This window comes from Tauraco erythrolophus, chromosome 11 (assembly GCF_009769465.1).
Source record: "Tauraco erythrolophus isolate bTauEry1 chromosome 11, bTauEry1.pri, whole genome shotgun sequence".
Taxonomy (NCBI): domain Eukaryota; kingdom Metazoa; phylum Chordata; class Aves; order Musophagiformes; family Musophagidae; genus Tauraco; species Tauraco erythrolophus.
In genome coordinates this window covers 29,484,122-29,624,781 of record NC_141475.1, presented here as the reverse complement: position 1 = coordinate 29,624,781, position 140,660 = coordinate 29,484,122, and the positions used below count along the sequence as shown (strand labels likewise).

Sequence of the window (140,660 nt, the reverse complement as noted above, 5' to 3'; positions counted from 1 at the left end):
GAGACAGACAGCTGTTTGCTGACGAACAGAGTCCTAGAAAAGTATTATCTTTCCACCGTTTACAGCCTTGAGTTTATTTTAGGCTTCATTGGAAACACCATTGTTGTGTTCGGCTACGTTTTCTGCCTGAAAACCTGGAAAAGTGGCAACATCTACCTGTTCAATTTATCATTATCAGATTTGTTATTTCTGTGTACTCTTCCAGTACTCGTGAACAGCTACTCCAGAGATCAGTGGGCAAAGCAGAGCATCTTGTGCAACAGCAACAGATTCCTGTTACATGCAAACCTGTACGGCAGCATCCTTTTCCTCACCGTTATCAGCATCGACCGATACATGCTCATAAAATACCCGTTCAGAGAACATTTTCTGCAGAAGAGGAAAACGGCCCTTATCATGTCTGTCGTCATATGGATCGGGGTGATACTGGAACTGCTGCCGTTGATATATTTCTTGGAGCCTGTAACAGCTGCCAATAATTACAAGTGTCTTGATTACGCAAGCTCTGGGGACCCTGCGAAAAACCTCATCTATAGCATGTTCCTGACTGTCTTTGGGTTCTTCATCCCTCTCGTGATCATGTGCTGCTTCTATGTGAAGATGGTTCGTTTTCTTAAAAACAGGAGTGGGCAAATCAGTTCCCTCCTGACACTTGAAAAACCCCTTACGTTAGTCATCCTCACGGTGGTTATCTTCTCATTGCTTTTCACTCCCTATCACATAATGCGCAACGTCCGACTTGCTTCCCGAATTCCAGCCTTGAACGTATCTGTGTGCACGCAGGGCGTCATCAACACCGTTTACATCATCACGAGACCCATCGCGTTTTTGAACAGCACCATTAATCCCATGTTTTATTTCTTAATGGGTGACCACTTCAGAGAGATGCTGATGGCAAAAATAAGGCACCTCTTGGGCAGGTTGACAACCACCGGCAAATGAACGAGCAAGGAGACCTGTCGTAGTGGGAGACGAGGGAGGAAACTCTCTTAGGGAGAGCGTTCGCCAATGTCCGGTGCCGTTTTTTTCGATAACTTTATTTGTTCTATAGAATATGCGTGAGCTGACTGTGTTCCTCTAGATGCACTGGTCACCTTATGGTACAGGAGACCTCCTTCTGCTGATCCGAGGCCAGCAGCCAGAAAGGGTGCTGGCTCACAGCAGCACGGCAGGAAACTCTGCTCTCATGGCGGGATACGCTACGGGCTGTTAACGTGGTAATTAGAAGATCATCGTGGTAGTTCCTAGGGGGAGAATACGCTGCGCTCAGACGGCTTCTTTGTGAGCCATAACTCGATACCAGACTGGACCGAGGCTCGGATAAAATGTGCCCCCGGGGTGCCAATGCACACGGTCAACACAATCCCGGGATCGAGGTTGAGCCTTCTTTGTAGAAGCATTTGCAAAGTCTTTGTCTCCTGGGAGGTGCACCTTTCGGAATAAACGACAGGACAATTTACATCTCCAGCTGATTTGGCGAGGCTTTGCATCTCGGGTGTGGCGAGAGGGGTGGTATGCAAAGGGCTTGGGGGGAGGCTGGGTGGGCACTGCGGGGGGGGCAGTGGCTGGGGTGCTGCTGTGTTTGTGATGGGTGTGAGGACTGCAGAAAGCTGCAACCTTTGGCTGCTGGTCTTACAAGCGTTTTGTGGAAGCAGACCCAGCAAAGGGGTGTGTGTGTGCGCGCACGCAGACTAATATTAAAGCTGGATTCAGCTTGCAGAAGCAGAGATAAGAAAATCTATCATTCTAGTTCTTTACTGAGATTTGCCTTTGTACATTGCTGGGACAGCTATGGCTACACAAGCTCATACTGGCATTTTTGCAGTCACTTTTCAAAGTACAGGTTTACTTAACTTTAATGTAATTATCTATAAGCGCAAGCAGAATGTACAGCTTGAAGCAGAATTTGGACCTCACAGTTAGGTCTTCATTAACAGTTCCAGTGATGAAAGAGGAGCTAACGAGGAACCAGTTCTCTGCCCAGGATCCCTGCAGAGTCGTTATGGCAGCAGAACTTACCTCTCCCTTTGACTGACCTGACTTCAAATGTAAAGGGCAGGGAGATCCATGGGTACTAAGCTTGTACGGGCTCGGGAAGGACTTGTGGAGCATGCTGGCCGTGCCAGGTGGCACATGGGCAGGGTGCAGTCTGCCCCCTCTGCCAGGCGATGGAGCAGCCCCCAGCGAAACACGAGGTGGGCGCTGCCCGTGGGCTCGCTGCCCGCCGAGCCATGGAGAAAGGGCCGCCGGTCACATCTCATCAGACAGCTTTTCTGCTCCCTGATGTGTTTTCAGCTGCAATACACCTAAACGTTTCACTGGTACCTGCCTGTCTGGGAATAAACTCTGCATCCTGTTTGGAAAGGAAAAAGCCTCCTTTGAGTATTTTGTGCCATACGCTGTTCTCTTTAGTGCCCGCGAAGCCGCCACAGCTGCCTGTGTCCTGGTGACAGTAAGACCCTAAAAGTTGGTGAGCAAAAGCACTTGTTTGGCTCAAGGTGAGGGATAAAGTAGCTGCTGCTGCTGCTGGTCCCGGTGATGCTGCGGGAAGGATTTTGCTGTCCCCTGGCGCAGGTGTCTCCTGCGCCGCTCCTCGAGATGTTTGCCATGGGAGGGCTCGTCCCGTGCCCCCAGCAATGCCGCTGCCCAACGCCGCTGGCACAGTGCAGCTGGGGATGCCGAGAGTGGGCTGGGGAGAGAGGGCAGCGGTGGGCATTTAGACTGGAAAGAAATGGGCAGAAATCCTTATTTTCTTCCCTCTGCTTGCTTTGTAACAAGTCTTTATACATAAATTGCTAAATCACTCTTGGTGCTGGAAAAGCCGTCGTGTGTTACGGCAGCACGGCCTGGGGTAAGGCACTGCGTGGGTTTCTGTTATAAATACTGTTACAAAACTTTGACAAAATAATCAAGATTTAATCAAGTAGAAAAGTTAGGTAGAAAACTGTAAAGCATAATGTATAGGTTAGGATTGTTAAGTTTGAAATAAGTAACTGTAGGGACCTCACTAGGAAATGACTGGATCTTTCTATGTATTGTTTTAAACCAAGGAGCCACGGATACCTCATCACCCAGCTACTGCATTTTTCTGTGTTTTGTTTTAAGAAACTCAGGAAACCGTGATGGACACCGGTTATGTTGCTTGGAAACCCCCCTACCCCTTCCCCTTTTGATTTAAATGTAAAGGACCCCAGTTAATAGAGTTGAGTAAGAGTGACCAATGATTGTTATAGGATAAGAATATTGATAAGGTTATGTAACCAGTGAAACCAATCGCCTTAAAGGTCAAATTTAAGAGCAAGAATAATATGCAATTTTATGTAAAAGAGCTTATGTAATGATGACTCAACAAAATAAGTGTATAAAAACCTGTGGATTTGGATGCTGAGGTGGGCACGCTTGGACGGAGCTGTCCCCCGTGCCCCCGCGCTGCAATAAAGGAGTGCCTGTTTGCCTGCCTTGTGTAGATGAATTTTCTTCCCAACTGCTGACAGTTTTGCTCACAATACCTCCTGTTTTTTAAGGACCGCTGCACGTAGCACCAAGAGGCAGTTATTCAGCTGGGTGCGACATCGCACGCGTTCAGCCCAACACGGAGGGAGATAAGCGCAGACTTTCCCAAAGTGACTTCAATATTCCCTTTTTAAAGGTGGAGTCTAATGCACTGAAAAGGAATTTTCTTCCAGGGAAAGTACCATACGGCAATAAATATTACACCGAAACACCTTTACTAGACTCATCTTTGCCTTTTGCAGGGCACAGAACAGGACTTTTCAAAGAAATGTGTATTTTTTAAACTGTAGCTATTTGGGGCTTTCCTGTGTCAGCTCAGGGGCTTCTTTTTCTTGTGAATGGGCGTACGTGGGGCACAAGAGGAGCTGGTGGGTTTGTTTTTTTTAATTACGTACACGATGCCACAGCAGCAGTGGGAAGGCCGTGTACGCTCCGCCCAGACGTGCTGTTTGTATTTAATTCTTTCCCACGTTGGCAGTTTGTGGCTGTCAGCTCCCACCGCTGACTGCCCCTATTTGCCTTCGCTGCCGCCAGCCTTCCCGGGCTTGAGAGACAGTGGGGAAAGAGAAATTTTGTATTTTCAACACAAACCCACTTTCTCTTTTGCCTGATTTCCTACATGAGCCTGACGTGGGAATCCGCCGAGCCAAACGCGCTGCCCGTGCTCCACAGCACGACCCATCGCCCCTCTGGCCACCTCGCTGGGTTATTAGTGATAATTAGTGTAATGAAGTGGTGAATGTCGTCCATGCTGGGACACCATGCTCCGTTCACTTGGCAGTCCGTGCAGCCTCCCTGGGTGTATGTAGGTGGCTCCTTTGGCACAGGGCTCACTGCAGCTCCCACCGGTGCCCCAGCCCCGCCAGGCACTGCCCGTCCTGGGCAGCTGGCCAGGCATCCTGCCTTCTCAGTAGCAGTGTTTCTCTTCTGGTGATTGCCATCATCTTCACGGGGTGTGGGAACATCTGTCGTCAGCTGTCGATGTCTCGGGGCAGTTCCGTGGTACCAGCCATCCCTTTGCCCCACGTGCTGGCAGTGAGATGGCAGCAGCAGCCGGTTGTGCAAGCGCCGGTTCTGCATCCACATCTCGGCTGCAGGTGGGGAAGTGGAGGGAAGGGGCTGCCAGGGGCTCTTCTGGGCCCCGTTCTGAAGGCGAGGCAGGAAGGAAGGAGAGGACAGAAGAGAGAGAAACCTCTGCCTACGAGCCAGCAAACAGCTTGTGCAATGCTCGGCTCACATGGTGCTGGCAGCTCAGCGCCCCGGCACTGTGTGCGCAGAGGGGCAGACGAAGACAGGCAGCTTCCCTGGGAGCATCCTCATTGGTAACTTGAAAGGATCTGTTTAGTTTGGCCCCTACGAGTCTCAAATGGTAAGCCACAGCCTGCTTTTGACAGTGCTGGAAAACACATCTCTGCCCCTTCAGAGAGCATGAGGGATGGCATGGCTTGTTGGGGCAGAGCAGCTGAGCCTGCCGGACGCTCGCCCCAGCTCATTCCTGCCCGTGGGTGGGCACAGGACACTCTGAGGCCAGCACAGGCACAGCACAGGCATGGAATGCTCCGAGACCAGCACAGATATGGGATGCTCTGAGGCCAGCACATCTCACAGCCACCATGGCTGAGGCATGAGGACACAGTCCTGACGCAGCGCTATCCAAGCAAGGTCTGGTTTTCCCATCAGTGTGCAGAAGCTCAAGGTGCTCTGCTGTGTGGGAGGTCTGGGTTAAGATGTTCTCCTCAAGGCTGGCTTTGCTGGAAGAGGAGGCATCGCCACCCAACAACGTCCAGGCATCACAGCCCTGGTCTTGCCGGGGTCTGGGCAGGGTCTGGCTCTGCTCTCGTGCCCAGGCTGGGATGAGGCCAGTCCGAGTCCCCTAACAGGGCTGGAGCCACGGACACAGCAGAAGCCACAGCTCTTTCCCCAGCAGAGACGTGTCTGTACAGCACGTGGCGTCCCATGTCCAGGTGATCGATGGCCAGGAGGTGATTTTTCTTCGTGCATGATGTGTAGTGACAATTCTTATGGATTAATATGTCCAATTATTTGTTTTACTGTGTCCATTGGGGTGTGCAGGGTCATCTGCTCCTTATTAAGTGCAGTGAGTCACCAAGGATACGTCCCTGTGTACACACCGGTGCCGCATGTACCCACATGGCCATTCCCCATCAGCTTGGTACCCAGCAAGTCATCATCATCTCTAAATAGACACTCTTTCTGTTAATATATAATATACATCCATCATAAAAAAGGTGCAAAGTTAGAAACTAATGGCTGTGCATCTCAGAGCCCAGCGCTGCTTAAATAGGACTCCCATACATCATGTCAACTGCTTTTTATAATATTATTTCTCTAGTATGTGTACTGACCACATCATGGCACATGAAATCTTAAAAGACAGAGGCTAGCTAACTAGAAAATCAGTTATTAATTCATTTAGCTGAAATTCTGAAGGACTGCAATAGCTCTAACTGAAGCAGGAACAGGCTGGCAGCTGTTAAGCTCCTTATTGTTAAGCACCTGCCCGCTCTGCCCGGCGCTGAGCCCAACGGCTCACCTGGCACAGGGAACCCCTGCCCGGCTGCTGGTGGGTGCCTCAGCTGGGCCAGACTTGGCAGCAGGTAACGTGTGCCTTTGCAAAGGGTGTGCTGAAACCTCCCAGACCGTTTTTGAGACTCGGGGTTAGAAATCCCAGTGCTCCAGGAAGCCACCGTGCGCAGCAGTGCCTGTCCCAGGATCTGCAGCACCCACGGACCCAGCCGGGGTGCAAAACCAACATCTGCTCAGATCTCTCATGGCTGGTATTATTTCCCATTTCACATGTCATCATCTAATCCAACCTCCTGCTCAAGGCAGGCAGCTGTGAGGTCAGACCAGTATGTCCACAGGGACTGTGAATGGCAAGTCTGATTTCACTCTACGAGGAGGATTAGATACAAAACAGATATAAAGATATATAGCCAAAACAAAAATCTACATTATTTATATAGAAGTTACTCTCTGCAGAGAAAAAAAGGGTAAGAGTGCTGCTGCCCCGGCTGGGGTGGGGTGCGGTGGCATTTCCTTGCCACCCCCCTTGGAGGCTTTTGCCTTTGTTCTGCCCACCTTGGTGACAGTGGGATGAAAATCTCTGTTAAAGTTTTGCACACGTGCACCATCTCCGAACGGAATAGTCCGGTACACTGAGCGGTACACAGACATTTAAACAGGAAAACGCCAAACACAGGCTCCTCTCATGGATATATATTCCTTAGGCTGAGCTGAGCGGGGCTGCGGGGTGGGTGAGGTGGGCTGTGGCACGGGTGCTCCCCAGGGAGAGCCACCCGTCGCTGCTGAGCCCGCGGCCGTGGGCCAGCGCTGACCCCGGCCCGAGCACCCCGGCCACCCTCCCTTGCCGTCCCGGCCAGCTCCTGCCCCGCTGGGACACAGGCACCAGCACCAGCACGGGCTGGAAATGCCCATGCCAGGCTTCGGTTTGGGTCCAGCCGGGGGTTTTTTGGTTTCATTTTGGTTTGTCTTCCCTCGCGATGGGTGGGGGCAGAAAACAGCCTCCAGAAGAACAGGAATTCAGCTGTGAGTCAGACTGAAAACAGTCCAAATATGTTTTAGCGGCACTACGTGGTCTAAAAATAAGTGTTCCTTGTGACGAGCAATGCCGGGCACAGCGAGGGGTCTGGCCCCATGCCGGGCACCCCCGGCTCTCCGGGGGCAGGGGCGTGCTCCGAGCCCAGCCACCTGCTTTCGCGGTCAAGTGCAGAAGCCAAAGCGTTGGGCTACTTTTTAATCACTGTTTTTGGGGCCTGATGGGTCAGTCTGAAGGAGGGAGAGTTGCTTTCCAGGAGACGTGGGGCTTTAGGGGAAGGAGCTGCGGGAGCAGGACCCACCTTTGAAGGGGGATCACAGCTCAGCTCCGAACCCACCCGCCTGTGCAGTGGGCAGAAAAATGCACAAACGTACTTTTTATTCATTCAAAAACCACGCAGAGCTCAGCTCCTCCGCAGCTCAGAACGCGTAAAATGCCCTACAATGTTTTTTCTTACATTCTGTGGGAATTTCCAGGATTCCCCTCTGTGCCCGTTGCCCCGTACCCCAGCACTGCCCAGGCAGTGCCGCTCCTTGGCATGCCCGCATCAGGGATGGGAACCCCACTCCTCTCCCACCAGCTCCCCGGCAGTGCTCAATGCCCGAACAGCTTCTGCTCTGCATTATTTTAATCATTATCTACAAGAGTATCTTTCCAGAAGAGCAGGATTGCCCCCAGGCTAGCGCAGAGGCACAGGCAGTGCCATGCCATGCCAAGGCTGGCTGCCTGCAAAGTCAGAAAAAGTCCTGGAGACTCGGCAGCCGCTCTCACGCTGTGCCTGAGCCGTGCCGTGGGCACGCAGGCTGGTCGGCTGCCGTGGCTGCGTGCGGGCACCCTTTGGCAGGAGCCGCCACGCCGGCGTATTCTGGACAGTGCCACTGCCACAGCTGGACAACTTCAGATTTTGAACCGCTGATGTTGATAGCGATAGAGATACTAATTCGGCTGACTTTTGCTTGTTTTCACTTTGGTTTCCACTTTCCAAAAATATTTAAGCTAAATAATCTTCCCGAAGCCCAGGAGGAACTTAATTCTTTAAGGGAGGCTGTAAGTTGTCACCCCGAGGGTACCCCCAGGGTCTGTGGGCAGCATCTGGAGTGTGCAGCAAGACACACACTTAAATGCTTCTCTTTTTAGATGTTTGTCCAAAGCAGCTGTATCGCAAACGACCAGCAATGCAGGGGCCCGACCTGAACACCCCGAGGACAGGACACTGCGGGCGCTTGGTGTCATGGGCAAGGTGGCTGTTAGACTCGTCTTAATTCTTTTTATTTTTCCACGTCTCATCTTGATTCTGATCCACGTAAGTGAAGCCAAATGTTTAAGTTCTGCTTTTGGCTCATGTTGTCCGCTCCCGCGCTCTTACTTCACTTCCTGGCGTATGACGTAAGAATCGCAGGATGGAAAGTCCCACCAAGAACCTGCTGGGTGAAACAACTGGGTCATCTGATAAACAAAAGCAATTCAGCAGTTGCACGCTGGCTTTGGAAACAAATTCTGCACTCTCACCTACTGTAAGGCTCGGTCTTACGAATTCTTTTTCCTTCCTGGAGACCTGCTTTGTTTTGGTGTGTGACGTCGAGGGGCAGACAACGTGTCCCACCTGCTGTCGGCTCGATTCCTCTTTCCTGATGGGGAAGACGAAGGCCCTGCTGGCACAGCCCGGCTTTCCGAGCATCGGCAGGGCATGTGCTTTAGGTAGTCTGAGGTGATGATGTGCTGGGGCAGGAGGCTGGGGAGCATCCATCATGGATGATTTAGGTTAGATGAGATTTAGATTGGATATAAAGAAGAAATTCTTCCCTCTGAGAGTGGTGAGGCACTGGACCAGGTTGCCCAGAGAAGCTGTGGCTGCCCCATCCCTGGGAGTGTTCAAGGCCAGGTTGGATGAGGCTTTGGGCAACCTGGTGTAGTGGAGGGTTTCCCTGCCCATGGCAGGGCAGTTGGAACTGGATGGTCTTTGAGGTCCCTTCCAACCCAAACCATTCATGATTCTGTGATCCCACCACCTGGGTGAGGGGCTGGGGGTGGCTGGCAGTGCTGACGAGCTGGAGGAGGGGATGAGTCCCACCTGCCTCAGGAGCCACCAGATCCCCATCAGACAGGGCGTGGCAGCTTGGTAGGGGTTAAATAGGACTCGAGTGTGGCTGCCTGCTTGTGCAGGGACTCCCACCCTGGTGGTGTCCATGAGCTGTGGGTGGGAGGCCCCAGAGTGCTGTGCTAAGGGCATATGGAGAAAGAGCCAGCTGAATAGGTAAGAATGAGATTACGTTTCTCCAATGTCTTTTTCTAGCTAAATAATCAGCTGCAGCTCCTGTGAGCGTTTGGTGTGCTGCTGAGTTTTTTTGTGACCCATCAGATAGAAACAGGAGTTAGTACAGAGAAACTAGGTGACCCAGTTTGGTTTATCTAGCAACAGGAAATATGTGTTCAGCATTTGTGCAGCATCGTGAAGGGGAACTGGTCTTTGCTAAGATGCTCTCTGTGACACAGCAGGATGATTGTGAAACATGGCACGTAGAAGACGGTGGGCCTTGTATGCCAACCCTGCCTTCTGCAGATGTGTATCGCTGGCTGAGTCAAGGCTTTGTGGTGTCAGCCCTGTGGGAGAGCTCAAGCCATCCTTCAAAGGCATCCTCTCCTTAACGTCGTCCTGAGGCAAATGTGATGGAAACCGTAAGGCTGTTAGTCTTCCAACGTGACCTCAAAACATCAGCTGGTGAAAAGGGCTGGAGACTGATGGGCCCTGCTAGGTGGCCCGTGCCTCCCAGGGGCTGAACACAGCGAGGAGCACCAGAAGTGCTGTTCTGGCACACGTGCTGTCTGTCCCCCCCTGAGCGGGGGGTTCACTGTACCGCTCTCACTCCCTCACACTCGCAGGAAGGCGATGCTGCGTGCAGTGTCCCTGTCTGGTGCCCTGCAGCAGAGCAGGGCTGGCAGAGCTGCTCCCTGGTGGGATGCTCTCGGCTGGGGCGGCAGGAGGAATGGTGCCTAAGGAATGGCTTTGCTGGTCAGACCTGGCAGCAGCAGCTCCAATGCTGTGTTGTCTGTCGTTGTATCCAACCACAGAAGCTGTCGATGTGCCTGATGAGTATGACATGACTAAGGAGGGAGGCTTCTGTCTTAGTAGTGGCTTTGCAGCCTTTCCAAACTGTTGGTCACTGTTAATGTCTCTGTTGGTGGAGAAACACACGGATGCAAACACTTCTCTGACGGTATTTGCTTTTGGGCTTTTCTCTTCATTCTATCCCACACGCCTGCCTTGAGTGAGTCTCTGGTTGGGCTGAGGGTGCTTCGGGCTCGGAAGCGGAGCTGCAGGAAGCAGAGCCGCAGGAAGCGGTGTCGCAATGGCAGCGGTGCGTGTTGCTGCCGAGCAGGAGGGGCAGCTCAGCCACGGACTGAAATGGGAATGGGAGAGGTGATGGAGAAGTCCTGGAAGGAGTGCTCGGCCTCTGCGTTGCTCCCTGAGAAACTTGGTGTAACAAGATAATCTAAATCTTGCTCTGATCTCCTGTTTTATTATTTTGTATCAACAGATCGGAAACCACTCTTTGATGTTCTCTAATGATGCTTAAATCGTTAACCTGCTAACTTGAGTAATGCTGCCTACTTGTGATGCTGAGAACTGAAAAAGCTGAAGCTAAAAATAACTTGTAAGTCTTAGGAAGCAGAGCTGAGTTCTAGGGCTTGACAATAAAAACTGAGGTTTAGCAAACAGATGGATTATGTGCTGATTACTTGGCTGCCTCTGGGATGTGGAGGAGCTGAGGTGACTGTGCAAGTGCAGCTTTTGGGAATGTGAAAGATTCAATACTGAGTTATGCTGAAAGGGCACCTGAAGCACTCTTTTCTTTGAAAATGATAACCCTTTATAACAGAGGCAAGGATGAATGGAACTTGTAGGGTTTTGTTCAGTACAGATTTCTCCACTCTTTATTCAGGAAGAAAAGAATGCTGAAGTTGAGTACTTGTTGAAGAGTTGGGGCTTTTTTTTTTCCTCCTCGTGTGGAATAAGATGCTGAAATCTGTTGTTTATTTATCTAGTGTTTTATTGTAGTATTTAATATAAACTAAGATTTTAGAGATTTATTCCTTCTAAGATGAAAATGCCTTAGAAAAGTTAGCCCCACTCCTCTGCCAGGCTGCCTGTGTGTCCCAGCGGCTGACCAGCCCCGTGGTGTGGGCACTGCCCATTCTACAGCAGCTGCGAGAGGAAACCACAGTTATGGCACACTGACGTAAATCCAGGAACTGGTGCAGTGTGAGCTGGTGTCAAACTTGTCTGGGGTTTGATGACAATGTGAATTTGGCAATACACAATGTGGATATGTAGCTATATTTCCAGGCTGCTTCAGCACCGTACCTTCCTTTGCCTCTGTTTGAAAAGTACTTGGCAAAACTGTGCCCCGGTGGTGCTGGCAGCACGGAAGGTTTTTGTGCACAGGACAGAAGTGTCAGGTGTAAAGCTGAGCTCAAACATGGTCTGGGTGAAAATGCTTAAAATGGAATATAAATGCCAAAATCAGTAAATTAAGCATTGATCTGCTAATGTATTGGGTCTTCAATATTCACCATCTGATGTTGATCAAGAACATCCTTGGCTATTGACTTTTCTTTCTAGCGATGTGTCATTGGTTTATAAGAATACGTTGGCTTTTGCCTGTTGCGACATATCGCGGGAAGTATCTGAGACGAGAAAGTTACAGTCTCTTACCGACCTGTTGTGTCACTGGTCGGTTTAGGGGGTGTGCTGAGTGCTGGAGCAGCAGCGCCGTTACTGACGCTGGTAGCAGTTCTCGATGCCAGCCTCGGCCTCCCTGCTGCTTGCTTCCCACTTGCTCTCACGCCTCCTCGCTTGGAGCTGCTGTAGAACGGGCAGTGCCCGCACCATGCGGGTCTGCGAGTTGCTGGGCACCCTCCTGCACAACCCTGGTGAGCCCCCCCGCAGGGCTGGGGTCACAGAGCCCAAGTGCCTGTGCCAGGGAGGGGATCACAGAATGGTTTGGGCTGGAAGGGACCTCAAAGACCATCCAGTTCCAACCCCCCTGCCATGGGCAGGGACACCCTCCACTACACCAGGTTGCCCAAAGCCCCATCCAACCTGGCCTTGAACACTTCCAGGGATGGGGCAGCCACAGCTTCTCTGGGCAACCTGTGCCAGTGCCTCCCCACCCTCAGTGTAAAAAATTTCTATACACACAGAGGATACAAAGGTTGTAATAAAAGCTGCTGGAAGATGCTGGCTGTGATCAGGAACATGGTTATATTTATATTATATATATTTAAAATAAATGCGTATTACAAAATAATATACATTGTAGTTATATTTAATTTGCCTCCATGGCCTTGCAGTTGTTTTCCCTTCCTGATCATTCATAGTGTTCCTCTTGCAGTCCTCCTCTTTCCTTCCCTTCCTGTCCCTCTGTCCCTTCCCAGCCTTTAGCTGGGAAAAAAGATATTTCCCCAGGCTCAAGCTTGCCCATCAGGTTAACTTTCCTTTTATTTCTGTAGATTGTGAGTTTTGCATGTGCTTTAACAGCAGTAACTCCAATTATTTATTTTAAGTCATTGTGTAATTCAGTGTGGGGAGTTATGCTTTGAAAACAAGATGTGAATTTTTAAGCGTGGTGCACATAGACAGTATTTGTACTCACAGCATAAAGTGTTAAACTCTCTCTGGCCTATAAACCAAATTTTAGAGTTCCAAAATATCCATTGACATAAATACAGTAGGTTTTAGCACCTTTGAAGTGACAATATAGAGCATAAGGTTAAAAACCCCTGTTTCAGAATCCCTGAATGAGGATGCAAAAGAAGAGCCGGGATCAGGTGGCAGAGAATTGGGAAACTCGAAGCACGTAGTTGCCTGGTGGTCATTAGACTCGACGTTCTGGGTACATTTTTACACTTGTCTGGTTGGAAACATCAACTGCCGGGCTTGCTTCCGCCTGCTGCTGGGACCCACTGGGAGTGCAATACAGGCTGCCGACACATGGAGCCGTCCCAGCAGAAGAGACCGCTCTAGGTGGTGTGGGACGTAGGAAGTGGGTGAAAAGGGAAAAAAAAATCCACCTTCGGCTTAACAAACACCTCGACTGACAAAAACAAGGTCCCCATCTCCTCTCCCAGCCCAGGAGGGGCTGGGGATCCCGGGGCTGTGCAGGGAGCTGATGGAATGCTGTGTTGGTGGGAAGGGAAGGCAGAGCCACGGTGCTGGCAAACAGGGTTTTAACCAAAACCTGGTTATTTCTTGTAATAATACAGCAAGTGCAATTTGTGAGGAGATGAGCACGGGCCTGAATTTGCACCCAATGAATTGGTTATAGGCTAAAAGCAGAGCTCCCATCGGGCTGCTGCTTCACCCTTTCCAGACGTGGTTACTGAATTGCCCATCGGCATCGCTGATTTATTACAAATCTTCTTTAGGTTCTTCTCTGATGGATTTTTTTTTTTTAACAACGAATATTAACATGTAATGGCACTGTATCCAGCTGATAAGATTGTTACCTAGTCATCTCAGGTATGATTAACAGCAATTTGCAAAGATATTTTCCAAGGAATTTAATAGGATTTTACATTGCAAAGTGCTTGGCTGCGTGCTAAGCATTAGGAAGCTGTCAGAGCTGTTCTGGAGGAGTTCAGGGGTTTTTGGTACAGAATTATTCACTGTATGTCTTGCAGTGGAAAGTACTTCTTTAATAAGCATATTGGTATTAAATTTAGTATTAAATCAGAAATAAGGATACTTTGATATGGTATGTTCCTTTCCTCTGCTTTTCCAGCAGCAGGTGCCTGGTGTGTCCTTCGGATGTTTATTCTAATCAATAACCTTCCAGAAGGTCTCACTTTCCTCACAATAAGTGTTCCTGCAGATATAGCAAATGGGAGGTAAAGTGCAAGAATACTACTCAGCAGAGCTGGTTTAGAAATATCCCACGTAAATGAACGTGTGAAGAGCAGATTTAATGGAGCCAGGAGCTGGTCTGCTGCTGGGGGGGGGGCGGGGGGGATGCCTGCGGGGGTCTGGGCCACGCTGCACCTCCTGACCCAGCAAATGACTCAAAAGGGTGAATCACTCACACTCAAATGGGCTTTTTCCGTGCTTGTCGTGGTAGCTGATGCAGACTGGCTTTAAGAAAAGTTGGACTTTTTCCTTTAAACGAACCACCAGCCAGCCCCGGTGTCTCACGGCCTCTGGCCAGACAAAGGGCAGTCTCAAATGGGCATTTCTTCCAGCGATGCCCCTCTGGCTGCTCACATCTTGTCTTTGTCTACTGAACAGCTCCTGGCACTTTGAGTTCACCATTCTTCTAACCCAATCAAGCTATCAGGATGCCTGATTGTTTTTTTTACTGGCAGGTTTACTGGAGGAAATCCTCCTTCGGAAGGAGCACAATGGCTGGTGATTTCTCCAGGGTGCGTAGCAGCCAGTAAAACCAAACGTTATCCTGTTATAGTGCATTGCTACAAAGGCCTGAACTAGAAAGCTTATGTATGATGTTCAATTACCATAATTTTGTATCTAATAATATCTTTTTGAGTGGGGAGGAAGTACTTTATCATCCTAATTTTTTTTCTTGATGATACGTGGAAGAAATCCGATTTCTGTTGTGTGTTTCAAAACTGGTGTGTTTGCAGGGAATCCTTCAGGTACCGACTACCCAAAGCCACGCTGTTTTGTCTGAGGATATAGTTCTGCCACAGGGAAATAACCTTTTCCTGATATGAGAGAGCAATTTATTTTCAGTGCCTGTTTGGTTTTTGGGTTGTTTTTTCTTATCTCCTTTTTTGTGTATTTTAGGGAGGTCATTATGAAATTACAAACAGCACCTTTAGTTGCCCTGTGGCCAGTCTCAATGTATCTTCAAGAACTTGGTTTTGCTGATTTCAGGGCACTCTTCTCCCCGGGGCCATCACCACTCCTGTGTGTGACATGGTCCCTGGGTGCTGGGCCTGGCACAAAGCCCCCATTAAGCCCAGCCTGGACTGTCATCCTCCAGTTTGACTGTACACGCTGCGGAAGGGCCCTTCCCAGTGGATGTGGAAACCACAACATAGATCTGCCCTCACGCCCCGGGCATGACATGGGCACAGCAGGAAATAATTCCCTGTGAAAATGGAGCTGAATGGCACCCAGACACCAGCTCCTGATCTTGCAATGGTGTGACAGCAGCTCAGCATCTGTTGGCACCTTAACAGCCATGGTTTTGAAGGTGCCTTTGCTTTAAGGTCTCCTTTGAAGGATTGATTGTACAGAGCAGGGAGAGTTTTCAACCAGGGGCAGATCCTCCAGCAGCCACCAGTCACTGGGTGCTGTCCTGGAAGCCGCAGGCTGGAGCCTCCCCGCAGAGAAATTTTGTTCCTGGCTGGGCTCTGCTGAGAGGGGAGGTGAGATGAGCTCCTGCAGGGAGTTCCCTGGAGAGACTTTAACATCTCTGCACTGGGAAGGACTGGAGGACGGGACCTGTGGAGAACATCAGTTGTGCTGGAGTCTCAGGCTGCTGCTGGGCTCCGGAAACCTGACTGCCTCCGTTGGAGGCCGTGTCCCTCCGCCGAGCCCCGCAGCCTGCGGGAGGGGGACAAATCTGCATCCAAATGTTGTGAAAACGCGTCAGTCCACAGCCCTTTGGGATCTGGTGAGTACAGACACGGTCCTCGAGTCCTTAATACGTGTCAGCCCTCCTGAGTCCGCAGGACCCCTGGTGCTGTGCAGCACCACCCTGGGGGTGCCGTGGGGTTCAGGGCCCAGCAGCTGCTGCTGGGGGTCCAGTGGGTGGTCGGTGCCTCCCAGGTCAGACCCAACCATCAGTCCCCTTATAGCTTATGCAGCAAAGGGTCCTGGCCAGTACGTGTGTTTGAGCAGAGTGATTTGATGGATCAGTGTCTGAAAATTGAACTGGGACAATGAGTGATTGCCCTCCCTCCCCTTTTATCTGACTATCTGGACCATTTTTCCCTTTATATTTATAGTTTTCTTAAACGCAGCTGAGCTGGTCACTGAGTTTGTTGGTAGCAAAGCATTTGTCCAGTTTGAAGCTGGAGCTGCAGCCTGGACCACTAATGGCAGGGACCCTCCCTGGTGGCTGAGCTACTGTGAACCGAGCTCAGGCACTGAGCGCTGGCACGTCCCTGTGCCACGCTGAGCCCTCCAGCTCTGGTGTGGGGCAGCTGGAAGGGCAAGACAAGAGCGAGACTGTTGCTATGGGAGTTCAGGAGATTTATCCCATTTAAAGTACCAGTGTAATGCAAGAGCTGCTCTAATCAAATGGGAAACCTGTTTCAGCAATTTTTAAGGACTAAAACATAAAAGTGTGGTGGTAGTGATGTTTTTCCCTAATTTTGCTTTCCTGCGTGTGGTGAAGTTCACTGTCCCAATGTGGTAATACCCTGTGAAAGAAGGTGTTCAGGCTGTTTGGGAAAACGACGTGCTGGAGTGCTTGTGCCACAGACGATATCTGTTCTTGGCAGCTGCCTGGACGAGTGTCCCACTCCAGAAATAAATCCTGCAGAGAGCTGGAGCTGCCTGTCTGCCTGCCCAGATTTTTTTTTTTTCAGGTTTTATTTGATTTTTAGAATGAGTTTTGTGACCCCAAATGCCTGTCCCAGTCCTCGTCCTTGCCTTCATCTGGGGCCAGTTGTGCATCTTTCGTCTTCCTCTTCATGTTGTGCATGGAGCTGGAGTTTGGTGAGCAGATGCTCTCTCCTTTGCTGTAATTTTTGTTGCTTCCTAGAGCGCTGTCAGTAGTATCCTCAGAGAAGCCAGAGATGAATTTCCCAGTTACCATCAGAGGTTAAGATGGCCTTTTTTTTCTCCTGGCTGCGGTACCTTTGGGCATGGCACTTGGTACAACTTGGCAAGGGAAGAAATAACATCGGAACTGACCTTGGTACCAAAATAAATAGAGGGGAATTAATGTTTCATTATAACTATCCTGTTCTCATTAACAGTTCCTCTGCATACTGTAAAATATGAGGTTTCCAAGGAGTTTTCTGTGACTTTTGTCACACTTCCTGAAAACTGCCTAAAAACCATCTAAGCAGCTTGAAGAGCTTTTTTGTCTCCAATAGGAATCTCACACCTGACTTAGAACTGTCTAAAAACTGACTAAGCAGCTTGAAGTCTCCAACAGGAATCTTGAGCTCAAAAACTTGGGAAAAAAAACAAAAACAAAAACAACAAAACAAGCAAAACCAACCAAAAACGACTTGACTTGACTCACAACCGGCTCGACTCGACTTGCAACCATCTGATTTTTATTACGTGCTTCTTCGGCTGCTACTTCGAGTACAACTTTAACTATTGAGTTAGAAAACGCAGCCGATGTTTATGGACTATGCTAATCATTAACATGAGGCTCCAAAGATGTTGCCCTATGCCCGCTGGTGCCTGTACCTCAGAAGGATGGCACCAACATCCCCACGGAGCGAGCTCCACTGGGTTTATCCCAGCAGGATGCCAAGCTGGGAAAAGGCTGTGCTCTGAAGGAAGATTACAGGAAAATCCCTAATACTAGAGCTGTAGTATGGTTTGGTTTGTGTGGTGTTTTGGTTTTGGGTTTTTTTAATGTGGCCAGACAGAGACTGTAGGTGGGAGGAAGACAGAAGTAAAATACTTTTGTTGCCTTCTTGTTTTTTTCTGATCTGATGACTTTTGGGCACAGCAGGATGGCCCTGGGCATGTGCGGACACAGACTGTTGGCAGCGCTGGTTGTTGTAACGAAGCAACGTGGCCTCTCGGGATGGTGTGAACCCAACACCAACCCCAAAATACTTTATCTGTGTTGGTCAATTCTTCAGACTGGGAAAATATGTGCTATAAAAATGCATGTTTGGAGGGCGTTTTGTAGCAGATGATGTGTTTGAAAGCAGTTAGCAACTCGACCCATGAGAATTAACAGTGTCTTCTAAAGAAATTGAGGACTGTGGTCTACTGAGGAGACGCTGAGTTATGGAGGGGTGAGGCAGTGGGGATCTGTGCTGGTTGCAGAGTGAACTGGAATACTTTGGAATTTGCATTTACAGTCAGCAGTAACAGAAGTTTCCTACAGACACCAGATTTTGATGTAACGTTTGCAGCAGGAGCCAGAGCTGCGGTGAGCTGGTTATTAACTTTTAAATATTGCACAAAAGAGAAGAGAAAGTGGAACGGAGTGTGTGCAGAAGACCCACGGGTTTGAGAGCTTTAATCCGCAGGGCTGGAGGAGAACTTTAAGCACCCTTCGATAAAGCGATACAGAAGTGATGCTCGTTCCCGGGCAGGGAACCGGACAGGCTGTTTCGGTTGTTCCGCGCTCCCGCTGGGGCGGGGGTGGCCGCGGCCGGTCCCCTCCGCGATGCCGCCGGCGGTCCCGCTTCTCCCGGGCGCCGGAGGAAACGTGCGGGACCCGCGCCCGGCCCCGCTCTGCCCTCCCCGCAGCGAGCGGTGCCGCCGGCCCGAGGTAGCCCCGACGCCGGGACCCTCCGTGGCACCGGCCAGGGCGGGTCCTGCCGCCCCCGGCCCGGCCCCTCGGGGACACCCACCCCCGGCACCGCCTCCCGCGGGGTTAGTGCCAGCGCTGCGGGGTTAGTGCCAGCGCTGCGGGCCGTGCCGTGCCACCGGAGCGCCCCGACGGCGCCCGCCGGGGCTGCGCTGTGGCGTTGGCAGCGGGGCACGGGGGGCTGTGCCCGACCCGGGACGCCCCCGGGGGTGCCCGAGCCCCGCGCCCTGGCTGCCCCCCGGCTCCGCGCGGCGGGGAAGAGGCTTCGCGGCGTTTCCGCGGAGCGGCCGCTGCCCGGAGGCTGCGGCGGGGCCCGAGGCGGCCGCGCTCCCGGCGCCGCCGGCCTTAAAAGGCGAGGAACGGCGGTTCCCTGGCGGCGAGCGGGGCCGGCGGCCTAAAACGGCAGCGAGACGGCTGTCGGTGCTGCGGAGCTGGCGGGGGGGGTGTGTGAAACTAAACACCGGCGTACGAAACGCCGCACGCCACCGTCGCAGGGCGTCTGGAGCGGGGGCACCGCTGGCACAGAGCCGCGAGCTCCCTGCATGAAAAATAACAACAGAGAAATCGTCCTCTTTCTTTGGCCAAAAGCATGCGAGGCACAGGGAGTCACGTACGCTACGCTCGCCATAATGTAATTTAAGTATTTAAGTGCATGTGCAGGCTGCCCGTCAGTAGCCCTCCACGTGCACATCGAAATCAAATCCGACTTTGGAGCGTGGTTTTAGTCTCCCTGGTTGGCAGGAGGGCACCTGTGCCCCTCGTCGTGGGCTTCCCGTCCCGCCGGGCCGCGGAAGCGCTGTTGGCGACTGGGTGTGAGAGGCTGCGTGTTGTTTTGGGCCAGTTCCGCTGCTCGCAGCGTGACCGGGCGCCAGCGATATTAATAGATCTCAGCATTTCGGTGGTAAATCCGGCCAATGGCGCTCTGGCGAGCTAATGTTAATCAGCTGACGTTGCTGTAATGGGTGTTGGGGAAAGACTGATAGTTGTCCTTCCGCTCGCTGTGATCCTTTTAAAAACATCTGCGTGCCTGAAATCCCTGTTCTGTGTAAAGGAAGAGTTGCTGTGTACTTCTACTCGTGCAGCTTGACAATTTTGCAACAAAATACTTTGAAAATGCGATCGCTTTGGATCGCAGATACGTAAAACTCCTGTGCAGCAAAGGAAGCGCTTTGATAAAATGCCAAAATGCCAGAGCTCCCTGACAAATCCGTGTTTACTGCCTCTGTCAGCACAGCAGCATACCTCCTTCTAGTTAAATATTAAAAACAGCTAATAAGCAGCTGGCTACAGGGTCTCTCCGTGAAGAATTTCTTCGTTTCTAAATGTGGCTGGTGAACTATTTGATGTCTCTACTCAAAATGTCATTTAATTGCCGAAGCACGCAACAGCATCTTGCGTGTTTCACAAAGCAGAGACCCGTCCCTCGGGCAGTTCTTTATTTGCTCCCGCTGCTTTGCCGAATCGCGTCGCCCGGTGCAGGTGTGAGCGGCAGAGCAAACCCTCCCCAGCTGCTCAGGAAGGCCTGGCAGATTCTCCCTTGCTGCTGGTGGCTTTTCCGAAGGATTCCTTTCCAGGGTTTAAATTCCTGCAAGGTCTCTGCTTGATTCGGTGGTCTTCACTTCAAACAAACAAGCCGGAGTCATTTAAGGCATAAGATACATCAGACAAATAAGAAATTGCAACTGCTGCATTGTTATAATATTTTGGCATAAATAGTATTTTTCCTGGGGAAAAAGGAGTGAAAGAGCTCTGGGGGGGGGGAACAGAAAGGTGCCTGTGCCCAGTGCGAGTCCCTGAGTGCGGGCGGTCTGCAGGGCGCCGGGGCCATCCCCAAACCGCCCCTGCGACGTGCCGGGATCCGGGTGACAGCGCAGGGCCTGGAGAGAGCGGAGCGCTCCGGGAGCGAGGCAGACCTCACTTGCCACATCTGTTCCACAGCTGACGTACAGAAAAGATTTGTTACCGGTACTGGTTCCCAAATCCTATTTGATTTTATTTTTTATTAAAGAGGCTACAGGACGTTTTCTGCTGTTACAGTAAATGCTGTTGTGTGCTCCGATTATATGAACTGGGAGCTTGGGCTCTTTGGAGGGGGAGAAATAAGATTGAGGGGAATGTTTCCACAGTAAAATATCAGATTTTTATTGTTGGGTGAAAGGCCAGTTGTGCAAATCTGGTGGGCCTTCAACTGTGAAATGGCACACAAGTCTCATACCTTGTATTTAGTTAAAAAAGGAAAGAAAGAGTGCTGGGATTTGGCCCGTGAAGGCCAATTTAGAATGCTGGAGGGATGAGTTCGGCACAAAACATGGGTAAGTAAAAAGATACCTGTGATATTTGCTGGGCTTTTCCTTTTCTATTAGACACACCAGAGTTGTTCAGTGGCTGTCAAAAGCATTGTTTATACAAAGGCTTGGGAATCTGTCTTGTCTGCAGCAGAGGGTCGTCATTGTAAAGAGATGAATGGACACCTATATTTAAAAAAAAAAAAATCAAGAATGAGGGTTTTTGCTTTCTTTTTGCAGATATTTCTTCCTTAGATTAAGCTATCAGAGTTGTCTCTACTTTTGGTTGCCTTCTAATACCAAATATTTCTAACTTCAGTAATCATTTAAAACTCTTACAGATTTGGTGTCAGCTTGAAAACAGTGGCATTTTTGATCTAATTTACTTTTTTGGGACTGTCGTAGACTGTTTTGCTAAGAATTAAGATTTAAAAGTTGACACAATTCAAGCTGCTAAGGAGGATAAATGAAAATGACTGTTCATGAAGCTTGCCAAAGCCTGTAGTAAGTGGTGGAAATAATCTGACTTCCTGCTGGCGTGACACTCGCCGCCAGGCTCCTTCCTGCGGGCAGGGCTGTCCTTCGGAGTGGCTTAAGCCCAGCTTTGGCGGGGTGCGTGTGAGTCAAAGCTCTGGCATTTAAGAGAACACTGAACATTCGGGGAAGCTGCAGGAGGGACGACCACATAGCAAAACATGGGAGACGGGAACGCAGGGAGTGGGCGCCGCCTCTCCCGGGAGGTGGTGGAGATGGGTGGGTTTGGAGATGAGATACCAGGGTCTGGAGTTGTGGCTATACAAGATGGTTGGAGAAGACGTTGGTGTGAGGAGGGTGGCGGATGCACGAGTCCGGCAGCGCATTCCTCACCTGCGGGGCGAGGGATGTGTGTACTCACACCCTGTTGGCACAGCTGGCACAGCCGGAGGGGGGGCGAGGAGGGGACTTGGCCTCCCTTGAGAGGCTGCCGATGAAGTGACTGCTTTAGACATTCTCCTTCATGGCATGGTGGTAACTGAACGAGTTCTTTGGATGGCCTGCTCTGTGGTTCCGTAGGATGTGGAGGCTCCAGACAGCTCTGGAGAAGGGGGGGCTGATAACATCAGACCAGGTCAGCCCCGGCTCGGTCCAGCTGTGACTGGAGCGATGGCTTCTCTGTGTCCTGCAGTTGTAGAGACTGTGGTGAGTTACTGCCTGCGTGGGGCTGATGTACCAGGTATGGAGAAACACATCTGTACGGGATTAGGAGAATGGGAAAACACCTATACATACAGCACACCAGTGACTCTCTGCTTTACTCCTGTGTTTAACTGGAAAACCGTTCTGGCATGCACATGACACCTCCCAAAATAAGCAACCAATACTGAAGAAGCACAGGGGAGAATCTATGTGAAACTTCTGGCTGGATGGCAGGTGTCTCAATTTGTTAATTAGTGACTTCTGAAAACACAAGCAGTGATTTTGGTGGCTTCCAAAAGCCTCATTGCAGGGGGTTGTGTGTGCTGCCTCGAGGAGAAAAATAATTTCCTTTAGTAGTGAATTCAGTTCTAGTCTCCGTGGTGGAGTAAGGGAAGAAATAAGAGAAGGAGGAGAGGATGAGCCTCTTAATGGAAGATACGACCAGCGAGGGTTTGGAGTGAAGTTATCTTCATACCCTGACAGCACATTTGATAACGTGCCTCGTAAAGGGGTAGCGGAGAGACAGTTCTGTGTGGATTTATAGGAAGGACAGGGAACTACTAAAGGAGCTCAGTAATAAATATTTCTTCGCTGCGGTGTCAAAGGGGTGAGGTTAAGTCAAATCACCTTTAGTACCATTAAGGATGTGGAAGGGAAAGAAAACGACGCCGTCAGATGACACAGCTCGGTAGGGATCCCACGAACCCAAGGCGAGCGCGGGAGTCGGGCAGGGCCAGGGCGATACGGGCAGACGGGGCCCCACACTGAAAAAACGGCTGTGACCATCCCCGGCCGTGCCCGCCGGCCACCAGCAGTGAGCACAGCCGGTCCCTGGGGGAGAGAAGCCTGGCACAGGCGAGGCAGGGGTACATGGCAGGTGGGATATCCGTGCGTGATGCAGGACGGCGGCCGAGGGAGTTGAGTGTTTCTAGTTGCACCCACCTGCAGCCCTGGCACCAGGGAGGGAGCAGCTGCTGGGTGCCCGGGATGTGCCGTTGGCATCACAGGCACCGTGATACTGGCAAACCTCAGAGCTTAGGGGCAGCCTCGCCCAGAAGATAAGTGAGAGAGAAATGAGGAATGTTTCCAGGAGTTAATATTTAATTTGGCGGAGTCAGTACGGGCAGGAATGTGATATTGCTGTGAAAGAACAGGGAGGTTGTGAAAAGCAGGGAAGGAGAGGAGTTATGCTGGCTGTTTGCCAGGCAGTGGGATGACAACAGGTAGAATTGGAAAAGAACATTAAATAAAGCACTAGGCCTGCAAATCTGCAGGAAAGTTCCACGGTGGCGTATGGCACTGCGGAAGGATTGGCCGGAGAAAGGAGAGTGACGCCGTCGGCGGGGACCTGCTGATGTAGGGCTGCCCAAAGCTCCAGAAAATGTGCCGGGAAGCGACAGCACGTGCTTCCTTTTAGCAAGTGGAGATAAACTTTTTTAATTCCTAAAAAAATCGGTGCTCTGCTATATTAGGCATCTGCCTTTGTCTCATGAACGAGGCTTAAATCACTGCGCTGTCAAGAAGTCCGTCCTTTGAGAGGTCGGCATTGGCAGAATCGCTGCAGTAACAAGCCCCTGTTCCTCAGGAAATAATAAAGGCTTCGGTCTGGTGATCCGTTTAAAGTCCTTGGGATTTAGGAGAAATTGAATTAGTTGTGAGTCTTAGGGGGAAAATGGCATTTTGAAGGGCTGTAGCATACTCGGACTGAACAGCTTCGTTATTCCCGTGGCATGGAATGAGGTTTTGAAAGTAGTGTCGAACAGCAGAGCTGTTGGTGACAATTAACTGTGTCACAGCTCCCATACCAGTATTTGATGCTGAGGAAAAGAAAAGGTGTTTCAGTAAAGAGAAGGTCAGGGTGGGGGATAACTGGTAACCCTACCAGTCCGGTAAGTTAGCATTAATGGAGCACCGCATATAGCTCCTGATAGGAAATGAGAGCGTTTCTGGTTCCAGGTTCACAAATCAAGTTAATTAGAAGGTCAAATAAAGAAATTCTCTTGTGTTAAGAAAGAAATGCATGGGAGCGTGGCTGGCCTGCCTGTTTTAAATGCCATGCTTACGCTGGCGTGTGTCCAAGGAGCAAAGTAGTCTTGAGTATAAACAGATTGTAAGAATTAGCTGTTTGGAGGACTCGTCTGCCTGCTCTCCACAGCGCTCGCTGCCTCAGAAGATCTTCTAGTCACTTTTTTAAACTATTATTTTGTGCCTGGATACATTTATTTAAAAAAAAAAAAATCCACTAGAAAGGCCTTTAATAGCTATCAACGTTGTTTGGGCTTTAACTTCTGAAAGGCAAAAATGCAAACCACAGAGGCCAAGTAAGCAGCAGTCATTTCTCCTGGTGGTTTGCATTTACACACCGCCCGTCCGCCGTGTTCAGGCGTTACGTGTTTCACCTCTTTGAGGGCACCTCCTTCTCTATCAGACGGAGCTCAGGGGGATCGGGATGTTCCCGCTGCTGCCCGTCGACACTGGAGCTGATGTGCCCGTGGTGGAACTCACGGCCAGTGCAGGTCTGTGCTCCAGTGACACAATTCCTGATGGAAAAGAGGAAAGTTGCCTGAACAACACAAGAAGCTTTTGCAGCCCCACTTCATTACTACAAATTGCACTGGGTTTTAATGTAAAAATATTAGGATCCTGCTATTAATTCCCATATTGGGGAAGAGACCTTTGTTTCCATCTGGATCTGTTCGACATGATATACAGCAGGAAGGCAAAGCCGTTATCTCCAAACGCTGGGACCCAAACGAGGGGAGAGGAGGCTTTATCTCCTACCCAGGGAGAGGAGAGATTGTCCATATGTTTCCCACATTTCCTCCAATTCACATAATCCTTTACAAATTAATCAAAGTGTCCTTATTCTTTTCAAACAAAACAAAATGCTTCTGCCCCTGAAAACTTTTAAGATCATTATTTTTCAAAATCGAGCCAAAGAACTGACCAAAAGTCAGAAAAAAGGACAGAGTCAGGTGTTTGGGCAGACAAACATCAGCTTTAATAAGAAAGTGTTAAAGCTATTGATGTATTGAGAGCAGAAAACCCTTCCGCACAGAAAAAGAAAACAGCACTGTAGGATCAGTTCTGTTCTGATGGATTTCTCCTTTTTCACTGGGAGAACTGTAGCATTCAGGAAGTTCCAAACAGATTTTTTTTCTAGATTTGATTTGATTTTTTATTTTATTTTTGTTATGATTTTATTTTTCCAGCTTATTATTTAAATTTTACTAGATCAGCATTTGAACGTGTAGCTTCAGCTTAATATAGTAGCTTCCTTTTTTCTTTTTTTTCTATTGTCATTCATCATCATTCCTACCCCACAGACAAAAAAAAAAAACAGATTTAATTGCACAGCTTTCATATGCAGTGTGGTGTCAGAGACTCTGTCGTTCCCTCGCTATTGCGTGATGTTGGTGCACATGCTTTCCAGATGGCTTCAGTTCCTTCCTACCTGAGCAGATAAAGCATCAGTGACTGTATTTTATCCTTACTGGGGGCTGACAATTTTTCCCCATAATTACAGACAGTCTTTTCTCTCACCTGCCTGATGGCATCGGGGTGCTGGGATGTCCATGGGCCGTTGTGGGCGCTGCTGCCACCATCTGTGCCCCTTGTTTCAGGTCTGTGGTTCCAGCACTGGGTTTGGCTGTAGGGAACTGCTGGGACTGCCCTGGAGGGGGACAGCCCATGTACAGCACCGTGCACAAACCTGCCGTGAAATTTGGTTTGAAAGGCTGACAGCACAGATCCAGCTCCTGTCATGGAGTTGGGATCACGTAGCATACGCACATCTCCTGCTGGGCAATCCTGCCTTTTTAGCTCTGGGTGATGTTAGTGGTGGAAATGCCACTCGCTGAGGTGTGTGTGCCAGAGCATTGGTAAGAAATAAGATTTTATATGCTTTGTACCTCCCAGCTGTGGCGTCTCCGTCGACATTGCTGCTGGTTTTCGGTGGGGTTTGCAGAGACCTTTTTTCTATGTTGGTGGGGCCTCTACCTGGGGCTCTCAGGGACTGGCTGTGCCCCTGCTGACTTTAGCACACAGTTTCCCTGAAGAATTATTTCGGTTTAGCTCTTGTTACTTCTTGGCTCCGCTGTTCTCTTTCGGTCCTGTTCCGTTGAATAGTGAATGTCCTAATTGGGAAATACCATACATGCGAGCGTACGTGCCAGTTACATCCTCCGGAACACACGCACGCTCTGAAGTACATAGATGGTATTTCTTACATTTCTGCTTCTTGCCCAAATGTTCTTTTAACAGAGAATAAGTATTAATGCAAGTTATTCCCCCCCCCCAAAGCAGAAATTCTCTGTAAAAAAATACTGATTGTGACCTTGGAGCCTTTCAGCATTACAGAGGATCTCAGGGTTCAGAAGAACAGTTTGCCTTATGAATTTTTCATATGGATTTTTCTAAATCCTAAATTTTCTATGTAGGATGCCATTCACTTGGAATCCTAAATAGATCATTATTGTGGTTTTAATTATTCTGTTACAGCAAACGATGCCAGAACCCCCCATGACCGCCGTACGTGTCCAGCCCGGTGACGGCAGTGTGGGTCACAGCTCTCCGGGGCCCTTGGGGTGACGTGCTCCCCAGCCCGGGATGGCCGTGGGAGGGAAGGGGCGGACGCTGCCCAGGGAGCGTTATCCCCATCTCTCACCGGTCCCGCACAGCCTGCGGCACCGCGTGCTCCTCTGAGGCTTCCCGAGTGGCCGGGATTCTTCGGAGCATGGTCACACCAACTGGGAGCTGAACATCTCGACACGTTTGTGGTTGCAAACCAAAAGCCCAACTCAGGGCGAACCCCTGGAGCGCTGGGCGCGGTGACACGGCAGAGACTTCGGTGCTGCCGCGTGGCACGAGCCCCGGGTGCAGACCTCTGCCCACGGGATGGCGCGTGGCCCGGGAACAGACACTCTGAAGATCCGTCCTCCGCAGGGTTAGCAGCTGCTGATGACATTTGCAGAGGGGAAAAAAGTATTTTGCTCGGCTCTCCTGCTCTTGCACGGTTTGGCTCTCCGGCGTCGCGCTGCCGTGTTTGCGATACAGCCGTCTCCACAGCGACGAGCCACGTGCAGGGCCATGACTTCAGCCAGGCAACACGCAGAAAGCCTCGAGGAGCTGCCAGGCTGTCGTGCCAGCGCGGATGCGAGAGGCAGACGGTGACACCACACCTGGTCCCTGGCTGCCCTCCTCCTGCCGAGCTCCCGCTGGAGGTAATTGGGCTCAGGAGAGAAGAAAGCCCTTCTGAAAGGAGCTCATTATTTTAATAGCTGAGAAACATCCCTTTGTCGTTTTAGCTGTGGTTTTCAGGCCAGAGCAGGGCCCAGCCCCGGGGATGTCTCCATGCTGATGGACGCCTCGGTGGCATGTTGGACCCCTGCACAGGCGGCTGGCACACGTGGAGAACAGCATATGTTGCACCTCTGCTTGAAATTTCTGGGTGCCGTTCCCTCTTCTTGGAGGTTTCGTTCTGACCTGGCTGCTGAAGCTCTGGGAATTCCAGACAAGTGCCTGGAGCACCTGTGTTTTGCCTGAAAAAAGGCTTCTGGATGGGAGAAGTGGAGCTCCCTCACGCATGGTGTCCTTCCTGGCAAAAATGCTCCAAATTCTACACACGGAATGGTTGTTTCTTACAAGACAGTTCCAAAATCTTAGTAGAAGCAAATCAGCTTATTGTTTACGTTCTGCAACTTAGGTGTATTTTGTTATTCATTAGCAACTGAAATGAAGACTCAAGATTTGGAACCTTTGCAACGTCCTTGGTCTTGCCTTACATTTGAACTCTCTGTTTGGGAAAGATTGCTGGAGACCAGGAGGAGAGAAGTACTTTTTGCTGGAGAAGGTAACTACGTTTTCCCAGCTCTGTTTGCTACGTTGACTGCGTCGGTTGATTGAAAGCAGCGCGCAGACCCAGCAGGGAGAGGGGTTACTCCTGGAGCTGACAAAAACTGACCGAAATGAAGTTCGCCCTGTGCCTCGCAGGACACAAGGTAACATGGAACACGCTCCTGTGCTGCATGGTCCTGGTGGATTTGGGGTAACTGTGATCCTTCCAAAGAGAGAAGAAACCCAACATTTAAAAGGGATAGTTCTTTTAATAAAAAGCCTTATGTTGCTGAAAAATTGCACAAAGCTGTTCAGGCACACCAGGCTATCCTCGACTCTAAGCACTCCACCTGTTTCTCTTCCAGGCGGGGTTGGACGGGGCACTGAGCATCCTGGTGTAGTGGAGGGTGCCCCTGCCCATGGCAGGGGGGTTGGGACTGGATGATCTTTGAGGTCCCTTCTGACCCAACCCATTCTATGATTTCCTGGTAAGACATCCTCGCACGCTGCTGCCCACGCCGCTCTGCTCTCTGAAGGTGCCAAGGCAGCAGCAGGAGCTGCAAACCCTTCAGACACAGCTGAGCAGCGAGGCAGGCTGGGGCTGTGCCCGCTCCGCCGGCACGCCAGCGCTGGGTTAGCTGGTATGTGCCCCGAGACGGGCTGAGTAAGCCTCTGGTGTTAACTGATGCAACATCCTGTACGACGAGGTGGTGAACCATTGTGCCTTCGCACCAGCTTCCGGACAGTAGGAGAAGGAGACGCTAGTAGAGGAGTGGAAAGAAATAACAAGAAATCCTGTCCATAATTCCCGCCAGTGTTGGCTGCAGCATCTCTCCGTGCTGGTTTCCAGGCTGCTTTTCCCTGCAGCTGCACCCCAGCACGAAGGGTCGCAGCTCCGGAGGAACAGGCTGCTGCTTCGCAGGGCTGGTGCACCGCACCCCGCGAGCGGGCAGCCCTCGTGCACCGCGTGCGGGAAGCGACTCGAACGAGCAGAAAGGAAGCCTGGCAGCCTTCCTGCTCCCCAGCTGCCACCCATGCAGCCCTCTTGCCATACCCACCACCGTGGGCAGCTGGCTCCTGCCAGGGATGGCCCCAGCTGGGAGCTGCTCTGCGGTTTGATGGAGGCTGGTGGTGACCGGTGGAGCTGGGGGAGAGCGTTTCCCCCTGGGCTGAGCACGGGATGTTTCCAGCCAGCTCTGACACTGGCAGAAGGGCTGCTGCTGGCGCAGGAAGCCCAAAGATGGCGGTGGCCACAGCAGAAGTCACAAAAATGGGTCTAAATGTCTCTGGCGGGTGAAGCCAGCCGTGCTGTGGGCGCTGCTGGCAGCGTGCCGGCCGGGCAGCCGTTATCTGTGGCCCACAGCAGGAAGGGAGCCCCAGGGGCACCACCCCAGCCATCGCCCCGTTTCCAGGGACTGCGGGTGATGGCTGCATTGGGCAGCCTGAGCCCATCCTGTGCCAGGTGCCACTGGGCAGATTAACGGGCCGCAGCGGAGATGCCATCAACCAGTGCCCAAGACGTGGGCTTCCCCGGCAGCACCGTGCTGCAGCTCGCCGTGCGGCTGCGATGCAAACGCACTTCCCCTCGCATCTCTTTTTTTATTAGCCGAGAGTAATTTTTGCTTCTTTAAGAAAATACATGTGCAAACCGCAGCCCGTCGCCGTGGTTACCGCCGTATGCTGCTGCACATAGCTGATTTCACATCCTTAGACCTATGGGGTTTGGAAAGCGCGCTTCTCCTGGCCTCTCGCCGTGCCCCCCCTCGCTAGGCCACCGTCCCGCTCTTGCAAAAAAAAGCATGTTGTAATTAGCCGCGCGCGCTGCCGGAGGAGGCGGTGGCTGCGCTGCCCGAGCGCCGCAGCACGCCCGCCGCGCCGTGCCGGAGGCCCCCCAGGTAAGAATTACACTTTTCACCCCATTTTGCAGCCTTTTGCCCACCGTGCAAATTCGCAGCAGAATAGCGTGCGGTTGTTCAGGGGGGTACAGCAAGTTGTTCAGAAAGTTTAATTTTTTTCTATTAGGTCTGCGTTTCGTTGCGCCTACTTTGGCATACAGGTCTTGCTGTCTGGAGATAAGTTGGAGAATATTTAAATAATATGTTGAAGGAGTGCTGAAGGTAAAGTTTTGGTATGCAAAGTTGAAGTAACAAAACTCTGGAGTTCTGCAGAGGATTAAAAGCCGCGGGCAGATTTCAAAGCAGACCCTTCATGGCACTTGCTGGGGGCGCAGTGGGACCCTGTGGTGTGGAGCTTCTCCGGGACCTGCGCCCCGGGCCAAACCGGGCACGGGAGCCATCGGTGGAGCGGAGCAGGGCAGATGCTGGTGCGGGGACACCACTGCCATAGTTGTGCCGCGCTCTGGGCACGTTCCTTAGCAGGGGCCGAGTGTGGCTCCCCCCACGCCAGGGTCCCCTCCAGCCCTGGGTGAGGCGGGTGGATGCCCATCCCCAGAGCATCGCTCCCCAGCCCTGCTCCGGCTCCCCGGGAGCCATTGGTAAAGCCCACAAGAAACTAAAATTACACTAATCCCCTGAGAGTGAACTCGGCTTCCTGCCGTGAACTACGCTGCTGCCAGCGAAGGTCCCACCAGTTTTCCGTGATTAAATATGGTGTTGGATCGTGGGCAGGGCCCACCCGGACCGAGCGCCTGCGTTGCTTCCATAGAGGTTAAAGTGGACCCTGGCACTGCCAGCTGGGCTCCAGCCCAGACTGAAGGGCAATAAAGAAATCATCTTTACAGAGAACGCAAAGGATGCGGCATATATCGTAATTACTTGGTGTGAAATTAGCCGTGTGGATTTTGCTGGTTCATATGCCTGTAGACGAGTAGAGATTTAAATTACTTTTTAACTTCTAACGAAAGTATTATCAGTAGATAGTTGCAGGAGGCTTTAAAATAAAAGGACAATACAGTGGAAGGGCCGAGTCTGAAATTTGTACGTTATCTTTACTAAAATGCACGTGCAGATAAAATCATTAAAACAGGAAAAAAACCCCAGACGTTGTAGGGCGGTAGGGTGGAGGCGAAGGGCTCCATGTTGCTGAGAAGCAGAAGCGGAAGGTCGTTAGCGCAGCAGTCGCGCTGTGCTGGAAGAGACGCAGCGATCGCTCGCTTCGTCGGCCAGGCTGAAATTTGGAGTCAGACTTTTTGGGGAACTGGAATTTCATGAGCGTCGACCAAACAACAGCCTGAGGATGCGAATAGCTCCGCCAGGGTCGCGGCCGTGCTCAGCCTGCGTTCGGGGTGACTTGCGTGCTCTGCCTTCTGACAAACGCCGGGGGAAAAAGGAAAATGAGAGCACGAGGTTTATTTTGTGACTGTTGCATTGCAGCCATGATAGAACGAAGCCACGAGGCGTGTTTCGAGCTAGATGGGCTCGTGCTGTGGCTCCCACTCGCCCATGTAACAGAGGGCAGGGCAGCCCCCGTGCCCCTCGTGGGTGGGAGCCCTGCAGTTGGTCTGTGGCAGAGAGCAGCCAGTGCCGTGGCCATCAGTGCGTGGGTCGGGTGGGCTGCCCAGCTCTCGCCGTGGCTGTCCCCGCAGCGCTGCGTTACTGGAAATGCCAAGGAGAGGAGCTTTGCTTTCGGGCTGGACACCCCCCTCTGCCCCTGCCCAGGGTGCCACGGGTGGGTGTGGTGCAGTGGGGGCAGCCCGGTGTGGGGCTCAAGGTGCCCAGGAGGGCTGACTGCTCGCCCAGGCTGCTCTCGCCCAGCACCAGCTCTGGAGCTGGCTGGAGCCCAGCGACGTTTTCAGCTCGTTCCGAATTACGTTGGGTTCTTAACTGACTTTTTTTAGCTTGTTCTTCTTCTCTAGCAAAAGTTTCCTGTTTGCTTTTCAGCCTCGCTCAGGCGGGAGCTGGGGTTGGAGGCGATGTGCCGGGGTGAGCCGAGGCGGAGGCTTTGGTCCTCGCTGGCTGTGTGCCCATGAGTCCGAGCACTTGCAGTCACCCGTGCCTGCCCCCCTGTAGGCACCAGGCCCCTACGGGCACCCTGAGGCTGCGTGGGAGGCAGCAGGCTGGCTGGCTGGCTGCTTTCGTGGGTAACGATTGAAAAAATGGTTGCCAAGTTGGGGCTTAAAGTAGCCATGGTTGGTGCATGAATTCTGCACAGTTAGGTCCACTTTTTCAGAGTATTCATCGCATTTGTAATGACAAAGGGAAACTTTAAATATATTTTCACCTTCTTTCCCTAATGCCATGCCTGTCACGGGATGACCTGTCACTCAGAGTTTTCCCTTTAAACTTTTCCCTTCGGATCAGTTTGAGGCGGGCACCGGAGCGGGGGTGCTTTTATTCTGCCCGAGGCGTGGTTGTGAGGAGGATGCCAACAGCCATCCTCATGTAGGGCACCCAGGGAACGCCGCTGTCCCCCCGCTGTGCTTGGGGGCTTCTGCCCACCCAGGCCGGGCCATCGCTGGCCCTGCAGCCTTTCTCGCCGGGTTTCGGAGGAAGGTCAGGCAACCGTTGCACAATTTTTGGCGGTCAGGCTCTTGCTTCACTCTCGCGAGGGCTGCCAAGAGAGTTCCTCTTTTTTGCTCCAGTTGTAATGACACGTAGTGACTCTAAACCATAAAATATCTCTCAAAATACTTTCTCTGTACACAACATGTTTATTTTTGCCCATCTCCAAATTTGTATCTTTTTGTTTGAATGACATATGTAGCTCAGTGTATGATGAAATACTTCTTTATCTTTCTCTGCTGGAGGAGAATTAGTCCATTGTCTTGTTTGGTATCCCAGATGATAATTATCATTATCAGATGATAATCTGGGAGACCACTGGATCTGAGACTTCCTTAAGGTTTCCTCTTCACCGTGCTCTGCCTGGACATCTTGTTCCTGCAGAGCTTGCGCGTGGCGTCTGTGCCCTGGGGTTTGATCCCCTGTAACCTATAGACACCCATGTGAAACAGAATAGGGTCACTTTGTAGGATATAGTGAGAAATGACATCACAGATGAGCAGGGCACCAACCCAAGGATAAGGCAAACTGGCCCTGCACCTTGGCAAGGAAGGGATGACGTCCAGCGGGGTTCCCAGCAGGAGCCAGCACCAGAAGGAACGCCGGCCGCAGCAGCTGGCAGGGGGGGCTGGCAATGGGGGCTGGCAGGAGAGCTGGCAATGGGGGCTGCTGCCATCACAGGCAGCAAGTACCAAACCCAGGAGCAGGCGGGTCGCTGTGTGCTGCATGTGAAAAGGGACTTGAAGGGAAAATGAAACTAAATAAAGTAAATCTACCAATGCGACCAAACAGCGGCTGTGGAGCAAAGCCCTTGCCGTGGGGGGTGGCGGGGTTGGGTGGGCAGCTGCCACTCCAGCTGTGCAGCCGTGAGTGGCTCCGTGTCCACGTACCTGCTCTGGTGCCGCTGCCGGAGAAGGAGGCACAGTTCAGAATCCTAATAGGAAATATTTATATATCTGTTTTTTTTTGATATAAAACAGCCGCTGGAAGGGTGGTTCGTGCGGACACCGGCCTGCTGAGGGTATTTAAGAGAAATCAGGGCAGTGACGAGTTTGTGCAGAAAACTTTGTGACCGGAATAACTGCTTTGAAAATGCCCAGCGTAGCGATGTAAGCCTACAGAAAGGAAACAGCCTGGCGTATTTCTTTGTGATAGAACAGAAACAGGAAGAGAGACAAACGATCCATTAGAATATTCCTTCCCAGAGTATGGAGGCGGGTGCAACCAATGCTGCAGTTATCGGAGTGGTACCTCTGTACCGCTGCTGCTTTACGGAGTGACAGGCCGAGTCACGGAAGTCAGGCAAGTACAAAAATACCATGGGATACTGATTGCCATGATTTTTTTACTGATCCGGATTAAACTTCTTTGAAACACAAGCGTAAATTCATAGCGTATTTTCCTGAATGAAAAAGGAATGTTTCTTTACGTCCTTTCAGTCTCCAGTTTCTATAAAAACGCCAGAAAAGACAAACAGAAAATACCAGAAAGCTCTCCCAGTCGGTGAAGTGCCTTCACTGCCTCGGGGACTCCAGGCTGCTCCCCGAGGAGGGACGTTTGGGGCACCCCAGTTTTCACTGCGGGTTCAGAATGCTGCGTGGGCTGTTGCAGGGCGTGATTAGGGCACACGTGAAGAAAAGTTAATTGTATTAATGCCAGGCTGTATGATAGAACAAGAAGCCTTAAGAAGGAAACAGCTGGAGTTCAGGTCTCTTGAGCACGCAATATTATTTGTCTCCCAAAATAAAATGAGGAATTATTCATTGAAGCTGAAAAGCACGTTATCACCTCATTTCACAAAACGTAACTCTGCTTAGTTCAGCCCTGAGTACAGATCAGGGAAAAAGGTAAATTTAAAGGCAAATTTCTTCTAGTCTCCAAGCCTAAAAAATTTCAAAGCAAACAGCAAGGTGGTTTGGCTTATTCTGTTACAGATTGAAGCCTGTGGCGGATGTGATTCTGAGGAATCATTCGGAATTTCAGAAGTCAACAGAAGCTCAGTGACTATAAATGAATAAAAGTAGCATTTGATTGCAGTGGAGATGCCACTTTAGTACTGTTTTTTCATTTGTAAGTTAAAAATTAAACATATTCTGAAACAACTGGGTATGGGTAACAAGGGATGCTCAGATTCATAAACACAAATTACAAGATTTGGGGGAAAAAGACAAAGTTCTAGCAGAACTACAAGCCCCAGTGTGTTTGGGAGAAAAAAACAGAGTTGGAACAAGGCCCTTGAACCTGGCCGAGCCCTTTTCCCGCTGTGCATCCTCCTGTGCTGCAGTCCCTGCTGGTGAAGGGTCAATGCAGGACAGCTATGGGCCTTCAGAAAAGCCAGTGGCCGCACTGGTCATCCAGCGACCTGCTGCAGAGGTCCCTGCAGGCTGGGGCTGAGCCTCAGCCTTGGCTCTGGCACCCACGGAAACGGCTCAGGCAGAGCCTGCACCAAGGGGGAAGAAGGGATTTCCTTGTCTTGACTAATTGGCCTACTGTTACGTTTAGTGACAGGGACCAGGGAGGAACAGAAACCGTTGGGGTGCTCATCATAGGTAAGGGCTCTCTGAATTGTCCCTGTGGAAGAAAACAGAAAGTGAGATTAGAAGTTTAAAGGAAAAGAGAATAATAAGAGTTTTTTCAAAAACGCATGTGTATATGCGTTGAAATATACTCAGCCTTAGCAATAAGCAGTTGCTTCATATGATATAATACTTGGAAAAAAATGCTAAGCAAAATGTCTCCTGGAGTCAGTGCAAATATTTGTAGGGTTTGGGTGTGAGTTTGGCTAAGACATGGCTGCTGCCTGATATCAAAAAACAAAGTCAGAGAATCCTGCCACTGATTTTATTAAAATGGTAAAATAGAACTCAAAAACATAGTTTGCAAAGGCACAGGACTCTTTTATGGCAAATGGGAAAAAAAAAAAAGAATTAACAATGTAAGAGGTATATTGTGAGCCTCGGGGATGGAACAGGCTGCACACTATGAAAGAGAAGCATAGATCAAAAAGAGTAAACCTCGGCAGGGTCAGAGGAAGAAAGAGCTGGAAGAGGGACACTTCATCCATTCCCTCGCCCCAGGCAGGATGGAGTGTACCTAAATCGCTCCTCGAGACCAGCGTCTAACCTTGATTTAGCACCTTGCCAGAGTCCAGCCTGAATCGCTGTCCCTGCAGTTTAAGCCCATCTCCTGTCCTCACCACCATAAATACAGAGACAAGATTGTTCCTTGCTCTTTATAGTGTCCTTAAATCCTGGAAGATCATTGGCGTGGGCAGGCTCTTTCCAGTTCTTTCCCTTGTTTCGTCCCCACCACCGCCTCTGGAGTTCCCGTCTTGCTTCCCATGTCCCGGTGGGCCGACACCAGTGGGACCAGACCCCACGTGTCCCACGGTGCACCCCCCTGCCTGGCAGCCTGCCGGCCTCTCAGTGTGTTCAGGTGTGGGTCCTTCTCTTTTTCTGCCCCTTAGGTTAGTGCCACGTTGTTTTGTTGGGATTCCCGCGTGGCCCGAGATGTGCGTGTCCTGGCAAGGGCCCCTTCCACGCTGCGCCTGACCAATCTGTGTTACTGTAGCTCCTTTTTGTGCCCTGCTCCCGTCAGTGCTGCTGGCACGGCAGGACCCACACCTGCCTGTGTGCCACGGGGCAGAGCAGAACTGGTGCCCTGGTGATGGGCGAGCCGGTCTCCAAGGGCCTTGGAGCCCAGGGGGGCTCAGAGCAGTGCCCGGCCGTCGCGGTGGGTGCCAGCCACCTGCTCGGCAGGGGTGTGCGCAGGGTGCCCCGGGGCACCGCTAGGAGCTCCCGGGGGACCCCAGCCCCACCGTCAGCCTCCGGGCTCGCCCCGAGGGGACCGCTCGGGGGAAACCCACCCGTTTGCAACGCGCTTTATTTGCCGAGAAGGAGCAAGGGCGGGAAGCGGGATGAAAGCGGAGTCTTTTTGGCTGCTCTGCGAAGAGCGGCGCCGCTGCCTCGACAGGGCAAAGGCATGCGGGGGTGCCCAGAAAACAATGTCGCGCTGGATAGCGCGGTCCGAGGACGCTCGCTGACCACCTCGCGGCGAGCCAGGGCTGTGTTGCCGGAGACATTTTCCACTCGCTTCCCTCCCCCTGCTGCTTGCTTTTTTTTTTCTTTTTTTTTTTTTTTCTCTTTCCTCAGAAACCGGAGGCGGCGGCGGGGCCGGGCACGTGTGCCGGGCTCGGGCACCGTGACTCACGAGGCGCCGGGCCGCTCCGCCGCGGGGAGGATGAAGGAGGCGAGTCCCCGGGGGAGGGCAGCCCGCGCCGCCTCCGCGCTTCACCTTTCCCTCGGTTCGGCGTCGCCCGGATGGCGGAGGCTGCGCCTGGCTTAGGTGAGCGCGGCGGGGCCGGGGCCGGGGCCGGGGCCGGGGCCGGGCCGGGGCTCCCCGCGGGGCCGCCACGGGGCGCGGGGCCGCTGCCGGGGCGCGCTTCCGGGCGGGGCGGGGGCGGCGGCGGAAGCCGGGGCCGGGGCCGGCGCGGGGAGCCCGGGCCGCTGCCGCCGCCTCCCGCCCGCCGCGCCGGCGGCGCTGTCAGCATGAGCCCCTGACTGGGCCGGGCCGCCGCGGCCGCCACCGCCGTGCCCGGGCAGGGCCGCCGCCCGCCCACCCCGCGAGCATGCCCGAGGTGAGTGCCGGCGGGGGCGGCCGGGGGCGATGCAGGTGCCCGGGGTGCCGCCACCCCCGCCCCGCTCCGGCCCGGCACGGCCCTGCGGCCTCCCCCGGCGCGGCGGCTGCGGCGGGCCCCGCGGGCGGCGGCCTGGCAGGGGAAGGCGGGGGGCGCTTCCCCGGGCCGGAGCGGGGGGAGCCGCCGTCCTCCGCCGGGGGAGAGGGGCGGGGGGGGGACGGGGACCGGGCGCGGCGCCCCGGGGCGCGGCCCCGCCTGCCCGCGCGTCCCTCCCTGGCGCTGGCGGGGCCGCGGCCGCCGCAGCCCGGCCGTGGGAGCGCGCCGCGCGTGACCCGGACCGGGAGCCGCGGGGACGCGCGGCCCGTCCCGTCCCGGGGCGCTCGGGGGAGGGAGAGCCCCGACGGCGGCGGGGCCGGGGCCCGGTGCGGAGCGGCGGGTCCGGTCCGGCCCTGTCGGGCCGCCGGGCCGGGGCTGCCCGCCCGCCCGGCCGCGCCGCGCCCCGGAGATGCGGGAGCTCCGAAAAAGCAGCGCTGTGGCGGCGGGAGGGTTAAAGCAGGCGGCAGCTTCAAAGGGAGTCGCCGGTCGGGGTGCAGGCGCGGCGCGGGGTCGGGCGGAACCCCGGTTTGACACGCGCGCGCTGCCCGCCCCCTCGGGAGTCTGTAGGCTGAGCAGAAGCGGAGCTTTTTCTTTCTTTTTTGGGGGAAAGTTCTTGAATTCAGAACTTTGTTTCGCATCCAGGTACTGTAAACAAAGCACTTTGTTAGGGTGCTAGTAGAGTGGAACGCAAAGACGCAGGGATGTTGTCTGCATAAAGTGCTTATTTTAGAAAAATGTACGCTTATTTCTTTTAGAAAGAAAGTCTGTCTTTTGATGAATTTTTGCAAGGGGAATATATGCGGCAAAGCACGGCAGTGGCAGAAGGACACAGGTGACAAAGGAGTAGAGAGTGAAACCGCGTGAGAGCAGGTTGCGCAGAGGTGTAATGGTCAGGAGGGAGGTGTGTGAGTGATGAATAGTAACACGGAATAAACAACAACCGTATCTTCTTTAGCACTACTGAAAAAGATTGTCACTTTGGAACGTGTTGTCATTTCATTACAACAAGGAAATAATTTGCGTAACGAGTAATTAACCGGTGATACTTATTGCTGCAGGGAAGTTTGAGGGTGAGAGCCTGAGGTCTGGCGCCTGGAAGCTGTGATGGATCGCAGGCTCCCGCCAGGGCACGTGGGAGGGCATCGCGCAGCTCCCCGAAGGCTCTGCTTGTGTTTGGCACGGACCTGTGCCAGACCTGCTGACGTATAACGGTGTTATGACAATAGCAGTCATAGAAGAGGAAGAAATGAAAGGCTTGGCATCGCCGGGTTCACTGAGATGGATGACAAAACTGCTGTATGTGGAAGGTTGGGATGTCCCAGCACAGAAACCCGAGGTGTCGGGAGTTTCTCCCCTGGCAGGGTGGTGCGGGCTGAGCTCAGATCGCTGCCGGCGAGGTTTTCCATGGAGCGGAGCACCCCAATGGCCCGTCTGGAGGGGACGGGGGTGCTGGGTGCACGCTGAGCTGAGCTCTGCGGTTGCAGCATGTGCTTTTGCCATGGAAATTTTGTGAGGCCCACGTCACCCGGTGTTCCTCAGCTCGTGTTGGATCAGGTGTAGACTAGAACGTTGTAAAATGGAATGGGGCTTCCCTGGATTTAAAGGCTGGGCTTCTGAGCTACAAACCTTCTTTAGGCTTAGTTGGAATAATAGATGTTTAAGTAGAAGAGTGATGGTGATGACTGAGCATTTGAAGTTTTATAACCAGTTAGTCTCCAGACTTGAGAAAATTTTGGAAATTTACTACCTTGTATGTTGCGTGTATGTTTTAACGGTAATTGTGGAGCCTGCCTAGTTTACGTGACACATAAAAGGATTGTTGGTTGTTACTTGCTCGGGCTACTGAGGAATGGTACAGAGGCAACAGATTCTTAGTCTGAGATGTGAGAGAGAAAGTGACAGGGCAAATTTATGGTACCATTTCCTTAAAGCCATCGTTGGATTAAATTTATTCTGAATGGCAGGCGAGGGTCTGAGCCCAAGGATGCTTTGTTGTACTACGAGGCAGTTGAATCAGTGGGCAAAATTGGGGCGTTACGTGAGCAATTTGTGATTCTCTGGAGTTGGGAAATGGTGCCGAAGCTGTCCTGCGGAAACTCCCCTCGGCTGCAGCGCAGGGTATGGTTTCCGTACATCCACCGCACGGCACCGGCGTTCCCTGCGGTGGGAGCAGCCTTGCTTTGTCATTTCTTTCATTTATCCACAAAATCCTCCTTTTCGCTGGCTGTCTCGGAGCGTCGTGAAGCACAGCGGTGCCACGTGCTGGGCAGGCACCATCTTCGTGGTGTTCTGGGCTGAAAGCTGTTCTGCAAACACGGGAAGCTGCCGGTTCGGATGGATCTGACACCTGCCTACGGCTCGGACCCTCCCGGGCAGATGTCTGACCCGCGTTCCTCACCCTCGCGGCAGGAGATGTTAGAGTTTTAGATTCGGTAGGTTAGCAAGGTAACGGATAGTATCTATCTTCAGGAGTATCAGCAAAGCAGTTTAATTAGTGGAAGCAGAGAATTTTAATCTAAAATTTCTCTGGTATATTGTTATCTAATTGCAGAAGTAATCGTTACCGTAAACCAGAATAGTCTCTACTCGGAGGTTTTTCTGTGGGTACTCATGGCCAAGGAGTTGTTCTTCCACCAGCTCACTGTGCTGGGTGCTGGGAGGGCTTTCAGCCCAGTCCGTCCCGCGGAGGCTTGGGGGATTGCAGAAGCCTAATCCGAAGTGGCATACTGGAAGGGGGGCTGGTGGGGTGCTGTGCAGGTTCCCGGAGTACCTCACCATCGCCTACGGCAGCCTCACCGCGGGCACCTCGGGAAGGTTCCGCTCTGGGCTGGGGTGAGTGATGGGCACAGCCCTCCGCTGCTGTGGTGTGTGGGGAAGGGGGGCACATCATGATGCCAGGGTTTTTTGCCGATTTTACTTTAGACGGGAAATGCATCAGTTCGTTCTGCTTTGGGAAGTTCAACAGTATAATCAGAAACAAGTACGTGTCAGTCAAGCTGCTTCAAGCCTTGAACGTAGACGTTCGTTTTCAGTTTTGGAGAAAGGTTAATTTTGCTTTGCGTTACTCCACCTCTTGAATTCTACTACTTTGTTGCTTCACTGGGTCTCAGGTGCTGTTCATCATTTGCTGGTTACTGAGCTTATCTAGGGCCTGCTTCCTCTAGCAAGGCCAGGGACCGAATGAACTGACATTTTCAGACGCCTCCGTGACAAATACCACGCGCTGACGAGCACTTGAAAGCAGCAGGTGCTGCTCTTGCTTTAAGACCTGTTTTGCATGGAGGTTTCTGGTGCTTGGCCAGTTTGTATGTCTCAGGGGCACTGAAAACACTACTTCCCAAAATTTCATAAGCAGGGAAGATGCGATTGAAAAGAATCCGGTCTGTCCTCCAGGGATTTCTAGAGGAGTGGGAAACGTGCTGGTCTGTGGCCTTGGCGCAACGTCCGAGCTGCGTTCCTTTGCATCCCCACGTCGGGTGCAAGTCTGACCTTCCCGAACTCAGAGTCCATGTATGTTGGAAACCTGGAAAATAAATTTGAAGTCCAGCATCACACCAAACAGCTGAAACAAGCATGAAACAGGCAAAAGGGTGTTGCTCCCTAGGGCCATTATTTTGGTCGCCCAGAGGAGACGGGCCCTTACAGCTCCGTGGTTTCACCATACCGTCCAGGATGGGTTGTGTGGCCACAGTGACAGTTCTGAAATGTGTGGTGTGGATAGAGATCTCCTGGCCAGCTGAGGTGAACACATACGCCTTCCCTTCTGTTTTTATTTCCTTTGAGGACTTGTTTCATTCTGCTGCTGCAGATTTAGTGCAGAGGTGGTAAGGACAGGGCAATGCCTGTAATCAGGAGGATGAGCCTTAGCACCTCCCGATGTCCGGAACAGAGGGTGGTTGCTGCTTAGGAACCGCGGGTACAAACCGTGGCCCTCGTTTTCCTGACAGCACTAACACCAAAGAAGTCACACGCATTGGATTATAGAAGACACCCTGCAGTAACTGCTCATTACCTTCAAGGGCTTAATATGTGTTTGCCTTTGCCTTATGCACATTTTAAATGCGGATGCTCTGAAGAGGTGATAGTGCTGTTAGCAAGGACCAACTCGTTAAGGTAAAACTGCAAAAAAAATTCTGTTCCCTTTTGTTCTCGTATTTTGATGGTTTTTGTCCATGCTGAGGATAACTTCTGTAACTATGAATATTTATCAAAAAATTCCCGCAACTACTCCTCTCCAGAAAGAATTTTACTGTGGCTGTATTTTGTATGTTTTTATGATGGTTTTCCAGTATGAACAAGGAGGGACACTAACGTCAGTGATAAGGTGTTGCCTGAAATAATCTGGTTTTGTGCCGTTGTTTGTTTGTAAGCAGTGGCAGAATAATCCTGCACGCAAAGGTGTGGGTGCTGCCGGAGGGCTCGGCGATCCGCCGGGAAGCGAGCGCAGATCCAGGGCTTTGGCTCATGCGCTTCGTACACCTGAGAGCTGTGAGGTGGGCAGTCTGGCTGGGTTTGGTCGCTGCCCTCGGGACTCCTGCGTCCACATCTGTCCTGCTGTTTCCAGCCCCACGCAGGGCAGAGGGGCGGCAGGAGGGTCGGGGCAGGCAGAGGCTCCGGGACTTCCCTTTGCCTGCAGAAGTGGTGGTCTCCACTAGTTGTGTTCCTTAGGGATTAGAGTTGCCTATGATTATTTTTTTATTTTATTAACAATTATATACTGTAAACTTAGTTTCCCAAGTAATGCAACAAAGTAAACAACCTTTCCTTCCTACTACCCCGTAATTATTTAGCGGAAGGATAAACATGTGAATGTTTTTTTATTGCTGTCCTCGGTGACATTTGGAGTCTGTTCTGCCGTGAACATGTGCAATTGTAATTCCCATTAGTGTCAATGAGAGTTCACAGCAATTAACAAGGAAAGAGAAGGGACCATTAGAACTGTATCACAGTTGTGATGAAACTTGAATATATCCCAAGATAAAAAAATACACATTCAATATAAAAACCTGAGAGGTGAAGGTTTTGCTATGGCATTTTGAAATGGACCGTGGTTCCCAGTAAGGATGTTCAAGCGAACAGTTGATGTCACCCGTTCCCGTTCTACCTTCAGCAGTTTGTGCAGGATTCGTCTGCAGAATAACACCAGGGACAGATGTTGCTTTACAGTTACGTGTGTTCAGAACCAGCAGTAAATTTTCCTGCTTTGAGGCTGGTCTGGAATTTCTTCCATAGCTTCAATGGCAGCAACAGGAGAGCGACGGCAGTGGCGCGGAGCTGGTGCAGGTGGACGGACGCGAGGCTGGCCGTGCCCATCGGGCAGTTTGATGGCTGTGTGAGGGTTTGGTGTGTTCTGACCTCAGGCTGAAATCCAGCTTGCTGTCAGGAGAACTGCTTTTCCTCTGGGATCAATTGTTGTTTTTTTTAAAAAAGTCTGCTTGCTGTCAGCTACTACCGTGTGAAATAGTCCATGTTTCAAATTATGGGGATAGGCTGCATTGTTATAAAAGAATATCTCTATCCAAAATATATTTATTTGAGGTAGTTGGGAAAACTCTTTTTTAATGTACTATAACAAAAAAAATCAAAGTTTGCAGTAGATGTAATCTGTTAGTCCTCACTAAAGTCTAACTTCAGTTTTCACTAAACACAGCTTGAACTTTTAATGGGATGATTGCTATTCGATATTAATTAGAAATCTCAGCAGCACTTGATAGGGTAAAGGTACACTTCTGTCACTAGGATGTTTTCATTTGAATCTAGGGATTGCACAGGAGAACCAAGGAAGCCAGGACTGAGTAAACCACAAATGGCTGTGAGTTTCATGTACCCAGATTGTCATTTCCATAAGCCAAGTGTATCACAGAATCATAGAATGGTTTGGGTTGGAAGGGACCTCAAAGATCATCCAGTTCCAACCCCCCTGCCATGGGCAGGGACACCCTCCACTACACCAGGTTGCTCAATAATCAGCATTAACCCAGCGCGGGGGCACTGCCCCCCCCCCCCCCCCCAGCTGCTGCACAGCTGTGCCAGCTCAGCCCCCCAGCTCTGCGGGTCCTTCTGCAGCCCCACTACCTCCTGGAGCTGCTGGTCGCTGCTGGCAAGAAGTCTCAGAGAGAAACAACTTCCAGCCCTTATTTGAGCACTGTCAGAAAGTGCCTGGGTTGCTCTTTAGGACCTTATGCTTCTGGCAAATATGCCAAATATTTGTTTTCACAGAAAAATATTTTGGGACATAAATACGCAAGCTGTTTATCAGTGGCCAAATCAGGATGAATTTCAGCACGATAAAAAAGAAGTAAGTAACTAGATGGGTTAAAATACACTGGTCGTTTGAGAAGTGAGCTTTCACATAGCCCTCCGTCGCTAGCCCGGCTGCGTTTGACTCATTTTATCAGTTCTTCGTTTGGATTTACAGGTGGCAGTTTAAACTTCTGCGTATAGCCCAGGTTTTCCTGCTGGGAGCACACCTCACTGTCTGCCCTGAGGGAGGCTGCTGTCGTAAAAGGGATTTCTTTCACCATGCTCGTCATTAACGGCACATCCAGAGCTGGTTCTTACAAAAGTGCGTCAGTCTTGCAGTGGCACAGGAAAAAAAAAAAATTTCCCCTTATCTCACTATAGCACATTTTATGTATCTTGCAGGGAGATGTTTTGTTTCTACAGTTTCAGACTTTGTGTTTCAGAAGATTAATAGACTCAGCAGCCCTGTTTCTAAGCTTAGTGATGATAACAATGTAGTAAGTCATGAGACGGTCGCAGATCATCTGGCAAGGGAAAATATGCCGTGGGCTTGAACTTGGAGCAGGTATTACTTGGAGAGAAAAGTAAAATGTCGAAAGCGTTATAAATAATGCGTCCGGGCTCGGGTGGCTGTGAGTTGAAGTTTGCTGGAAGAGCCTGCTTGGGATCTCAGTCGGCCGCATCGGCGTTCGCCCTTTATACGTACCCACAGGCACAGACGGTATTTGTAAAGCACACGTGTGGTGGTTAACGCAGCGAGTTCGGGTGCAGGATTGTTCCTCTGGCGGAGCTCAGGTGAAGATACAGGCGGGAGGAGCGGGGTGCGGTGCCGGACCCCCGGCTCCTGCAGCCCGCGCTGCCCGGAGCGGCTCCGTGCGTTCCTGCTGCGCCGCTGGCTCCGGCGCAGGCGAGTCCGGCTGCGAGCGGTGAGTAAGGACTTGGGAACCCAGAGCATGTTTGGGCTCTGGGCCCAATCCTGCTTCCAGAGAAGTTAACGGGAATTTTTCCTTCTAAAAAAGGGAGAGCGATCAGAGCTGGTCAGCTCGGCTCCGCGAGGGCCCCAGTGCTCCTCTCTCCCTGGTTCTTTAACCCCAAACTCCCCCATAGCGCAGGGAAGAGCTGGTCCACCCGGTGCACGGCCGCGGGTCAGCCTGCGGCAGGGCGCGCCGGACGGGAGCGTGTTCCTGCGGCCGCTCGACTCCGGCATCGCAGCTGGAGTTCACTGAACGTCGTGACGTTATCTCTGTTGCAGTGACACCTACGCAGCGTTCGAGGAGATAAGCTTTTCTTTTCAACTTGAGTAAATGGCTGTAGGAGATGATGAAGGTTGCCACGTTAATTGGGTCTAGAGGTACCCGAGGTCTGGAGCCTCTAACCTCGGCGCTCCCGGGGGCACGGTGGAGGAGCGTGCGGGCTCTGGCAGCTCGCTCACCCGGGCAGATGTGTCGGGTTTTCCGAGCAGGTTGCCAACTGAAGGCAGCAGCAATTAGGCCTGGATTCACCATCGAAAGTACGTGTGTCTGTGTGCGCAGGCGCCCGGCAGCCGCTGCTCCGACATCTGCCGAGGCGCGGGCGGGATGGCGGCTGCTCCGGCGCTGGCTGTGCGGAACCGCCCGCCCTTCCTCCTCCTCGCCGGTCCCCCAGGGTCACTGCTCGCCGTCCCCACTGACACTGGCTATTTCGGCGTTGCCTGTGCCATCTGGTTTCCATGGAAGAAGGCTCCTGTCAGCAGCACGTACTGATAAACACGGCATGATTTACTTGTGAGAATAAACTCCAGTGGTTTTTTTTCAGTGGCTCTCTGAGGCTGGAAAAAAAAACCAAGAACTCCAAACAAAAAGTGTTTCTTCCAGTGTTGGAAGGCTTTCTTAGTGCCTGGGCAGCGTTCTTGACTTTGTGTGATCACTCTTGGTTTTCAGTGAACTCCTTTCCGTGCGTAATTTTATACGGGAATCCTTCAGTGCTTGATCCGTAGGCAAAGCTTAAACTGACTTTGAGGCTTCCTTCCCAAGCAGTGAAAAATCAAAGGTAGTGAGTCTGTGATACCGAGAATGTAATTATGTGCTTTTCAGCCGTTTGATGTGTAACAGCCAAAAATGTTCTTCTGGGAGCGCAGGCGCTTGCTGCAATGACTGAGCTTTGCAAACTGCTTAGAAGAAAGTCCCTGGGAAAATATCTTGCTTGCTGCTTATCAGCATTTTATTGAGCTCCTGTATTTATGTGCAAATATATTCCATAAATCAATCTTTAATGATGTGACGCAGCTTTGTTCAATTCTTCTAATTAAAGGCAGCTAATGGTGGCAACTAAAATACAAGAATTTGAGCTTCTTTCACTCATTTTTCTGCATGACTGACAAATTGTTGCTTTGGGTTTGTTTGTTTTCTTTTCTACAACTTCTAAGCATTCTGTCTTTAATCACCGTTTTAATAAAAATTGCTTTTTCTTAAATTTTTTCAGAAGCTATTTTCCAAATATCCCATGTTTTTTGTAGAAGACTAAAATTCTGGACTTTCATATTTAGTATTTTAAGATGGCTTTTAGAGGTAAGAGAGAGAATACAAGGGAAAAGGTAATCTTTTGAGCTTTTTCCAAAATTCCTGCATCGTGTTGTTCAATTTAGGTAGCTTGCACGGGTACGTTAGTGAAAAAGGGGACACATTGGGGAGAGCTCAAACAGAGGATAGAGAGGAATCTTCATGTGAGGAATACTGTGGGAATGCAGATAAAAATAGTGGAGGTAGACAGCGATGATGGATGTTTGGGTATTACACAGCCTCTGCGCTTGCTGTGTGGTGCTGAGAACATGAACTGGGGGCTTGCGGGGTGGGTGAGGGATCGTGGGGGGTTCTTGTCCTGGAGGTCGAGGGGTGGCTTGGCTGCCATGCCCATGTGAGCACCTGGCACCCTGGGCACCTGGGCTCACGGCCTTGCCGTCTCCTTGGCAGGGGCACCTCTGCTGTGGCTCTTCTCTAGCAAGAAAACAGACGAGGAGCTGCAGGATTAGCGCTCAGCGCCTGAGTGGCACCGTTAATGGGCTCGGGCACTTCTCGGGTTGGCTTTTCACGTGGCATCGCTCTCCAGGCTGTTATTTTGGCTAGTTAAAAAAATGATGGGTGTTTAAAGTAACGCTCATAACAGGGCTATAACCTGAGTCTTTTAGACACCTTTTGTCTAAAGTGTTTGGTCCACAGTTGTGGTCCTTTGACGTGTTAACATTGGCATTTTTCTTCTGCCGTATCAGGCTTTTTGGGGAAAGTGATCTATTTCTACGTTGCATGAATATATAGAGGCTGTTTCTTCTGCAAGAAGAATTAAGGGGAGTTTGAAGGTTATGTGTTGTGTGGTTTGGCACCGGTTGAGCATGAAGAAGGGTTGCCTACAGAGCGGGCAAAAAGGACACAGGTGGCTTCTTGCTGAGGAAGGCGACTGTCGGAGACCGGCCCGCGAGCCTGGTGTGCGGGGCTCTGTGAGAGCCGTGGGAAATGCCACTCCTGTGGCCTGACCGGGGCAGAACGGGCTGAGGGAGCGAGTCGCAGGCATGTGTTGTTGGAACCAGAGCGACCCAGCAGCTATTTCAACATGAGACCATGAGGAATACAAGCGGGTGACGAAGGATCTGTGTTCGTTCTGCCTCAGAGACATTCCGCGGTTATTCCGTGGAAGATGGGAGCTCAGAAGTAGTTCAGATATCTCAGCCATGCCACAGCTGTAAATAAAAGCTTAGCAGGGTAGTGCGTTTTGACCTGATCCATAACCCGGAAAGAAAAATCGTTGAAGATCTGCCTGGCTGAGCCGGAAACCCCCTGTTGCTACCATTGGCAGTGGTGCAGAAGGTGCCACCACGCTCACTGCACCTTCCCCCCCAGGCTGCTGCTTGTTTCTTCTATTTTTTTTAAATGTAAGTTTATTAAGCTCAGATGATAGGAGCCTGTGGGTGATCTCGTGTCCCTGAAACCATTTTCGCTCGGTGGCCTCGGGAACGCCCCAGGACCCCGGTTCCTGCTGCAGCAGCGTCCACAGGGCTGCAGTGTGACGGCACTGCAGCTCCCTCCCGCACGAGCACAGACCTTCTGCAAGGGCCTTCTTCTGGCTCAGAAGCAACCAGAAATCTCTTTTTCATCCTCCCCGAAGTTCATCTTTTACCCACAGCAAAAGGCTAAAAACGAGCGAAAAGCTGTACGCACGCGCGTAGCGAAGCGGCGTTACACCAGCTGGCTCGCTCAGGCGTGGGGAATCCACAAACAAAACGAGTGTTGGCAGAATTAAGCACCAAAGCCAGCTCTTGATGTCGTTCCCGGAGCCTGGCCGTTCCTGGGAGATCGGAGAGCCCGCTGTTGGGAAGGCTGCAATGCAGGAGCTGCTTCTCCTTCTGACGAGTCGCAGCTCCGGCGCTGGGGAGGAAGGCCAGCCTCAGCCCTGCGCGCAGCGCGCCGCGCCGGGAGGGGGTCCCTGCACGCTGCATCCCTGCGGGCTGGTGCACCGGGAGCGGCCTGGCTCAGAAGTCCCTTCGGAATTCATCCCCGTGGGTCACGGCGGTGGCTCTGGCGGGGGGGTTGTGCAGGAGCAGCTGCTCCGCGCGGGGGTCAGCAGTTGGTTTTTGTTGGTGGTGTCAGCTACGCACGTCGCGTGATCAAGGTGAACAAGCGTGGCAATAAATTGTAGCAAAACACTGATTAAAAAATGGTCTCAGAGATGTTTTTCACTTCTTTCCTACAAGAACGCATAGCCATTCAGGTTTTGTTGTTTCTTTTTAATACTGATGACTAATTTGGAGCTTTTCCTTGATGTCCGAAGACACATGTATGTATTTAGCTTGGGTGAGATTGTTCACGATGCAAAAATTAAGCATATCAGTGTTTCTGTGCTGCTGAGCACTTTATGTGTAGAGATCTCTGTGAAGTCAAGGAAAGCATCTCCTAAACTTGATTAATTTTACTGGAAATAGAAGAATCATTTTGCTCCTACATTAGTTTATAACAACTATCTCTGATACCTCATGGTGACAGAGCATAAAGAGTTAAAAACTCCATTCTTCGGGATTTAAATTCCTACATAAATAATGAAAAAAAAATATTTTAGATTAATTGTATTTTCTGATAAGTCGTATCAGTTTTTACTATCCTGGAAGGATAGGACTGATACATTCTGGCCTTACATTTGATTTATACTTATTAACACATAGAAAATACTGTGTTTTGGATTTGGGATTCTTGGAGAAACAGGAAGCTTTGAACTGAAATGCGGTTGGTTTTATCTCCTATCTTGCAACATCTGTTGGAGTAGTTTTCCAGCACCATCACTGCCTTGTGATTCACGTTAATGTTACTGGGAGTCAGGCAGGTACACCCTCGCACTGAGCTGGTGATGCCTCGGTGTCCCCAGTTGTTGGAGACTGGGTGATTTCAGAGCACTGGTCCCCCGTGCCCTTACTGGGGAGGTGCCAGGGTGCCAGCTTGGCACTGCCGTGGGTCTGCCTGGAGAAGTGCTGCTCTCCTTCAGTCCCTGCCGCATCGGTGACCCTGTTCCCACCCGTTCCCACGCAGTTTTCTCATCCTGGGAGAGAAGCACGTGGTTGTGACGGCATCGCCGCAGCTCACCGTGACTGAGCCGAAGCCACCAGGCCATGGAAACCTGCGTTCTAACTTGCTGCCGAAAGCAGAACTCCATGTGACGCCTTCCTCATTGTCTGTGTTCGTGTCCCTTTTGGTTCGCCCCCAAGTCAGACGCGAGGTGAAGCGGTGCACGTAGGGATCACTTCGGATTGGCCTTGCTGGGAGCGTGCCCGTTCGTGCAGCAGGCAGGGAGTGGTACGGTGCCCCACACCGAATTTTGCCGAAGACGCCGCGGTGCTCCCTGGCAGCCACCGCCGCTCCGCAGGGTGAGCAGGGGGGCACGGCGGTTCAGGGAGTGGGAGCGGGATGGTGTGCCGGTTCGGAGGAGGTGACGTGAACAGCCGGTTCCATTTCTGGTGATTAAGTTCAGATTTAATCTCGCCGATCAGTTTGACGAGCGTAAGGATGTGGTGGCTGCATCCAGGCTCCTAGTTTGTAATTATTCACATAACAAAGCGGTCGGCATGGGCACGGGCAAGGATTTGGAAATCTGGAGTTTGGTGATGGGGGCAGATGTGCGAAGGGTGCCCGGACTGGGGCAGGTTAGCAAAGGTAAGTGGAGGACCTGCTGGCTGGAGCAAATGCTATGAGTAATAAATTAATTATGATGGGAGAGGGACTTTTTACAAGGACATGTAGTGATAGGACACGGAGCAATGGATTTAAACTGAAAGAGGGGAGATTTAGATTGGATATAAGAAAGAAATTCTACCCTCTGAGGGTGGTGAGGCACTGGAACAGGTTGCCCAGGGAAGTTGTGGCTGCCCCATCCCTGGCAGTGTTCAAGGCCAGGTTGGATGAGGCTTTGGGCAACCTGGTGTAGTGGAGGGTGTCCCTGCCCATGGCAGGGGGGTTGGAACTGGATGATCTTTGAGGTCCCTTCCAACCCAAACCATTCTGTGATTCTATGTTATATGCCGTAGTCCACAAGGCGCACACCAGAGCGGTTTCTAAAGACTCAGTTTACCCACCGCTGGGATCCAGCCGTTTCTGGGGAAGGAAAAGGCCACCCTTTGCAGCCAGGGCCCCGTGGCAGCTGCTTTAAGAAGGGAAGTGAAAAACAGTAGGTCTGATTTTAAAACTGGGAACCTTTCTAGAGGTAACATGTAGCTTTAATTCAGAACCTTAGCAGCAGTAAGGTGCCAGTACGTTTGCCTTTGCCATGCAGTAGATGTTAAGGCAGCTGACCTGTAAGAAGCTGGGCTGGGTGTCTGGCGCGTGTCACACGAGCGAGAGCTCCTCCGGGTCACTTTTCCTCCCTGAAACCATCGGCATCAGCTGAATTCAATGACAGAGGGAAGCGGTTGTTTCCCTTGCTGAGTCATGGACATCACTTTTTCCTGTTATCATGGATGATGCTAATAATAATGATTTTTTTTATATATATATATATATATAACACTTTATATATACACACATACTTCTACATATATTCAAACTACATCTTGAATTTTAAGTTGAATCACTAGATGACTGTTATTTTTAAAGATAACTTCTTTTTAGACTTGGATGGGAAACGTCACTTACTTTGTGGTTGCAATTCCCCTATGCCAGGATAATACAGAACTTCCTATTTCTAAAATACATTATGTAAATGTTATGGTAAAGGAATTATACTGTGGATATGTTTTTACTACTGGAAACGATATTTGAAACGTCAGTGGCGTGGATGGGTGTGTGAATGCTTTGTAATACATAAATCAACAGCAAATGGATTAAATGCAGAGCAGTCCTTCCTGCCGTTTTGTGCCTCTGCCCTACCCTTTGGAAGAGCGCAATAACAGCCAGTATTCCCATTTCCTAGTCTAGAGACACACGCTGACCTTTCCCTGCTTTAGTTTATAAGTACACATCCATCTAATGCTGTCAGATAATGTGGATTCTGCATGTCTCCGAAGTCCCTAATTTTGTAAAGGAAATTGATATATACCATAGGTTGTAAAACTCAAAAAATTTCAAGAGGCGTATTTCTTGACTTTAAAGAGTTTTGTTTAATTACAGTAGTAGTGGCTAATTCGTAACTGCCTACTCTTTAAAGGAGAGAGGTTTATGGAATTTGCAGTATAACTTTCGGACTTGAAAATAGCGTTAATCTAATTAAGTTGAATAAGAAAGGATTGGGCTGTGGGATTTGTGCGTCGGTGCCGTGACACTGTTGTTAGGAATCAGTTCACAGTTTGGTCAGGGACATAAATCTTGGAGAACTGACTTCAAGAAATCTCTTATTTCTGCACACGGGCCCACACTGTAGGACATTGCCACTTGTTTCATTATTTACCCAGTTTTCTTGAACTGAGTACACGTGGATGTGTTGAATTCAGATGCAGTGTCACAGTTAGGTGTTTCTGCTGCAACGCTTTCAGAAACCGTGAAATACACTCAGGATAAAAACACGTCTGATGAGGATCTGCCTAAGAAGCCCACTGAAGTCAGTGGGAGGTTGCACTGCCTTCCCAAGCAACTCTGTCGGAGCTAAACCTGTACAGAAATAACCTTTAAAACACTACTAGTAGTACTACTGCTACTACAACTATGTATATTATGCAAAATATCTGGGTCATAGAAGCTTTTTTACCAATCCGGTGTGGGACTTGCTCAGTAGTTCCGTGCTAATACGTGCTGGTGGTTTCACCAGGCTCTGTTTATGCCCCAGTTTGCCTGCTGGGCTGGGGGGGCTGTGAAATACATCTCCAGTGGTACAGTATTGGGGTGTTCCACTGCAGAGCCGGCTGGTCCAGGCTGCTGCCTCGGAACTCTGCTTTTTCCTTGATACAGGCGAAAGTACAAAATTGAGAGAGGGGTCTGTTTGCATTTACGTGCCATTGTATGGGTGTAGTGGGCACAGTTCCTGCAGAGCTGGAGTACGAGACCAGTTTGGTCCGCTCACCAGTAGTTCACTAAAGAATATTTCTCTTTAACCAGTCCTTCACTGTTGTGTGGCCAAGATATTAATTAGCTTATTGTTTCTGCTTAATTTGGTGACAGCGCTATAATTATATCCCTCAGTGGTGCCATGAAGTAATTGCTGCTGTATCTTTTCCAAATTTTATGTTGAGATGCGTTATTGGTAAACTTTGAATTTGGCAGAGGTGTTTTGAAAATACTGTAAGGCAGTCAGTAATTTTTGTATTTCTTTATTTAAAAAACAGCCATTTGGCAATTTCAAGCTTTGAGACTGTACTGTCCGTGTAAATAGAATATTGATTTTATTCCATTTCCTACCTCATTAGAGTCATTGTCACGAGGATGAATGCACGTTGTGTAATTATCTGTTCTTGCTGACAGTTCTCATGTCACTGGGAGTGGCGTTTTCAGCTTCCACTTTCTCTGAGCATAAAAATAGCATTCTTCACTGCCACGTTCCTCTTTAGTGTTGTGCTTTTTGCCCGTCCAGCTTCATACATCGTTCTTTCTGAGAGACGTGTGTGAGTTGAGATGGAGAAAACAGGAACGTCCCGCAAGCCCGGTTACAGGAAGAGTGAAAACAATGGCTCCTCGGGAACAGTTCCCAGCGCAGTGAGACACTCCTGTTCACATACCTTATTTTTGTGTCAGACTGGAATAAAGAGAGGAGGAAAAACGTATCATTAACCTGGCTGTACGTTTCTTTATCGCAATAATGGGAAGTAATAAAAATTGAACATGTTTAATCAGAACTTAGAGACCGTAATCACATGGTCCTTTCTGTGTTAGTTTCGCTTTCCTGGGCTTTCCCAGTTAACTTCTCCATTGATTTGTGAAGCTGTTTCTTAGTCGTTTTCATTGACCCAGCTCAGCAGACAACTAAGCCATCTCTCTTAAGGAATGACTTCTCAGTATTCTTTCTCTCTGTTGTCTTTTCTGAGAATCACTTTTTAATTTGCTTTGGATGTTTTAGCTTCATTTCCCTTGTGCTCCCTGTAATCGGCAAAGGCAAGGTTGTGCTTTGGCCAAGCCAACGTTGCACGCGTCCCGAGACAAGTAGCAAACACTTTCACGTTTCAAACGGTGAACTTCAAAAACCACCTGTGGATTAAGAACAGCCTTTAGTACTGAATGGCCTACTAGGTGGAGTCTGGAAACTGTCAGCCCCCACATAAATTCCAATTAAATAAATAATTAAAAAACCCCAATTTAACCTCTTTCCTGCCCTCTCACTGTGGTTCTTCCCTCGGGATGTGTTGCAGTCTTTCCTGGCTTATCAGAGACAGCCTTAGAGAGACATCACATGTACCTGCTGGTTTTTTTTGCAGACAGTGGTACCTTTAGTACTTGAGGCTTATTGGAGACTCTTTATTGACTCGTAATATCATGAGAGAATTTTAGAGTGAGAGGAAAATAGTTTATGCAGATAAAAAACCCATAATTCTATGCTAATGTCTCCCTTTATTTAGGGGAGATACTGAAGATATACCTCTGGTCTGAAGTCAGTCTGTATTTTTGCTAGAAGGCTATTTTTAAAGCTGACGTTTCTGGCTACATTTTCAGGTAGACAACAAAATCTGACAAAACAATTTTTCTTGAAGTAACTGTGCAGACAAAATATACATCTAGCATTTCTTCACGTTCAGAAGATTCACCTCTGAGACATCATAGCTCCTCGGAGTGATACTTTTTATTTTCGTAGCTGGCAGCCCAAAGAATTAAGTGTGAAATTCAGCCCTGCTTAATGCAGTTGCAAACATGTCACTGACCTCAACAGGAGCAGATTTCATTGCAATTAAGTGGTTAGTCCGACCCCAAATAGAAAACTTGTTACAGAGCTAGGAATAAAACATAATTCTGTGAGCTTTACCAGGAAGATGACTCTTTCACTACATGTGAGCACAAAACAGCTTTCATCTGTTTTCATTTTGGATGTTGCCTTCATGCTATCTTTCTTTCCTCATTAGGGGTGACTACTCTTGTAATTAGAGTGAAATTGAATATCTTGTTTTGAAAATGTGGCCTTTAACTTGCTTTGGCTTTAGCATGTAGAAGATATCAATTGCCGCTCTAACTCTTCTTGGTGTTTGGAAAAATCAATGCTCGGTATGGATTTTATACCAGACTGATTAACAGGAAAAAAAACCCTGCTTAGAGCTGGGCACAGCTTCGTTGTCGAGAGCTCGGACCTCCTGCATCAGCATCGCCCTCTCCTGAGGGTCTTACAGGGAATGAACGTTCCTAACAAGGCGGCACTCAGAAGTCATCGTTTGGTGCTGTGCAAGAGCGATGGTGGGAGGAAGCGGATACATCTGTTACCTGTATCTGTGGAGGACAGGGTGAGTGGCAGTTCGCCATGGCTGGAGGCCGGGTGGTGGGGTTTAGGCTTCTGGAAGCTCTCTGACGTGAAGGGTGGTCCTGCACGAGGCAGCTGGGGATGCCTAGAGCCTGTCCCACCGGGGCACCTGGGTGGACCCGCTGGCACGCAGCTGTGGGCAGGTGGCATCGTGAGGTCCCAGCATATTGTTCTGCACTTCCAGATCTCTCGGTGCCAATCTGTCACGGCTGGGTAGCGTGGCACAGGTGGGAGAAACAGGCTTGCTTGCCCAAGCACGTGTTACAGAATGAGTTCTCAAGTCCTTAGTCTCTGCTGTATCCCCAAGCGCTGATCCGTAGGGACTGCTGGTGCAGGATGAGGCTCTGACTTCTAGGCTTTAGGCAGCTGAAGCAAACGATCATCGGTGGCTACCAAGAATACACCTGGCTGTTAACTTGTGCCTGCGAGGAATTATGCACAGTTGTTTGTCTCCTGCTAGCAGGGATTAAAAATGTGGGCATGATTCGAAGCGTCCTGGCAAGGAAACCACGGTGCCTGTTATAATCTTATTAGCTGTATTAGGTGTGCTTTACTTCTCCTGTAGTTTGTTGTGCTAATCACTTAGTCCCTGGAAAAAGACTCCTTGTAGATTTTTCTTGTCTGTTGGTTCGCATCCACGCTGACCAGCACCACTTCCCAAGCTGTGTTTCTGATGACGGTGTCAGCGATGATGCTGTGGGGGTGGAGGGGGAGTATACAAATTATGGAGCAGGGTCTTTAGAAGGACAAGGACATGATCAGCATTCCCTCTAAACGCAGGTGGGTGGGCAGGATGCTGTTGGGTCCCATCGTCAGTGTTGACTGTGGTCTCCCGTGGTGTCCCTCAGCGTGCTGCGGGCGTTGCTGCGAGGGCCCCTCTGCTCCGTGGAGCTCCATGCTGGGACAAGAGTTGTCATTTATTATGGAGTTATATTCACACATGGCACCAGGCTTCTGTGGCACAGCTGGGCATCTGAGACTTGTCTCAACGAGCATGAGGGGAAAGGTTTACCCTCTCGTTTCTAGACGTTGGATGCCTGGGTGATTTTTAAGTGGATGATGTTTATCACGGAGCTTGGAGCTCACCTGCAATACGTTAATGGGAGGAAACGGAGTGCTGGGTACCCGTTCTCTTCTGGCGAGGGGCAGCCGCAGTGTGCGGGCACCCTGATCCCCGCGGGAGGCCCGAGCTGAGCACAGCCGCCCCGGCTGCCGGGGACCCCGCGCCGGCTGTCGGCGACACGGCACGGCGGCTGTGTCCGGCAGCCGGCTGTGGCACCGGGCCGGCCCCGTGAGTAAGCGCCGTTTCGGGCCTGGCCCCGAGCGAGGCGAGTACCGGCGCCCGCGGGAGCGGAGGGGTCGTGCCGGCCGGGCCCGGGGCGGTAACGACCGCACCGTAGTAGCGGGCTCCCGGCGGGGCGGCGGGCCCGCCTTTCCGCGTCCCTTCGGCCGCGCCGCTTCCGTGCGGGACGCCCGTACCTGCGGGCCGCGGCCGGCGGGGCCCGGGGCGGGGAGCGGGGGGAGGCCCGGCGGGGCGGGGCGGCGGCGGCGCGCAGGCGGGCGGGTCAGCGGACGGTACCATTCCCCGCGCCGCGCGTGGGCGCTCCGGCGGCGGCGGCGGCTCCGCCGCGATGGTCCGTCCCCCTCGCTGCATGTCGGGTAGAGCCCGGGCCCACACGCGCGTCCTCGGGCGGGCGGGCGAGCCCCGGCGGGCGCGCTCGGGGCAGCGCAGCCAGCGTCTGACAGGCGCGACCTTTCATAAGACGGCCCCCGCCATTGGCTCCCTGCCCGGAATCTCGCTGCAACGCTACCTGCGATTGGCTCGCTCGCCATCATGCCCGGCTCCGCACGGGGAAGCGGCCCCTCTCCGCGCAGCGCGGCGGCCGCTGGCGTGAGTGCGCTGCGCGGGGCGGCGGCGGCGGCTCGGCGGGACGCCCCGCGGTGCCGCCCGCGGAACTGTAACGTGTCTCTTCTCTCTGCAGGTCGGTACTAAGAAGTGCCTTTCCTGACGTCTCCGCTGCTCGGGACCGCTTCTAGAGCAGCCGCTGCTTTTTGCCTTGCTTGCCGCCAGCTAGACTGCGACGACAGCGCACCGCCCGCCGCCTGCCCAGAGCGACGCCCCGCGCCGCTCCGCTGGCAAAACAAAAGTGTGCTGAGGAGGTCACAGATCTTCCGCCCGAAAGCCGAGGAGAGGAGGGGGGAGAGGAGAGAAAAAAAAAAAAAAAAAAAAAAAAAAATCCCGTCTCGAGCGTTGCTCTAAACTGCTTCATCTGTCTATGCCAAACTAATCGATACCGATCGCACCGCAGAGCCCCGCTGCAAACCCAGCCGCGTGGAGATTGCCTTTCAGACAACTTTACCGAAAGCAGCTCGGAAATCCCGTGTCGGAGGGTCTGCCACGTTTTCATGCTTGCGCTGCGGGCGCCGGTGGGCACCCGGCATGGGTTGCTGAGCGCACGAGGCTAGTCCCGGCCACACGTGCTGACGGGCACCGTGCTGGCACTCCTGCCCTTTCTCTGAGTACAGAACCTCGTGTCGATTAACAGTGTCACCCCGTGAACTCCTGGGGCACATCTCTTCCGTGAGGTTGCAGCCACCCGATTTTACACGTACTTTGAAAATAGGGAGCGGGGGAAAAAAGAGTGTTCTGGAGGTGGCGCTTTCATCATTTCCAGTTTATCAGTTCAGCTGCTCGCTTGCCCGTTTCGTTGGGAATTTTAACTACCTGAAATCTAAAGATGGCTGTTAGTGTCACGCCAATTCGGGACACAAAATGGCTAACGCTGGAAGTGTGTAGGGAGTTCCAAAGGGGGACTTGCTCACGACCAGACACGGAATGTAAATTTGCACACCCATCGAAAAGCTGCCAAGTTGAAAACGGACGCGTAATCGCCTGCTTTGATTCATTGAAAGTGAGTAAATATTATATTATTTTCAAGGATATGCAGTTAATGAAAGAAGCAGTTGTAGCCAGAGAAACCCTGGAGCCCGAAAGGGAGTAATTGCTGGCTGCCAGCAGCGGGATGTTTTGCTGCTTCTATTTTATTGATGCTTGTTGATTTGTTTTTGCTGTTTTCCTCAGGGGATGGGGGAGGATAGGGGGAATGAAGGGAAAATACGCCTGGCAGGGCTCAAACCCTCCGGTATGACTAGAGTGACTGGTTCTTTGCCTCTAAATTATTCTCTGCCTGTAGCTGGAATAAAGGGCGCTTCACGTAGAAACAGCAAAGTCACTGTAAGGATTCTTTGTTTTTAATAGCACAAACCACGTAAGCAATATGATGATTTGTTTCCATCTCATAACTACCAGCGGGTTGTTGGTGTCTCTAGACAGCTGATGGTGAATCTTAGAAGAGTGTTTTCCTCCTGAGGTTATTTGGGTGTCTGTGAGCGCCCTGCTTGTGTTTCTGGGTTTGGGACTGCTGTGCTTACCCTGTCTTTTTCACAAATGCACTTGCTTAGGGGAGGGACGACGCTCAGCAGAGGGCAAGGTGCCTCTGGACGTGCAAGGAGGGCTCTAGCAGAGAGGGTGCAGCCTCGCTGTGATTTTTAGGAGGCATATCTGAGCTGGGCGCCGTAAATGTGTGACTGCAGTGTTGCTGTAGTTGTAGTTCTAGTAATAGATATTAAAAGGTGTCGATGCCAGAGCCTTCCCTTCATTTTTTGTGGATTAAGTAACATTTAAAATACTCCTCCCACAAACAGTACAGAATTAATTCATAAATTAAAAAATAAAAAGTTGGGAAACAGAAATGTGCCTGTCAGATTTTCTCCAGTACAATTTTCTCTTCCTGGGATGAAATCCTGGGAAGTGGAGCAGAGCCCGAGTGCGTGGAGTTGGCTGATGGCAGAGACGTGCTCTGGGGAGGGAGTTGCAGCTTAAGCAGCTACTGCAGGTCGCTCGTGCGGCCAGGCCCCGATGGCAGCGGGAGCTGGGCAGGAAGTGGGTTTATAGCGGTTTTATATAAATCCTGCAGCGTTCCTGAGTTTAAAAACGTGTCTTGTCTTACATCAGAGTAGAGGGTGAACCTTTAAAATGCTCTCTGGCCTGAGATACTCAGCCCCACCACCCCCAGCCATCTTTTAACTTACGGATATGGAAATGTTTTTGTTTCTGTGTTTATTTTGAGATTACAGTCATTACAATGCGTGTGTGGGGGAAGAAAAATTAATTTTAGAACGTGGAAATAAAGCATTTCCATGCATTAAAAAAAGTGTTGGAGGTAGGAGCGGTGCCAGGAGCCCCCAGCGCCAAAGGGCAGCCCTGGCCCAGTGGCGGAGGCGCGACTCTGGTTTAATTTGGTTTGATTTTCCCCTGAAACGGTGCTGGATCACGCGTCGCGCCGCAGCCACGGCCGCCTTGCCCTGCTGGCCTCGCACTTCTCGGAGCGAGGACCCGACTGAAAAGGTTGGAACAGGACGCGGGGGTTAATGGGATGTCAATGTCCTTTGCTATGGGAGGCGTCACCTGAGCTCGCTGCACATCCCATGGCCGTGGTGCTTGGAAGCGCCTTAAAACCTCGGCGCTGGAGCCGGAGCAGCGGCGTGGGCTGGTGTCCGGGTGAGGGACAAACTGGGGACGGGACGGGCTTTCCCATCCCTGGCGCGTGGCTGGCGCTTCTGCTGCCGTCAGCAGGGCTCTTCCCTGCCCTGCTGTAGCGACAGGGATAATTTCCACCTTTGCAGAGAGCTGCAGGGTCCGTGGATCGTGACTGTAGGTGACCTTACAGTGTTCTTGCATTCGAGCGCGGTGTGCCGGGGGCTCCGGGCATCCCCTCGCTGCCGGAGCGAGGAGAGCTGCTCCCCCCGAGCGCCTTGCCCCCCCTGCAGATAAACAGCGTCTGGAATGTGTGAAAGTACCGTTGGTGATCAGAAAACGGGATATATCCCTTCACCGAGTTCCCTGTCCAATCGCACAGCAGAAGAGCGGTTGCTCAGTTTTGGTTTAGATTCACGTCTTTGTAAATTTTCGCCTGTGTTTGTCTAAACAAGCGCTGGTTGCTTCGTGGTGTTTTCTGCAATATCACAAACTTGAGATGTTACACAAAAACAACGTAGGGGAATGTTACACCAGGCTCGTCTAGAGTCTGTAAGGTCAGTTAATAGTTTACCAAAGGAAAAAAGAAAAGATTTTTTGATTAGGACGTTGGACAGTAATTATTAATATTTCAGTAACTGAGTGTGGCTGTAATGTCCTCGCTCTTTGCTAAAGTAACAGTGCACCTAAAAATTGACCTTAATATTAAATACTTGATTGCTTTTAAATGCTTGTAGTATTATTATGAGATAAACAGCTATTCTTGCGTTGTCTCTTGGCCATAAGACAGATGTGTAGTCACTGAGTTTTTCTTGCCCAACTATGAATGCACCTTTCACTCACGCCGCCCCCAGGAATTAGTTTGTCTCAGAAAACGTGCTTTGTGTTAGCGGAGACGAGGCAGGTGCCGCAGCCCCTGGAGCAGCCCGCGCTCGCCAGCTGGAGGTGGCCCGTGTGCGCTGCTATATTTAGAGCAGAAACAGGCAAAGCAAACCCTTTCAGAGGGGACCCCGTGAAATGGCAGTACCCTTCAGCTCTGCCCGGCCAGGCTTTGGCCCCCAGCCCAGGTGTCCTCTGCGGATGTTGTGCAGGGACGGAGCGCCCGGAGCACGCAGCCGGCAGAGACGGCTCGTCTGTTCTGCTCCTGGGAGGTAGAAATAGATTTCAGGAGTGGAACTTTCAGCTTGGGTAAAATACTTTTTTTTAATTTTTATTTTTTCCCCTCTCTGTGAAATGAAAGCAAAAACTGTGTGCGTAGATCTGGAGCAAAAAGAGAGGGGCATCTGCTCCCGAGAATCTCGCCTCCCCTTGCATTGGCACCTGCGGGCACTGCGTCGGCATCTGCGTGTGGATCCATGGCACTGCAGCGTTGATCCGTGGGCACGTGTCACTCCTTGGGAAACGTATCCTGCGTGCGCGCCGTGCCGGTTCCTTCTTAATTCTGAACTGGTAGCAAACAGCAGTCGTTCCATGTTAATGAGAAGCGTGCTGGGGGAAGGCAGGCACATGGGTTTCGGTGACCTCGGCGAGGTGGTGGCAGGGAGAGGTCAGGGCCGTGTCAATCAGGGCAAGATTTTATCATCCCGCCGTTGAATACCCTGCTTCATAATTAGTCCTAATGAGACCTGCAGGGCTGTCCTTAGGGTAGTGCATTAATCAAGATAAACGCGTGTGGGATAATCTAGCCCTTAGATATTAGGAGGAGAATTTTTAAACGAGAACGATTATGTAGTGTGTTCAAATTGTGCGCCCGAGTGGCTGAATCAGCTCCAGCTCTGGCTCTGCGTTGTTTAAATGCCGTAGGATTTTTCTCCTAAATTTGGATGCCTAAAAGCCTGTTAAACTGTCTACAGCGAAAATAAGCCCCTGAGTTCCTGAATCAGGAAAACAGTTTGCAACAGAAATTAGATTTTTAGCATCATTTAAAAACATTTTTCTTAATTTTGTTTTCTTGGAAAAATAGGCCTAAGTAGGATTCATTTTTAAAATTACGTTGGCTTCGTCAGATGTTCCGATGGATGAGTCATCTGACGTTTCCTGAAAACTGAGATAAAGATGTCTTAACAATGGGGAGATGGATGTCAAATGCAAACCCTGTGGGAGGCTGCAGATGCGCTGGGGACACCCTGGCAGCCCGTGGCAGCTCGTCCGCGCGCCCCGCGACCTTTGGCTGCCACGCCGTCTTCCCCAGCCGTGGATTTCTGGAAGTGTAAAAACAACGAGGAGGAAAGCAGGGAAGGGGCGACGTGGGCTCGGACCGTCTCTTCCGCAGCGCTGCCTGCTTGTGGCCAGCGCTGCCCGTCGGCCCTTCTGCACCACCATCAGTGGGCTTTCTGCAGGTGCCAGCTGCCGGGATCCCAAACGTGCTGGTTTTCACTGGTCTGAACTTCACGTCGTTGTGGTGGGCTCAGTAAACAGTGTGGGATTTGGGCTGAATTACAGTTTATCCCTTCGGAGCTAATGTTCGCTACAGGCCCTGCAACTCACAAATGCATTTTTGCTCACGTCAGTTGTGCTCCTGCTAAGGTGGCGCCTTCATGCTCCAGTTGGATGTCCCGAGGAAGGGGAAAAGCTTTTTCCTACTCTTCCTTCAACAGCTGAAGAGTCTTGAATATTCACTTTTCTCCGCTTTTTTTGAAGTTCTAAGAAAAAGCTCGAGACTAGAAGTTCGAGTCTTTGTACTGATGGTGGCCGAGTTTGAAGCTCTGGTGCCTTGTGTCTGAGTTCCACCACTAAGCAGTACGTTAGTGTTTTATTTTCTGTTGTAGAAGTACTTATTTTTAAAAAGGAAACTCCTGAACTCTGTAATAGCCACGTGTCACTTTTTACCGAGAAGCTTTAAAAATATATAAATGCATTATTGTTACTATAGATGAACTCGGTCAGCACCTTATTTCTACCCTCTCACAGATGGAATTGTTAATCGTTCAAATCTCTCTCCTTCGTCACTGCTTCAAAAAATAATGTTTTGACTTGTCATTCCCCATCATGATATACTTACCTAAGGGTGTAGAATAAGGACCTTATTTATTTTAACACAAAGAAAAGTTAATCATGGTAAGTGTATTTCACTAATAATGTGAGAACGGCAGATCAGTGGCTCTGTCTCTTCTTTAATTAAGGCAGAAGAAGAAATCCAGAAGCATGGTTATAGAACCCTTTCGCAGGTGACTTCAGTAATTCTAGCATTGAGCTCTATGGTATCACTGGAGCACGAGGCAGGAACAGCATTCAGGGCACAGAGGTGAGGTTTGGCTCCGGGGCTGGGAGGCAGATGGACACACGTCTGATTCCACGGAAACTCATAAAGCAGTAACCCTGGGTAAAAAATGAAAATATAAACAGTGTTCAAATTCCTTAGATCTGATTTGCCATTTTTCTCCTCTTCAGCCTGAGTGTCTGCCAGTAGGCTGAGCTCCAAAAGAGGAAGCAAAGGGAAAGTGGCAAATATGTTGGGAAAATAGTGCAATTGTTAGGCTGAGTGATAAATAGCCCATTAAAAAAACAAACAATCGAAACCATGTGTGTTCCTCTGTGGGAATATAAGTGGCGTTTTGAAATCTTATCAGATACCCGGACAAAAGAGTTATGGCTCGCTACGGTGTTCAGAGTTCATATTCAGCTCTACATTTGCAGGAAGAAATTAAAAAAAAAAATTAAACATTGCATTGCAGCATTTGCACTGTCACTTTTTTCAGAGACTGTACATAATAGAAACCAGCATGGGTCAGGAACTCTGCTGCGTACAGTCAAAATCAGTAAAATTCTGCACTAATTTGTGGGGAAAATTTGAAGAGGCATAAAACAAGAAACCCTCATGTCAAGAATATTCCAGTCATTTGTCCCAGATCTTCGAGTGAGGGATCAGAAGCAGCCGGTGAGGGCTCTCGTTCCCGGGATGACCCCAAGTCTCTGTTGCTCTGTTTTGCTGAATACAGATGCCGTGTTGCCAAGGTTCACTCTCAAATTTATTGGAAGCAACAAGTTACATTCAGGAGCGAATGATCACATCTGGTTTTTGACTTGGGAGAAGCATTAACGTTTCTTCGTTGGGGCTGCGTAGCCGTGTTAGCCCAACTGGACACCATTTAGGAAATACTGCCCTGGGTGCTGCTTTAGAAGCCTGCACTTCGTGTCAGGAGTAGCTCCCGTGTCGGAGCCACGTGGAATCCCTGAGGATGGCCAGTCTTCTAGAGGAGAAGTCTCAAAGCCAAGGCAAGTTTGCCACCCTCCTACCAATTTGGTCAGACATTGAAAACCCTGTTAAGAGAAGAACCAGCATCGTTTTGGGGGTGATTAGTAACGGACACCTCTTTAATCCTCTCTCTGTTTTCTTGTGCTTCCTTCTTGTTTTTTGCCGTGGGTCGGGGACGGATGTGTGGGGCTGGGGTCGGCAGAGAGCTGAGTGCTGCCTCCTTTCTGCGTTCCGCAGCAGCGGTTCTTGCCCTGGGAACCAGCTCCCCGCCCCATCCCAGCACCGTGCTGCTGCGGGCAGGGGGTGCAGGGGGAGCGTGGGGAGGGCTGCAGTGCCCGCTGCTCCGGCACAGGCGTGGGGCAGAGAGGCTTCGGTGAAGAGCAATTAAAATGTGTTGCTGTGGATCCTCTGTCTGCCGCTTCGTCGAAGGGAACGAAAAGAGAGCGGAGGGTCCGGCGGCGGCCGGAGCACCTTCAAGGGGAGCGCTGCCTGCGGTGCTGGGTCAGCTCTCCCGGTTTCAGGGCCCGGATCCCAGACCACGCGCAATTTCCGTGCCGCTCATTGCTTGATTTCGTCCACCCGTTGCCTTGCTGTGTGCTTCCTGGCACCAGGATGCTGTGACAAGGCTTGGGGGCAATGAGAGGGAGACCTTCCCAGTCTGTAACAGGTATGACAGCAGCTCGCTGAGCTTTGTCCTGCCAGCTCTGCTGATTGCCGTGCTCGCTGGCAGCCCGAATCCCCAGGGACTGGGCTTGCCCGGGTGAATGTGCCCGCGGGCAGCGCGACTGGTCCTGGCTCACCAGCTGTGCAAGCTCCCGCCACGGCGGGGGGACCCCGGCTTTCGGTTTCTCCATCCAGGGCTGTGCAGCAGCACTTAAATTAGTTCCTGTACAAATTAACAGAAGAGATGCTTTTGTTACGATCAAGAGTTCTGTCTTTTTTTCTTAATCTGCACAGTGGCCCTTGAAGGGCTACTGCTATTGAAATAAGATTTAAGTAAAGACTGAATTGTAATATACTGAAACATGGAATTATGCAAATGGGAAAACCTTTTTGGGGTTCACGTTTGAATTTATAGAAATACTTGTGACATACCCTCTTTGTTAGGGAATATCTAATTATTTAATGGATACAAAATACCCATGGAGGTAGTTGGAAGGAACTCCAAGATTTTGATCAAATAGAGGAAAATATTAAAATCTGATAAAGTGGAATTTTTAAAGAGGAATAATAAATCCAGCTGCTTTAGCTGTGGGGTGTAGAGAAAGGGGGCTGCGTTTCACGGGCACTGCCTCAGAGGGGGTGTCCCTGCTTCAGGGGCATTCCTGGATGTAGCAGATACGTTGGTGTGATAAACAGGATCCATTTCCTCAGAACGCATTTTTTTACATCCCAGTCACTGCATAAACTTCCCAGTTGGTAAAAGTGCTCAATTCAGCAGCCTTTTGCCCCCCAAGGCGCTTTGGGTGCCAGCTGTCAGCCCTGGCGATGCTGGCGGGTTCTCTCGCCTTTCGGAAGCGGGATGCTGGGAGCAGGAGTGCTGCTCTGACGGGAAAATGCCGACACTTGAGCAGTTTGCTCCCAGGCTGCTGAGGAGCGGGGGTGCTTTAGCAGGAGGGTTGAAGGGGCCGGCTGGGGAGCGGGTTTGGATCGAGCTCGCAGCTCAAGAGCACTTCGAGTCCTGTGAAGTTCCTGGAAAGACTCTCTACGGCTCCAGATTCCTCTGGACCGTTCTTAACTTGGCGAAATAGCACAGTTAGCAAAAGGGGAAGAGAGTACTTGTTGAAGAAAGGGGCAGTTTTTTGAGGAAACAAAGCCATTTACTTTTTGTCAGCATCACTTCAATGAATTTGAACGGGATCGTTTCCAGGCTTAAATATAAACATAAACAATTGTGAGATTGAGGTTTAAATCTGAAAAAGAAGAACGGCAAAGTATGGAAATTGTCCTTGATTTGCACGCTCTCCATCCTGCCATCCTGGCTGCGCGGGAAGACGCCTGTCCTTAAGTGCCCAAAGGGCTGGGAAGTGGCCGACGTAGAGAGGGAGCTGCAGGGACATATTATTTTGGATCACAACATAGCGAGGAGGCCGTGGGGACGTGGGAGGGGGGCGGCTCTGAGGCCACCTCACTGGGGAGATGCCTGTGGCACCAGTAGGAGCAAATGCTCTGCCGAAGCCTGGCTGGAAGACAGCAGTTTATGGCTGGGGCAGACCACGGGCAAGAGTCGGCTGAGGTACGGGGGGTCTGCAGTGTAGCTGGGAAGCAGGATCGTTTGGGGACATACTGAAAAAACACAGTCCAAGAGCTGCCATGCAAACCCGGGGTAGCTGCAGGTGTAGTAGGTAACCACCACTTTGCAGGAGTCAAGGTCATTGCTTTCTACTCTTCTCAAGTCATTCCTATCTCCTGGTCATGAATTGAGTTGCTGTCCGGGGAAAATACCCACTTGCAGAACATCAGAAGCCCTATGGCATTTTAGGCCCTTGCAATATTATCACTTCTTCAATTTCCAGCTCTCCCAGTGCTGTTTCCCCTTTCCCTCTCCCTTCTCTGGACGTACGCCCTTTTAAAAACAGCCACAGTATTGAAAGCATAAGCACAAGCTGATCGTAAACGTTACTAGGATAAGGTTGCAAGAAGACATAAGAGTGAATTTTAACGCATTTGCCTAGTGCTTTGTACGTGCTGGAGAGAAATCTAAGGAATAACCATGTGAGCAAGTGAGCAAGCAGAGTTCCACCATGAGTTTCTAACAGTGGGTACAGTCTCCAAGCACAGACCGATAATCCATTGCGGAAGCGGATTGCGTTATCCTGACAAGATTCAGTCTCAACTCTGGTGCCATTTCAGTGCTAGTCTTCTGTCCTGGGCGAGAGAGAGGTTGCACATCTATTTTGAGAGAAGTCTTTCCAGCGCTGCCTGGCCCAGGGAGAGGTCTCTCACTTCCCAGGAGCCGGGCAGATTTTCAGCTGCGTGCAGTAGCTGGCATGGCCACGTCAAGAACAGCGCGCGGTTTTTCTTCGCTTGTTAAGAGAGGAACGAGAGTATGCACGTTTCACTGAGGTCTTTTGAAACAACAGACAGAATGAAATGTTTTCTGGGACCTTGGGGCTCACTATAGACTGACGGTGGTGAAGGAAATACTTGGACAAAAAAGGATTGTACGCTCGGTCCTGCTCTTCGAGCAGAATTCAGCCGTCAGCGTGCAGCAGCTCGGAGCACGCTGCACAGCTAGAGACAGGGCGAGCTGAAGCTGGACAGGCTGCCTGGCTCCTGTCACTTCCCATTCCTATGGTGGAACTGGGGTTTAGAGCCAGCTTTTGATGGTAAATTGTCTCTGTAATTCAGCTTTCTGGTGGTAGGGCCCGTTCAAAAGATCTTTCATGTTAACATATCCTCGCTTGTCCAGTACCCTGGTGAAATCTTCCCTGGAATGGACTGAGTTAAGAGACAGCTCGGATTCCAGCAGTGATTGCAACCAAGTGGAAATACAGGCAAATTAGGAAAATCCCTGATTAGGCATTAGAGATTCCACACCCAAACTAGATGCTCCTCAAAGGAACCAGAAATTTGTATTTCTTAGGTTGTTATTTATTCCTGTTGTTTATAGAGCACTGAGGCTGCCCATGATGTTTTATGGATCAGAGTGAGATGTTTCCCTTGCACAAGGCTTGCAGAGGATGGATGGATGGATGGATGGATACTCATGGATATATAGGGCAGCTTTATTTCAAAGTAAAGTGCCTTAAAATGCAAAGTTCTTTTTGATAGTGGAGCGCAAGGAATTGTTTCATAGAAAAAAAAAAAGTAACTTGTGATGTAAATGTTTCTGGTTGATGCTGGGGGCTTGTGGTGGGGTTTGTCAATCGGGGGAATTTCTGACTTGGCCAAGTGTCTGTTGTGCAGAAGTGAATGGTCGTGAGCTGCAAACGGGCCAAACACCTGCAGCAAAAGGGTAAGCACGATGCCGTGACCAGAACGAAGTATTGTAATCTTGTCCTGTGGCTGGACTGAACAGGAGGAAAAAAGGGATTTTTGAAACAGTAGTACTGTGCAGCTTCAGTTAAAACTGGCTTTTTTGGAGATGTTTATAAACTCTGGAGAGTGCGAGTTAAGAGTCTCCAGACTGTAAAGTCAGCTCAGCTTTTCATTGCATTGAAAGTAAAACAATCTGCACTTTTCTAGTGGTACTAGCAAAGGTAGTATCAATATAGGATTGGATGATAGTTTAAAATGTTGCTGGAAAAACTGTTTGGAAATATTTAAACGGGTTTTTCCCTCCCTAGTAACTTACTTGTAACAGTCTATTTGCAAGTTGTGTTTTGTGTTCAGAAAACATTCTCAGTGTTAATTTCGTTGATGTGCAAAGCAGTGAACACACAGGTGTCATTTCTGCGCTCTCACCTGGCCAAGTGTGGAATATGTGGAGCAGTATTTGTGCTGAAGGGAGAGAAATTTCCAAGGAAGCTTACTGAACTCTTTAGGAGGAATAAACCTAAGGGCATATAAAAATGTAATAACGTTGGTGAGAAATTCACTTTTCTGCGTCCAATTGTTAAATAAGCCTAATGGTAACAAATCACCTAAAATGTGTGTTAAATAGAAGGACACAGATGCACTAAGCAAGGACCTTTTTCAAAATGCAGAAGAAGGTATGACTCGAGGGCTGAAATAAAGTGGGAAGGGGAGAGCAAGATGGAAGCGCAGCCGGGGTGACCCGACAGCCCGGGCAGCGGGATCTGTCGGCGTGGAGTGAAATAAACCCTCCGTGTTACGGCCTCTGGACTTGGACTTGGCCCCTGCTGGGGCCACCAGCTCAACCCATGCCTCCAGCGGCGGCCAGGGCTTGCCTTGCTCCCGGGAGCGCTCGTGGCAGACCTGTCAGCCCAGGTCAATGGGTTTAAAAACTACTCAAATGGCAACCCAGTAAGATGCAGCCCACTAAACTGGCCGTTTGCTGACGCGGTGGGAGGACCTGTCTGAAGCATCAGGAGTAAAACTGAAGTAGAAACACGTGTAATTTTTATTTTTTTTTAAATCAGCGGTTTTCCTAGTGACTCCAATGAGAGAATGCTGTCACATAAACTGGAAAATAAGACCAGCCATATAAATAGCCTGCATAATTTGTCAGCAACATCTAGACACGTACATGAAGGAGGAGAGCACAGTGGTTATATATAACACAAAATTTCAGTGCCTGCAGCGTGAAGCAGCTGGCTTGCTTGTGGTACAGCTACTTGTATCGTTAAAATAAATGAATTGGCAAAGGTGAGAATGCCATTGTGAGCAGGCAGAAGTACCAGCTTTTTGGCAACTGTATTCAGTGTGCTTGATCATGGATTACTGTGTTTAAAGCTTTCCTGGAGCATTACCTTCCTAAAGCCTGAAAATTGACTGAAATAAGCTTAAATTGTACCCAAAGTCTGTTTATCTACTCTGCCCTCTTAAGAGGTCTTACAGTGATTCCTGTTACCTTGCAATCATTTAGCTGCCCTCTTCAGTCAAATTCTGCTGGAGCAGCACCCTGCAGCCCTCTGCTCGGAGCTGGGTGGGGAGTTCAGCAGTGGGAGATGCTGGGGGCAGGTGATGGAGAGAGATCCCCCCCTGAGCCGGCAGTTGCTGTTTCCTATAGCCAGTAACACTAAAAGGCGTTAATTAAAGTAGCTGTAAATGATTATGGGGTTTTGTGTGCTCGGTTATTTTGAATAGAGAGTTTAGTTTGAATAGGGTCCAAAGTGCAAGTTGTATGCAGTGTTGCTCATTTTACTTTTAAAAGTTTTGAATCGTGCGGATAATTAATTCAAGTGCTGGTGTAAAAAATGCAGGGAAAAAAATGACTCGGGAACTATTTCTCATTTGGTTTTAAAACCTCCTTGAAGTGCTGTTTTAAGAAAAAATAATAATAATAAATTATCCAGTGCACATATAAATTGATACGGCTTCTTTATGTTGAAGTAAACAACTTCTTAAGGAGAGGTGCCAGTTGTGCTGGTTAAGGTTCAAAATACCAGAATTTTTATATATCTGCTGCTTTTATATTTCTATATATCCCTGCTTTTTTATATCACACCCCCTATGTGAGCTATGGATAGCTTGGTTTTATACTTAGGGGGAAAAAAAAAGGCTAAATAGAAAGAAACTTTATCATAAACTCAAATATCTCATACCAAAATGATCTGGAACAGACATATGAAGTGATTAGTCATAATTAACATTTATTTAGCTATCATGGTGTTACTGGCCCCCTTAGGACCTGCTCGGAGCGTGGGTGGCAGGTGGTTCGTTTGCCCTCATCACACGGGTTTGTTAGGGCAGTGCCCAGTCAGGCCGTGGGCTCCGTGTGCCAGTGGCACCGCACCGTTGTGCCGAGGTGGGTGCCTGCCCCATCGCCGTGGACCCCCTGCCGTAACTCGCCGTGCGTGTTTTCCAAGTACACGGCTGTCACCAGGCTGGGAGCCATGAATGGTGAGATGAACAGAATGTGTCACGAGTAGTTTCTTTAAAAATACGTCCAAGCGTGCCTGGAAGGGAGAGCACCCTCTCAGCTGCTGCGTGCGAGGCTTTGACTGCAGCGACTGCGCCTGCTCCTCCCGCTTTGAAGTGTTTCTTGAAATCAGAAGGTATTTTAAATCTCGTTCTACTGGGTGTATAAGAAATTCAACCAATTTTCTTAGGTCTGTTTTCATTTGCTTTAGTACATAAAAGGCGTGTTTTTGCAGGAAGATGCATGAGGAGGGGGTTGGTTTGTTTTAATTCAAGGCTGGAAGCGCACAGACGTTTGGGCGCTAAAATTTTGCTGTAAATGGCCTTATCACAGCCAGCTGAGGAACCGGTGCGTCCTTAAAGAATTTTTTTTTTTTACAAAAAAATAGCGCGTGTGTTTGACAGCACACGTGGCTGTCGGTGAACGCAGATGGCGTGTACGTGCCCCGGGTTTGGGAGGGGGGGGGCAGCCCCAAAGCGGGGCGGGTGCCCGCTGCGCCCTCCCCCCTGCCGTGCGCGGGTGTTCCCCTTCCTGTCTGGGGGAAAACAATCCCGTTCCGCCGGAAAGCGGCTCTGGCTGGCAGCGCGGGGCGGGCTCCGTCTCCTCCGCTCCAGCGGGCGGGTGCCCGGCGCCCCCGTAACGGCGGGGCGGCTCCTCCCGCCCCGAAGGCGCCTCGGTGGGCGGCGGTGAGCCCCGGGACAGCCGTCGGGGCGGCAGCGGGGCCGGGCCCGGAGCGCGGGGACCCGGCTGCGAGCGGGAGGCACGGCCGCCCCGCCGAGCCCGCGGGCGGGCAGCGACGGGTCACGGCGCCGCGGCTGCCCGGCACCGCCGCGGCTGCCCGGCACCGCCGCGGCTGCCCGGCACCGCCGCGGCTGCCCGGGCGTCCGCGCCAGGGCTGCCCGGCGGGGAGACCGGGGGGACCGTCGGGGAAGGGCCCGGTGCCGCGGGGGCCGCCCGGCGGGGAGGCGGTGGGGCCGTCGGGGAAGGGCAGGTCCGGCTGCTGGGGAATGGAGGGGCCCGAGGGAGGTGAGGAGCGAAGGCGGCCGCAGGGCAGGAGGAGGTGAGGAGCGCAGGAGTTCTTCGGCTCGCAGAAATGAACCGCGTAAGGAGGCGATTAAATCTCTGGCCAGGAAAGGAGGCAGAGCAGAAGAGAGGGAAATGACAAGGAGGGACAGAAGGCAGAAAAAAGGCGTGAGGTTGGAGGAGGTCAGATGCTGTTACACCACCTGAAGGATACCGAAGGAGAAAGGACTCTGATTTAAAAGTGTGAGCAGGCAGAAGAGGAAGAAAAAGTAGAACACAAGAGACGTGGAGAACTAAACTGCTCAGGGCGATGCGTCGGTTGGATGTAGCACACAGGAAGGCTCTTAAATTCGTTGATAAAATGTGTTTGTTCTCAGTCTCTGCCAGCTCTTTACAAGACAGTTTTTTGTACCTAGTTCCCAGCATGGTTAGTGGTCTGATTTTAAATGTATCTGAAGAGAAAACATACTTGTTGATGGATTTTTTTGAACACGGAGGGAAATGCACCTAATTTTACCTTGTTGGAAGCTTTTAACATTTGGCTTAAGTAAGGCAATGAAGACACGAAGGGAAGCAGAGGCCGCTTCTTAGTGTTTCAGGCCATTACCTGAAGATACTTTAATGTCTGTAAATATGTCAAATATTTTTACATTGTGTTTGTCAATTATTCTTTAGATCTTTCTGGTGATTTGGATGTGTAAATAGCTACGTGGTTAGGCGCTGGAAAAATGGCTGCAGTGGAACTTTAAAGTTGTACAAAGCTTTCAAGTAAGTGTTTTACTCTGTGCTATACATACGTGTGTGTGTGCACCCCGTATGCTATTTATATGCACAGTATGTACTACATCTGTGTCTGTGGGTATACGAACATCACAGATCAGTGCCAGAAAAGCAGGGTCCACGAGGAATACACCAAGTAACCTGAGTAGGATTAGACACCTGCTGAATCTTTCCCCGCCCCCCCCCCCCCAGTGGTAAAGCTTAAAGAGGAAATACAATAGATAAACTATTTATTTTTTTAAAAAAAAACACCTGTCTTTAGATTGGCAAAATGTGTAAATAAAACCTTTACAGTGAGGTATTTGAAACATAACAAAACATTTCAGGAAAAGGAAAACATTCACAAAAGCTAAAGCTTAGTGTTTTCCTTCACACCCCACTGCAAGACATCTGCTTCCTTCGAGCTGCAACTGGGGAAAAAGCAGAGTCACCAGTAGCCTGGGACTGGGCTTTATGGGCATGACTTGCTGGCAGCTCCGCAGGCACCGCCGGTGTTGGGAGCCGAAAGTTTTGGCAGGATCGGCAGGTCCCCGAGGGTGTGTGGTTCCTGTGTCTGCTGCGTTTTCTGGTGGAAAGCTGATGGGGAGAAGAGTTTTTACCCACTCCAGCTCTGCATGGCTGGGCTAGAGCACACTGCTGTGCTCCCTTGCGCTTCTCCGGAGCTGCCGATGCGGTCACTGCGTGTGGTGAGCAGGATGGGCTCCGCCGGTCTGTACCCGTACGGCATCTCTGGGTGGGGGGAAGTTGTGCCCCGGCAGCGAGAGTGGCCTGCTGTCATTCAGAGTCGGGCTCTCTGCTTGGGTGATGTGGGGTGTTCGGGTCAGCACCCTGTACAGCTCTGCTGGCACATGGCTGTTTGGTGCCGGAGGTCTGCTGGACCAACAGACGAGTCTGCTGGAACAGCACAGAACTGGCAACTGCGTTACGGGTGGAAAACACAGCCGTGGTGAGCACACCGTGCTCCGGGTGGAAAACACGGCCGTAGCGAGCCTGCTGTGCTCCGGGTAAATCAGGCCAGGGTTCAAACTGGCTCTTTTCGCTCCCTGCACTGAGGCTGGTCCCACCGTGCAGTCTGTCTCATGTACCTGCTGTTGTTCAAAGAGACCTTGAAAGTAATTTGATTTTGATTTCTATTTATGTTCTTCTCCATTATTAACTGCACTGGTTTGAGCTTGGCATGAATCTATTTTATTTCACACGACAGTTTTTTACACTGTCAAAATTACTTTCTCGGTTTTACGCTTTACCTACCGCTGACTCCAGAAGGGCTCTGGAGCCGAAACGTCCCTTTCCTGTCTGACTTTTTTGTTTCTCCACGTATACATGTTCTGATGAAGTTATGGCTGGTTGCGGTGGGTTTCCTTGGTTTGTACATGTGCACAGGTGTTACTGCTGCACGTATTTTTGCAGTACGTTGATGGTTTGGGTTTAATACTTTTTGAAAAGTAACGTTTTCCTAATTTTGTTCCCCATATACATCGCTTGAGACCAGGGAGAACTGCCGCCAGCCTTTTGGAAGGTGTGACAGTGACACCCCTCCGGCACTCAGAAGCCGGGTGACACTGTAGGGTGTGGCTGCCGAGATGCCCTTGGCCTCCCAGTGCTGCGGGATGTGTCACTGCTCGGGGCGGCGCTGGTGGGCGGCTGCAGACTGGCACTCTCGCTGGGGATGAAAAGGAGAGTGTCCCTCGGGGTGGGAGGTCGGTAGTTTGGGTTGTTGTCGTCGGGATACAGCCCGTGACCCTGCCTGTATCAGGGAGACAGAGTGGCTCTGAATCACTGGGGCAGCATCCTTAGACAGCAGCGATTTCCTTGGCCTTGCTCTGGATTATTCCAGCGATTGCAGCAACTGGTGCCAGGTGGCTCCTCCAAGTTTTTTTCAGGCCGCTGTGTTCTGTGCATTGACTTCGGTTTTGTGTGTAGAAAAGAGACCTTCAGCAGCTGGAAAGGCCTTTTGTGAATTAAGAAACTCTGCTTTGTGCTTAAACAAGTTGAAAATAGCAGTTGCTAAAAATACACCCGTATTTAATTTTAAAATTTGGAAAGCCTTGCTGGATTCTATTGTCTGGAGTGCAACAACAGGTCCGTTGTCCAGCACCATCCACAGTTGCTTCATTCTTTTCTCTCTGCTCTATTTAAATGACAAGTAGTTAAATGTTATGAAGCCTGACTTAAGTTCTGTTTTGATCACCTGACAAGTGGCTCAGTTCAGCTTCTGCTCCTCAACTGTTTAAAAACGCCTGACCCTCGGGAGCCGGGAAGCCCAGGGTGGTGGTGCTGCTGATGCTCGGAGTGCTCTGACGGCTGGGAGGTGCTTTTCCCAGCAGAAGCTGGGCCCTGTATTCCTGTGCAGAAACACCCAGTGCTGAGCACTCGGTGCAGGGCGGGCAACTCTTTTTAAGGGCCCAGCTGATAAGAGTTCAGGTGCCGCTGATGGGGCCGAGTCCAGGAGCACATGGAGGCATCAGCAGTGAGGCTCCTCCTTGCTCTCGGATTTTGCTCTCGCTAAGCCCGAGGAAGAGGAGGGTGGTGAATGCGTGGCACTGCCTGGAACAATGGTAGGAGCAACTGTGGGCACCAATGCCAGGTCTGCTTCCAGCCGCCTTCCTCCTTTCTTTTTGCCTTGGCTTCTGGTCCCATCTCTCCTTCTCCCTCCTGCATCCTCCTCCTGTGCCTGTGACAGCAGCGAACAGGCTCCAGCACTCATTCTTGGAGAGGGAAAATTTATTTTGCCTGCACTACTGAGAAGCCTGATGTTACATGGCTTCATCCATGCAGAGGAAGAGGAGGGAGGTGCGTGCCAGTGAAACCATGTCTTGTCCTTCACCACCGCCCTGGGAGGTGGAGCGGGATGTGGGCGCTGGGGCAGCACAGTGGACAGCAGCGGCTCTTGGGACAGGGCATCTCTGGACCCCGTGAAGTGCCCTCCTGGGGCTTGGCCGTAGTGGTGGGCAAAGCTTTCAGCTCCGTTTTATTGTAGAGAGGTTATGGCGTAGAAAGTTCTCATTTGCTCTTTCACTTCTTTCTTGGTTTGCTACTTTTGGAGTCAGTCTGGTCTCACTTTAAAAAAAAAGTTGGGGAAAAGAGGGGAATTTAGTGGTGGTTTTATTTCCTTTTAATACTCAGAAATGAGTTGTTTCCTCTCTCATAGATCTGTGTGAAATATATTAAAGGACAATTTCTGTTCTTGAGGAGCAAACACCTCCAGCCCGAGGCCGATGCTCCCATCTCTGTGACCTTGGTTCTGCCTCACAAACACTGAACTCGGGCAAAAAGCGCCTCTCCAGTGAGATCATGATACGCTGCTCTTCCTTCTGAATGTTACTTTTTGTTTCATCAGTTCAGTTGGCTCCCACACATGGAAAATTTTTAATTTCCCACCAGCTATGCGGCTGAACACTTCAAGCGTTCGAGTCTTCAGGTCGTAGGCATGTTTTTGAGCTCGTACGTGCTACAGATAACATCTGCTGAGGTTGTATTTTCTTTTTCTCGGTATATACTGGGAAGGTGGGGGAACTGTTGAAATATCTTGTAACGAACTTAAACTGCCATTAGTGGAAATGCCACTTCCTACAGGAAGGTTGCTTCTGTAAAACAAACACTCCCCCCTGCCCTTTTCATCGCTGCGATGGGGTTTCGTACCTTCCTGCTGGTGGGTGGGACCCGCGCTGCCGGGGGGGCCGGGAGCCACACTTCCATCCGGAGCAAAGCTGCCGCTCCAGTCTGCACGGTTTGTTTGTGTGACAGGACATCTCAATTGTCAGTGCCCACGTTAAAATAAACAGTTAAAGGGAATTCTGACCACAAAGCACTATTTTGGCATGTTTCGTGATTATTTAACTTTAGGAAAATAAATCCCGCCATCTGTTTCCCACTAATTCATGTCCATTGGCCTCCTCTATTGAACAACTGCAGCGAAATAGCAAGGGCAGATTAGTCTTCCCCTCTTTATTCCTTCAGAGCCCAGATGCTCCGTAAGGCCTTACAGATGCTGAAAACCAGTTTCTGCTGTTTATATGTACCTTCTGCTCTTCTAATGTCCTTGCCATTTCATAAGCTTTTCTGAGCTGTCGCTGCCTTTTTCCCCCCCGCAGCCGTGCTGCGGTGCATGGTCCGTGTGTCACCAGTGGTGTCCTGGCTCCTCAGGTGCAAGAACCGTCAGACTTGTTGTAACAGTGAGCATCTATGCAATGGAGTAAAAATTACGTATGTGTTTGCTCTAACAGAGAGTTGTGTTTTTAAAAGTTAAGCCTGTACAGAGGCTTTAACAGCGAGAAGATGGAGGGCTCAGGAGAGCAAGTGATGTTTTCTTGTAGCCTTAATTGTGTTTGCACTGCGCTGGTATGGACGACGTAGATACTATCTTTATTTGCACACTGTGACTAACAGTGGACTCTTTGTTCTGTCGTTTTATTGTCGTTTTGTTTTATGCAGAAAGTGAGCAAGGCCAATGTCTGGTGTAAAAGCTAAAAGGGATACAGTGTGTGATTACAGCAGCGCTGCTTGTTAGATATGGCTTAATTAGTGCATACATCCGTCACGCAGCTTTGTCTTTGTAAAATATTGATCTACAATATCAGTGCTATGAGGCCTGGAGAGCACTTAGTGCAGGAAATTATTCCCAAGCTTTGTGAAACAGATCTGTGCCTGATACAGGGCCGTTCCATGCAGCTCTGCTGCCGGGTCAGCAGCGATGTGCCGTTCCCCCCCTGCTTCAGGTGCAGTACAGAGCTCTGAGCAAGAGCTGCTTCATCGGGATGGTTGAAACTTTCCATTTTCGTTGATGTTTCCATGTCCCAGTGGTAACGATGGTTGGCTCATGGCACGGTGTGTCGGTGGTGGTGCTGGGCGCTGGCCTGGGCCGTGGTGGCGGGATGTGCCCGCACCTCCGGTGTTGTATTGCTGTTGCGTACGGAAGCCGAGCCACAACTGGCCACCACAAATTCGAAATTAAACAAGACGTGACTTGTGGCATCAGGCGGTCCCCTCTGGAGCCTGGCAGTGGCAGCCCCAAGGGGCCGGTGTCCGCGGCATTCCCTGCTCCGTCGGTCTGGGGGGGCCACTCCTCGCCCATCACGTCGCGAGCGTGGACTGTGCCCGGTGTGCGCAGGGTGAGGGTTGCCACATCCGGTGGTGCTGAGCTCATCCCGCGCTGGCTGCAGGGTGCCCTCCCCGCGTGTGCTCCATCATGCCCCCCCTCACCGCCGTGCCACGCCGCACGTGCCGCGTGTCCCTAACCTGCACCTTTGTCACCGGCAATAGAGGCTTTCCTTCCCGCAGCTGAGAGCGGTGTCCTCCTCTCATTCCTTTGGTTTTCCATGAGCTGTTACGCCACTTCAGGATCATGTCTGTTTTAAAGAAACGTGACAAGTGCATCCCGAAAGGGGCGGTGAGGCAGCGCTCTGTCCGAGGTCTCCCTCACCGCTCCGCCACGCGCATCCAGCGGATCCGCTGGCCCAGCCCTGCACCCAGTTGCTTGACGTTGCCAGAGCTGCGGTTGGCCTGGAGGGACTGGAAGGGGGTTTGTTTGGTCAGGAAGCTTTTATTGTGCCTTAGCACACGTTTGGGAGGTGAAACAAACCTGGTGTGGCAGCCCATATTTGCCCACAACACTTTTCCGTTGCCAACCTTGCTTGCTTAAACTTGTTCTTTATTGAAGACTTTTAACTCTCTCTTTTCCTCCCGTTACCAAACATATCAGTGTTGGGTTCTCTTTCTTTGCCCTTGAAATCTGAGTTACTTACAGACAGGCCTTCACTGTAGTAGTTTTTAAACCATAAACTTGGCTAAGTTTTTTTTATTTCTCTGCTACTGAATCATTTATTCATTACATCCTTTTCGTCCCTCATTTGTCTAAGCAGTGAAAAACTTTATTATCAAGCTTGTCTTCATTTTGGCGTGGTTTGGTTGCTTTCTTTATCTGTCCTCTAATTATTTTAAATTTATCTTTCTCTCTGCTATGCATGCCTTTCCAAATGATGTAGTGAAAGTTTGGATTTGTGTTTTCTAACATCGTCCCTTTCCATCCGGTGCCGTTATCCCTTTGTCAGTAGCAGTGCAGACCGCGTTTCAAGGGTAACGAGCACTTTTCAGCGTGGAAGGTCACCATCAGGGAAATCTGATCTTTTCCACTTTTTTCCCCACTTCTGAGGCTTCTCCAAAGTGCCCTTACGGTCTGAATACCCTGTTGCTTCGGAGCCACCAGAGATGGCTAACTGTACAAAAGCAGAATGTTCCCTGACTTGTGTGAAGCCTCGAGGTGACACCGCGGTGTGCCGGACCGCGGTGTGCCGCCTGGGTCCCTCCCTCGGCTCTGGTTCCCACGCTCCCGTGCAGCCATTGGTCATCTCCAGCGCCGTTCCGTGGTGGTCCCTGACGGGAACAAGTGAGCCATGGCTGTCTGAGAGGTGGCGGGTGTCCTGTGCCGCAGCGGTCCTACTTGGCTCGCCTTCTGAAGCTGTTCTGTGGTTTGAATGACAATGGTGATGAAAATGAATACATCCTTAAATTCCACCTGCTGTATGGCGGCCCTCCTTGGCCTCCCCTAGCATTTTCTTATCTGCCCCGAAGCTGAGCAGTCGTGGTGCTCTCCGCGCTTAGGAAGGTGGAGGAGAAGCTGAGGATGTGGTTTAACTGGGTCTCAGTTTACCTTTGGTCATCAGCACAAGTCATTAGCTGGAGTTACCCCGGGATGCAAGCAGCCTGCACAGCAGACCCGGCTGTATTCACAAAGGGTGTGCTGGAGCTGGGCTGCCCATCACCCTGGTCTCGCACCCCATGGGGGCACCCGGGCAGGACAGCCCTCCTTCTCCGGCCGATCCGGTGTCCGTGGCAGAGCATGTCCCCTGCCCACGCCTGCCTGTGCTGCGAGCTGAGCTCCGCTCTGCGGGCCCTCCCAGCCCGGCCGCTCCGGCCTGCCGCTCGGCTCCCCTCCCGCCCCTCTCTCATGCGCTTTGCTTTTTTTGTCCAGAAGTGACTAAGCTTCCTGTTATTCCACTCTGTCAGTTTTTCCCCAATACTGGTGTCATGTTGAGCAATATTTACTCGCTAGCAGCTTCCTCCGCCGCTGTCCCACTCCAGCTCCCTTGTGTTCCCATGGATCTTTCACCAGCCACACTTTGTTATTAGCAGCCCTCATGGACGTTCACATTCGCCCAGCTGGACTTGTATCCACCAAAACCAGTATGTAGAAAGATAAATCAACGCCAGAAGAGCTTCAGCTCGTTACTCCAGGAGCGCGCTGTGAGCCAGCGTTCGGTCTGCAGGAGGGAACGTTGCACTTTGGTTTTTCCTTGGTTTTTCCTTCAAGCACCGGCATGGGCGCAGCCAGGGAGGGCACTGGGGAGTTGTCCTCAGCTATCCCGGGCTGATAAGTGCTGCTCGTGTGTTTTAAGGAATTATTTCTGTCTTGCTGGAAGCCGTGAGCACATTTTGATTTGGAATGGCTTTCTTTCCGCTGGGTGATCGGAAATCAAACGTTTATTCTCCAGCAGCAGCAGCTCAGGCGAAGGCTTTCCTTCTGGAGCTCCGAGGGCAGCGTGGACACACTGGCTGGTGCTGGGTGGAGGTGGAGGATGGCTCTCCCCAGGTGCCCGGCATAGCTGGCAGGGTGGGTGGGGGGTGAAGGTGTTTCTCGTGGACCCTTCTGGATATGAGGACTGTTCCCAGCCCCACAGGGCAGCCCTCGGCACTGGGGCGAGATGGTTGTGCTGGACAGGGACATCCCCGACCCAGCACCCTACGGGGCTCACGCGCACGGCCATGCCCTCGCTGGGACCAGCGGCAGCAAACCGCCACGGATACCCAGAGCTGCTGGTGTAAAAATAACACATCAGGAGGAATAAACAAGTTATTTTTATGTATTAGGGATGGCCATGCGTGTCTGACTCAGGGCCTCGCCTTGCTCTGCCACCGAGGGCTTACTCAGACATCCTGAGCATTTGGAAACAACTTGAGGCGTTCCCCCTGTTTTTCCGAAGGTGGGATGGGAGCCAGTGGGGCGGGGGGGTGTCGGTGCTCCAGGAGGGGCTGCTGGCTGCCAGGCAATGCTGCCGCATCTCGGAGGAGCGGGCATCCGAATGCCAGGTCCAGAGGTCCTGCAGCAAGACGGGCTCGTCCTGCCAGAGCCGCTGCTGGTCCGGTGGTGTTTGTGCCTGGGGTACCATTAATTACAGCGGCGTTTCAACAAACTATGAGGGATACAAAGCACCCAGCCTTCCTGAAAGTCAGCCAGTTTATAAAAATATCTGAAATTTATACCTAAATTATTTAACTAGTAATATTTGAAATGCTGCTGGCGCAGTTAAATGGAAGGAAGAGAACTTGTTTTGTGAAGTTGGTGCAGGTGACTGCGACGTCCCCTGCCTGCTCCTCCGGCTGCGCTGCAGCGTGGGCAGCAGGTCGAGGGAGGGGATTCTGCCCCTCTGCACTGGTGAGACCCTCCTGCAGTGCTGCGTTCAGCTCTGGAGTCCCCAACACAAGAAGGACATGGAGCTGCTGGAAAGAGTCCAGAGAAGGGCCACGAAGATGATCAGAGGGCTGGAGCACCTCTGCTATGGAGACAGGCTGAGAGAGTTGGGGCTGTTCAGCCTGGAGAAGAGAAGGCTCTGGGGAGACCTTCCAGTACCTAAAGGGGCTACAGGAAAGCTGGAGAGGGGCTTTGGACAAGGGAGTGTAGTGACAGGACACGGGGCAATGGCTTTGGACTGAAAAAGAGGAGATTTCCATTAGATCTAAGGAAGAAGTTTTTCACTCTGAGGGTGGTGAGGCACTGGCACAGGTTGCCCAGAGAAGCTGTGGCTGCCCCATCCCTGGCAGTGTTCAAGGCCAGGTTGGATGAGGCTTTGGGCAACCTGGTGTAGTGGAGGAAGTCCCTGCCCATGGCAGGGGGGTTGGAACTGGATGATCTTTGAGGTCCCTTCCAACCCTAACCATTCTATGATTCTATGATATGCTCTCATTGGACAAATTTAAAATTTTACTTTCCTTCAGAGAAACATCTTCTGAAAGTTAATAAGGATAACGCTGGTAGAAGATGAATTGTGCTCAGCAGAAATCGGGCATGAAAAATAACAGAGAATGGAAAAGTTTCTCTTACATGGAATCTAAACTCTCATCACCCGTTTTAGATGTATGTTATCCCTGTTTTTCTTACACAGATACATCGTTTGCCCTGGACTTGCTCTCGCCGCAGCTGGGGCAGAGCACTGCTGGGTGCCATGCTGGTTGCCAAGCCATGCGCAGCACAGGCAAGCGTGGGCGGCTGCCCCAGCTGGGGTGGCCAAAGGGCCACGTGAGCAGCCCTGGTTGTGTGTGGAAGGAAACACCTCTTTTTGACTATACAAGGTATCTCTGCAAGTCCTCGTTGTTTGTTTGCAACCATATAAATAGCCGCCCGCGCGTGCCTGGTGGCGCAAGTGCCTTGGCCAGCGTTTGGCAGGGGGCTGCTGCCCAGCGCCTGCCCTGGCCCGGCTCCCACCACTGCCCGCGGGCGCTGACTCGGCGTTCTCCGTGGCTCCTAGTGTTGCAGGCACCACAATGTGAGCTATGGGTGTCTTCTGGATCGCTACCACCGTGACAGGAACCTTCTGCCCCCTCTTGAAGATGAGGAACAGGGGTAACGAGTGGGTGTTAATGAGCGGAGAGGATTTAATGAGCGCTGGCCTGGGGAAGGTTTGACGGAAGATGGGGCAGCACGGGGACTCCGGCTGGGCTGTGGCCGTAGCTGCAGTCAGGCCACGTGGTGCCACATGCGCAGTGAGCTGCTACCGAGGCTGCTGCCCACGCTCTGCCCACAGTCGTGTTCAGTGCCACGAGACCAAAGGGGTGACCTTCGCACCACAGCCCCTCGCCTGCCACTGGCATGACGTGGGCACAGCCTGAGCCTCTGGGTTTCTGTCTTCATCTTGCAAAGCATCTTCAGCCCTCCTCCTCTTCGGTCCTCCTCCTCTTCGGTCCTCCTCCTCTTCGGTCCTCCTCCTCTTCGGTCCTCCTCCTTTTTGGTCCTCCTCCCTCTCCGCTCCGCTCCCTTGCCTTGCGGTGCTCTGCTCTCTGCAGTGCTTTTCCTCATGCTCTTCTGTCTTACCTGTCAAAATCAATTGTTTCTATTTTCTTTTTTATTCCCTATCCCTTTTTTTTGTAATGGCACTGATGTTGACTGTTCTCCAGAGCTTTGCTTACCTGTCCCGAGGGCATCTCTTTGTCCCCAGCTATCCCTGGCACGTTTTGTAGAGCTGGCCTCTTAAAAACTGGAGTTACCGTGTCTCCCCTGTGTTTCAGTACCTGCTGTCTGACAAATTTGATCTGTCGCCTCTCTTTTCCACCAAATCCTCTGCTCTTCAAACATCTCCTTCCCTTCCACACCTGGTAGACAGCAAGGAGGGTGGGAAGGAGTGGTGAAGAGCAACAGAGTGTGTCCCCTGCGCACCCTGTGCAGGTGGGTAGTTTATTGGTTTGGGTTTTTAACCAGAGAAGTTGCCATGAGAGTTGTGTGCCACGGAGCCAGCCCTGCCCCTGTTTCCTTTTGAAGTGTGTTTACTATTCCTTTACACAAAACTTTTGTATGATTTCTAGTAATCAGTCTAACTTTGGGAGGGAGATTTCACTATTTGGTGGAATATAAAGTTCAGCTGGGGCCAAAGCGAATGATTTTACTTATATTTATGATGCAGTAGAGAGGAAAAAGAGCAGAGCAGTGTTTGTTCTGTCTTGCATGTTTAAGGAAAAACACAAGTCTAATTTTCTTTCAGGCTAATCTTTATCTTTTAATGATTGTTCTTTGATTTTCACTTCAAAAAAGACAGAATCAAGCTTTAAAAGAAAGATTTCAAAGGAATGGGGGTATTCAGTTGCCAGCCGACAGCAGTCGAGAGGGGCGATGTGGGGCCATGGCAGTGCCCCGCCGTGGGTGGCAGCGACACCCTGGGCACCGGGGGCAGTTGCTGCTCTGGGGGTGCCTTCGGGCTTGAGGTCCATGTGTTGTCCCTGCTCAGAGGCGCGTGCTGCGGGGTTCCGTAATTCCTGTGGAACTGCCGACCAAGTCCTGCAGAAGTGTGTTGCTGTTGATGACTTGTTCAGTGCAGAAATGCCAGGCTGCGGGGAGCTCTGGGGTTGTGTAATTGCAGCCCGGGCGGCGTGGGGAGACCTGGGGAGGAGCTGCATTCCCACTGACCCGTGGACAGCCAGCCTCGCGCTGCGCCAGTGCATGGTTGCCCCTTAATTACCACTTGGTTTAGCATACTTCTGCTTACAGCAGCTTCTGACAGCTCCAGCTCCACCAGCACGATAAATAATAACCAGCTGCTGACACTTCTTGGCTCGGCTGGCTACACAGACCAGCTGTTTGCTCTGGGTTCTTCTTGTGCCCATCCCAGGGATACGGTTCCGTTAAATACCTGTTTTGTCACAGCACATGTACCTGCCACCGCAGGTACGTGTCTGTGGGCTTGGGCAGTCTGTGCCCGCTGGGCTGTGCCCACATGAGTGACTGCACCTCGGGGCATCACATGGTGCTGGTGACGATGCCCGGTGGCTTCAGAGCCAGGGCAGTGGAACCATATGCCGTGGGGGCTGTCGCGGTGCCTGTCCCAGGCTCGGCTGGCACGCGTGCCTCAGCCTGGCCCTGAGCCACTGCTCACACCCCTCATTTATGCTGACGGTCACAGGAGGACCAAAGTGACTGCAGAGGGTTCACTCGTTGTTTTTTAAAGATGTGTTTTGTTGGAAATCACTGTCTTGTCAAAAGCTGAAGTCGTTGACTTCACTTGAGTTCCCTGTTGTGAAAACAGGTACAAGTTTTTCTTAAAAGTTGTTAAAGATTTCCTGATTTATTTTTTTTTTAATTTTTTTTCAGAACGGAAATTCTTCAGCTTTTTCTAGTTTATGAAGTTCTTTTTGGGCAGGGAAAGTATTTTCTGCTTTACTCAAGAAAATGTGCAGTTTCATCCTTTCAGTGGCAGCAGTGATGCTGGCTGAGAGAGATGTCTGCTGGCCTGATCCGTCTGCCTCATTAGTGGAAGCTCTAAGTGCTTTTCCTTCCTTTTCTATGTATTGTGAAGTTTTTCTTTTCTCTTGTGTCTCTTTTTAAACAGCCCCGTAAGTTAAGTCTCTGTTGTGCTATTTCTTTGTCCTGTGCTGGTTTGCTGGATGCTGTCTCACGCCTGGTGCTGGGATTACCTGGACCTTTGACAGCCGGGCACAGGCGAAAGGCGCATCCTTCCTCCTGTGGCAGAGGATGTCCGGAGCGGTGGCTGCCAGTGGTCCCCGAGCGGTGTGGCACAGCAGTGCCCTGGCATCGCCCGGCCCCAGGAAGCGGCGAGCTGGGCTGGCACCGCTGGGCTTCGCGAGGCTGGTGGCACTTGGTTGGTTCTCCATACGCCTCCCATCAGTGGTACCATGGTGGTGGCAGCTGTGAACCAAAAGCAAACCTTCACTCGTACACGTGCCACCCCTCGCTGGGGCAGCGGGTCAGCTCGGGTTTGTGCGTGGGACCTCAACGCCAGTACTTCAAGGGTTGCAGTGCCTGTTTTTTGCCCACTGATGGACGTTAGTGGTCTGTCAGCCCCGGCATCCTCACGTACCCCAGAGCTGAAGCCGTCATGGAAATTACATCTCCAGGCTTTCTGTTTTGTGGTGTAGTGACGTTGGATAAACCGGTTGTGAAATCCAGAGCAATTAGGGGTAGATGTGAGCCGTGCCAGCTTCATGGGCCTTTCTCGTGTGGCTGTGTGTGCTGTTCCAGTCTCCTCTTTTTTTTATTACTGAGTAGTCTGAATGGCCTTAGTTTGGTTACTGTATAAGCAAACTGTACACAAAGGGCCAGAAGCGTTAAGTTTTCGGTTGCCAAAGGCCGAACTGGGTGTCAGCTGCCAAAGGCAGCCTGGCCTCTGCCCGAGCGGCCCCCACATGCCATCCCCGCAGCCCTAAAAACGCTGTTCTTTGCTGGAACGCCCCAGAGAGCCTCTGTCGCAGTCCCCTGCCGTCTCTCCCCCTTCCCCTCCATAGCCGCGGCCCTCGGTTTGTTCTGGCAGTACCGGCTGTGGGCAGTAATTAAGTAGAAAGGTTCGGGTGTTATTGGAGCCCTGTGTTTCCATCTAAGAAAGCTTACTGTACCGCAGAATGTCTCAGGCGTGGGGGGGTCAGGGACTGGAGACCTGGTTGCATTCCTGAAAATCAGGTCGCCTCTGGGTGCCTCCTTCCAGCGCGTTTCAGCGGACGGCCGTGCCCCGCAGCTGGTGGCTTTTCCAAGGAAGCAAGATGTGCTGCGTGGAATTTGTCTGGTCTGCCTGAAAACGCCGGGCAGCTCGTACGGAACCGCCTGGAGAGGCAGGGCTGGGGCTCGGCGGAGATGCCGGTGTGGTGTTGCTGAAAGAGATTCCAGATGATGTCTCGTGCTGGTAATTCAAAATTGTTATCCTTGGTAAACTTGGCAAAAAGTTCATAGCGGTGAGCCTGGTTGGACGAGTCTGAGTACATGTCTCGCCTGTCAGGTGCAGCAGGATTTCTGCAGATCAGAGATCGTCTACCTGAATTATTTGGGGATGGAAGTAAGCTATCTTGCACTGCACAGGCAGTGTCGTGTTGTGTTTTGTTTTTCTTTTCAGGCACTTTATGAGGATTTTAGCATACGGGTGGGTTTGTGGCCAAAGCAGTCTGAGAGAAAGTAGCTGTTCACTTTTCCAGGTAAAAATTGCAGATGTTTTCCATAGTGCCACTAACCAGCTCTTCGTCACTTGTATAAAGGTTGGTCCGAGCCTCGTGCTCAGTGTTTGCTTGGTGAAGATTCACTGTCTGCTTTTGACATTCAAACGAAAGTGGCATCTCGGAGCAGAGCTCAGGATGCATTTAAAATCATTTCCCTGGGCTTTGGTGTTGTTCCACAGAACAGTTCTCGTTGACTGGTTGATCTTGGTTTCAAGGAAATGTTTTATTTATCTGAAAATAATTTTCATATTAGTGACTAGTACCTCAAGACCTGACAAATTTCACATTCTGTCATTTCCCCTTGCGCAGACACCTGTCCTCTCCCGCTGAACCGGTGGTATTGGCAGGGAGAAGGCATGGTTTGGCTCTTTGGGCATGGTTTGGCTCTTTGGGCATGGTTTGGCTCTTTGGGCATGGTCTGGCTCTTTGCTGCTGGTGCGTGCTCCGGCAGCACCGTTGTTCTCTGCGTGAGTGCCCGCTCACCGGAGAACCGCTGCTCCTCCCGCCTCAGACCTCATCTGCCTTTTCGTGGTAGAAACAGCCATTTAGAGGAGAGGCATTTTAAAATTTGACGTTTCAGTATTTGACTAGAACATAAAATAATTTTTCAGCACAGCTTTGAGATTCCAAAATCAGCTGAAATCAGCCTGTCCCCAGCGTAGTCCCTTCCAGAGGAGGCAGAGCAGCAGGACTGGTGCAGGTAAGTCTTGCTGGATAGTGAGCGTCCCCAGCGGGCACTGAAAACTGGCAGCTTCTAGGAGTTTCAGTTAACGTTTAGGGGTGGTGGCATCACTGGAGTTGTCCCAAGTCACTGGGTCTCTCCTGTCACAAAAGCATGTCAGAGCAGGTCCTGCATGAGCTGGCTGGGTTTTGGGATAGGATGCACAATTCTGATATTTCCAGCCTCTCATTAACCCTTTGGTGGATCCGCTCAACTCTGACTTGGCGAGCTCGAAGCAGGGAGTACGCAGCGGCGGGGCAGCCCGGGCTGCGGCAGGGTGTGTGCCGCAGAGCGGACCTGGACAGGCACAGCTTATGGTTGGATTTGCTTGGGGAAAGAATGGTTGAGAGTGAGACTTTGCCTGGAGAAGGAGTCAAAAGCACCTAAGGGCAGTATGGCACGGACACCCGAACAGGGCAGGGTGCGTGGAGCGCGGCTGATGGCGACTGCCGGTGCGCCAAGATGCCCAGCACAGGCATGGGACCCACGGGGGAGCACCCATGGGGTGGGAGAGCAGCAGCACTGCCTGCTGTGCTGGAGATGCTGCTGGGAGGTCTCACTGTCAGAAAGCAGATAGTGGAGTTCTCTGTTGGGATGCAGTGGCCGCACAGAATACAGACTCAGAAAGCATTGTTTCACTTGTGCTAAGATCAGTTACAAAGTCAAACGCTATTTCAAAATTAATAGTTCTTCATATTTAAATCAGAATTTGTCATTTAACTTTACTTGAATAAAATAGTATTTTACCAGTGATTTTTCCCATAGATGTTGTTAGACTGTTTTTAGTAAAATTTAGATATTATTTCATTCAATCTAAAGTCTTCATTTTTCAATCAGTAAACTCTTTACCTGACAAATTCATTCCACTTGTATAAAATAATGCGTCGAGATACTGTATTTGCTAAGAACAAGGAAAAAGATTACAAAAGTGACAGCAAAGCCTAAAAACTCCATCTGCAAGGCAAGAAAATAGAGAAATATGTAGTTGTTGTGTAAACCACGTCAGTAAAAACTCCGAAGCGTCAGCATGGTGGTGATTTCAGGTTGCCATCCCAGCAGTGATTTCAGTGCCGGTGGTGTGGGGCTGCGGTTTTATCCGGTGCTTTTAAATCATCCTCTCTTCAATAAAAATCCAGACGAAAAATAATGACGGCAATTGACCTTCAGAGTGCTGAAGGAGGGCTGTTGGTGTGCTGTTGGAAAGTGGAGAACAATTTATTGAGATGACGTTAATTTTTTTTGTTATTCAGCTTTGACCTTAGCTATAAAGGCGAGCGGAGGCTGCGGTCTTTGCAGTCCGTGTCCTCGTTTCACCTGGAGCTTCATCCCTCAACAGCCAAGTCATCCCTTAGGATGCAAGCAGGTGAGACACCTCCCAGGTTTCACCGCCTGCGTAACGCAACACGCTGCTTTGCTTAAATCCTGACCCAGCGCAAGGAGGTTTCAGGAAAGATTAAATGTCATCACTGCAAGAATATACTAGCAAGAGTAACGTGCGTGGAAGTTTGTGGGGATCTCTTCTCTCAGTGGAGCAGATACAGAACGAGCCGTCAGAGTCAGTCTGATGGTTGTAGGAACTAGAGGGCAGCCCCGGATCCCGCCGCATTGCTGAGGATTCACCAGCTGCTCCCATATTGTGTCAAGGGCTGCCTTCAAATTACTGTTATTAAAAAAAAAGCAGGCGCTCTGCAGAAGGGCTGGAAGCACAGGCAGGCACAGCTGGGAAAGCTGTTGGAGCGGCGTGCTGGAAATGAGATGCAGAGCTTACAGAGGGAAATTAATCGCATGTATAATTAAAGCGAAATTTTCTGAAAATATTTATATCCTTTTTTAAGGGATATTTTTGGTTGTGCAGTGGGTACATTGTGAATTGGTTCCCAGATCACTCCTGCTTAGAAAGAAGCGTGGCCGTTGGCAGCTGCAGCCCGTTCATGCTGCCCGTGTCTCAGACGCCGTAGTTGCGACGCGATGGTGTGTCAGTGCCGGGAAGCCCCGTCAGAGCTTAAAGGAGGGGGAAGTGCTTCTAAGTAAGTGATGTAGTATGGAGAGGAGAGGTTCCCCCCACTCCTCCTGGTCCATGCTCCGGAGCGTGCCCCAGGCCCCTGTGCATGTCCCCTGTTCAGCCTGGAGAAGAGAAGGCTCCAGGGTGATCTTATTGCAGCCTTCCAGTACCTAAAGGGGGCCTACAGGAAAGCTGGAGAGGGACTTTTTACAAGGGTGTGTAGTGATAGGACACGGGGAAATGGCTTTAAACTGAAAGAGGGGGGATTTAGGTTGGATATAAGAAAGAAATTTTTCACTTTGAGGGTGGTGAGGCACTGGAACAGGTTGCCCAGAGAAGTTGTAGCTGCCCCATCCCTGGAAGTGTTCAAGGCCAGGTTGGATGAGGCTTTGGGCAACCTGGTGTAGTGGAGGGTGTCCCTGCCCATGGCAGGGGGGTTGGAACTGGATGATCTTTGAGGTCCCTTCCAAGCCAAACCATTCTATGATTCTATGAAAGGGGCCCTTCAGTCTCTGGCCATATCCAGCTGTGGGCTGGGGTGGGGATGCTGGTCCCATCAGTGTGTCGAAAGGACCAGGGGGATGCCAGGCGGGGAGATGCCAGACCAGGGTGTGCTGCAGCCCCAGGTATCAGTGGGAGCTGAACCTGGGGGTCCCTCCTACAGCGGGTGCCCCTGCTGGGCTCAGTCCCAGGCTCTGTGCAGAAGGACCAGCACAGATGGTCCGTGTCCCGTCTCGTGTCACTTGTTTGCTTTGCCTGTTCGGTGTGTTCAGGTTAGATTCCTTATGGAGATGCCGTAGCAGCGGAGGAGCTCTGTGCATGGAGGGTCAGACCGGCCTCGCTCCTGGCGCAGAGGCACGGCTGGCACGATGGCCGTGTTTGCCCTGGGCTGGCTCTCTGCTGCCCATGGGAGCAACAGGTGATGGCTGTTTCCTTCTCTTGAAATCACAAAGCAAGATTCTATTTTTAAACTGCAGCAATTCAGTTTTAAATATAGCACCTATAATGGAGAATTCTGCTGTGTATTTACGCTCGGGTGAGGACACTAATTATCCAATTTAGATCACCATGCCAACCGCCGCCCCTCTCTCACCAGGTAGGGACTTAAAATGCCAGTGCGCTGCAAAACCAGATGAAAATAGTTCATCTGCAAGTTTTTTTGTATTTTACATGTGCATATAGCGACCTTAGAAGTTACTTTTGATATCGAATAAGAAAACAACGCTTGAACCAAAGGGGCTGCAAAGAGCATGCGGGCAGGGGCTGGAGGCAGCGCCCAGCGAGTGCCCGGCGTGGCAGCGACGGGCTGGAACGGTGGGAACAACCCTGCAGACAGCCAGGGCAGGGTTTTAAACAATTTTAAAATCCATCAGCTCTGTGAAGAGTATCTGATAACATACACGGTGTCATCCCTCTCGTGGTGTTCCCTTTTTAGATTTGCCGTAAATAACGTTGACCTGTTTCAGCGGCTGTGCTGAGCGGGGGCCGTGGCCTTTTTGTCTGTTCCCCCAGTTTGGCTGCAGCGCTGGACAACGTGCCTGTTTTCTGTCATACCACACCAAAACAAATCAGGAGCCTGAAAATATTATTACCTATTAATTACACTGCAGTACATCCATTAAACAGTTACAGTGGAACCCAGTGGATCTTCAGCTCACTGCTCATTTTAATGATTTCCTGGGACCTCCTGAGGTCCCGAGAGCAGAGGCTGCGTGGCCGAGGGGCCGTGGTTTGCCGGGGGTCACACATGGTGCACAGATTCGGGAATCCCCGGTGCCCGCGGCTGGCCAGGCTTTGTGCAGCGCTGCTTTGTTCGCAGCCGCTTGCTGGTTGGCACCGCGTGGAGCTGTAACGATAAATAGATTAAATCTCGCCCGTGTTTTACTTGATCTTGACACCAAGTCATTTCGTTTTGCTCTTAAAACGTTGGTTATTACATGCTTGAGTAGGGATCATAGGGATTACTAGAGGTTGCTCTAACAGGATTTGATGGCTTTAGGAGTTGAGAGCGAGCAGTTCCTGGAGCCCTTGCTAGGAATGTTTCGTAGTTTGTCATCCCGCCGTACCCGTGTGCAAGCCCTGGGAGAGAACCAGCTTCTGGGGGGGCATCTGGTTTTCCTGCATAGGCCTGGAAAAATGCAGTTCCCTCGTCCTGCAGAATGGCACTGGCTGGGGGCACGGAGAGGGTTGCCTGGGGAGAAATCCAGTCCATCCCAGTCTAAGAGTTTGTGTGTCTTGGGAGTGGTGGTGCTGTGAGACTAATATTGATAAATTGGTACATAGAATGTCTGTACACAGACACAGCAGGTGTACAAATGTTTGTAATAACAGCAATAGCAATCCCAAATTGATAAAGGATTAGATACTAATTAGATTATTAATTAGATACTAGAGGATTAGAAACATACTCGTATTTCCGTAAGCTCCCGATGCGTTTGCCAGCGGCTGTTGGGAAGCAAAGATCGGGGCTGTTTGGCAGAGCCTCCAGCGGTGCCTCACACCCAGGTCACAGCCTGGCTCGAGCTGGACGGATGTTTCAGTGATGCTGTTGCGGGTGCTGCACCGGAGGAGGAGCAGCAAAGCAAAGTGGTGCAGGCATGAACGTCCCCATCCACATCCCTGTCCCCATCCACATCCCTGTCCCCATCCCTGTCCCCGTGCCGCTGTTCCTGGTGCCGGGGATCATTCTGCGCTGCCCTTGTCTCTCCCTGCCTGCTCCAGCTCGGGGTGTGTGGTTTGGGTTGCCGGAGATGACACGGCGAGGGCTTGGCCAGGCCGGAGCAGAAGGCAGACTTGAGAAACAGCGGGGCCAGTTTCACCGCTGTGCTGTCGTCTTTCCTTCTGGGTTCATGCTGGGAGTCCACTTACCCTTTTCTTTTTTACTTTCTTCTTTTTAAGCCTGTTGAATTCTGTGGCAATAAGGTGGCTCCGCGGCGATGCGTCCCCTACAAGCGCCATTGGCAGTATAAGCCGTAGGGATGAGTTAGAGAGTTGGGGACTTTTGTCTCCGAGGTACGCACACAAAGACGTCATCAAGCGGTCACCTCAGCGTGTTTTATGGCGACACGGGGTATGAAAAGGTGCACAGAGATAATTAAAAAGTGTAAAACTTGTAGCCGAATCAATTTAATTATTATAACCAAGATCACATCATGCCAAAAAAGTGAGACAAAAGCGTCGTGGCAAATTCAGTGAGTCAGATTTCTCCTGTTGTAAGGCAAAGCGGGTGCCTGCAGGAGGCAGGGACCACGGTGCCATCGGGGTGGGACAGCCTCGCGGTGCAGCCCGAGCGGGGACATGGGGGCTGCCACCACCCCCCGGGACACATCCCCGGCCCCACGGCATCACCAGCACTGCTGCAGTGGTGGCCGCCGGCTCCTGGTAGGTCCCGTCTCTGTCTGTGGGGCCGAGTTGGGAAATATTTGCTTTGTACCCACTCTGGTAGTGCGGATTTTGGCAAAGAACTCCCAAAGTGACCAGGAATAACTGAAAAAGGCCTCTCTCGTTAGAATTTTTTTTCTCCTTTCTGCAATAATAGCCGTAAAACCGTAGAAAGAGAAATATGGCAAAGAAATAAATCAGCGAAGCATGTTGGGAAATAATTCTGCTTAGCCACTGATGGCTTGATTGAGCTGAATAAATGGGAACGCTGCGTCGCGATCGCTGCAGCACAGCACACACGCTGCAGCGGGGCTTGTCGCAGACCGAGCAAAGTTGTCCCCTGGCCCAGTGGCCACGGTGAAGGGTGAAGCTGGAAGGAGTGCCCTTGCAGGCTCACCGCCTGGGCACGTTGCCCTCCTCCTCCTCCTCAGCCTCGAGGAAGGCAGCTCTGTGCCAAGAGGGGCTCCTTTGGGCTGTAGGAGCTCCTGCAGAGCCAGCTGCCCGCACCGGAGGGTGAACCCCGGGAGGATGGTGAGGATGTGGGGGGAGGCGGGACGGCCCCACATTGAGGTCTTGGAGAAGCAGCAGGCTTAAACCAGGCTTGGAACAGCTCCGAACTGAAGTTAAACTCTTCTCCCCAGCGGGGCCGAGTTCTGACTGATATTCTTGGAAACAGGAGTTAACCAAATGTACTCAGTGGATCTGCTAAATGTTTACGATGCTTTAAAAGCAAAAGTTATTTGCTTGCTTTCTACTGCAGGACCTTTAATAAATTTAATAAGTAAGTTTATAGTCAGAAATTAAACAGCTACATTTACTTGCACCAGGTTTGCTGAGGCAGTGTCCAGAGCCAGGTGGGGATGGGGTTGGTGCCCAGGTGGTCCCAGGGTGCTCGGGAGCCTGTGCGGGGCTGCTGGGGAGGCTCCTGCTGTGCCAGGACTTCAACACTAAAGCTGGTAAATGGAGGAAGGTAAAGACCAGTGAAAGCAAAATGGTGTTGAGTCTTGTTGACACTGTGAATTGGCTGGTCTGGGGCTTTGCAGAGGACATGGGTGAGGACACGGGCACGGAAAAGCGTTGGGGCGGTGTCCGTGCCGTCACCGCGCTGGCCTCACCGCCGGCTGCGAGGTCCCTCTGCTCTTGTGGTGGTGTCACGCTCTCCACTACCAATCTGCTCCCCAGACCCGTGTCTAACGGCCGAATAAACACGTTTCAGCTACCTAATAAAACCCAGGGCGTTTTTTTTGTTGTTAAAAATACTGTGTGCTTTTCTTTGCCAACACTTGGCAGCTATTGCAGTCCGGCAGAAAGCCTTAAGGGGAGACAAATTCAAGCTGAATTAAGGCTCTGGAAAGTCATCCTGATTATTTTTATCCTTTTATTTTACTGTTGCTATTCATTAAAAATGTGTTCTCCGTGAGAACTTCATTAATGTCAGCGCTGGCAGAAATCTGTGCTCGGTGGCGTGGGGCAGCGCGGGGCTGGTGCTGCTTGTGATTCATTTCATCTTCCGCGCTGGCAGACGCGTGTGCCCCCAGAGCCCCGGGCACTGCCCGCGGAGCTGATGGTCATCCCAGAAATCAACAGGCAGCAAGTCAGGCCCTGCTTCGTAGGAGTGTTGTGAACTGGCGAGGGAGGGACGAGGTGCAAGTTATTTATTGCTTATTTTTCTGTTCCTGCCCACCTGCGTCTCAGCAGTGGCACCGTCCTGGCTCCCACCGGTGCCCGTGACGCTCCTGGAGTGCTGGTGTGGGGCAGCAACGTGCGAGTGTAACGCGTCGGTGTCTTGAGGAGGTGCTTTATCCACATGATAGGGAACTCATTATCCTGTTGTTTATAACTGGATACGTAGAGCAGGTGCCAAAGGAAATAGAAGTTTGTCGGACTGTTAATGCAGCAAAAATGCTGCAGTTAATTGGGAAGAGGAGCGGAGCTGCGAGTGGCATCTTCCAGTATTCCTATAGTTGTTTCTTTTTTCCATCTGTGATTAACTGAAGTAATACAAAATTCCTAATTCAGTAACGTCGGTTATTTTGGCTGATGAGCTGCTGGGATGGGGTGGGGGCGGTCAGACATGGTCTGTGTGCCCCGGCTGGCAGCAACAGTGCCCTGGGGCTGTTCTGGTCCGGGGGTGCTGGCTGGCTGTGCACCCCCAGCTTGCCTTGGCACGCATGCGGCAAGGATGTGGCCCCTCTCCTGGTGCCACCTGGTGTATGCTGTGCTCCCCAGCTTCGGGGTCTTCTAAAGGAGATGCTCAGCTGTGACTGACGGGTGAAATCCTTTGTTTAACAGAAATTCAGCCGTTGTTTTCAATACTTTTTCTCGTCCGCTGCTGTTTAATGGACCCTTACCACGTTTTCTCTCTGGGAGCAGGGACCGTGCCGTGGGTGTCTCTGTGTGGCCATCCCAGCGCCGTGCTGGCCCCGGGCTGCCGGCGGACTGAAGCACTCGCACCCTGTGTCCGCAGGGACCACTGCAGCCCTCTGCTCGCTTTGTCGGTTGCATCCTACCAGTTTCTTTAATTATTTTGAGGCTAGTATTACAAAGCTGGGGCCGGTGGCAGCCCGTTCACCTCTGCGGGAGGTGGGACTGGTGGGGAGGTGGAACTGAGCTGTCTCTCAGCGGGACATTTACGGCCAATTTTCTAGACCAGAGAAGTGTCCTCGGGCAGATCAAAGCGTGACGGTGATAATTGGGGAAACGGATGAGGTCGGAAGGGCAGCTTGAGCTGCCAACGAGGAGAGAAACTCGACAGCAGCACCCATCACTGCTGGCCTCTGCGCCCACGGTCCCCTGGCTCTGCACGTCACCAGCTCCCCGCTGTGCTCGAGGGGAAGGGTCTGTTTCAAGGGGGGGTGTTTGTCTCTCCTGATTCTCCGTGTGTTTGTTGTCGGCTGCTGCACCAGCACGCTTGCTCGCGGAGTAGCCCACCTACGAGCGTGGTTACTGTACGTGGAAACGAGAGCCTTCTGGGGTTTGCTGTGGTGTACTTCCATTTTGGGCATGGAGACCGCATACGGACAGAAACACACAGGTGATTCTCATCTTTTGTGCTTGGGCATAAAGCATTGATGATGCTGCCTCGGCAGGTGCCCTCCTGCTGGTGCTCTGGAGCTGGGAGGTTTTCCTCCGGCGCGCCAGCGCTGTGCAGGAACAGGCAGAGGGACGTGCTGCTCGAATGGCTCCAAAACCAGCAAAATGCAGCAACGTCCCTCTTTACCCCCTCGGAGTGAAGCCACTGCGGGGGCACGAGCCAGCGTGGGCTGCGGGCAGATCCTGTTTTGAGATGCTGCCTCGGACTTTGGGCTGGAGCCCTGGGTCTCCCTGTCCCTCCGCTGTCGGGAAAGTCGCCAGTTTGAAGGCAAGAGCGGTGTGTGCCGAGGGCCAGGGACCAGGGGCACTGGGGATGGGGCCGGCTGCCTGAGTTGTAGCAAGTTTTCACACAGCTCAATGTAAAGAACTGAAAAAATTTGTTTGTAGGGATAGATCCTCAGGATGGTTTGTGCAAAGCATAAAATGGGGTGTTTCCATCCTGGGACAGGTAACTGCATACTTCTGGTCGAGAAGCCTGTGTGCTCACTGGGACGGCGTGCTGCTAACAGGTGGGATCGCACCTCCCGGGACCCGCCGGGACGTGGCTGGGCAAAGGATGCCCCTGCCCTCTGGTACATCTCTTGGTGGGCAAAAAACGAGCTCCTTGCACATCTGGAGCGTGCGGTTTTGGACAAGAAAAAATAATCACATCTGCTTGCCTTGGAAAAATACCGAATTCATTTTCAGCTTTCACCTTACATGGAAAAAATGTGTCTGCAGAGGGTGCGAGCGCCCACTCACGTGCTGCTGTCGGCATCCCTGTGCCACAGGCTGGAGGGGGACGAGGGGTCTTCGTGGGGCCGGTGCCCTCACCCCCTTCCTCTGAAGACATGCAGGTGTTCCGATCAGACATGGAAATTATTTGGGAGTATCCAAGCCCGCACCACCTCCTTGGCAGGCTGTTGGTGGGGGGGTGCCGCAGGGCCTGCCACCCCGGGCCAGGACGGGCAACCTGCCTGAGGGCTCCTTAGCAAGCATCGCTCCCAGCCCAAGGGTTTGGCGGTGAACTGGCAGCTGGGTACGGTAAAATAAGTCCAGTAATTCTTTTTGTTCAATATGAAAAAAAAACTTCTCTGATCGCATGCTTGGCAGGCCAGCTACTACAGCAAAGCAGGCACAAAGAGTTTATTTTTAAAAAGCACACCATTGCTTACGTGTAGTTCCATGTTTTCCTGTAAAATACACGGGCAGCGGTATAAATAGTTTTACCATTTACAGGCAATATTCCGATTTTACATAACAGCCATCTTCCTGCTTGGGTCTGAACGCGCTGAGCGCTCTGCTGTCGGGAGGAATTTCTACTCCCTAAAAGAGGGAGGTGTTTGCCTGTTTGTTTTGGATCAGAAATATTTAATGTGTTACAGCTGGGCTGTTCGGCGCGGCCACTGCTTTGCAGCTCTGTCTCGCGCGGACGCAGGCAGGCCGGGTCCCAGCAGTGCCAGGGCGGAGGTGCCAGCGCCGGGCAGAGCCCTCTGCCCCGGAAGAGATGTCCACGGAGCATCCCCAGCCACAGCCGTTGCCGTTCGGTATCGTGGCATGTTTGGAATACCCAAAAGTGATTAGTTTAATTGTGTCAGTCATTAATAATTGTTAAATAGTGACGGAGCAGTAGGTGTCTGGGCGGCGCAGGTGGGATGTGCAGCACTCACAGGAGTGTCTGCTTGCCACAAGAAGCTTTGTCTTTTTTTTTCAGGACGTAGCCTGTTAAATTTTAGAGGGTTACAAGCCTGGTTTTGGAAAGGCACCGAAACGCCTTGGTGGGTCCATCATGTCACTGCAGGTGGTTGAAGGCCGTGGTAGCTGCCGAAGGCTGGCAGCAGAGGTTAGGACCTGCTTCTGGCAAGTGCTTTTGTGTTGAAAAGCCGAGTTGTTTGCATCCCGTGGCGTGGAGGTTGCCTCACTGATCTAACGGCAGCTACAACGACAGCACTGCTGCCTGCGGGGTAATGCGTTTAACCGTGATTTCACAGAACCTGGAACAACTCCCCAGGGCTGGTGTTTCTTTCACTTCGGTTTTGGTTTGGAATAAGCAGCAACAGAGTTTGGGCCGCGGTTTGTGTTTCCCCGTGGTGCCAGAGGGTTTGCACCTGCTGCACACGAGGTGCCCCTGGATGCCTGCAGCAAGGTGGGGGTCCAGCACCGGCTGCGGGCTGGGCGCCCCGGGGCAGAGGCAGTTGCTCATGCCCGTCCTGCCCGCCCATGGGCAGTCGGCACCGGCACCCCGCTTTTCTCTCCTGCATCTCAAACCCCGTTGCTAAGCAACAGTTCTTAATTGGAGAATCAATTTGGCTGCAGGACATCCTGAGCAGCAACGTATGCTAAAAATTTCAAAAGAAGCTTGCGCTGTGTTTACAGGTAACAGTCTTTTTTTTTTTTTCAAACTTTGTTAGCCAAGGGGGGCTGGAGGAGGCAGCTGGAGTCCTGGTGGGGCAGTGCTGCAGGTGAGCATCTCTCCTCTGAAGCAAGCGGCCACCGCAAGCATCAGCGCCCGTCGGTGTCCCCAGCACGCCGCGCCGGGCTCCACGCTGCTCCTCGCACCGCGCCAGCCGGACCTTATGCCTCTCTGCAGCGACGGGGCCGGTGCTGGGACCGTGGGGGAGAGCAAGGGGTTTATTCCAGAGACCCTGGGCAAAGAGCTGGGGTTTATCCCAGCAACATCTCCGCACACAGCAAGCAGCTCCTCTGCCCTCCTCTTTCCTCTGCCTCTCCTCTTGGTTCTCCTCTGCCCCTGGACTTCTCTGGTGACATTTTAACGGCGCAGCGGTGGTGGATTGATGAAAAACAAGATTTCCCGTTTGCCATTGTGAGCAGTAGTTGTTGTACAAACAGGCGCAGAGTGGTGTAGCAAGTGCTGGGTAACTCGGGTTGTGCTACCGCAGTGGTATAAAAATAGCTTAAATAAACAGGCCCAGCAGGCTGGCGCAGCGGCGTTTCAAGACTTTCCCGGACCAGCTGCATTTCTGAAACTTGTCCCTACGGATGTGCCTGCTTCAGATACGTGGATGGTGATAAACGCTCCCCGACTCCAGCAGAACAGAGAAGAGCTGCGTGCGGGGTCAGGCGGCCTGTCCTGCCTGCAGGAAGGGGTCCGTGCCGTACTGGGGACGGGCAGGGTCAGCGGCACGCGCTGGGTCGGTTCGTTTTTTTCTGCTTTTACACTGCTGCAGAGGGGTGACCTTAAACAGCGACGGCAGGACGGCTCTGCTCAGCGTGCGCTCCCTGCTGCTCGCCGAACGGCAGCAGTAACTGCCGTCTTTAGTTAGTCTCCATCCGTGCAAAATTCTTCTGTGCTTCTGCTTCGGCTGTGCCCAACCCGGTGTTTGCCCATCCTCCCACATCAGCTCTTCTGCCAAGGATGCCCGCCCTCCAAAAGCACCAGCACCCTGACCCCAGCCGGTCTGTCCACCGGTAACGTACAGATGGAAACGCCAACGCGCGGTCACCTCCCAGCTCTCCCGTTACCCGGGGCTGGCCGCAGCCGCGCTGTGCCGAGCGGTGTCCCTGCGGCTGCGCACACCCGTCACACTCCAGTGTCCCTCCCGATCCTGGAGGGAATACTGACACAGTTACACATTACGTTCCTGCAAATCGCGTCCCTGTGGAAGTAGCCCAATGCAGGGAAAGCCTTTGGGAACCTCAGCCTGAGATGCCACAGGACTGGAGGTGGGTGTCCTGGGAGCACCGGGGCTCCTCTGGGAGAGGAGGGTTCCTGCTGGACACTGCCCTGGGTGATGACACTACGGGTGCCATGGCGGGGTGCTCCGGGTCCTCCCTGCCTTCCTGCACCCCACAAGGACTCGGTGTGGAAGAGCTCCCGTTGCCTGCTGGCAGAGTTTCTGTGGACACGGCATCTCGGCGTTGGCAATGCCCCTGCACGGGGGCTGCACAGGGATCCTGCGGGTCCCTCACGCAGGCGCCGTGGGGTCCTGCCGGGTTGTGTCCGGAGGACTAATGACCTTGTGAGAGCAGTTTGCTAATTAGACCTTATTTATTGCATCACCAGGCTGTGCTTTCCACGAAAGTTTTAGCCTGGAGCCAAGTCCACCAGGGTGATGAGTTTGCTGTTCTTCCTTTGCGTGGCAGGTTAGATGGTGTTTCTAACGAGGTATTGGAAAGTAATTACTTTGAATTTGAATTGGTTTAAGGTTTATGTGGGTACTGAAAGCTGTGGATGGTTGCAAGTTCTTGACACAGCTCTGAAGGCCCAATAGCAGCTCTCTGAAGTTGGGGACCAGCTTTTCAGACCTCCATGCAGATACTTGCACAAAGTGCGTGCGCTTTAATCTGGGTGTGCATGAGACTGGGGGTTTGCAGGCGCCTTACTGGAGCAGAGGTAGAAACCAACAGCGACGTGCCGGAGGCGCCAGGGTCACGGGTGCAGGAGCTGGACCCAATGCCACCCGGAGATCTTCTCTGCAGATTGCATAGCTGGATGGAGGCAGCTTGGGCACCGCTAATTTGCAAACCCACCCGGTGTCGGCAGTGAGGCTGGAGCCGTGATCTCTGCTGCGCCCGTGGATGGGAGGGAGGCTCGCCTCTGGCCTCGGAAGGAGTGTTTGCAGGGCACGGCGGATTCTTCCCGGAGCTGCGGGCTGTGCCGCGGCCGTGGGTGAGCGTCGGGGCTGTGGCAGCACCGTGCCACGTGCCTCGGGGCTGCCGGTGGGTCACGCTTCTCTGCTGGGCAGCGGTGTGCTCGCACAGAGGGCTCTGCAACACACTAAGCCCAAATTATCTTCTTGTTAATTAGTTATTGACTTCTGCTGCTATTTCGTTGAATATTCCCTCAAGAAAAAAAGTAAAAATTGTGAGTTCCTGTGTTACCTAAGCTGTAACTGCAGCGCATGGAGGAGCTTGCTATCTCAGAAGCGAAGCCTGAGAATACTGAGTACTTTTTCATTATTAAACGTGCGATCAGGAAGGATGGAAGGAAATTATTTTCGGGCAGCAAGAATTGCCGTTGTATTTCTAACACTTAGTGTGGGATCTGCAGAACAGGGCGTGCTGCGCTTCGCAGAAAAATGGTGGTGTGGAGAGGAACGGGGAGGTGACCTCAGAAACGAGCTCGTTTCTGGCTTATAATATCTCGGTGTAACGTCAACATCCAACATGTTTGTCAAATGATCCAAGTCTTGTAGAAATACTTACACTGTATTTTCAGAATGCAGAGTTTCTGGGGTGATTTTTCTAAGACAGGATTGACTACGATTTCTTTTTTGTCTGAGTTTTGCGTGTTTGCTCTTCCACAATTCTGCAAGGAGCCACATGAAATGCCTTCTGCTTTGTGGGGAATAGAACCGAATTGCGTAGCTGGGAGACGCTTTAGAGATAATTTGAACAGAAGTCTGCACATCTAAAATGTGTCAGCCTCAGTAAGTAAGGATTTTTTCTGTAAGAGAATTTAAAAAAATACAGTAAGAGAAAGACATTTTGCTGTGGTTCCTTCTCCCAGAAAGGAACTGGAAAGGTCCCCCCCTTCACTCCGTCCCTTCCGTGTCGCAGTGGTTTCCCAAATACGACGTGCTGTTGCCTGGCGCTCCGAGAAGGCAGGGCACGTGCTGGGAGGCAGCGCTGCCCGTTTCTACCTCTCTGGGGAAATAAGGAGAAAACTCAAAGAAAACAGGCATTTTCTGTCAACAAATGAATAAACAAAGTAAGTGGTTTCCTGCAGATGTGTTTTTATTAATTCCTGTTTCCAGCTAAAAACTCCTCAGCACAGCAGTCTGACTCGCAGTGTTTTACAGAAACTCGCATTATTTTACAGAGAATACCTCGATTTCGGGGCTTGGTGTGCAGCTCATAACACAGACCAGCAACAGCCACTTTTTTAAGGTATTCAGCTCTTTCTATGCTTTGGGGTTGATTTTTTATTTCTGAGGGAGCCGCGCCAGGGTGAAAAAGCCGTGTTTGATGGCTTCCGTGTGGCATCCCGGTGTCCCTGGCGCTCCGGGGTCGCTCACGCCGGCGCTGGCTCCTGGCGCAGCACGGCAGCTCCCGCTCTTCTGCTGTTGCCGTCTCTGCAGCTGCTCCCGGTTTGGCTTTTTTCACGTACCAGCTGCCATGGCCTTGGCCGGGATGCAAACCCAGCTTCCCCGGAGCAGTGCTGGGTGCCGATGCCATCTGGCAGCGCTGGCACAGCCAGCGGCGAGTCTGGCAGCGCCCTGTGAACGTGGGTCCTCAGCGCGGGGAGCAAGCGGCAGGTGAGGAGCTTGGAGTGGTTTTGGGTGGAGGTGCAGCGTGTCCCTGCAGCCGAGGCCAGGTCAGTGACACCAGCTCACCAACTGTGTGGTGTGGTGGGCACGCTGGAGGGAAGGGATGCCATCCAGAGGGACCTTGACAGGCTGGAGAGGTGGGCCTGTGAGAACCTCGTGAAGTTCAACAAGGCCAAGTGCAAGGTCCTACACGTGGGTCGTGGCAATCCCAAGCCCTGTCCTGGTCACCACATTTTGCCAAGGCCGGACAGCTCAACGTGCTGCGGGCATCCCGCTGCCCTCATGCACCATCAGCCAGGCGGGCTGTGCCGTTCAGACCGGGCGCTCTGCCAAGATGCTGTGGATACGATAGCTGGAGAAAAATATCATGTGAGAGCGGCCCGTGCCTCCTCCTGCCCTGGCACCACTCTGGCACTGCCCTGGCACGGCCCCCGCACAGCCCCGGCATGGGCCCGGCACTGCTCTGGCACAACCCCGCACAGCCCCAGCACTGTTCCAGCGCTACCCCGGCATGGCCCTGGCACAGCTCCAGCTGTAGAACCCTACCAGCGTGCTGGTGTGGCATTTTGGAACACTGCCAGCGTCCTCAGTTCCCACTTCTCTGAATTTACTTGCTTTTAGCGTTCCTTTTTTTGTGATTGCAGAAAGAGCAAAGGGCTCAGAAAAGGTTCAGAGAGCTGAAAATCTGCCTTAAATTTTGTTGACTGAAGTTACCGGGATTCACAGTAAAAAGGAGAAGAACACAGTCCGTGTTCTTCATTGAGATTTTTGGTTTTCTGCCTGTGGTTTTTGACTGTTAGGTGCTCGGTGTACCATTTCTGAAAGTCCATGGAATATAAGTAGGACAAGAAACCCCGTTCCAAAACAGAGAAGTCTGCGTTTCTTTCGGAAAATTTGCTAGGATCTGGAAAACCACAAAAATTGAAAGTTAAATGCTGCAGTAGATTCCAAAGTGACACACAGACAAGAAGGATGTGAACTCTTGATAGTAGCTAATGATAACTAAGCATAAGCCCAGGTTGCCTGAGGATGTGGTGTGTTCTTGTAGTCTTTAACTCAAGAGTAAATTGTCTTCCTTAAAGATGAGCTGCTAAGGGAACAGAAACGATGGCCTCGATGGGGAACCAACGGAGATCGTTATTTCCCAGGAGGCAGAGGATGTTGCGTTAGAGCGCTGGGGTGGTTTCTTCTGTCCTTAAAGCATCTGTAGTCTCTGAAGTGCATTAAGTGGTCAGGATGTACAGCACAGACTGCCAGGCTTTGGATCCAGTCCGGAGAGGGGTGGAGCAGCCTAAACCCCACCACGGAAATAAGAACAGTGAGTTTAATCTGCTTTTCAGAACCAGGTTTGTTAATTGCTCCTCTCTGATTCCAGCAACACATGTTGTAGTTTCATGTTACTCATTTAGCAGTAATTAAGTCTGATATTTACACTGTGCTGATGTCAGATGCCATCTTCCAGGCAGCTAGTAAATGTGTAATTTCTCCCTGTGTTACTTAGAGGTAGCAACAATTAACAAGGGTTTTAGCATCAAGAGAAAAATCGACGTAAATAAAGCTGTCGCGATGTGCTTGCCTTTCACCTGCCCTTCCCTGTAATTGTGAAACGCTTTGGGGGGCGCTGCCAAAATGGGGATGGTTTATTTGTGCAAAATGGCTTAAATACTGAACCATGTCATCAGGATGGTATTAAAGGAGGGAACAGAGGGTCATTTGATCCGTAAGCATCCCCCCCCCGCCTCCAAGGCTGAAAGCTTGCTTTCCCCCGGATCGAAGGCTGCTGTGCGGATGAGCCAGGTGGGAGATGTCCTGCACATCGTTTTGGCCGACTCACTCCAGGCTGCACTGGCCCCTGCGCAGGTCTGGCTGCTGCTCCGGGCTGTTGGGTGCTGGTGTTGGTCCCTGGGGACATGGACGGGCCCAGCCTCACCAGCAGCTGCCCGCCGCTCCCGCCATGCGGTGCTGGAGGTGTCCCTGGGAGCTCCCACGGGTAGAACAGCACCCAGCAGATGTGTATGTGCGTGCGTGTGTATGTGTATATGCACTCACATGTGAAAACTTTGTTACCATTAATAGCCCAGTAACTAAAATTCAGACTCCATAAACACCAGTTCCTGTCATCACCATCAACTTGTCTCTTCTGCTTAGAAATCATTAATGTTTGTTACTGAAGTATCCTGACCCTTATTTGCAGTAGGAAACTCCATTTCCCTGTAAAAATACTTTCTCAGGCTGCACATGGTTTTTTCCCCATCTCCCCTGTAGCATAGATGTTGTGCTTTTAGCTCGTGTGCGTTACCCGCCCCTGCCATGATGGCTTTCCAGCCTTTTGGAGCCGTGTTGGTAGGGAAGTTTTCTTGCAAGTGACCAGCTGTCCTTTCCGTGCATGAGCCCTCCGTCCGCTGAGCGAGCGCCCACGGAGCGCCGTCACCGGGATGCGAAGGGGAAGACGAAGGCCACGTGCCAAAGGGCTCGGGCGAGCCCCCCAACTTGTGCCGCAGATGAGAAGCCCGACGCTGGCAGCCCAGGGGCAGCATGGCACGGCCGAGTGCCAGGGCAGCCCGGGCAGCCTGTGCCAGGGTTCTGTTCCGCTGCACCTTCCCGCTGCGACTGGCAGCCGCCGCTCAGCTCTTCTGCGTTGTCTCTGGAGTGGACGGGATCGTGTGATGGAAGATGCATTTCCATCACGGAAACGTGCTCGGGGATTATGAACGGTGCTCGGGAAGATGAACCTCCTTTGCCGTTCGTGGCAGTGGTGGTCTTCATGCCCACGGGGCTTTCTGTGATCTGGGTGCGTAGCCTAAAGGTATCCACAAAACGTCCCGTGTTTTTCCTTGTATGGGGAATATCTCCTGTGCCAGGATCACTCGGATGTCGGTTGACCAACTGTGAAAATGAGTGTTAAGAAATTTGGACTGCCAGCAGAGGGATTGGGAGGGGGGCAGCAGCAAGCCATTTATCCCAGCCTTAAGGGGAGACAAAAATCATACAAATTAGATTTCTGGCAGATCTTATAACAAGAACACATTTTAACTTTCTGAGCAAAATTGCAGTATAAGGTCAAACTGTATTGAATTAATTTGTTTCCTGATAAAAATGGTTCCTTACTTAAGACTGGCTTTTGCCTTGTCATTGTTCCTGTTTGGATTTATTTCAAAGATGAATGAGTAAAGGAAAAAAAATGTAATTTAAGGAATCTGTTTTTTTCCAGAATAGGATTCGATTCTCCTTTTTTTTTTTTTCTTTTAATTATTAATGTTAGAATCCCTTTAGTGAAAGTATGGGCTCCAGTGTTAGAATTTTTACGACCAATTAGTGTATAAAGTTTCCATACTGACGCATGTGCGTTTTCCGAAGCCTCATGGCACGCGGGACCACAGCTCTGCACCCGCTGAGGACTGGTCACCGCGGTGGTGGCAGCTGGAGCTTCGGGTAGGAACAGGGGGTCCCTCCTCCCTGCCTCCCCCTGCGGCACACGGTGTCTGGGCAGCAGTGCTGGCAGTGCCCTTTGCTCCGCTGGTGCCTTTTGGTTTAGAGGGTTTTACAGTGGGGTGCCAGCTGGTGGGACCCGGGGCTGGTCATCAGAAGTTGTGTTGGTGCCGGCGCTGCCGAGCACCAGCCGCCCACCCCCAGCTGAGACCTTGCGGGTGGGGGCACCCAGAGCAAGAGAACACGTTAAGGGGGTTCACCAGGCAGGGTTGTCGTGTGTGCCAAGCTGGATTACGTGGTAGCGAGGGGGTACGGTGGGGTTTGGACATACATTGTACGTGGAATTATTTTTTATTATTTTTTGATGTGAATGGCTGCGGAATTGATGGATGTCCTTTTGTCCGAATAAAATTAGTGCATGAAGTTTGTTTTTACCACATCTAATTTAATGAAAAATTTAGAAACGGGTCGATTCTGAGTTTCTTGTTTAGTTTACGCAATTGCTGCAAAAGCGCATCAGTTTTCCTCAAAGACACAGTATTCCAGGTCTGGGGGAAGCACAGAGCTGGGGCTATTTTCCGTGCCACTGGCACGTTGCACTTTCAAAACAACTGGTATTCGCTCATGTTCAGCAACTTTTCAAGGAAACAGCATGTTTTAGAGTTCTGCTGCAGAAATGGATAGTTTGGAAAGCGAGGCACATGCCTGATGCTGGAATAGTCGAGTTGCTCTTGTCGTTATGTCATAACGTAGAGAAGCAGCTGAGGCTTTTCTCCTGCATCTGCACCATGTGTCGGGTTTGGTTTAGCTGGCGGCACGAGGAACGAAGATACACCTGTAGCTTCTAAGGCAATTGTGTCACTTCTCTTCCGCAGGGCCGATGTTCAAGGGAAAACTGCAAATATCTTCACCCGCCACCACACTTAAAAACGCAGCTGGAGATCAATGGACGCAATAACCTGATTCAGCAGAAGAACATGGCCATGCTGGCCCAGCAGATGCAGCTCGCCAACGCCATGATGCCTGGGGCCCCGCTGCAGCCTGTGGTACGTGCACTTCTTGGCTTCCACCGGCGAGTAGGATGCGTTGTAGCTAAAGTTAGTTAGCAGGCGTGCTGTAAAATCCCACAGACGCTGGTGGCTGGTGGAGAAATCAAACACAATGAAATGCTGGTGTGGATGTCGTTGTGCTGCCTAGTTCTCTCTTGCCTGAAGTAATATTGTTAATTTGATTAATTGTGTTAATCTTTTGTTAATTTAATTCAATTTTAATTTAGTTCTTTGCACGTTATTTCTTATTTCTGTAAAAAGAGACTGAGTGATCTGCGTGGGATTTTCATAAATAGATGTTTCCTTTGCAATTTCATGTGCTCTAGGAAATTCCTGGGTTTGAGAAGATTCCCACTGGATCTTTCCCATTCACTCAGGGGAACCTTCTCAGGGAATTACTTGCTGGAATTAGCCTTTGGTCTTTGCAGCACGTTATCAGGCAGAGCAGAAGGCTTGCCCTGGGTGATGTACGGTGCATGTCAATCTGACCTGCACAATCCACAGCTCAAGCTCGGCAGGAAGAAGGAGAAGTCCAGATAATCATACTTTCTGCATACAGCCAAGGGGTGGGGGAAGGAGAATCTATCAGAAGTCTCTCACGTGGTCGCAGTAGAGTGTGATCATATATCACATCCTAGCTGTTTCTCCTACACCTTAGTAAGCAAGCGCAGTGCGGTGTTCCACAAAGCCCAAGGCCGTGGCGGAGCTCCTCGCTCTGCAGTAATCCCTCGTTTCAGCACATGTAAAGATGATTGACATCAACCCGCCATGCACCTATGCGTCTGGGAGGTGAACACCCTGTGCCAGATCCCTCTCTAATGCAATCCAGAAAGGTCATTTGAGCTGACCTATGGATAAATTTGGCCGAGAACCCTTTCGATATAAATTTCCAGCTCAGACATTAGAGGGTACTGATTAATGTATGAGCAAGACTGGTACTGATTAATGTCTGAGGAAGGCTGGTATGTTCTACATTAGAAGGCAAACAATGCTCCCCTGGCTGAAGCTCTCCTTTCCAATGGGCAAAATGGCAGCAAAGGAAAAATTAAGTTGAAAAATATATATAAAATAAATATGTCTGCATTAGGACTTCTCTGACAGTTCTTTTCCTTCCTTCCTTGCTGGCAAAGGTAGAATTTAGGGAGTTGAATTTACCCCTAGATACCTTCTGTTAGGAAACCTGTATTCACTCTGTTAGATGAGCTCTTCAGCTTTTGTTTTAAAAAACATGGTGACAATTAACACTCCTCAAAACGTACCTAAATCCTCAGGAAAAAGCATCTCAGCAGAAAGGACTCTCATCCTTGTGCTGAATGCTTTTTGGCCCCATGTTTTGTGGGTCTACGGAATGCCAGTAGGTATTTTGTGGCGTGTTGGGTTCAGTTCCTATAACCATTATTCTCCCTCAGAGCTTTATGCCTCGGCTGTTTCAAGAAAAAGCGTACGTGGGGGAGAAAAGCAGAAAACGTTGCGGTAGGATCGCCGCAGTAAATTTCCTTTAGTACCTGTTGGCACAGCGTGAGCAGGTACCACGTTTTGGTTTCTCTGTGTGGATTGGCTTTTCTCGAAATCAACCCATCCGTATCACCCAGGCGAGGCGATGCGATGCGCTGGGGCAGCGTCGGCGCGCAGCCGCCGAGTGCCACGGCACCACGGTGCTCCGGGGGGTGCCCTGGCACCGCGCAGGGCGCTGCATCGCGCCGCCCGCTCCTCGCTCCTGTCTGCAGGAGCAACACAGCTGCCCATGGGCTGGTGCCCGCTGCTGATGGCTTTCGGCTCCGGAACAAAGCGAGGTCTCTGGACAGCTAGACAGCTCAAAAGCAGGCTGTGCTTCGTGCGCTTCAACCCCAGCGCAACCTCAAAAGGATTTTTCAATGTCAGCAGCTCGGAGCAGACATGTGCACGTGCCACAATTGTGTTTTTATTTCCTGATTTGAGTACAGTGATGCAGCCTCAGTGCCAGCAAATTCATATTTGGGACTATGAAAAAGCTTAAGTCAAAATGCAGCCAACAGCAGGAACTCTTGCTTGTAATACCCTTCTCTGTTACCGTCCTCGTTTGCGTCATGAATTGTAACCAAACATGGCTCTCTGGGGGTTAGACAAAGCAGTGTGTAGACACACACCAGCATTTGGGTAAACGTGAAAAAAAAATAATAATGCAGTCCTTTGGTTAGTATAAAGAGAGGCTAGTGTGAGGATAACGTTTAAATCAAATTTAAATTCTCCTTTGTGCTACACTCACGCTGTCCCTAACGAGCAGAGGTGAAGTCAGTGTGTTTTGAAGTGCAGCACAAACCTTCTGCCCGTGCCCGGGTGATTCTGTGTCCATCGCTCGAGTTCCCACGTTCCAGGCTGGGCATTTTCAGCATTCAGTCTCATTCCATGGGAGGATTCATAGCAAGGCCCGTTGCCTGTCCCAGCAATAGTGTTTCCAAATGGATGTCATCCGACTAATTTGGCTTTAAAATTACTCTATTTTTTAGCACAGTCGAAACGGGTGTTATTTCAGGGTGTTCTAGCAAGTGGTTTATATCATCCCATCTAACACGCCTCGGTCAGTTGGTTTTGTTTTACAAAAATCGATACCCTGTGCTTTAATAAAAGTGAGAGAACCAACTTAACGAGAGACTCTAATTTGGTAAGCAAAGCAGTGGGATCCTTTCACTCGTATTTCTGTTTGATAAATGTTTTGATTATCTTAGTTGCAAGTGACGCCTGTGGGCTTTTCCCGTCTTTCCTTTTTAGTTCACTCTTTTATCTGTCTTTAGCTGGCACTCGAGGGAGGGGATTCCAGAGGGTGAGCGGGGATGGCGTGTCCTGCCGACTGCAAGCACCGAGATCCCGAGGGCAGGCTCTGCCTGCTGCGCTCGGTTCTGCCCTCCGTGCTTACAGACCGGTTCCGGGGCAGCTGGGCTCAGCTGGACCGCGGCTGTGATGCCAGAGCATCAGTTGGTGCCCGCTCAGCAGCGGGTGATGCTGTGCCTCTTCACAGAGGCGATGTCAGACCCTGGGCTTGCCTTTTCCAGCGTGGAAGAGCGTGAGAAATGCTGAACAGAAGCAGGAGGATGCAGATGTGAGACCAGAAGAGCAGAGATGGACCGCGAAGGCGGCGGGAGGCTCTGGGTGCACGCAGGGCGCCGGCAGCCCCGGGGCGGTGAGCTCCATACGGGCCTGAGCCGCGGGGCAGTTGGCCAGGTGCGTTTCTGCCGAGCGCTCCGGAGGCGACCCGCTGCGCACCGCGGGAGCACGCCTGCAGCAGGGCAAGGCAGCAGCCATCCCCGCACTCCCTGCGGCTCCCGAGGAGCTGTGGGTCGTTGGTGTTTCTCTCCGTGCACGTGGCACGCTCTTGCGCTCTCCTGGGCACGGCAGGTGCTTGCTGGGTGGCTGTTGATGATGTGTTAAACGAGTCCAGCTCCTTCCCTGCAGGCAGCCAGGCCTGCGGGGCCGGCGAGCTGGGGCGCCGGCAGAAAGCCTGTCTGTCTGTCCAGGGAGGAGCGTGGCTCTGCTGCACTCCCAAAGGTGCCCCCGTGTGTCCTTCCCAGTCGATGGAGCCCGTTACGAGCAGTGCCTTTGAAAGGCAGCGTGGAGGCACTGGAACAGGTTGCCCAGAGAGGTGGTGGATGCTCCATCCCTGGAGACGTTCAAGGCCAGGTTGGACAAGGCCCTGAGCAACCTGATCTAGTTGGAGATGTCCCTGTTCCTTGCAGGGGGGTTGGACTAGATGACCTTTGAAGATCCCTTCCAGCCCTAACCATTCTATGATTCTATCAGAGCGCCGGTGAGCTTCACGTTGGCTGTGCACAGGCAGCACCAGAGCAGGATTATTCAGCAGGTGGGACGACGTGGGTTGTGCAGCACAGAGCTGCATCCAAAGCTGTGTCCTCCTTCACCTCTCTTCTCCCAGTGGATCTGCAGGAGCTGCTCTTTTTTGGTTTTTAACTGGTTTGCATGATGCACAGCGTAGCAGGGCGCACGCTGCACGGCCAGTGAGTAATTGTGTGGTTTGGTTGTGGTGACAGGGAAACACCACCGCTTCACGGTCTCTTTCTGCCAGCAGCGTGGCTCCCAGTCTGGGCTGGTGCAACCATAGGACAGTTTTTTATCTCCTAATTTATATGTGTACAGCACATGGCAACGTACCCCAGAGTTTCAGAATAATACGAAGCAGCTCTGATAAAATATGCTATTATTTTGCAGGGGTCTAAAGGCTGTAGGATATATACATTAGTATAAAATTATCTCAGTAGGAAATAAATGGATAGTCTTTTATTTACTGTACAGTGAGTATATTGGGCTGAAATCAAACATTGGTATCTCTTAAGTTACACACTAACAGACTGGCTCATAGTTTTATTTTCAGTGTTCGTTATTACATAGCTGATAACACAGTAATGAAAAGTGCAGTTAATTAATATTGTATTTAAGAGTAATATTTTATTTCCTGTAAAATTTGCGTGTTTGTTTTTCATTCGCGTGGATGAAGAACCAGAGACGTTAAAGAAATTATTCTCATTTACACAACTTTCAGCCTTTTTTTTTTAAGTAATCTCTCTCTGTGTTTTTGCCCAGTATTTCAGACAGACTTGTTCCTCGCTTCCAAACAGCTCAGTCATTTCCTCAGGAATACAAAAACACGTAGTGTTGCGTGCTGTCTGGCTTAAACAGATACGAAACAGAGAAGAGTTGCATTAACTCTGTAGTTGGTTTTTCCTCTAAAAATCAGTTTGGAAGAAAAATCCAAATGCCTTGAGTAACCACTTAATTTAGATACTAAAGATAAACACTCCAGAGTAAGTTTTATGTGGCAGTTACGCTGGTAGCACAGCGCCTTTGCGTTCCGTGGGGCAGAAGAGTTATTTAATCTTCACTGCAGCGTAACAGCTCCGCGTTCGGTCTTGCAGCATTATTTGGTCTTCTGCATCCCATTAGCTTCACAACATGTGATAGCCCACAAGGACATCTGACTCTTCCTTTTTTTAAAACAAGCAAACTAGCAAATAAAACAGTATTTGCATGCTCTCTGGCTTACTGTTTTAGTCTAAATAAAGCATATCCTTGATGCAGCGTATGTCTTTCTGAATGCCTGCGTGGACAGCCTGCTTAATTTGGAGAGAATAAATTATCGTGGTCATCTGGTCTTGCTCCTGTATTAAACCTCTGTGATTTCTGAACCAGTGCTGGCTGTCCTCAGGCTCAGAAACGTGTTTATCTGTGCCTGAAGTTGCGTGTGCGCTGACGGTGTGTCGGGGCTCTCGCACGATGCCTTTTTCCCCGAAAACAGCTGTTTGTAGGGATTTTGGAGATGTCACTCCTGGAGCCTCAGCCTTTCTCCAGCGGCCGTGAGGAGTGCTCGTTTGCGTTGGCGGTGCCCAAGCACGGCTCGAAGGAGCGTTTGCTCCGAGAGCTGCCCCGTGGTGTGCGCGTGCGGGGGGCTGGAGCAGGAGACGCGGTGAGGCTGGTGGGGGGTGCCTGTCCTCAGGGTCTCACTCATGTGCAACGTTTGCACGAGTGTCCTTCACGTCCCACAAACATGACAAATGCTTCTTTCCCATTAGTAGCATCTCACCGCTGTTGTGCTCAAGGTGATAGCCAAAAAGCTGTCATGCTGACGGCGTGGCAAGTATAAACATTTAAAGTGGTTTTCTTCTTCTGTTTTCTGGTTGCAGCCGATGTTTTCCGTTGCACCGAGCTTAGCCACCAACGCATCAGCCGCCTTCAACCCCTACCTGGGGCCGGTCTCCCCAGGCCTGGTCCCAGCGGAGATCCTGCCCACCGCCCCGATGCTGGTGACAGGGAACCCCGGTGTCCCGGTTCCTGCCGCTGCCGCCGCTGCTGCCCAGAAGCTAATGAGGACAGACAGGCTGGAGGTAGGAGCCGATATGCATAAATTACTCTCACGAGTCGTATCATTTATTATGTCTCCTAGATTCAAATATTTTACTTGCGAAAGAAAATAATGCAGGTTTCACTTCAGCTGGTAATGTCGGATCTCGGTGAAGAGAAGGCTCCGGGGTGATCTTATAGCAGCCTTCCAGTACTTAGAGTGGGCCTACAGGAAAGCTGGAGAGGGACTTTTTACAAGGGTGTGTAGTGACAGGACACGGAGCAATGGATTTAAACTGAAAGAGGGGAGATTTGGATTGGATATAAGAAAGAAATTTTTCACTCTGAGGGTGGTGAGGCACTGGCACAGGTTGCCCAGAGAAGTTGTGGCTGCCCCATCCCTGGAAGTGTTCAAGGCCAGGTTGGATGGGGCTTTGGGCAACCTGGTGTAGTGGAGGGTGTCCCTGCCCATGGCAGGGGGGTTGGAACTAGATGATATTTGAGGTCCCTTCCAACCCAAACCATTCCATGATTCTATGTAAGGAGTGACTGTGGCAGCAGCAAGAGTGCCTCGAAACCATGTTAGCTTGTGCCCAGGAGGTGTTAACCCACAGGTTGAGCAGGTGCAGGTACTGAGCACCAGGAGCAGCTGTAAGGGCAGAGCTTCAGCTGCCTGGGTAAGAGATGGCTTTCAGCCTCTCTCCTACTTTCGCTCTGGACAGATGGTGCCGGCGCTTCCCTGCTGGCCTCCCCCGCCCAGTTTATCGTCCTCGCTGTGATCCTGAGAAGTGTCAGCACTCGCTACCTGGTACCCTCCCTGCCCTGAATCTTTGTTATCTGAAAGGCCTGACAGTGTTTTCGGCATCTTATCGACGCCGCGGCAGCGTGGGCGGTGAGCCAGCGACGTGCCACCGGCTGCCGCGCGCCTGCGAGCACAGCCTGCCTGCACAGCCTGAGCGTGGGCGCTCGGCAGCCCCGGTCAGGTCTGGTGGTGGAAAGGCAGCGATGGGACAAGCGAGCAGGCGCAGAGATCCGCCATCACCCGGTTTGTATGCTGGACATGGTGGTGTCGTAGGGCACGCGCCGCCTGTGAGCGGTTGGCTCTCCCTGCAGCAGGGCTGCTGGTGCTCCCCCTCTCCGGCACCGCGCTGCAGCCAGTGGCAGCTTTGATGGGCGGTGGGGAGAGCCGAGCTGTGCCGTGACCGGTCCCCACAGCCCCAGCCCCCCTGCTCTGCCCCCAGCCCACAGCCTGGTGGGCAGCGCCCAGCACCAGCGTTAGTGCCGTGGTGAGTCTCGGAGATGCGGGTACCGCAGCGTCCCCTCTGCGTGGGGAGGGTGCGCAGGCTCTGGGCTGTGGGGGTGGGTGGGTTCTGCTCTTGGGTATGGTCCCTGAACTCAGGGAGCGCACTGGGAGGAGCGAGAAGGATCTCTGTTTTAAAATGCAGCCAGCTGTGACTGTAACGCTTTTCCTTCTGCCCGTGCATCTGCATTAACAGGGATTAGTTCTCCTTAACGAGGAAAATTAATTCCCTTTCCTTAGTTGCATCTCTGAGTGAGAAGCTGCCGCTCGGAAGGCTGCGGGCTGGGAGGAGTGTGGAGGGTCATCTGGCAGCGAGTGTTTCCCGCTGCTGCTGTCACTATTCTCAGAGCTCACATCACCACAGGTTCCCCTTCTGCGGGATCACATCGTTTCCCTTTTTAGAGTTGTTTTCTCCGAGGAGAGCGTTCCCCAAAGCACGGTCAGATTACAGGACAGGCAGCCGCACCGAGCTGGGAAGCTGGCACATGGGTGGCTGTTTGGAATCACCAAGGGATGTTTTCCCTTTGAGGACTCTATTTCGTGGTGGATACCTGCCAGAGGTGGAGTAAAACCAAAGTGCAATTAGATAAATTCATAAATAAGTCACACTAGATTCGGAAATGAGTATGGAGAGGAGGATGCCAGTGGTGGGAGCCCTTTGGGTCACGGTGCCAAGGTCAGCTGCTGTGTTTGATTGTGCTTCCAGCCATGTAGAGGCCACGGCGCTGGTCAGGACACGTGGGCTCAAAAGCTTTCTGTTTGTAAGCAGGAGCAGGACGTGCCCCAGGCCCCTGAGCACCAGCTCTGCCCGTGGCCAGGGAAGCAAGTACATTGGTGGGAGCCCGAGGGGCTGCGTGGGGGCATCTCCAGGGCACAGCTTTTGGGCTGTGCCCAAAGCACACGGAGAGCTAATGAAGTTTGGGACTTCAGCGTGCAGGATTTGGCCCTCCGGACGCTTGCGTTCTCGCTATATAGCTATTTAGAGAAGTGACACGCTGCTGAGCCCAGCTCCTCCACACGAGAGGCAGCTGCAAGAGTGTTACTCTGACAAACCCCCAGGGCACAGTCTGCTGTACAAACCATTTTTATCAATTAGGAAAAGCCAGCAAAAACGGCTGAAATCGGTAAAATTATTTTGAAAGGCCAAGTGGTTTTCTTTTCAGCTTGAATGGAAAGGAGGGTGAGGGCCAGGTTGGGAACCCCCGAAATAAGTGCTGGGACTTAGAGGAGTGCCTCTGTTGTCGCCTTTCCTGGTGGAATGGCACTGTGCGGGGATTCCTGCGGGAGCTGACTCCGTTGGCCACAGGAGCGCTGGCGGTGCAGGAGGGTGCCAGGTCCCTGTGCACTGGCTGAGTTCCCACGGGGCAGCACCCCGCTCTGGCGAGAGCCCTCGGCAGCGCCGGGGGGGCAGCACCAGCCCACCCGTGGGCTCAGAACACGGTCGAGCAGGACACGTCCTCCTCAGCCATACTCTCCAGTTGACCAAGGTCCCAGCTCAGCCAGCACCCAGCAGCCTTCTCTGCTGTAATTGCCTTTGTCTCAGTAGGCTTCGCCCTTTGGAGATGTCCATGTCCTTGGAGGAGGGCTGTCCCAGCTCAGCCTTCCCAGCAGAGCCTTCCCTCGGCTCTGCTCTACCCATTGCACCATGTAGGTCACTGAAAAAATCCAGCAGCTGCTTCTACCCTTAAGCTGTTTAAGTTTTGCTTTTTATTTTGGCTGAGATCAAGAGCACATCCAGCTTGACCCACCGACTCTGCAATTCCACACCGCGCTGCTGTCTTACAAAATTAGTATCTTGGGAGTTGAGGGGAGTGTTTTCCTCCTCCTTTTTTCCCTTCAGCAAATGCCGTTTAAATAGCGAAATACGTAGTTGAGAAGAAGATTTGCCAGTGCTTTCCCATGTATTGGTCGTTTAATCTGGAGTATCCAAATTCAGTATGCAAATACCAAATAAGCACATCATTTTTATGAGCAGCAAAACATTTTCATGTACTTTATAGATTACAGAAATGCAGAACTGATTTTAAGGATTTCGCATGGTCTGGTTGTTACCTCAGAGAAGCCGACGTGTCTACCTGGTCTTCAAGTGAGCTTCATGCTGTCGGTGTTGTCATTTGTTACGACGGGATTAGAGAGCTTTATAAGGTTAGCTCGCTCTCCCTTGGAATGAACCGTCCTTGGGAAAAATAGCCACTGTGATGTTAGCGTCTAATCTTGGACTATGATTTGTTCTGCTTAGAATTTTAGATACTTCTTTTCAAGAATGAGGTAGTGAGGCGTAAATTAAGTTAGCACACGTGTTCTGGGATACCGAACCAGACTGTTGCACAGCTAAAAGCTCCCAAAACACCTACCTGGGGTTTTCGGGAAAACAGGCAGACAACAGAGATGTGTCAGGCAGCGTGCCTGGTCTCCTGAATTGGTACCGATGTTTGTAGGATAGGGTTGGTGACTGTTACTAGCAGTAGGATTGAGTTCATCCATGTTTGGACCGTGTTGCCTGTAGACAGCATGCAGATGTTTGGGTGTCCCGCGTGCTCAGCCACTCCCATAAGGAATCTGGATCTCGGGGTGGAAATTTCATGGGTTGAGGCTTTTCCTAGAGCTTTCCTCAGGCTCCTCTCCTGCCAGAAATACCTTGAACAGAAGCATAGCTCTTCCAGCATAGCTCTTCTGCTAGAAGAGCAGCGAGAAGGACAGGGAAGTGAGAGAGAAAGGAGTTGCCTCACCGTTTATGTAAAACGCATCTGTTTCCGTTTGAATGCCATCGTTTTCTATTAGAAGTATTCAGGAATGACCACAACCAAGCTGCTGTTTCCTGCTTGTTTCATATATACCATTTTTTGCCAGAACGAAGCAGCTTAGAAGTTCTTGGCTCAGATTTTCAGATCTTAAGCAATCAGGAAACCTGACCCAGCGATGCCGTTTGTTTAAATGTTCAAAACGTACCGGATAACAATATGCCCATTTCGACAAATTCTCTTCGACGCAGAGGAGGAGGCAGGAGGTGGGACTGGCTCAGGGAAGGGCAGGGGTCTCCGCTCTGCTGCCGTGTCCCTCCAGCCAGACCTCTGCCCGCTGCAGGGTGTGCAGCGTGGGGCCTCTGCCACGGCCAAGGCGACGCGGCCGTTGTCTCCTGCTGGGGTGGGCAGCCTGGATCCCAGCGGGGCGATGGAACGAGCTCAGCCCAGCGTCAGAACAAGTGATGTGAATTACAGTGAATCGGTAGTATTGCAGCACCGACTCAGCATTTTTGCAGACAGGTTAGAGACGTACAGGTGCGTCTTCTGTTGATGTTTTTTTCATGTGCAGAGTTGAAAATTATAATACTAATTACAGGGCTGTTAATAAATAACTAAATAACAGCTCTCTCCAGATCTGAGAGACTCGGCAGTGTATCCTGCATTGTGTCTCTACTCCAGCAGATGAACGATACATCGCTGCATGCCTGTGGCAAAACACAACACCGTTTTCAATGCTTGCTCTCAAATAAACAAGCATAGGAAACATTCCTGGCTACCATCGCAGTGGTTGGAAAGCCATTGGTGGGCACGCTGATTAAAAGGACTGGCAGCATTATGGTTTGTGTCTGGCTGCTGTAAACCAGCGCCCAGAGCTCCGCGGAGGAGCAGGGAGAGCGAACCATTCAGTGCCTTATCTCAGCTGCTGCGGGACAGCTCCGTGCAAATCTGCTCTGGCCACGCCAAAGATTCTCTCTGTCCGCCCAGCTACTTCGGTTTTCTGGTCCTTCTTCTTTGGTTTATAGCTGTGATAAAATTAGCTTATCTGTGGATGCTTTTTTTCTCTCTCTCTGTGAATATAGATACTTTTATATATAGATACGCTTACATGTTATTTGTACATATAGTCTTCGTGTTCTTGCCTACATGTGGAGTGGTTTTGAGACCTCGGTTTTGCGGATCACCCGTACAGGACAAAGAGCAAAGACAGTCACCTGACCTTAGTTACATCATTTTCTTTATCTTCAGAGGAAAAGACTTCAGTTTGCTTCTAGACTGCAAACAACCAACCAAAGGAAATTGCCCATTTTTGTGTGTTTGGGAGGCCAGCGTTTGGGTAGAAGACACTGGTTCATGGCCCAGAAGGTATTCTTTACATCCAGAGTCTTGGTCACCGCATGAAAAGAGACTATAAATAGGGTGATGCTGGAATGACCCTGGACAAGGGGATGTTTCCTGTGGACAGGTTCCAAACGGCGTTGCTCTTGTCCTTCGGGGATGTCATTGCATCAGCCTTAGATGATGGGCAGCTGGTACATGAGGCAGCACAGGGGTTAAAAAGCAGCTAGAGCACGAGCATGGATGGAAACCAAGGAACAGCCAAATTTGGTTTGTTGCAGGGATCAGAGCCAAGGTCCTTGAGGAAATACTGATGATCCAAGCTCATGAGCACCCACCTTTAAAAGGAAATTCCATCGGCTAAAGTGGTTTTATTTTTATACAAACTTGGTTGCTTCTGTCCCTTTCTGTTTCCTGTGGCCTTTGATAACTAAAACGACAAATTCATTTTTGTTTGGGGTTTGTGAAGAGCTGACCGTGAAAAAAACACCCGTCATTTTTAAAACAGAGGGTTTGCAAGGTGTGTGAAGAGGGGCCGAAGTCCGCGGCCGCACCGTTGGCGGCGGCTGGAGGGTCGAAGGGGGTCTGTGCCAGCCCAGGGCTGGGCTGGAGCCCCCGTACCAGCGGCGGGGGTGCTGCAGGAGGGTGTCCTCAGCCAAGCAGGTTCCTTCCTGCGGTTTCTGACTCCTTCAGCCTCTCTGGCTGCGCCGCGGCGGGCCCTGGGTCCTGGAGCGCGGGGGCTGCTGCGGCACCGCACGCCCCTGGCTGCGGCTCGCTGCCCGGTGCAGCTGCCTGGGGGTGGCCACAGGCATCCTCCCAGCACCACTGGCTGGTCACCGTAATTAATTAATGGAGCGTTGCGAACCGGGGCACAGCCGGATCAGAGCGGAGCGCGCCCACCCCCCAGCACTGCGGTGGGCTCGGAGCCACGGCGCGTTTCTTCAGAAAACAGAAGAGCCCCGTCCCTGCGGCTGGCTAAGTGGGAGCCAAAGTAAAACCTGCTGTGCGCTTGGCTTGGTGGGGTTTGATGCTCTTTGACGTCAGAAGTGGCTTTAGAAAAGCCAGGTCCCTGCTGCCAGGGAGCTGAGCCCACCCTCCCACTGCCACTGTGCTCCTCCTGGGCCGGGCACCCGTCCTCGCGGTGCTCTCGCAGATGTTTGGAAATCCTGACTCTGCTGCCAGCCGTGCCCGCGGCACCCGTCACCCAAATTAAGCGATTTTCTTTTCCCGGTGTCACAGGTATGTCGAGAGTACCAGCGTGGCAACTGCAACAGGGGAGAGAACGACTGCCGGTTCGCCCACCCCGCCGACAGCACGATGATCGACACCAACGACAACACGGTCACCGTCTGCATGGATTACATCAAAGGGAGATGCTCACGGGAAAAGTGCAAATATTTCCACCCTCCCGCACACCTGCAAGCCAAGATCAAGGCTGCCCAGTACCAGGTTAACCAGGCTGCAGCTGCCCAGGCAGCAGCGACTGCAGCTGCCATGGTGAGTCTGGAAAACACCTCTGGAATAGCAGTGTGTTGACGAGAGACGATAAGTGACGTAGAGCTGTTCTGGCTGGAGGGGGGTGCGTGTGTGTGTGTGTGTGCGTGCTCGGGGGTCCCAGTCACGACACGGTGCAATGAGCTTTCCCAGCATGTGGTGCCAGATCTGCTCCTGAGTAGTGTCAGACCGTTAAGGTGTTTCACTAATTTTGCCTGCTGATGTGCAGAGTATCTATATGTACATATATGTGTGCATACGTGTGTGTGTGTGTGTGTGCATATATGTATATATAGTTTATTGTGTGTTTGTGTGTGGGTGAAGCGTATCTATCGAGTTGCACGGATAGATAACCCCATATTTCAGTTACTGTCAGTCCGTCTTCGTGGAGCCTTAGTTTGAAGTCGATCTCACTGTGGCGATGCCATCCGTAGCCCACCTGCCCCGTCCCGCTCCGAGGGCTGTCGGCAGCTCTCGCGGGGCACTAGAGCAGACCTGGTAGCGGCAGCAGCCAGCCCTGGCACTCCTCGGGGCCCGGTTTCCCAGCCAGGAGAGGACGGGACCCACGGTGCCACGTTGTGCCGGCTGCACCGAGCCCCACGGGGTGTGGGAAGCGGAGCGTGGCGGGCGCCAGGGCACGGCGGCCGGGCAGAGCGGCGGTGCGAGGCAGCAGCCGCGTGCCGCGGGCAGGGAGCTGGCAGTGGGGAGCCCCGTTTCTGCTGCCGCGCCACCGCGAGCACCCCGCGCCCTGGCCATCCTGCCCGCGGGAGGGAGCCGGGGCGGGGGGCGGCGGGGGCCGCCCTGCCCGCCATGCCCGCGCCGGGCTGCCCCCGGCCCCCGTGCATGCCTAGTCTTGTTACCGTTGTACACGGCATCCGGTGATTTGTTTTTATTTGTTTTTTCTCACCCCCCCAATGCACTGCTGCCCCCATGATGCACCTCTGCTTGCTGTTTATGTTAATGCGCTTGACCCCACTGGCCATTGCCATCATGTGCTCGCTGCCTGCTAATTAAGACTCAGTCGGCTGTCAAATCACTGAAGCGACCCCTCGAGGCAACCTTTGACCTGGTACTATGACCTTTCACCTTTTAGCTTGGCATGTAGCTGTATCGTAGAGTTTGGGGTTAATGTGTAGAAACGGAATGTCCCGTTCCCGTCCCGTCCCCCATCCCCGGCGAGGGGCGCGGGGGCAGCCGGGCCAGGTCCCGGAGCAGCGCCCCGCCGCCCCCGCGCCCCGCTGGACCCTGCTGCCCCGTCCCTCTCCCATCCCGCCCCATCCCACCCCATCCCATCCCGTCCCCCCCCGTCCCCTCCCGAGGGTGCCATGCAGGCAGCCGGGGCGCAGGGCCGGCCACGGGCGCAGGGTGCGTTGGCATGGCTTCGCGGTGCGGAGGCGGCCCGGGGGTGCCGGCATGTGGCGCGTTCTCTGCATGCCCGGGCAGGCGCCGGGGCCCGGGGAGTGGGTTGGCGCCGGCGGCCCTGCCATCCGCTCCGGACGGTGACTATTAACATCGCTTCTACGTGTTGATCCTCATGGAGCTCGCAGCGCTGCTTCCCCGCCCCGATAGCCTCGCTCCTGACCGGCACCCCGAAGCTTTACCGTAGCGTAACGTTCACGCCGGTCCCGCCCCCGCGCGGCTCCCCCCGTACCTGTGCCGCTGTGATGGTAGGCTACAGTAGTGCTCCCTTGTGAAGCTTCTACCTCGCCTTTTATTTGGTAGTTAAGGCCGCTACGCCGCTTGCTTGCTCATGGATAAACATGGTGCTGCCTGGTTTTTTTGCCTTCTACTGATTTTTCTTTTTTCCTTTCTCTCTTTCCTTTTCTTCTCCCTCCCTCCCATCCTCCTCCACCCCCCACCCCCTTTTTTTTTTTTTCTTTTTTTACTGGACTTTATTTTTATACCCATCCACCATTCAGGGAATTCCTCAAGCTGTACTTCCCCCATTACCAAAGAGGCCTGCGCTTGAAAAAACCAATGGTGCCACCGCAGTCTTTAACACTGGTATTTTCCAATACCAGCAAGCTCTCGCCAACATGCAGTTACAGCAGCATACAGCCTTTCTCCCACCAGGTAGGTGCTTCTCCTTTACGTTTTTCTGGGGAGGGAGAAGGGGGAGTTCTGGTAAAAACACACGAGGACATAACCGTTTGTTCCTGGCGGCTCACGCGTAGAGGTGTTTGCGCGGCGGCCGCTGGTGCCGGGGCGGCTGGTGCCGGGCACGGGCAGCCTCTCTCCAGGCTGAGACGCTGCCGTGCCCGGGGAGCTGCGGGCAGAGGTGCAGACTGCAGGAAGGCTGGCTTCTCTCTGCCTCTCTCGGAAGCTGGGTGGGTGTTTTCCAGTTTAACATAAAAATCAGCGTCGCGCTCTGTCATCCCGAATCAGAATGTGAAATCTCTCTCGTTCCTCTTCCCCTCGATTAACTTCCCTTCATTACACATCTCTTAAGCTGTTGCATTTGTTTCTCTTTGCTGTAAGACCCCTTTGCCTTCATGTGCTTAGCAACAGTTGTCCTGAGTCACACACTCGAAGGTTTTGATTTGAATTACGGCGCAGTGATCGCACAAGGCGCAGGCAGGCAGTCTCGCAGGTAGGCTGATCACGAACCTGCGCGCGAAATCCAGGCTCGGGCCCCTACCACTAAAGCCTCAGGGCTGATTTTGGTCTAAGCAGAACTGAGGTGCACTTGCTTTTATTCAAGAGGATCAAATCTGCACTTGTCCTACTGTAGTTGCTGGAGAATTGGTGCCTGTACTGTTTACATAAGCAGAAATCCCCCTGAAGTAAATGAGACTTAAAGTTGGAGTATACGTCTTGGTTCTGCAAAGGGCACTGCGTGAGAAATTATTTATCTAGTGTGTCATGTGAATTTACACCCATATGGACCCAGCTGAGGGGGTGTTTTCACACGTGCACCCACATCAGGACAGCACCATCATTCTAGCGGGCAAGTGATGGAATGCCGAGGACATCTGGTAGATCCCTACTCAAAATACTGGAAGGAGCCCGCGAGGACGGCCCTTCGTAACGCCGACTGGCTGAGGGGAGGGGAGAAGAGAAAGCACAACTGTTCCATCTTTACCGAAAAAATTTGCCCAGAGAAGTTGTGGCTGCCCCGTCCCTGGCAGTGTTCCAGGCCAGGTTGGATGAGGCTTTGGGCAACCTGGTGTAGTGGAGGCTGTCCCTGCCCATGGCAGGGGGGTTGGAACTGGATGGTCTTTGAGGTCCCTTCCAACCCAAACCATTCTGTGATTCTATGAAATTTAAGGATTTTATCCTGAACAGTTTTGGCAGGTGTGTTCCCAGGAATTTGGTCCAATGCCTTTCACCATTCTTTCTGGGTGGTACAGTCTGGCAAGCAACCAACATCTATAATTTAAATGGCACAAAAATCAGCTACTTGATGTAGTACATTGTAATAACTTCTTTAGGTTCCAAAAATGCATTGCAGCCACTAAAATATATTACCAAAAGCTTGTTGCAAAGCTTGTTGGAGTCAATAGAAGGGCTCTGGTTGAGTAAGATTTAGGTCAGGTCTCTGGCCCACATGCTAAAATTCATATAAAAATGCTTGTGCAATCACAGTCCTTCCTGTAGACATTAAACAATTTCACAGATTTGTTTTGACGAAGCACAACCGATACAGTTAGAAAACCACACAATTTTCCAGCTTCCATTAAGTCAGCGAGGGGCTGGATGATTTCTGGAAGTACTCAAGCTGCTGTGAATCACGGCCCTTGAGCTTTGAAGCTGGAGTTCTGGTTTGTGAGTGTCAGACCTCGTTTGCACTACGTCATCGATTGGGATCTCTGACGTCAGCACTTACACACAACCTACCTCAGCTCTTCCTCGAGCAAATCTGTACTGAACCTACAGGAGTTCCTGCAGTGGTTCTTGATGCTTCCTTGGACCTTTTCTTGACCGCTGAAGTTTAGTATATGTTAAACAAGAAGAGTAAAGGATTTTTTTAGCAGGAGCTACCATAAATTCTCTTTTTATATTTTTCAGATAGCAGCAGTTTGAGCTTTCCAGTAATCCAGTACTTTTTCGAAAGTTTAAAAATTTTACTTGCCACCTCGCCCTCCTTAGTTTGCCCCACTGAACATTAACGGGCATCAGTCCTGTTTGTGCACACTCATCTGGAAATAGGGTTTTCCCAACAGTCCCTAAGAACTGACAGGTGAACGCAGAGCATGGGTGCCCTCAGCTCCACTGCCGCGGAGCGGAGCAGAGGCAGGTTAATTCAGTGGGGTCTGAATTAAAGTGATACTTTCCAGGTTCAGCCACCCAAAGTGTGATTACCCATGGGTGTTCTTGGTTGTTTCAGCTGCAGTTTATGAAAATGCAGCAGGTCTGGAGGGCAGGACACTGACAGAACCCACATGGTACCAGTGTATACCCTCCTGGAGGATCTTGGCAGGACCCTCCTTCTCTGCCGGGGACTTCACTCTTGATGTTTCACCCTGGGGAGTTCTCCACTCGTGTCCAGACAAACCCAGATACCTCTTCGAAATTGTGAGGCTGCCTGTGTGCCAGGGCATGTGAGAGCAAGTAAAGGGATCATCCATGCCAGGGGATGGACACTGGCACTCCAGCACACTTTAAATGATTAAATGCTCTTAGATGCTCATCTGGCCACTCTCAAATAAAGATCCCTCTTTGCACGGCTCCTCTGCTGCGGTCTCCCAGAAACCTTGGCTGCTGGAAGCTGCCCTCGTACTGAGAGGGGAGTCTAGAAGGTGTTGCGAGAAAGAACCGGGAACGCTTGTGGTGTTGGCTAGTTGGATGAAGTGGAGTTAGGCTGCCGAATGAGGAGGCTCTGCACGACCGAATAGGTGTTCACAGCTGGTTTTGGTACTTTGGTGCTGGCTGCTGACTCTCGATGCCCTGGCAGACACGTGGGCAGACGTTTTCGCCGGGGGCTGTGAACTTGCAGAGCACCAGTTACTTGGTGTTCACTCCTTCTGCACGCGCTCTTTGTCCAGCAGTCACCGTGAGTGGCCGGGGCTGTGTTCGTGCGTGCGGACAGGGAGCTCCTCTGTGCCACCAGATGGAATTCGTGCCCTGGTGCTTGTTGCCATCCTGTGCCTCAGCTCACTGTTGTGCCAATACCACTGTCCCTGGCCCGTGTGTGTAAACCGGGTGACCAGACGGTCTTGGAGCAGGATCATCCTCCAGAGGAAAGGGCTCAGGCTTACAGGATACTCCCAGGAGCTGCCGTCCTGGTGCAGCTGCAGGGAAGGGGCAGAATTGCAGCGGGGCAGCTGAAGCGGGTAGGGGGCAGCAGGAAGACTTCAGCCAGCGCTGCTGCTGAACGTTGCTGATGTATTTAGTTACTGCAGCTTCGACTCCAGAGAATTTACCTGCTCATCCTTGGGATTCAGTCAGTGCACAGATCCTTTCCTAAAGTGATACCGGTGTGAGCACCTTCCTCCATGGGGCTTCTGGGGTCTGTACACTGCTCTCCTCCGGAGTGTTAGGGAGGGAGAGGTCAGGCACAACCGTTCACCTCGAAGGAGTGCTTGTGCTGTCTGTGGTGATATTTTTAATCAGGATTTAGCATATTGGGTGGAATAAATAGACTGAGGGGAATAATACGAGGGAGAGAAGATAAAAAAAAATGCTTAAAACACCAGTAAACCTCAAATATTTATAAAAATACCTTTATTCCACTGCAGAAATAATCTGGTTGTGAAGTTATGATCAGTTAACTGAGCACATCCTTGAATTAAAATTCTGCCTTGTGCTGAAAAGCTAGGGAACATTTGAAACTGCACATTTATTATTCATGCATTCTCATTAGTCAGTCAAAGCTTCTGAAGTCAAGATGAATATTAAGGTCATAGCAAAAATGATTTTTATTGCTGGTAAGAGGGTCATACAGCATTATGTCTTCATATTTGCAAGTTACTGCACCCTAGCTAGTATTTTCATTTCTGTCTTACGTCCGTTTGCTTCGATTCCCTTTCAAAACTGTGTGCGCTGGTTATAATGTCAGTCATGATAACTCAGACTAAAATTTTGAGCTGAAAAAATATTCAGAATGATACTTGTGAGTCATTATGAAAATCTGACTTGTCTTTAGCATGTAGACCTAATTATGCATGGAGCGATGTAATATTCCAGATCTAATGAAGTATGTTCAACCTTACAAATAGGGCACTTCTGCACAGACAGAGCTCGAAGGTAGATCTTCTCTGTAGCCTCGTTAACACCGCAGAGATGCCGTAAGAGAGACCGAGAAGGCAGTTTTACTTGCTGTTTGTGCTTTGAGGACAAATTTTGCTCCATTTTTTAATCTTGCAAGTGGTGCTACTGACTTCAGCCGTGATCTGTGTGTGGGGAAGTCAGAAAAGCTACCCTTCTTTTAACCTTCCTTTGTGACTGTTTTCAGACTCTGCCATGACACAGAAATAGAAGAGTAATTAGGAAACATGATTATGCCGTTTTCTTTGTAGCCTTGCAGATACAGTGATGACAGAGAATAACCTTGTCCCCAGCAGTAATTATACTGACTGACATTTTCCCTGCTTAGTTAAATGCTCTTGAGACTGTGCAAGCCACTACAGGGCTTGGCACCAGCTAAAACAGTTTCCTGCCCCCCTCGTTACGGTCATGGAATGTCAAGGAGGCGGCACCGCCGTGGCTCCCACTGGCAGTCTTCTAGAACACATTTCCACTCCGATCTCTCTTCCCAGATTTCAGAGTTCATTTCAGTTTCTGCTGTGTCAGGCATAATTAGCGGTGTTCATAAATGTTATTTGTTAAATAAAAAGTAAATTGTTTATTAAAAATGGATATTCTGAAATATCAGTGTATTTTTATCTATCGTATGGGAAGCAGAACCAGAAGATTCTGAGTTCGGTCTGGTGGAAGGCGTTTTGCCATGTAAAGTAAGCAGAATTACCAACTTAGTGATAGTTGAAAAATGGCACCATAATGTTCTCAAGAACGCCGTGCCGCTGTTGGCTCTCTAGTTGCAGGGCAGAATTCACCAGGTGCTGTCACTGCAGCTATTTTTCTGTAGCCTGGAGAGAGTTGCAGGTTGCGAGCTCAGACACCAGCAGCCTAAAATACATCCAGTAGTGCAGGAAAAATGCTGAACAAGTGTTCTTAGGTGCTGCCCTGAGCTGCACAGGAGACTTCAGCTATTTGGACACCCCTCTGACCTGCATGTTAAGCAAACAGACCAGGGGACAGTCAGGATCATTCCCACTTCACCCAGCTCACAGGGGCCGTACAGAAGTCACAGAAGTCCTGCACGCCAAATTCACCTGGGTTTTGTTTTTGCCTACGTATTACCTAAATACTGGAGCAGTCAGACCGCAGCTACTGCAGCGGTATAGATCAAGTCATCGCTCCGTGCGGAATCGTCGCTCCAGCCCAGCTGCCAGGGCTGCCAAGGCAGGGAGGGAGCCTGGCCGGCCGCCGCTCCGGAATGAGCCGGCAGGGAGAGGGCACAGCCGTGCCCGGCCCCGCTCCGGCTGCTCCGGGCATCCCGGTGTCCGGGCAGGGGTGGACTTCGGGTGCCTGTCGGCAGGTGCAGCTTGAAAGTATCTTCATGCGAGGAAACCAGGGTAAAGAGCGTTACAAAGCTCACGTCAAAAGGCAGAAAGATCGAAGACCGAAAGAGTTTTACAGTAAAGCGAAAGAAACTTTTCCTGGCCGTGCTCCTAGTGCACGGTGCTGCAAAGGCAGACACGATATACCAGCACACAGTTGACCAGCTCTCTCCCCTTCGCTGAAGACTGGTTCTAATGGATCACTGGGCTATTGTATGGTTTGATTGTGCTGACAGTTACATGCCACTGTTCCCATAATAACAATTTTTCTTCTTTGTTCAAATGAAATTTTCTAATTACACGTGTGATGGGTTGTTTTAATTCTTTTCCCTTTCCAAATCCACCTTCCTGTTGCAATGCATGATGGGCAGGCTCAATATTGTGCATGACACCCGCTACAAGTGTTGGTAGGTGCCAGCTTTGTTTCTTGATTATCTTAAACCTGTGGTGCAGCTCACGGACCCTCAAAATCCACTGCTAGATTTTAACTTACAGCTCTTGTGCCAATCCATCTCCCTTAGCCTCCTGCACTAACACCTGTCAATTAAATGCAATTGTTTTATTTAATTGACATGGACACACAGACGTCGTTAATTTTGTATAGCACTTGTTTGAATTGCACATCGTTCCTTGGTGGATTTTGATTGGACTCTGAGTTCCAGTGTTTAGAAACTATCTTGTGTTAAATAAAGACTGTATCTTACTGTAGCCACATAGACGTATACTGTCCTTCAACAAGATTAATTTCTGTTTGCGGTAAATATTTGGGTTGAATTCTTAAAAGACGGAAATTTGTAAATATAAGGGCATTTAAAAACTCTTCCGTTGATTTTTGTATTGAAATGGTTAAGCTTGTTTGTGTCGATTTTCTTGATTTGATGGTAACAAGCATTTTCCCCTTTTTTTCTCTTTCATTTCCCTCCCCTCTTTCTCCCTGGAATGTTGTCCTGCTTTGCACTGTGATTGCATGTCACGCGCTGGCAACGATGTCTCGGGCTTTTTGCTGTGATAAATACCATGCTCAATTTTCCTACCACGTGTCGCTCTGGTTCCCATACTGCTACACTCTTCTGTATGTTTGCTTATATGATTTTCCTTCCGAAAGTTCCCATGGTGCACGGTGCTACGCCAGCCACTGTGTCTGCAGCAACAACATCTGCCACAAGTGTTCCCTTCGCTGCAACAGCCACAGCCAACCAGGTTTGCTAATTTACAGCTTTGTTCCTTACAGACAACTTGAAATCGGTGCTTTTAATGAGCATGGGGGTTTTGATTTGACCTCTTGTTGGCCTACACATTCTCTCTAAGACCTGCAGCGCAGCTTAATAAGCCTTTATCCATGCTCCAAAGGTGCTGCAGTTCCGTTTCTGATGCTAAAAATAATGGATAATAGAGTTTCTGACTCAGTCTTAACATTTATGGGCCGTGCTGCTTATTTCTGCTCTCAGGGATGTAAAGAGGAAGGGATAATACACGGAACCCATTATTTATTTCTATTCCTGTGAAGCCGACGGTTCCTTTTGGTGCAGAACTCCAACGAAAGCCAGTAAAACCTTTGTGCAGAGGGGTTGCAGGATCAGAATTTTAACAGTCTGAACTGAGCGATCTGAACGTGTTCTGACTCTCCTCTTCCAAGAGCAAAACAAAAACGTTGTGCATGGGCTGCACAGAAACTTCTCGTAAACCTTTGCTTCAGCTTGTGATTCTGCTGGGAAAGGGCCCATCACCTGCTGCAGTAGACAGACACCAGTTAAGGAAATGTCCATGAGAGTCTGGTTTTATTTCTAAATAGCTGCCCCGATTGCTGTCGTGTTCGGATGTATTTCAGGTATAAAAGAATAGCGCTGCACGAAATAAGGGATTAAAAGTCCTCCCCAAAAAGCCAGAAACTGTGCTCCAAAGATGAGTACCAGGGGCCAGAGGAGCTGCCCCTGGGAACAGAACGTGGCCTGTTGTTTTTTAGCTAGCTGGGTTGTCAAAAAGGCAGATTTCTGTAGTGCATCTGGCTGAAAGTGCAACAGTAAAAAACGTTTAAGAGACCCTCTTCTTTCTCTTATAAAAACAAATGATTTTTTGAGATTTACTAGGAGGTTAGAGTTGCCTTATGCCGTGAAACCATCAGTTCTGGTCTCATACGCAGGTATTGCTCTCGGCTCAGCGGGAATCCCACGTGTGCCTTTGAGCAGAGGGAACTAAACATGTGCTTTAGCGTTTTGCAGGTGTGGTTCAGTACGTGAAGTTAATTCTGAGGATGAACGTCAGTTTTTAAGGCAGGCCCAGCTGACATGCTCAGCTCCCCAAGTCGTCAGAGCCAACTCCTTCAACGGCTTCAAAACCCCGCCGTAGAGCTGCCAGGTTTGCAGCTGCAGTTGAGGTGAAGCAGCAGTACCCGCGCCCGTGCCCTGCTGCACATGCCACTCTGTGCTCGGGCTGGATGGTGCAAGCTCCTGCAGAGCCAGGAGCCCCGGCCTCACCGCGTTGTGCCAGGCGCCACGCTGGCACTGAGGGTACCGAGCACTGCAGGCTCTCGCGGGATTAAGCCCAGAGTCTTTGGCTTCGAGCCTTTCCACCCTCACCTGTTGAGCACCACCACTTGGTACTGCGCCCAGCTGTGCGGCCTTTGTTCACCTGTCTGCCCACTGATGTCTCAAAAATACCGCTCCAAAAATTAAGCTATTGCAGTGATACGTAGGCGTGCACGTCCCGAGTCTCGAAAGGGACCTGGGTGTTTTACGCTTCCAAAAACCACTCAGGTTAGTCTGCGTAGCAGGTAGCACTTTGTGCTCTTGAGAAATGTTTGCTGAATGACCATGTCACTCATGGATTTAAACTAGCAAAATGACTTTGTGGGTTGAAAAGCTAGTTTCTAGGCAGGATGACCTCCGCATACGTGTCATCTAAGCAAGCAACCACCTGCATGCCCAAAGGATCTTAATATTATGATTTATTGCACCATACAGTTACTTTAAGTGTGTCTCTATGTCCTCCCTAAGTCCAGAGAGTTGTGAGAACAAGCCAAGCCACAGAAAAACAGCATTATTTTTTGAAATCATCTCTGTCTAAGTAACCGTGTGCTTTCCCAAATAGACAACAGGGAAACTTTCTGTTGTAGAACCTGATCATTTCATGCACATCCTCCCTGGAGCCTCATAACACTCTTAGTACAGTACTGCAGCCAAACCTCCATATATACATATATAACGAATATATGTATATACTGTGTGAGCAACGCTGAAGTTATTTAATGCCACACGATGCAATGTGCTTGCATGCCAAAAGTCTTAAGATCTGGCCCTACATCTTCATTGACTGGTGTTGAAGGTCCTTGGTATGTTCCGACAGCACTGTCCCTGATGCTTCTACACAGTTGGGTGCAGCAGCCTGTCCTGCAGCAGTAGGAAAAAATGGTATGAGAAGCTTCGTTACGCTTGAAGCACATTTGTGTACGAGTTGGCAATGTGGTGGAGTTGTGTGGAGCTGCCAAGGGAGGAGAGGGCCCGAGGGGTGGAAAAAACGACACCAAGACCTGTGAACGATGTAGTTAAGAGGAGACCTCCCCGTTCCCTTCCGTGTGCGGGTTACCAGGGCAGCCTCAGTGCCCGCCAGGAGAAAGAGTCTCTTCAAGGGCAGCAGCCATTTGCGATGGCACAAATCAAGTTTGTGCCACGTGCCCCAGCACGTTTCCCTGGATGCGGGCACATCTGTTGGCTCCCTCTGGCCGGACTCCAGGTCCCACCAGGCTACTCACGGTGCCTCCGACACCCGCGTGCCAGTGTGCCAGCCCTTCCCAAGGGCCTGCCGCGGGCTGGGGCTGGGCTCGCTGCCATGGCCGTCCGCCTCGCGCTGCACGGCCGGACCCCGGAGGGGAGGTGGATAGAAGTTGGTTATTTCTGCTGCTGGTAGTCTACTCTGATTTGTCACTTTTTTTTTTTTAATGGGAAGCTGAATCGATGGGGCACTTCAGGAGAGCCACGTGCTGAATTCTGACGCAGGCGAACATTTTGAGAATTGTTTCACTGCTTTGGGGAGGCTCAGCTTTCCAGCTGGTCCGCCGTGGTGCCCGCAGCGCCCGTGGGGAGGGCAGGCAGCTCTTCTCAACAGTGGGTTTTCACCCGCCGTGAAAATCCAGCTCAGAGCATCTTAGGTTTGGCATTCAAAAACCAGGACAGTCAAAGCAGTGAACACTTCACAAAATCAGACCAAAACAAGGCCACTGTAGAATTTATCGTTTTAAATGATACGCTGAAAGCACAGAATTTTGTGTAGGCCAACAAAAAGGGCTATTTTCAATTACTGCACTGCATGACTTTTGTAGATTTTAACTTCTCTTATTTTCTAAACGACCAGTAATACTTATTTATATTTATATTTGTCAAGTAGTACTTAACAGAATGTTTTCCAGTTTTAAGTTGCTATTGTAGCACTTCAGTTGACTTTAACTTACAGTTACCATATAAAATCCACCAACTCACAGCTGATCCTCACTTTTCCAAACTTAACGTTCTGTAGCAAAATGCTGTGTCTGTGGGTTGGCTCATTGCACGTGTTACTCATTGTTTACATTTTTTGCCTATAGATACCCATAATATCTGCCGAACATCTGACTAGCCACAAGTATGTTACACAGATGTAGACATTTTGTCATCAAACAGTAAGTTCCCAATGTGGTATTGTTTGCATTTTCCTTACCTTTATGTGTGCATAATTTGTCTTCTTAGGGACAGACTGTTTTTATTTCCTTTCTAAGCAAACTGGTAAGATATGGGGGAAGAGGCTCTGAACTCCACTGACGTGGGGATCCATAGTTGGCAGCAACCACGTTAGCGAGTGCGTTGGACCAGAGACCAGTATTGGGTTGTACATCGAGAAGGAACGTAGTATATGGATGAGTACCAAAATCAGAGAGTCTAAAATGGGAGGTTTATGTTTTGTTTATGAAGGATGATGGCTCTGGCACTGATGGGAGCCAGGTCTAGCAGGGAGGTGGTTACGTTAAGCCGTCTTTAGAAAAAACTAGTTTTAGATCTCCGAATTTGAAAAGCCAGCGTCTCTGAAAATACAGGTTTAGTCGCCCATGTAGCTGCTGCCTGAATTCCCCTGAACACGGGCGGTCAGACCACGATGCATTCCGTAGGGTGTTTTCCTGGCACGGGTGACGTGAGACGGCGAGGTGCCCCCGCGCGGCCGCGGTTCACGCCGGCGTTGTGTTGGTGTGAACGGCGGTCGCAGACAGTGCCTGTCAGCTTTTGGCACTGTCACCTTTATCCTGCGTGGTTTGGGATCTGGGTTTGTGTGCCTGAGCTCGAGTGTTTTTTCCCTGTATCTTCTGATGAGTAAATTGCCGTTTCCAGTCTGCCGCTAAATTGCCTGTTGTCATTAAGACCACCCGCGGCACGTCACCTCCCCGAGGACAGCTTGTCCTTTGTGCTGCTTTTTCCTCCCTTGTGCTCCGTTTCTGCCGGTTTTTATTGAATGGCTCAGCCATAATGGAATTACTGCTTAGGGTGAGGATTAACTGATTTGCCACAGTGGGTTTATAATAGTAGTTATTCCTTTCAGCTGAGCATAAACGTTTTGCCGCTGCTGAAGTGGCTCAGGGGGGATGTCTGCAGCCCGAGCTGGCTGCTGGACTGCCCTCCGCAGCCGGCCGGGACTGGGGGGTCCCCATCAGAGAGACCACGCGGAGGGGGAGGAGGAATTGCTCTCTGGGGTGCGATAGGCAATAGAGAGCAGAGACAGAGCTGTGCTGGACGGGCAGTTAAGGAAGAAAGATGACCCTGGGAAGGCAGGTCCCGGGGTCTAGGGGTGTTTGGGTGGCTCAGATGCTGGTTGGGCTCCCCGCTTTCGAGGGCAGCGGCAGCAGGGCCGGGGCAGAGAGAGGGGCACAGGGCTGCTGGGCAGCTGCCACGGCGCACGCTTTGTGGGCAGCTGCCCCCGCGGCTCCGGGCTCTGGAAACTGTCCCCCAAATTCTGCCCCTGTGGCTGGGGGCTCAGGAGCAGCGGGAGGCCGGTGTATCGTGCGCCTTTGGCACTGCAGAACCGGGGTGTGAAGTGAACCTCTTGCTGCTGGAACGTTCCCGGAGGGAAATCCCGCAGGGGTTTGGGCGCGAGCACCCCGGTGCACGGTGGCAGGTTCCCCTGTTGCAGATGCAGTTTGTGCTGATGTGGTGCCGACGAGAAGTTCCGACTGTGTTGGAAATGCATTCTCTTTCTCCCTTTCTAGATCATAGCTAAAGAGAAAAGGACAGAAGAGGACAAGGGTTGAGAAGAGGACAAGCTCATTAGCCATAATGTAAATACGGTCAAACGACACTCAGAGACTCCCTCAGCAGTAAGACATCCACACATTGCATGTTAACGAGACGAAACAAGAACTCGGAAATCCACTGCACACTGTTGCCTATATACTTTGTACATTTGATTGATATTTGTGCTGAGGTGATCTTATTGTCTAAAAACTACAACATGGTCTGTCTTTTCCAGCGCAGACGTATGCATATGGATTTGAATATGCATACGGAGTCTGTTTCCTACATAATCATGTATGTCACCTTGAAAAGACAGACGATGATGTAACCATAAAAATCTATTATGTATTGGTACGTCGGTAGACCAAGATATAATTTTTTAAAGTAAGTTTATTTCTTTCAAGGTTTACAAATAACAAAGGTGCACCTTGTATTTAAAATTGCCATTATAGATGAGAGCGTGCATGCACAGTAATTTTTGTTTAAGAGTAATATTTTTAATGTAATAGATTGTAAGAAGTGGTAAGAGAGGTATCTGACAGAGATGAATGTGCCAAGCAAAACCACAACTGTGTCTATTTTAAAGCACATGGATGGCTTTAAATACCACGTTGTTAAGGATTCTCATGAAGTGCCATAGACTGTACATCCCATTAGAGTATTATTTCTGCAGTGTTACTTTCAGAACCACACTTTCACTCACTTTATGAGTACTAAGCAGTCGAAGGGCACCATTCTGTTTCAAACCAAAGCTGTCTCAGAAATGGCCAACTGTTCCTTACAGCAACAGTAGACAGCACGAGAGAGATTCTCTAGCCGTGCAAGTTAACCCATACTGGACATGGATCTCAACTATTTTAAGGCATCGCAGTGTAACACTTACGCGTATTTTACTGTATAACATGATATACGAAAGGGAAAAGCCATTTCTGAGACACAGTAACAAATGTTTGAGGAACTTTCTTTTGCTTCTATTTATAGCCTCTGTCGAAAGTCAAAAGGACTATAAATGTTTTGCAGAGATGGGTTTCACTTTTACTTCATCAAAGTCACGCTTTACACGGTGACTCTAAACAAAGACGAAAGAAGCACTGACATCAGATGCATGACAAACCAAAACATGAAAAAACGGAGATGTTAATTAGCGTAGAAATTGGGTGGGTTAAATACTCGGGTGAGTTTTATATGTGATTTTTTTGTTGTTGTTCAGATTAACTGCTTATAGCCTTAGAAAGCCTTTACAAAATAAAAACAAAAAAAGATAGATGTGCATTCAAGTTTTAAGAACGGATTCATCCAAAGGAATTCCTTTTTGTGGTTTGGATGTTGCAGCTAGTAAAGGATATTTTTGCTCTGTTCAGCAAAGTGCTGAAGTGGGGGCCAGGTCACTGGTGGCGTAGCGTGGAGTGGAAGAAGCGCGAGTTCGGTTGTAGAACTCGCCATACTTCCAAGTTTACTGCGAGTTTTTATGCTTGAGAGAGATGCTTTATAGTATAAGAATGATGTGTTGATTTTACTGATTGTACTGTACATCTATTAAAGCCTTAGATTATTACATTACGGGTTAAAACCCATACCAATGTAATTTCAATCGTGTTAAGAAAGTATAGGTGACTTCACATGTTATTGTAGTTACTTAACATTATAGAATATTACTTATTTTTTTCTCGTTAAAAGTGTAGTTTTTATTTCTTACATTTATTAGATTGTTTTCATTTTCTATTACCAGTTGAATACCATTTCAGTTTATAGAATTTTGTTTTATTAGAGTTTACTGATGACTTTTTCAAAATACAAAAAAAAAAAGTAGTTTCCTTCATAACATACTCAGTTTTGAATTTACATGTAGTGTCATATGAGTATTCGTATTATTGTTAACTAAATGATTTATATTTTACTGATTTAATATTACAATGTAAGAATGTCAGTCATTGTTAGTTCTTGTCTAGTTTTCATTAAAAGAACAAAGATCTTTTATATGGATATCTTATAATTATATAATCATTGCTAAGTAAGAAGTTAAGTTGTTGCTATCGCAACAATCCTGGCAGACAATTGAGTAATATTTTGATGATTTATTTTGTTTGTAATTAGTTATTATGAGAAAATCTAGTTCCTAGATATTAGAATAAAATTTATTTTCTACTGTATCCATTTCAAATGTTAAAATATTGTTTAAATATTTTTTGAAATCCCTGAATATCAGGCCTTGTTATAAATAAGCTGCATAATCAATAGATCAAGGGACGTTTTGTTGATAATCCAAATACTCAAAGTTTACGTAACAAGAATTCTAGTGTGTGTGTGCAAACTCTTGAGGGTTGATTATGCTGCAGTTTAGCATGTGGGAACGTATAGAGAGAAGGTTGACTTTTTGCACTTCTGTATATAGTCAAAAAAGAGAGAAACCTGTATAATAGTAAGATCTTATTTTGAATAAAAATGTCTATAATTACAAGGAGTTTTGTTAAGGCTAATAAAATGACAGGCTGAACAAAATTGCTTGCAAAAGTGGCACAGAGTTAGCACTCCATACCCCTTCAAAAAAGTTGCTTTGCTTTATGTGGACAGCTTGTAGTTTGCCAGGATTTTTTCAGCTGGAAAGATATGCCATCCTTCCGAGATCTCATGACTGACAAAAGCTCCACTGGTTCAAATCTGCCTGAAAATCATTAAGAAAAAAAAAAAAAAAAGAAAAAAAAAAGGAAAAAAAAAGCAGGTACTTCAAACCATCAAGGTGAAATCATGGATCAAATATTCCGTACATTATTCAAAAACTACTGCATGTTTAAAGTATCAAAAAAGTATATTAAAGATATATGCTATTCAAACCAGTTTCTGACAATTTCAGTGGTTTATTGTTCACAAAAAAAAAAAAAAAAAGGATTCTTCAAAACGAATACTGACTTTCACAAAAGAGTTAAATCATGAACAGGCAAACCAAACAGCACACCGTAGCTGTAGTTGTTATGTGATTATTTTTTATTGCTGTAGTGGTCCTGTTCTTTTAGCAGGTGAAAAGGAACCCTGGGAAATTTTACCGTTTTAATGGAAAGCACTCGAGAAACCTCGTCATCATGTATGCCAAAGCTGGAAAGAAAAAGTGATCAGGCCGTTATCTCCAGTACTCACACTGAATAATTAACGAAGTTGCACTTACTTGCAACCCCGCAACTTTCATCTGCTGAAAGGACAGATGTGCTTGGTTTTACTATTATGTAATCACAGACTTACTTTTTGCTTGTAGTTGCTCCAAATTATGTACTCTGTCCTGGGCTGCAATTTGTTTTTATGCTTATTTTATTATTACTGCTATAGTTGACCTTGCTGTATGGAAAAAAAAAAATAAAGTGAAATTGCCCTAATAAAAGCTCTCTTTCTTAATGGCGTTTTTCTATACCGGGTTGAAAATCGCACCGCTTTTTCGGACGCGTTTTTCGTTTCCCCGCGCGTGTGTTCGACCCAAGGGGTGTGATTTATTTGTGGGAAGAACGCCGCGTGCTGGGGTTGGGTTTTCCCTCCGAGGGATGCGCGGGAGAGATGCGCTTGGCGCTGCTGTTGAATCCAGAGGATCAATACCGGGATACCGCAGATCCAGACCGGGCCGTTATTTCCCTCTTGTGGCCGGATTCCCACGATGCAGGTGGAATAAAGGGACCCTCAGCGGGGGCGGACGGCGGAGAGAGCCCCGTTCCCGCCGCGCGCACATCACTCAAATCCAAATTATTGACCGAAAAATTGGCAGGTTTAATGCGGGCACGGGAAGGCGCCAGGACGCTCGTTTTCCAGGAGGGTTTGGGGGGTCCCGTGCTCGTCGGCGCAGCCCGAGAGGCCCCGCGGAGCCGCCGCCGGCTCGGGGCACCGGGAGCCGCGTTCCCGCCGCTCCCTGGGATGGCACCGGGTGTTCATCCGTCCCCGCGCCCGGCTGCCGAGCCGAGAAACAACGCGTCGAGCAGCGCGAAAGCGCTAAACGAGCAGAAATAACGCGGCGTCGTGTCCGTCTGTGACCGGCGACGGCGGTTCCCGCGGCTCCCCGGGCAGCTCCGGCAGCTGCTTCCCGCTCCCGTCGCCTCACGGAGCCGCTGCCGCGGCCCGGCCGGTCCCGCCGCACCCGGGCGGTGCCGGGGAGAACGGGGAGAACGGGGAGAACGGGGAGAACGGGGAGAACGAGCCCGCGGAGCCGCCGTCGGGAGCCGCAGCCGCGGCCGGGCCGGGCCGGGCGGTGGGGAGGGCGGGAGCGGCGGCGACTGCGCCCCGTGTTCGGGGGGACCCCCGTGTGAACGGGGCTTCGGCCCGCGGGGAAGGGGGAGCAGAAACTGGAAAGGAGCTTCAGCCGCCTTTGTGTGGTTTGTGGTGGGGACGGGGAACGGCGTCGGGAAGAAGGAAACGGAATAATTCCGAAGGTCTTTTTGCACCCAGATATTAGGTGCAATAATAATAAAAAGTGTGTTTCCTGCCCAAACAGAGCTGATCCCACCGCCCTCTGTGGTCCCGGCAGCGGCATCGCGCGGCGCCCCGGTGCCCGCCGCCGGCACAGCCCGGGCGCGGGGAGAGGCGGCGGGTCGGGCCCGGCTCTGCCTCCGAACCCCCCGGGACACTCGCCCGGGCTGCTCGCCCGCCCTGGCACCGCGCTGTGCCGTGGGATTCGCCAACCCAGCACGGCATCAGCGGCTCCGGCAGCCCCCGAGCCGCTGGGAACAGCTGTGGGGATGCCCAGGTGCCCGCGGTGGTGCCGAGTGGCTCGGGGGGCGGGGCGGGGTGGGCACGATGGGGAGCAGCTGGGGCGAAGGGCTGCAGGGAGCTGTGGTGGCAGGAGGGAGCTGGAGGCTGTGGATATGCAGGTAGGAGCTGGTCGCTGCTGGTGGCTGGGGTGGGCATGGCTTGGGGTCCCTGGGGGGGATTCTCTAGGACAGAGCTTGTCTGCAGCCTCAGGAGGACACCAGTGCCAGGGGAGACCTTGCCCTGGTGCTTGCACAGGTCTCCTCGCCAGGTTGGCCTGGCTGAGGCCCAGCCCAGCTCAGCTCACCCGGTTCCTGGTGAACAGTGGGGAGCAGTGGTGGGGCCGCGGTGTTGTGGGGTTCCCGTTGGGTTTGTGCCTGTGCCGTGGCCGCGAGAGAAAGCGATTAAAGTGTGGGATGGAAACGGGTCCTTGATGCTGCTCTTGAGGAGTTATGAGGGGGATGGACCTCCTGCAGCTGATCTGCCCTGGGGGGGGCCTTTCATGGGGAAACCTGCCCGTGGCGTGGGTGCACCCCTCTCAAAATGCTTTCTGGTTTAGTGCCGTCCAGAGCTATTGGGTGTTGGAAGCACATGGCCAAAGGCCCCTGAAGCAGCTGAGGTGCAGCTGCTTTAACTGGTGTTTCTCCTTGCGTGTTGCTGACCGGTGGTGCGGGGATGCACCGGGGGGGTGGGATGGCTGGTGAGAAAAACGGTGCCCGATGGTGCTTTGTGGTGCTTCTGCGAAAGCTCCGTCTGACGAAGGGGCTGCGCCGTGTGCCGGAGGAGGCCGGAGCACCAAGGTGTTTGCACTGGGTGCCCTGCACTGGGTACCCACCGCCCCAGGGCTGGGGGGGGTGGGGTGGAAAAGTCTCTCGTGTTTATACAGACTCAGGGAAGGAACTGGAAGCAGGTAAGAGGTCGGTGCATTGCGTTTTTCGTGGGAGTTGGTGAAGATGTGAAGGTGCATTATCCCTGTGCTAATAAACCACAGGAGGAAAAGAATCGCAGCGATATTTCAGGAATGCACTGGAAATAAAAGTGCAGTTACTCCTAAGCACCCCAAAAGCGCACCGGGGGTACAGGTGGGCAGCATTCATCATGTATACGTTCTTGGTACCTAAGAACAGCCAGTTTGGAGGGGTGGGATGGGGGTGGGCACGGTGCGGACCCTCGGCTTTGGGAGTGGGGAGTGCAAAACCGCTTTGACTGTTCTCACATGCCCTCAGCTACCAGTTACTGCAGTGGTGGGAGGCACTTGTGGCACCTCCCGAGGATGAGGCATGTATCTGAGTGCTGGGGAGAGTGAGGCCACTCTGTCCTCGGGCTGGGGGAACGGGAACGAGACCACAGGGCTGAGCACGGGCGCCTCAGCCGTAGGGTGCTGTGAGATGCCCAGATGGGCTTGCCCAGGAAGGGGGTGGGGTGTTGGCGCTGGAGAGCAGCGTCTGCACCAGAGATAACACCCAGTTATAAGGGAAATGTTTTTTCTCTGCTTCCTTCGGTGCTGTTGCTGATCCCAAGCCATACTTCCCTGCACATGCCAGTTGTCCAGCCCTGGCTGTGTACGGAGCACGCAGTATTTGGGTCTAGGCTTGTGGTGGGGAGCGCAGCGTCCTGCGCAGGGCCGGGCATGCAGCCCCAGGAGCAGCTTTGCAGCTTGGCTGGCACCGCCGAGGCTGCCCCGGGCCATGGTGCTCACAGGGGTGTTGCAAAACGCTGTTTAGGGGAGACGACACAAACCCTTCCGTACGGCAGCGCTGCTCGCTGCCTCTTCCACCCACGACTCGCTTTTCTCTCCTAAACACATACCTCCGGTCCGGGGAAAGGTCAGCAGTGGAAGTTGCTGCTTTCTACCTTCCTCCCAAGTACTGCTGCTTTTTAAGAGCCCTGAACGACGTGTTCTACTGGTTGGACTGTGTATCTGCTGGCAGCGTCAGTGGGGTGCAGTGTCATGGGGGAAACTGCTGTGGCGACAAGCTGACCTCCGCGGGGCGGGCAGGTCTCAGCTGCTCGGCTGCGTGTGGCTAAAGATAGACGCCTGTGTCCTGCCGATAGCACCGTGCCGTGGGTCGGGCACCGTGCCATGCCGCCGGTGTGCAGAAGGAAAGCTGCTTCTGGCGCTTGGTTGAACGTGGAGCCTGGCTGGGCATTTGCGTGTGCACTGGGCAGAGTGAGGCTCTGTCCTGTGGTTCGTGCCTCCACACGGCGTCAGGGCACGGAGCCCAGGCGGCTTCGCCTGGCCCTTCCCTCCTCTTCCCACACCCTTCGGAGCGGCGATGCCCTCGCTCTCTGTGCACTCGGCTTCACTGCCCCGTGGCAGAGCCGCTCCGGTGTCGCTGGCTGTTTTGGCACAGCTGCGTTTAACACAGGGTGAGTTTGGGGGCTGGCTCGGTGCTGAGCGGTGGCAGCGGTGCCACAGCCCAGGGTGTCGCCAGCTCCAGGTGCACCCGGCAGTGCAGCAGCCTCCGCGCCGTGCCCCTGTGCAGCTCCCTCAGCTGCGGTGGGCAGGATCAGGGGCTGAGCACCGAGTCTGGATGATTCCAGCGAAGCTCTGGGGTGCCTGGGCAAGGGGGCTCAGCCAGGGGGTGACTGGCCCCGTGAGCCCCACGCAGGCGGCAGCTGCAATGGAGATACATCTGAGTGCTGGTGGCACTGGGAGCCTGGGCAGGGGGTGATGGGCAGCTGCCCACCCTGGCCGTGTCCATGCCGCATGCTTGGCACCACTGGCCTTGTGCGCTCTGCTGCAGTGTGGGGCCGGTCACCGCTTCGCCCGGGGCTGTCACCACCGTACCACGCATCCGGCAGCAAAACTGATCTGGCGGTGAAATAACACCCGTATTTAAAATGCCGCCTTCCTAACCAGTACATACACTTGTGCTAAATGGGTCAGTCTCCGGTGTCCGGGGCAAAGGCTGGGTACGCTGCTGGGAAGGGGCTGGTCCTGCACGGGGCCGGAGGAGCAGCCGGTGCGGTGTCCGGTGCGTTCCTCGCAGTACCAGCGATCGCAGCCCACCACGCGCTGCCCGAACGTGGAGTCTGGGCTGGGAGGGACGTAGGAGATGCCGAGACCTGGCAGTGAAGGGGTTTGTGGCTCTGGTCACAGGCCCTGCGGCACTGGTAGCCCTAAGCAAAGGGAGAAGATATATCCAGGGTGTCGTTTTGCCCAGGCTCTGGCAGCTGCTGCTGGCTCCAGCGCCTTCCGCTGTTCGTAATTTCTAGTGCAAAGAGGAAAATGATGTGAAAAAACCATTACTGCCTGAAACCCAGTTCTGAACAGCTGTGCTGGATTGAAAATGTCATCCTAAAATAGATGCGCAGATAGAGAGTGGAAAGGAGCAACTTCTGGAAGAGTCTGAGGGAATTAATGAGAATCTGACTTGCCCTGCGCAATTGCTGCGGCGTATCAGCATCCCTCCGCGTTCCTCCCCGCCCTCGCTCCCTGCCGCCTCGCTGGATCCGTTCCTCCCAACACCAGCTATCGGAGTCACTTTGTGCCCGTTCTCTAGGTTGGCCCTGTGCTGCCCGGGGGACGTGTGTCTCTGGAGCATGGCACAAGCCGTGGGTCTGTGTTGCCCTTTTACGTGTGTTACCGGTAACGTACAGCGGGTTCAGTTTAACACTTATCTTTTATTAGTGCGAGACACTTCTTATTTCAATCCTAGAGACAATAAGAATATATGAATTGATTTATTGGGATTTTTCTTTGGCATAAGAAACCTTCAGTGCCCATCTGGGGCACTGGTCAGTAACTGCAGCTGCTCTGGGGAGCTCTGGCCAGGCTGGGGCAGGGTGTCCCCAAGCCAAGGGGACGAGATGGGGTGTGGGATGGGACACGGGGCTGCTGCTGGGCAGGACAGCACTCTCTGCTCGGGACATCTTCACGTTGCGCAGTGCAGCAGAGAGGTGCTGCCCTCGTAGGGCAGTGTTCCCAGGAGCTGAGCTGTGCCCCTTGTTCCTCGTGTGCATCAGCACGGTGCCCGCCTGAGCTTAAGCGAGATAAAATGGTGAGGGCATTCACCCACCGGCCCCAGAGAGGCCGGAGGAGCTGGAGTGTCAGTGGGGCTGGGCTCCTGCAGCGAGCCCACTCTGTGCTCCAGCCTCCCCTCCAGTGCCACGGGCAGCTGCCCCTGTGCCGCCAGCCTGCGGCGTGGGAAAGGGCTGCTGCCATGAGCTGCTGCCCACGCAGGAGCACTGTCCATGAAGAGCCTTAAACGTGGGGAAAAAGCGAGGGCGAGCACTGATGTGTGCCTTATCTGAGCCACAGCCGCTCGCCCAAGATGCCACTGCGAGCGCGTGCCACCTGGGCCCCTGCTCAAGGCGCGGGGCCAACGAGCTGCTGTGCCCGACGCTGCCGCGGTAATTGGACTTTAAGATGCCAGGCGTTCACGTTTACTTTGGGTATTTTCCTTTGGAGGAGCCCCATGTAACCGGGTGTTGGCCAGCACAGCCGCTGGCCTGTTGTCGGGGGGGGTTTCTGCATCCCCACGCCTGCTGACAAACGTATTAATCATGACAATAAAATGACCACTGTAACCTTCAGGTGGCCGTTTGCCACTGGGGCTGGAACTGGTCAGGTCAGCTCTCGTTAGCCCTGTAACTGAAGCCTGCTGCGGGGGTCCCCTTCCCCGGCAGAGGCCACGTCGCTGAGG

At 51.3% G+C, this 140,660-nt stretch overlaps 2 protein-coding genes across 12 annotated transcripts in view; both read left to right on the top strand.

Moving 5' to 3' along the window:
* The window catches only part of SUCNR1 (succinate receptor 1), a 3,688-nt gene extending 2,746 nt beyond the window's left edge, over nt 1–942 (top strand). The window contains exon 2 of the mRNA XM_086618644.1: nt 1–942. This exon is cut by the window's left edge and continues 9 nt beyond it. Within this exon, the coding sequence (XP_086474770.1) occupies nt 1–942 (942 nt within the window).
* Nucleotides 943–29,708: 28,766 nt separating this feature from the next.
* On the top strand, nt 29,709–134,313 carry MBNL1 (muscleblind like splicing regulator 1). Of its 11 annotated transcripts, none has more exons than XM_086618094.1 (10): nt 29,709–29,761; nt 104,610–104,780; nt 110,453–110,653; nt 117,228–117,485; nt 118,498–118,551; nt 119,402–119,555; nt 125,416–125,451; nt 126,150–126,244; nt 129,621–129,695; nt 131,268–134,313. In XM_086618094.1, the coding sequence occupies exons 2-9, from the start codon at nt 104,712–104,714 to the stop codon at nt 129,675–129,677; spliced, it is 924 nt and encodes a 307-aa protein (XP_086474220.1). In that variant the 5' UTR covers nt 29,709–29,761; nt 104,610–104,711; the 3' UTR covers nt 129,678–129,695; nt 131,268–134,313. The 11 variants fall into 11 exon arrangements, with proteins under 11 accessions (XP_086474220.1, XP_086474215.1, XP_086474209.1 ...); XM_086618089.1 differs by lacking the exon at nt 29,709–29,761 and adding an exon at nt 36,943–36,962; XM_086618083.1 differs by lacking the exon at nt 29,709–29,761 and adding an exon at nt 56,159–57,088.
* The last annotated feature ends 6,347 nt before the right edge of the window (nt 134,314–140,660 follow it).

Bases quoted from the DNA above. Each gene is read 5' to 3' on its own strand.
- MBNL1 (XM_086618083.1), top strand. From the start codon at position 56,915: ATGGCTGTTAGTGTCACGCCAATTCGGGACACAAAATGGCTAACGCTG. The intron at 110,654-117,227 runs GTAGGAGCCGAT...CCGGTGTCACAG, and splicing joins TGAGGACAGACAGGCTGGAG to GTATGTCGAGAGTACCAGCG. The intron at 118,552-119,401 runs GTACTATGACCT...TCCACCATTCAG, and splicing joins TCGAGGCAACCTTTGACCTG to GGAATTCCTCAAGCTGTACT.